A 144,179-nucleotide genomic window follows, 5' to 3' on the forward strand; every position below is an offset into this window, starting at 1 on the left:
AATATAAATTTGATATCAAGCCATACCATGGCAAGATAAACACTAAAAAGTTGAACCACTGGTTGCAGCAACTGGAAGTTTATTTTAGTGTCCATGAGATCGAGGAAGGGTAGAAGATCTCATTCGCATGACTAAAATTTGAGGGCCATGCACTGACTTGGTGGGAGGGACACACAAAAATCCTGAGGCTGGAGGGAGAACCTCCAGTGACTAAGTGGAATGTTTTCAAAACCCTCATTATGTCACTGTTTTATCCCATTGGGTACGTGGAAGACCAATGGATCTGGTGGCTTTACTTTAGGTAAAAGTTTGTCCAAAATGTGTAGGAGTACACCATAGAATTCAAAAAGATGGCTATAATGTTGGGTATCTCTACAAAGGACCTAGATGTACTACTCAAGTATTTGGTGGGACTGCACCACCATCTGCATGAGCAAGTGATGTTCTTCAATCGAAAAATGGTGAATGAGGCTTGTGTAAAAGAACAACACTTGGAGAACATATGCATGAAAAGAGTGAAATGAAGTGGATTGAAGAAAAAGGAGAAACAAGATGCTTCTAAGGATGGGAAGAAGAATTAGAGAGGGGTAAAAGCTAAAAAGACAACAACTACAACACACCAATGAAAAGGTACTAACAACACTACAACCACTAAAACATTGATGGCCATACAAAGGATAAGTGTTGGAAGTTGCATCCAGAGCTAAACACAAAGAGCAAGAAGAAAGATAATAAGAAGAAGAATTTGATGGACATTGACTCGAGCAACTAAGTTGAAAGCAACTTAGACGTATATGAGAAGAGAGTCTATACATCAGTGTAGAAGGAGGTGAATCTGAGTAGCCTTTAGCAACAGGAAGAGAAATAAATGACCAAACTCTTCCATGCAAAGATACAGGCCAAGAAGACGAAGATTGATGCTCTATTGGACTCAAGATCACAGGAAAATCTCATTGCCACAGATCTAGTCAAGAATTTGGTGCTGGAAGTTTGTCATCATCAGAATCCATATCCACCTGGAGGGATACATAATGATGCAAAGCTTAAGGTAACACAATAGTGTAAAATTAGATTTTCTATTAGTTTTGATTTTATTGATGAAGTAGATCTGGATGTGGTTCCCCTTGATTTATGTGGATTCATGTTTGGGAGACCATACATGTACATGTGTGATGCAATATTCATGAGAGATAACCAATACCAGCTCATCAAGGATAGAAAATCATTCATCATCAACGCGCAAAAAGACAAGTCGAAAATTTCTATGGTAAGTGCTAACCAAGCCATGGAATTGAAAAGTTCCAGTGAGAGGTATGTTTTATTTCTTTTAAGAGAAAATCAGTCTGTAGAGGAATCAATAAAAGGCAAGGCATTCCATGAGGGATGTGGTAAGAAATAAAAATATCAATTGGAGGAGTTTCGACAATAATACAAGGATGTGCTCTAAGAGCCTAAAGGGCTAGCCCCTAAGAGAGAACTGGACCACGAGATCCAACTATTGCCTCATTCCCCATTGCCAAATATTGGGTTGTATAGACAATCTATTATAGAAGCAACTAAAATGAATAAATAGTTGAAACAACAGTTGTAATAAGGTTTCATTCGACTACATACATCACCATGTGGGTCACCCATCATCATTATCTGAAAGAAGGATGGGAATTGGTGGATTTGTATATAGTATAGGGCGTTGAATAAAATCACGCTCAAGAACAGATACACCCTTCCCAGGATAGAGGAACTGCTAGATCAGTTGCAGTAGGCAAAGTATTTCTCCAAGCTGGGTTTGAATTCTGGATATCACCAGGTCGGAGTCAAAGAAGAAGATACATGGAAGATTGGCTTCAAAACCAGGTAAGATTTTCATGAGTGGTTAGTTATGACATTTGACCTAAGTAATGCACGAGGTACATTTATGAGATTATTGAATGATGTAGCACACCCTCTTATAGATTCATTTTTTATTGTCTATTTGGACGATATAGTGGTATATAGTGCTATGTGGGAGGAGCAAATTTCACATTTGATGTAGGTGCCAGAAACATTGAAGAAGCTCGAGCTATTAGGAAATCTCAAGAAGTGCAGGTTTACACAATAGTCCTTGCTATATTTAGGATATGTGATTGGTAGAGGAGAATTGAAGATAGATCCTTCCAAGATGGAGACCATCATGAAATGGCCAATGCCTATTAATGTTATTGAGGTTAGGAGTTTCATTTGAATAACACAGTACCTGAGGAAATTCATAGCCTCGTTTTCAAAGGTAGCAGCATCACTTCATGCCATAACAACAAGTGGCAAGAGTTTCCAATGGGGAAAAGGGTAGCAGAAGGCTTTGGATGAGTTAAAGTAGAAGATCAGTGAAGCACTAGTTCTGGCATTACCAAACTTGTAGCAACCCTTTCAAGTGGAGACAAATGCAAGTGGGTATGCTATGGGAGTTGTCTTCATGCAAGGAGGAAGGCACATTTGCTACCATTACGAAGTATTTCATCGGGTAGTTCTTAACTACCCTACCTACAATAAGGAGCTCTATGGAATGGCGCAAGATGTGAAGAAGTGGAAGCATTATCTAATGGAAGGTAGATAATAGTCCACATATATCACCAACCATTACAGTATGTGCAGGCCCAGAATAAACTACAACAGACCAGGCACTACAAGTGGATGGGGTTTTTACAACAGTTTCATTTAGTGATAAAGTATAAGAAGGGTATCATAAATAGGTTTTCTGATATTCTTTCTAAGCCACCCACATCAAATATTATAGCTTTGGGGACTCTTATGCACATGGAGCCATTCGCCCATGATGCATATGGAGAGATATATTAAGAAGATGAGGACATTAAGGAGTTGTATCAATAGTTGCAAAGTCAGAGTCATGTGCATAATGATTCAAACACCATTGACTACCATCTCCATGATGGGTTACTCTGTAGGATGTATAAGGTTTGTGTTCCTAAAGGTGAGCATTTGCAGCTAATTAGAGAGGCTCACACGTCCAAGGTTGCAGGGCAATTTGGTGTAGGTAAGATCATGGCTAACTTCTTCAGGTATGTGTATTGGCCCAAGATGCAATAACAAGTAACTAGGTTCATAATAGGATGCATTCTTTGTTGTACCAACAAGCCTAGTAACAAGAAATAGGGTCTGTATCATCCCTTATCTATACCTACTCATCCTTGGGAAAGCATTTACATGGATTTGTGGGATGTTTATCGACAACCAGGAAGGGACATGACTACCCTTTTGTGGTAGTTGATAGGTTAAACAAGATGTGTGTTCTGATGCCATATAAAAATACCATCAACAAAAAAGAAGCAACAAAAGCGTTCTTTGGACAGGTCTGGGTAGACTTTGGAATACCAACGAGCATCATTTCATACAGTGATACAATAATTCTTAGTGCATTATGGACTACATTTTGGGAGAAGATGGACATGAAGTTGGAGATATTTACAACATTCCATCCATAGACAGATGGGGAGACAGAAGTATTCAACAAGACTTTGGTTCAACTTCTGAGTAGTTACAATGAGACGTTATGAAACCAGGTCAAAAAAAGATAGAAAATATAGATCAACACCTTAGAAATCAACCTCTTCGAGGGGGAACCTGCTTTACATTACACACATGAACAATTCTTGGATTATAAAAATAACAAGACCTCCTTTCTATATATAGGTGTCTAAGGGGTCATAATATAATCAGAGTTGACATAACAATAATAATGTACGTCCACAATAATAACAATAGTGGGATTCTATGGGGCACAATAATAACAATATGGGGACTACATGGGCACAACAATATAATAAGGGGGTTGCACTAATAACAATAAGTGGTTACACTAGTAGTATAGGGACCTAACATGCCCCTCTCCTTCAAAAACAGTTGTCCTCAACACTTGAGTAGTTCTGGATGATTCTCTACAAAATTATTGTCCTCCCATGTGGAATATTTAGAGGGTAAGTTCTTCCACTTGATGAGATACTCTGAAATTGATTGATTTCATAGTTGTTGGGTTCTTGTTTCCTTGACTCCTCTAGGTTCCAATATGATTTTTCCTTCCTCCTCAAGTTCTATAAATATTGTTTTATGTGGGATCTTCTCATTATGCAAGGTCGCCATTTCTTAAGTGCATGTAGTCTTGCCAACATTTCCTTCTCATAAATAGCTTTGTGTAAATACTTTCCTTTGACCGGAAAACTTTCGAAAGCAATGGGTATTTCTTCTTGCGTTAAAACATGACCAATTACATTTCCTAATGCATCATGGTTTTTGTGAAGTCTGGCGTAGCTAAAACTGGTGCTTGGCACATTGCATCTTTAAGATGTTAAAATGCCTTCGTTGCTTCTGGATTCCATGCAAAATGCATCTTTCTTTAATAATGTTGTTTTTAGAATGTCTTCAATCTTCATTCTTATTTGATGATATCCTGAACGAAGATCCAACTTGGTGAAGTAAATTAATCTATGCAATTCATCCAATAATTCATTAATGACAGGAATGGGAAATTTATCTTTAATAGTGAGTTTGTTGAGCTCTCTATAATTCAGACACATGTACCATAACCAATCCTTCTTGTGCATCAATACTACTGGAGCAGAGAAAGAACTTTGTCTAGGTTGAATTATACTAGCCTCTAGCATTTCTGCAACCATACGTTCCATTTCACTCTTTTGGGCATAAGGATATCTGTAAGGCTTGATGTTTGAAGGAACACTTCCTAGAATCAAATGAATAGAATGATCATGATCATGAATAGGTGGGAGAACTTTGGGGGTCTCAAATACCTTGGAATGATTGTCCAAGACTTTTTGTACATCTGAAGAAATAGATGATTTCGATGTGGGAACCTCTGGCAAACATAATTTTTCAATTACACCTCATTTTCCTTTCTTTAGAAGTTTTGTCAGTCTGTTAGAGCTGATTATCTTTCCCAGTTTCCTAGTGATACCCCTTAATTCAACTTCCTTTCCCTCTAAATAAAATTTCTTGAAAATTAAAGGCTATTCTCCCCAGGGATTGTAGCCATTGGAATCCTAGTACAACATCAATACCAACCATTGGAATGGAAAGAATTGGGCTATTCAATACATATTCTCCCATGGATAACTTGATATTATGGCAGTTTCCAGAGCAATATGGTTCCTCCACTTGCAACCATCACTTGACACTCTGGTGCTGGATATAGGAAGCAATTCAATTCCTTGGCTATCTTACAATGAATAAAATTATGGGTACTACCCGAATCAATCAACAGTATTACCTTTTTCTTCTTGATATGTCCTTCTATCTTGATAGTTTGAGTAGTGGTAATTCTAGCCAATGCATTACAAGATATGGTCAGATTCATTTCTTCTTTCTCGATGTGATCTTTCACTTCTTGAAAATTTTTCTTCTTCATATGTCCTTCTATCTTGAGGGTTTGAGGAGAGGTAATTCTTGCCAATGCTTTACAAGATATGGTCGGATTCATTTCTTCTTTCTCTGGGGTTGGTTCCTGGTGTATATCCTCTTCTTTTGATGTTTCTTGATGCTTTTCTTCCTCCTCTTCAGAATCTATGTAAAATAATTTCTTCTCAACAAACGTATGACCTTTAGTGTTTTTGCTATCAGAAATGTAACAAAGCTCTTTTTCTCTTTTTTCTTCCAATTGTTGTGATGTAAACCTTATAGGTTGTGGAAGGATAACAGCAAAAACACTTCCATATTTATAGTTGTGAGTGGCAGGATTCCTCTTTCAATTTTTCTTGCCAACCTGAATGCCTTCTCCAATGAATCAAGTTCTGAAAGACGAACCTCATGTTGAATGTTATCATTAAAAGTCCCTATGAAGACATCAATACTTTTCTTATCTAGAATATCATTTACCCTTATATTCAATTTTTTAAGTTCCTCAATGTGATCTGCCATTGAACCCTTTTTTTTAGATTTATCAATTTGCTACAGAAGGTGTTTAACTTTGTATCCTCATAATGTGCTATCATTTCCTTCGTCAAAATTGACCATGTGACAAGTGCTTTATGAGAACAAAGCTTTTCATATCATAAAAAATGATTCGGTTCCAAATATAAAGATGCAACACGTACCTTTTGTAACAATTGCACCTCATATAGATCAAAATATTGCTGCATATGTAGTATCCAATTTACCGGATCCTTGAGATAAATCTTCCTCATATCGCCTTTTCTTGATTTTAGGATCTCTATATTGAAACAATTGTAACTCTGTAATTTCAAATATCCGAGTTCTGAAATTATGACTTGCGGTAGCCCTTTGCATCCTCTTTCCAACAAAACCAGTCTGATCAAATTTGGATTCTTCGAGAAATATTTATGCATAATATCCCAAGATGACCTGATTATATACCTTTTTAGAAGAGAAAACTTGTACGAAGTGCCACGTCTCATTGTTTCGACCTTCAGACCTTAAATTGATACACGGAAATCTACAAGCCATCTTTTTTCTGTAGCTTCTTATGAAACTTCAAACTGATGCTCTGAGGGAAGTTTATGATGATTTTCCCAAGGTCACCTATTTGTGATGTAAATTTAGGAGCCTGCATAAACTCTAAATGTCTTTGCTTGTATCCACGAAAATATAGTGAAACAAGATTTGAAATTCGGGTTCGGGCATTACCAAGTTTTTGAATCAAATGGGTTTTAATTTCAGAGTCTCAAAATTTGTAGAAAAAAATTATGATGCAAATTCCACGATGACCAGTTTGTGATGGAATTCTGGAGCTTGCAAAAAACCTAACATCCTTAGATCAGATCTCCAAAAATATAGCGAGACAAGATCTAAAACTTAGACCTAATGTTCAATGAGATTTCGTCTCAAATGGGTTTTTTGTTTTAGCTTCGAAAACATCGCAAAAATGTTTTTATAGCAAACATGCCACGGTGACTTGTTTGGGGCAGCGAAACGCTAGAATCCAAAGCTCTTAAACCAAATGTTATGAAACTAGCTCACAAAAATATAGAAAAGATAGATCAATGCCTTAGAAATCAGCCTCTTCAAGGGGGCAACCTCCTTTACATTACACAAATGAACAATTCTTGGATGATACAAATGACAAGGCCTCCTTTCTATATATAGCAGCCTAAGGCGTTATAATATAATCAGAGCCGACATAACAATAATAATGTAAGGGAACAATAATAACAATATGGGGACTACATGGGCACAACAATATAATAAGTGGGTGGCACTAATAACAATATGGGGTTACACTAGTAATATAGGGACCTAACATAGACACATCTGAAGACGTGCGTTGTAGTGTTTTCTTCTCAATGATGTACGAAAAGAACCCACTTAATATTGTGGATGACAAACAATCTCAACAATAGAAATAGCTGCTAAACATTGTAGATATGCAACTACTGGTAGAAGCAAAACCTGCCCATATTCTGATCTATGCTATGATCATAGTTAAACAACGAAAGAAACATTAATAACCCCAATTATCCAATGGGAACCAGATATGTAAAGAATAATTTTATAATAACACATGTGAAGAGAATAGATAAATGTTACCAGTCCCCCACTATGGGATGGGTTCTTGGCTATCCTCAAACATCTTCAGCTTATGTAGACTCTCTCTCCTCTATAATGCAGAAGCCCAACAAAAATATGGTGTGCGACAATGAAAATAATCAGAGTTACAATAGTGAGTGCAACGATGAAAATAATCAAAAGTGAATAATGAATGGAAAACCCTCCTATTTATAACAAAATATTGAGTTATCCTCGAATAATGAGCAATAATAAAATATTATTGATCTCATTCTTGGAACTACCACTTGGAATATTTTATTATATTTGTTAAGGAGGGAAAAAGTATTTAGACTTTTATTTAGAAATAATAAATAAATAAATGATTTATTTATTATCTCAAGGAATTAGTTAAGGAATAATAAACAAATAATGATTTATTTAATTATTCCTAAGGGATTCAGTCAAATTTAACAAAGAATAGTAACTAATTAATGGTTAATTAGTTATTCTTAGAGAAAAATAAGATAAATAACTATTTACCTATTTATGTTTCATGTTTGGGTCAAATTTGACAAGGAATAATAATAAAACAATGGATTAGTTAATTATTCCTAGAAGAAAATCAAATAAATAGTGATTTATTTAATTATTCTTCATGGGTTTTACTATAAATTACTTAATAAAGGTTGTTTATTAGGTAATTTCTCACTGTGAAATCAATTTTACTATGGTAAAATTGGCTTTACATGGTTTAATTCGATCCATCTAGTAAATTACGGTTGATTTTCAATTTTTTGGTGATAACAAATTCCCCCCCCAATGTACGAGTGTTAGGAGCAAAACGCATGACCAAAGTACGTTGTAAAGACACAATCACTTAGACAACACAACAAAGTCATGGAGAGAGAGAGAGAGAGAGAGAGACCAATGAAGATGAAACTTAGAGAGGATAGTGATAGAGGGGGTGAGACTAATGTAAGTATCGTTTTATGTTGTGGTACCAAACCTCAATGAGGCGGGGGAGGCATACCCATACCTACCGACATAACTTAGTACAAAAATAATGGTTCACCCAGAAATATGAAACTGAGCAATAAAGTACATGCTGAATGGTACATGACAGGCTGGCATAACAGAGCTAGAAAATAATACAATGTGTCCCATATGCATAATCCACCCTGGTAAAAACATAATCCAGGACTGAATACAATAATATCTGAGTACATGAGATATAAAGTGCCTTCCCCCAAAAAATGGGTGGGAGCGAGGGTAGAACAACCAAAGAAGCCCTTATGAACAAGGAAGGGCTCTGCATGTTGGGTGTGGAGCGTGATTATCTTCTTTATTTAGAGGTATCACCACATTGGACCCTAGTTCGTAATGTGGTTGAAATTCCACCCGTAAAATGTACGCTGCAAGGGGGGTCTAGGGGGGGGGGGGGCAACCCCTCGCTATATATGAGGGAATTGAATTATGGCTATGTAGATCTGTATTCTGAGTGAGGAAGAGAGAGGAAATTGAGAGGAAAGAGGGAATTATAGCAGATCTGCTATAGGTTGTATCTCTTTAATTTGTTGGATAATATAAAAGGAAGGACTGGCTGTTTCTTTATGGACATAGCCCAAATTGGGTGAACCATGCATATTTGTGTCTCTCTTGTTCTATGTGTTTTCTGTGTTTATATTTATACAATATTTTATATGTTCCATTGCTCTGTAATATATAATTCTCTAACAACTAGTATCAGAGTTGAAGGTCTATTTGGATGATAAACTCACAGTAGAGATGGGTTCCTGGTTTGAGTGGGAGAAATCGTGGGAGATGGTAGGCATAGGGTTGACAAATTTAATGGTGAAAACTACCAACTATACCATATGTAGATGGAATATTATCTGTATCATAAAGATATGTACCTAACATTGAGTGGAAAGACAAAGAAGTTGACGAGTATGATAGACATAAAATGGGATATTATCGATAGAAGGGCAGTTCGAACAATATGGTTGTGCCTAGCAGCATCGGTAGCATTTAATATTTCAAAGGAAACGATAACAGAGGGTTTAATGTCAGCATTGGCCAAACTATATGAAAAACACTCAGCCTCAAATAAGGTATTTCTTATGAAGCGCTTATTTAATATGAAGATGTTAGAAGGTGGATCTATTGCTGATCATTTAAATAAATTTAATATAGTTACCAGTCAGTTAATTTTTGTAGGGGTAACTTTTCATGATGAAGTTAGGGCTCTGTTATTTCTATGCTCATTGTCAGAAAGTTGGAATGGTTTAGTTATGGCCATTAGTAACTCTGTCTCTAGATCTAGTACTTTAAAGTTTGATGATGTTGTCGATGCAATCCTTAGCGAGGAAATGTGATGGAAAAGCTCTAGTGAGACATCAAGTAACTCTTTGACTGCAGAGACTAGGGGAAGAAAAATGGAGAGGGGAAAGAGCCCAGGATATTATAGTAAGTCAAGGAAATGGAGATCCAAGTCTATATTAGGGATAGTGTGCTAGAAATGTGGGAATAAAGGACACGTCAGGAAAGACTACAAGTCTCAGAAGGGAAAAGAAGGAGACACACAACAAGAAAACAATCATGAAGAGAATGTGATAGGTGATGTGTTGCAAGATTCTTTGATTATTTCATTAGAAAATATTATTTATTCCTGGGTGGTAGATTCAGGGGCCTCATTCCATGCCACACCTGATAGGAAACATTTTCATGATTATGTTCAAGGAGATTTTGGACAGGTTCGATTAGGTGATGATAAACCTTGTAAAATCATTGGAATGGGTACATTATTCATAAAAAAATAGAATTGAAATCAATGGTTGTTGAAAGTGGTACGTCATGTTCCATATCTAAAGAAAAATATGATTTCAACAGGGTAGTTGGGAGGTGAAGGCTGTGTAACTACTTTTTCATATAACCTGGAAGGTCAGTAAAGGAGCCCTGGTAATAGAAAAAGGAGAAAAGGTTAGTACATTATATTTATGCAATGGTATTTCTAATTATGTTAATGCTTTAACCTCTACAAGAGAAGTTACAACATTGTGGCATCGTAGGCTTGGGCACATGAGTGAGAAGGGTATGCAGATTCTTCACTCAAAAAATTTGTTGCCAGGTTTGAAGCATGTTGATTTAAAATTTTGTGAGAATTGTTTTTATGGAAAATAGAAGAGAGTCAGATTCCTCAGAGTTGGGAAAGAAAAGAAGAACGAAAAATTAGGGATTGTGCATAGAGATGTATGGTGGCCTTCTCAGGTATCATCTCTTGGTGGCTCTCTTTATTATGTTGCTTTTATTAATGATGCAATCGAGAAAGCCTGCATTTATTCTATTCGAAATAAATCTGATGTATTTGATACTTCCAAGAAATGGAAAGATTTGGCTAAAAATGAGACAGGAAAAAGGTTGAAGTGTCTCAGATCAAACAATGGAGGTGAATATTATAGCAAAGAGTTTGATAGGTATTGATTTGAGAATAGAATTCATACAGAGTGTACAGTTCTAGGAACACCACAAGAAAATGGTGTGTCTGAAAGGATGAATAGGACAATCATGGAGCATGCAAGGTGCATGAGATTGCATGCAGGATTGCCTTTACAATTTTGGGCAGATGTTGTAGATATTGTTGTTTATCTAATAAATAGAGGGCATTCAAATTCCTTCGGCGGTGGTATTCCAGAGGAGGCATTGACAGGTAAAAAGATAAACTATTCATTTTTAAAGACTTTCAGTTGTGAAGCCTTTGTCCACATTAAGAAAGAAAATAGGGCAAGGCTTCAGGAAAAATCAAATAAATGTACCTTTATTGGATATGGTGTTAATGATTTTGGTTATCTCTTTTATGATTACGAGAAACACAAAATCATTAGGAGTAGAGATTTCATATTCAATGAAAAGGTTTTGTATAATGATCAGATGCAGGAAAAGAAACATGAAAAAGAACATAGAGAATGCAGGGTTCTTAATGAGATCACAAAAAAAGTGAAGGTGCTTGAAAATGAAAATGATCAACAGCCAGAACAACAACAACCACAACAACAAAAATCACCTCAAACGCTTGAAAGTGGTGTTATAATATCTACCAGGATAAGTATACCCCCTAAACGATACTCTCCTTCATTATATTATGTATTGTTAACTGATTCTCGTGAACCAGAATGTTATGAAGAAGCAGTGTAGGTAGAAACCAGGAAGAAGTGGGAGCTAGCCATGAAAGAACAGATGGAATCCTTAGCACATAACCAAACTTGGGAATTATTCAGGTTGCTTGTAGGTAAAAAAGATTGCAGAATAAATGGGTTTATAGGTTGAAGGAAGAAGATGGAGGTAGAAAAAGGTATAAAGCTAGACTTGTGGTGAAGGGGTTTTCACAAAAGAAGGGTATAGACTTTGATGAGATATTCTCACCTATTGTTAAACTGACTTCAATCAGAACTATTTTAAGTCTAGTAGTAGCTGAAGGTTTGCATCTTGAATAGTTAGATGTAAATACAACCTTTCTTCATGGGGATTTGGAGGAGGAGATATATATGCAACAACCACAAGGATATGAGGTAAAAGGGAAAAGGGAAGGAGAAACTAGTGTGCAAGTTGAAGAAGAGATTATATGGATTAAAACAGGCTCCAAGGTAGTGGTATCTAAAATTTAATAGGTTTATGTCTGAACAAGGTTATACTAGATGTCACTCTGATCATTGTGTTTATCTCAAAAGGAAAAATGATGGCAACTATATTATATTGTTATTGTATGCAGATGACATGCTTATTGCAGGTTCTAACTTGCAGGAAATAAGTGTGCTCAAAAGAAAATCGACAAAACAAATCCTTGGTATGAGAATAACTAGAGACAAGAATAATCACAAATTAACATTGTCTCAGAGTGACTACATACAAAAGGTGTTGAAAAGGTTTAATATGAAAAATGCAAAACGAGTTAGTATACCTTTGGATAGCCATTTCAAACTAAGGAAATGTGTCCCAAGAGTCAGGAAGAAATGGATTATACGTCTAAAGTTCTGTATGCATCAGTGGTTGGAAGCTTAAGGTATGCAATGGTCTCCACCAAGCCTAATATTGCACATGCAGTGGGAGTTGTAAGCAAGTACATGAACAATCCAGGAAAATAACAATGGATGGAAATGAAGTGGATTCTCAAGTATTTGAGAGGTACCACAAAAGCATTATGCTTTGGTGGTTCAAACATTACTGTAGAAGGATATGTTGATGCAGATATAGTGGGTGATAGAGATAATAGGAGGAGTATCAAAGGGTATATGTTTACTGTAGGTAGAACAACTATCAGTTGACTCTCAAACTGCAAAGTGTTGTTGCAATCTCAACAATGGAAGAAGAGTATGTTGCTGCTACAAAGGCTAGTAAAGAAATGATTTGGTTACAAAGGTTTCTGGATGAATTGGGTAAGAAGCAGGAGTTGGATAGGTTATACAATGACAACCAGAGTGCCATACATTTTACAAATAACTCTATATTTAATTCAAATACTAAACATATACAACTCAAGTACCATTCCATATGGTCAGCATTGGAAGATGCATAGTTGAAGCTGGATAAGATACACACTCGCCAGAATCCTGCAGATATGTTAACAAAAGTTGTAACTAGGGAGAAAATGAGAGTCTGCTCAATTTCAATTGGTCTTCAAGTATGATGAAGAAGATGAGAAATAGCCATGTCCAAAGTTGAGTCATTGTCCAGCAGATGAAGCAGCAGTGGAGTTGCTATAATCAGTCTCCAAGTGGGAGATTGTTGGGTGTGGAGACTAATTATCTTCTTTATTTAGAGGTATCGCCACATTGGACCCCAGCTCATAATGTGGAAGAAAAACCACCAGTAAAATGTACGGTGCATGGGGGGTCAAGGGGGGGCGGCTGCGGTCTTTGGGATCCCCCCCCCTGGTGAGGGATCATGGGCAGCACCCCCGAAGCTAAAAATAGATGTAAAATTGTCTTGTAAAATGTTGTAATTTCGTAGTCAATCTGGGCCATTCATTAGGTGGAGACCTGATCGTAGAAGTTATGTTTAATTTAGGGATTTTTTCCCTAGAAGGAAACCCCTTGCTATATATGAGGGAATTGTATTGCCTCTATGTAGATCTTTATTCTAAGTGAGGAAGAGAGAGGAGATTGAGAGAAAAGAGGGAATTACAGTGGATCTGTTGTAGGTTGTATCTCTTCAATTTGCCAGATAATATAAAAGGAAGGATTGGTTGTTTCTCCATGGATGTAGCCTAAATTGGGTGAACCACGTATATTTGTGTCTCTCTTGTTTTATGTGTTTTCTATGTATATATTTCTACAATATTTTATGTGTTCCATTGCTCTGTAATATATAATTCTCTAACACTACAAAAATGAATGAATCATCGAGAGGAGACGTGCATGATATGAACACTGTAGAACTTCATCTGAGGTTGTAGCATAGTAGATATTCATTTGAGCATGTGGGGGGCTACTTGAAGGGCCACCCCCTCATGAGGTCTGAAACATCTCACACATACCCGGAATCACTGGTACAATCTGCTACATCACTGGACCGTCAAGTGTATGGATCACGAACATTAAATGACCAAGTAAAAAGGAAATAATGAGACCCTCTACTCGATCCAAGACACCAAACAAGAATGGAAGATGGAACCAAGATACACTGCCCTCTAGGCCATTCTTTTGGAATAAATGAGTTGATGTCGACAAATAGTGCCCACGATAGATGAGGCAATGAGGAACCTCAACTAAAGAACGAGGGAAAATAGTAATGTGACTGATGGACTGACACCAATGATAATGGGGAAAAGGGGACTGAGGGACAAATATACGACTACCCTTGTCAGAGCATAAAGTCCATGGTTGACCTTGGAGAAATTGACTCAAGTCCAGAGGGGATGGGGACAGTATGACTGGAGGCCAAAATAGGCAACATAGGATGGATGGTATGCAAATAGAGATGGAATATTATAAAATGAGATGATGGGACATGAAATAGACTCCAAGGATGCAAGGGTGACTCATCGCGGATGCTTTGAAGAACGGTGACTCGATGACACTGCCACACAGACTAGGCTTGGTGGGGGCCATGAAAACATGATTAAATTATGGTTACTCATAAATAAAGTCGACATATGGTACGACAAGTATTAATAGGAGGTGGACCTCAAAATAGAAGTGTTTCTTTATGACGAAATTCAATTCTAAGAGGGGATGAAGGGACCCTTCTTGGAAAAAAGGCATCCTGGTGAAGTGTGAAATCATAAAAAACTAAGGAAGATCCATGATGGAGCTCGAAGAGGCTTTCCAATGGTGTTGACGGTTCGTCAAACGGAGCTACGGTCTAGTCATAATGGGCGACAGAAGATTAGGGATTTTTCTATGAAAGTATGTTTTCCCTCCAGTTTTGATTCATTTTCTAAGTGAGTTGTGGTGAATTTGGAGAGGAGGAAAAGGCCCAAAATGTTGTAGAGATCATAGCAGATGAACCAACTATTAGAATCAAGATCTGTGACTTTCAGGTAGGTGGCCTTACTCATCTCTTCAATTTGAGCGGTTTATTTCCTGATTTTTGGCACCTGGAAGCTCCCTGAGAGACCCTTGCCCTTGCTCACGGTCACATCGCACTTTTTGGGTTAGAAGTGTGATCTAGTTCATAGGATATAGCTAGAAACCTAGAAGCTTGCACTTTCTAGGATGAAAGATGCAATTTGTGGCTGGAGGAAGGATTGGTTTGTTGGCCTAGTTGGGGTTGTAGGTTGATTAGTGTAGCATGTTGTTTTCTTTTATGAACTGACAAGACATGTGGTGTTTTTCAGATATGGCAGAGATGAAAATCAACTGGTGTGAACAAGACTTGGATACTATTCGATATGAAATCCAGGGGGATCAAGTGGTTCAAGGGGCATTGGCTCATTATGGGGTTGTCAAGTTGGTAGAGAACCCACTGATGAGGGTACGTGAGCCCTTGTTGTCGATAATTTTGAGCTATTGAGATAGAGACCATGAGATCTTTGTCGTGCAGGGGCACAAGATCAAGCTCACATTACAGGATATTTACTTCTTGACCAAACTTCCTCCCCTAAGAGTGGTGGGGTATATTCATCGATTGTTACCTCATGGGAGGAACATTACTGAGTTCGTGGAGCACCATTGTCAATGGGGTGTTCGTGTTAAGGGCACGATTATACCGCTTGTTGATCTAGAGAGGCCAAAGACATAGGCTATTGATGTAGCTATGTTATGGGTCTTGGATAGCTAGGCATTCCATGAGATCACTAGAGGGCAGATGATGTTAGTTCAGAGTGTTTAGGCTAGGACCTACTATGGGTGGACCCAGATGATGCTGTCGTCAGTGAAATGACAGTTGAGTCTTTGTAGGAGGTAGGTGAATCGTGACTCCATTTGTGGTATAGTACTGTGTGTTTTCTTCTTTGAGAATACACCCACTATTCGTCCTCATATACAGATCTAAGATGGGGGCCCACAAGAGCCTAGGATGCGCCACTAGGGGTAGCTACTGCGGAGAGGAGGAAAAGGGGGAGTTGGATGGGTGTTTCGACCCAAGTTTTTCACAAATTGGGACTAGATGCCCCTTTACATTGACGACTGCCCTTATAGTGGGATGAACTCTCAGGGGGATCATAACTTTCCACTTCCGCCCGAGAGAGCATGGGGACCAGACAGTAGGTGTTAAGTTGATATTTTTTGTGGTGCATTTTATATTTCGATCACATGTATATGATACTGAGTGTGAAAAATGTTGTATGCAGACATAGCACCGGTGAAGCTGGTAGGATATGCAGGCTGAGCTGGAGTGCCCGGGGCTACATATTGGGGGACATCATCATCATAGCAGGGTCCAGAGGATACTCCATTGCTTGTTGATTTGCATCGTAGGTTTGATGTACTCTTGATCGGGGTTTCAGAGAGTGGATGTCATGACTTAGAGGATCGATACACAGCTGTGTACACCAATCTTCTCTCAGAGTGGTGAGGTATCGTGTAACATGTGGCAATGGAAGGTCAAGTAGTACATGATCTACGTGTAGGTGGAGCAGAGTCTTTCGCATGAGATCCACCAAACAATGACTAGATACAGGCACATGTGGGTCACTTTAACTGTGCTTTTTTTTAACATGCTATGGGCATGTAAGATGTATTTAGAGCTATGGCTCCAAACACTTTTATGATACATAATATGATTATGAATTTTGTACGAAGATGATGGCTCGCCATTTGTGTGCTTATCTTATGTGGTATACATGTGATAAATGCCAATCTAGAATGTTGTTTGCAATGGTATCTACATAGTGATTTTGGGCTCTAGGCACAAGACTAAATGTAATGGTTTCAAATTCATGTACCAATAGCTTCACTCATAGATATTTCCTAAATAGGACATGGTTATGCACATGATACACAACATTCAATTGCATGACAAATAGCAAGGAATATAAATGAAGATGAGGATGAAGGATGCGATGAGCCAGGGCATCGACTAACAAACCTATCACTGCATCATATTCAGCTTGATTATTGGTGGTAGATCCAATGCACAGATGTTTGACAGGACTAACATATGCCAGGGGGTAAAAATGGCCTAGGCTACCGAGGCGAGATTGCGGGAGAAGCGACTCACACCATAGGCATGGCCGATATACAGTTTGGATGATGCATCCATCTGAAAGGTGCAAAATCCAACAGATGAGATGATGCGATCTACCTAAACTACATGACAAAAATAAAAACACGAAAATCAAAGGGATGTGCTGTGAGCAATATTTATAGAGGTAAAGCGCATGGGGAGAATTAGGAAGGAGATGGCCTTCAAAATCCTCTTTAAGAAATGCCCCCTTAGTCAAGTGTAGAGGTAATCAGGGGTAGACATAGCTTCCATGGTGTCTTCATTAGGTTGGGAGATGGGAAGATGGGATGAAGACTAACTACATGATGTGGCGGTATTCCCTGGTGCATCAACCTAAGTGAGAAGGTTCACATACGCATCGTCTTGAATTGTAGATGACAGACTAGTAGATGGAGGATCTACTCATGTTGAGACCTGGGATTCTGTTGAAAGAGTTTCGATAGAGACACGCGCAGCAACCTCAAGAAGGTTTGCTGGCAAGGAACTCAAGGATGGCCACAAGTAGAGGATGGGGCTTGTGATGTTCGTTATCTCAACATCAGGGGGGATGACAATTGTGGGGCCACAATTTCCTTATTCTCGTTGACTACTAGTACTAGAATCCACTGGTAGAGGAGTAGAGGCTCTACTAAAAGTGGCCTCGTATTCTTGAATTTCCCTAAGGCAATCGTGAAACTCATCAAGATGAGGGAAACAATGGGAATAGTTACTATGCATATCACACAGGGCACAAGTGTGGTTTGTGCGAAGAGTTTTGAGTTTCTTTGGTGGGACTAGTATGTTAACATGGACTTCTGGAATATTCGACTGATGGAATGCTTCGTGAACCAAAGGTTTAAGTTGAGGAAGTTCAGGACAATTGTTGGTGGCATGCCCAATAACTTCACATAAAGTGCATGACTTTGGGGCCTTAGGGGCTGGGGGAGCTTGGGGAGCCTTGTCCTTCAAATCTTTCTTTTTGGCTTCCCCCCCTGGCTAGATGCTTCCATAATGGGAGTTGGTCCCTGTTGAGGTGGTGATGATACTGAAGCAATGACAAGGGTCCTGGGGACCGTTGAACCAAGGTCAAAGCATGATACGGTCTTGGCTGACCAGGACAAATGTTTGTAGGGGCATCAATGTACCATACTAGGATCCTGAGAGTCATGTTAGTAAGGGTCAATGAAGCCATGATAGGTACAGAGAAAATTCCCAGAGGGGAAAATAAGAAAGTTATATGCTCGATAGGATAATGCCCCAGTTGAATAGTTCCTATGTGGTTGAGACCTATAGGAAGAGTTCCTGAAGGGAACATAGGAGAGGCACCCACAAGCGGAGGAGGTCCCAGAGTGGATCCATAGGGTTCAGCTGGAAGAGAAACAACAAGATGCTGAGGAGCTGGTTGTTGATAAGGTGTACTAGATTGTTTAAAGGCAGTCTGTGACACTTGTAACATGAAAAAACTCATGGAAGTAGGTTCAGAAATGGGAGGGGGAGGACCAAGGAAAGCACCCAACAATGAGGAATCCTTATAGACTCTGGGAGGGACACTATTGCAAGGAGTGGAAGAGTAGTTGTAAGACATCGATGAGATGATGGACTTGGGGGAGGTCACACATCTCATCTCATAGTAAGCCAATTGATCAATGGTAACAATATTCCCTTAACGGGGAAGCACATCTTGCGGAACACCATAGATGTGACATACGACATGGAATATGTGTAACTACGACCTAAGAGGATGTTGTAATCCAAAGGGGCAGCAATGCCTTCGATATTGACATGGACAGTCTTGCTTGCAAGGGTCACTGGACAGTCGTGGTACATGCTAAGGTGTTGGGAGAAGTGTCCATCTCAAGCAGGCAAAGTGATGGTGGAGGGGGACAACTCGGGTGACTTGAGTTGTTTCCAAACAGTAGAGGACATCACATAGGTGGGTACACCCTCATCAATAAAACATCCAGAGATGATGGCATTAGAGACTCTAACTAATATATGGAAAGAAACAGATGAAGGTAATGGGAGATGCTCTGACCTATCAACCAGGAAGACAATCAAGTGATCATTGGAAGGGTCCACTACACCCAAGGCAGTCAATAGAGCCTTATCTTGGGAAGGGCATGACTAGAGGACTTCCAATGTTGATATGGCGATAGGTGATTGCGCCAAGTCATTTACTATACTGTATGTATGGGCAGCTCTATTAGAAGCTCCATTACGGTGCAATGGTCCCTTTGAGATCTTGGGAATGGCCTCAAATTTGGGTTCAAGGATCTGTAAAGGACCATTTGGTGTCATAAGAGGCTCAGCAGACACTTTGGTTTGGACTTGACAGCTGACAAAGTTGAGGGCTTGTCATATTGAGGCGACCAAGTTTGTAGGTTGTTATTGGAGGATCTAGTAGTCACTGGGATAAGAAGGTTGAGGGAGGTGGGCTACTTGACCTAGATGGGGTTGAGTGGCAATAAATCCTTGCTAAGGGAAAGGATTCATTAGCATGGTCGGTTGAGGTGGCACAGAATTCTAAGGCAATTGTTGACCTCTAGAAGTTTCTTGAGCTTCCCACATTTGGTGCATCTGGGGTAAAAGGGGACACTCATGTGTATAATGGCCATGTACACTACAATATGCATAAGGCTTTTTCATATGAATAACCTTGTTCTGGTTGTGCTAGCTGCCCTATTGCTAGTTGTTGGTGTTAGGCTGGTTCCCCTGGGGTTCACTAGGATGGTTACCTTTCTTACCTTTGCTACCCTTCCCCTTATTCTTTTTCTTCAAATTTGGGGATTGGTAGCACTTTGCTATGCAAACACCTAACCTTGAGGGGGTGGTGGCTACTAGGTCTGAGGATGCATGGGAGGCTACGGTGCTAATCCTTGAGGGGCAAGAGCACCAGGATATGCATAAGAAGGAGAAATAGTTTGATAGATGGGTTGGGGCCCTCGAAACATGTTGCTAGTAGGAGGGGCATAAATGTTGGAAGAACTGGTGGCCCCCTGCGGATATCCATAACTTTGTTGAGAATATGGCAAAGAGTGTGAAAGGGATCCAATGATACAGTCAACGGCGTGAGATGCCCCTGGTGCATTGACACTTCCAGGACAAGGGAGGTATGGAATGGCAATATAGACATAACCAGATTGAGCATAAATTAGATCGTATCTCAAAGTGGTCTGGAGAGCATCTTGCTTAGTTTGAGGAAAATGGGACATGACATCTTTCCCGATGGGGGATAAAAGGCTCTGAAGAAACCAATGCAGATAGACACGATATTCGAAAGCAAGGGCACGATATGTGCTCCTCCTTCAACACCACTCTTGAACATGGTGCGAAAGGCCAGTGGCGGAGGACTGATGGAATGTGGTCAATAGCTCCGTACCAGTGTCATACCAGAGAGGTAACCAGAAATATAATAAGAATGCTTTAGCAAGTGTCATGAAAACATAATGAGAGGTAGAGGGATGGTCTACATACCATTTTGCAGTGTCTCCAGTGAGTGTGCATTGGAAGAGCCGAAGACGAATGGAATCATTAGTTATGGAGTTCAATGGACACCACACGTGGAAGGATAGAACATGGTTGCTAGGATTCTCTCTAGCAATACCCTCAAACATTGGGATGTCTAAGGGAAGCGTAGTCGGCATAGAGGGCAACCTAGCATTATGGTGTATGGGGTCATTTATCAAGTTGTTGAGATCTGGTAGACTTAACCTAGCCATAAAGGGGAGCATGGGAGTTGCCATAATGGTTCCTAAGACTATTCCCCCTAATGTGACCACTAGTATAGCACTGGAGCCACCACCAGTTTGGGTTCCTGCACCAGCTGTCGGTCCAGACATGGTGACAATATGCGGTGAAGGAGGCTCGGAATCAGAAGGACTAGGAGAAAAGTCAGTATGGGGACTCGGAGGGCTATGAACTCGAACCCGACAAGGAGGGGTAATATGCTCAAGCGAAAACTGGGGGTGAAGGCCTAATGGTCTCCACGACACACGTCTTGGTGGTGCAATGATGGAAGGACACACATAACATGAAAATGGTGACGGGAGATCAACAATATATCTTCTGTCTCTAATGCGGTGAGATAAATTTATTATGTTAAGTCTTGGCCTGGTGGTGTAAAACATGTGCCCTTCACTTAAGGTGTTCTTCTGTGTGCAATTGTATTAATTGATTAAGTCGAGATCGTATTTGTAAAAAAGAAAAAGCTTGCTGCAAATAAACTAAAATAAATAACAGAAAATAAATAGCAAAACAATTAACTAAACCCCATTCAAACGGGGTTTGAAAACATTGTACCACTTGGTGGCTAAATAGATCGGAAATACACTAAAATGGTCAAGAGATCTGAATGTCAGTGTAACTGGGATCAAGTGACTCTAAGGTGATAGAAAGTGGTTCGGCAACAACAAAAAACAAGAGGGGAAGACTATTGCAAAAAGATAGGGATATGGGTGAAACACCTAGGGCAACTAATGGGTCTCTAAGGGAATGATCAAACAAGTTTGAATGTCAAACTATGGATGGTAGTAACGTATCATATCAGATCTAAAACAAAAGGTTACAGATCTGGAAAATGTGGTTGAAAGTCTTGTAGAAACTCAGACTTCTCACTCAGCTAAACTCCTCGTAGAAAAGCGGAAGTGTGTTAGAAGCCCTAAGGGAGGCTAAAATTGACTTTGTTGAGAAAAATAGAATCGATCAAAGCCTAAGCAAGATGAGATAGAGGTTAGACACCCAACAGAAAGCTCTCAGCAAAACCCAGAAACAGATCTGAGAAAAGCCATAAAACCCAGAAATCATAGGTTCTGGCCTGTTTTTTGATGAAATCACACTTTTTGGGTAGAAAGTTGCATTCTAGAGCCCAAATTGCACCTTTTGGGATGAAAGCTATGATTTCTGCTCCGAGACTTCCAGTTTGCAAATTTCAGAGAAAAAGTACCACATTTGCTGTAGTTGGTTCCTGTGACCTGCGAAAACGACCAGAAAACTTATGAAAGTTAGAAATTTACCAGATCTAGGGTTAAAACACTAAGAAACATTAATAGAATTGAAAAAAGAAGAAACCCTAAGTTGAAATCCAAAGGTCACCTAGGTTTCTGGATTTGAAGTATAAAACAGAGTGGAGTCACCAATTTGTTGTAGTGTTTTCTTCTTAATGATGTATGAAAAGAACCCACTTAAGATTGTGGATGACAAAAAATCTTAACAATAGAAATGGCTGCTAAACATTGTAGATCTGCAGCTACTGGAAGAAATAAAACATGCCAAAATTCTGATCTATGCAATGATCATAGTTAAACAACGAAAGAAATAGTAATAACCCAAATTATCCAATGGAAACCAGATATGTAAAGAATAATTTTATAATAACACCTATGAAGAGAACATATAAATGTTAGTAGTTCCACTCTATGGCATGGGTTCTTGGCTATCCTCAAACGTCTTCAGCTTATATAGAGTCTCTCTTATCTATAATGCATAAACCCAACAAAAATATGGTGTACAACAATGAAAATAATCAAAGTTACAACAGTGAGAGGAACAATGAAAATAATCAAAAGTGAATAATGAATGGAAAACCCTCCTATTTATAACAAAATATTGAGTTATCCTCGAATAATGAGCAATAATAAACTACTATTGATCCCATTCTTGGAATTGCCACTTGGAATATTTTATTGTATTTGTTTAGGAAGGAAAAAGTATTTAAGCTTTTATTTAGAAATAAAAAATAAACAAATGGTTTATTTATTCTCTCAAGGAATTAGTTAAGGAATAATAAACAAATAATGATTTATTTAATTACTCCTAAGGGATTTCATCAAATTTAACAAAGAATAGTATTAATTAATTATTAATTATTCATTTTTAGAGAAAAACAAGATAAGTAATGAAAAATCTGTTTATTTTTCATGATTGGGTCAAATTTGACGAGGAGTAATAATAAAACGATGGTTTAATTAATTATTCCTAGAAGAAAATCAAATAAATAGTGGTTTATTTAATTATTCTTCATGGGTGTTACTATAAATTACTTAATAAAGGTGGTTTATTAGGTAATTTCTCACATTGAAAGCAATTTTACTATGGTAAAATTGGCTTTACATGGTGTACTTCGATCCATCTAGTAAATTAGGCTAGATGATAAATTTTTTAGGGATAACAATGTGGGATGAAAATATGATATATATAAAACATTCTTATAATAGAGTGGTCCACACCTCTACAGGAAAGTTCCCATTTGAAACTTGTTTGCGATATTTTCCACCTTCACCTTTGCATATTACATATGGGAAACTAGGAGGAATGAAGGAATACATTATAGGAGATGCTTTGAGAGCTGAAAAAATTATACAAAAGATCAGGAATTTTCATCTACAGGTACATGAAACACTACAGAACTCGCAGGTGAAGTATGAGGCCAGGCATGATCACCACAAAATAGAGAAATTGTTCAAGGTTGGAGATAAGGTATGGCTACAGTTGAAGAAAGAGAGGCTGCAGGGGCATAGTAAGAAAATCATGGCTCTAAGGTATGATCCCTTTGAGAAACTACAAAAGGTGGGTGATAATGCCTATCGACTGAGTTTACCACAATATATGTGCATGTAATCAGTTGTAAATGTAGAGAATTTGAAACTCTATGAGCCTTCCATGCAAGATGAGGAAGAGGAACAAGTCCTAAGTTCTGTGGATGATTTGACACCATACGCTCAGGCAAAGTTGAGAGAAGATACAGTTTTGTAGAAGGGGTTCAAAACTACAATTGAAGTACAACAAGAACTTTGGAAGATTGGTTTGAAGGGACAACTTCCAGGCAATGCTAAGTGGTACACTAGAGAGAAGGTGGAGGAAAAATTTCCTATCCTCATTCAATAAAAGTTTTTTGGGACCAAAAGCCTACGAAAATGGGGAGGTGTGACCTGAATTAGATCATTATATTGTTTGTCATCCATCGCAATGCATTTGGAGTGGAAAAAGTGGAGCAATCGTCTCAAGGGATTGTTTTTATTGACTTGACCGAGTTTGGTGAAACAAGGTCTGAAACCTTCTAGGATCATTTTGAGGCATCAAACGACATTTTTTTGCAGTAAAAATTTGTCGCCCAAGCTGGGCACCTTCTTATACTATTCTATATATAGAGATCTTTCCAACGGCACAAGAAGTGCAACAATCGGAGTCCATATGCAAAAGTTATGCCACTAAGAAATTAACCTTCATGTTTTCACACCTATAGTTTGGGAGGATTCCATGTCAGCCCCCATTATTCATGGAAAAGTCTCTAGCCACGTGTTTGTGATGTAAAAAACATTGAAGAGTTTATTTTGCATCTCTATTTAAGACTTGATGTAGTCAAAGTTAACCGCTAGTAGGCTATTGGGCTGTGTTATAACTGGTCCACTTGAAGGAAGAGGCATTTCCATACTTTTGAGAGCATTTTGTTCCATAGTTGAGAAAAGATAGCTAGGAGAGATGGGAGGTAGAGCGCACAGAGAGGATATGTCCGTGGGCCAAAACATTACTTCTTTACATATGTAGCCATATTTCGAAATAGAGAAGGAGAGTGAAGCGACCTCACCTTCCAGCTGGGTTTTCTCCTAAAAGGGTTTCTTGGGGAGAATATCTTTTGTATTATGTCTTTCTAAGCTTATTTTTTTGTTATGTACTTTTCTCGTTGATTTAATTTTACATGCATTCACTAATTATAGTTAATTTTATAGATCTAGAAATTAAAGAAAATTGTAATAATGTAGAATCTAAAATTTCTTAATATAATATTATCAGATCTATTGTGATGAACTGTCAATTGGAATATCCATGGTAGTTTATGGATCATTTTGTATCATAATGGGTTTCTTTTGGTATTTCATGTAGATTGCAGGGATCTACATCAGCGAGGCTGAATATAAAAAACCCTAATTATGGGCAATGAATCTATAAATGAGCCTTGTGATCCTACAAAGGTGACGTTTTCGTGGCTCGGAGAGCAAGCCCTGGATATAGACAACAATGTCAACCTCCTCATGGCATTCCTGAGAAATAATATGGGGATATTTGAAGAAGAGGGGGGTTCAAATGCAGATGAAAAATAAGAAGGGGGATCAGGAGGTTGGGAAGACACAAATAGCTAGCTGAAGAAAGAACCTAGAAAAGTTCAACCCAGTTTGAGTGTCTTGAACCAGTCCCTTTTGAAAGTAGAAGAAAAAGTCCATATCAAGCCATACCACAATGAGATCGATGCTTTGAAGCTGAACCACTCATTGCAGAAACTGAAATTTTATTATAGTGTCCATCGCATCAAGGAAGGGTAGAAGATCTTATTCACGAGGCTAAAATTGGAGGGCCATGCACTGGCTTGATGGGAGAGCCACACGGAAACCTTGAGGTTGGAGGGATAACCTTGAGTGACTAAGTGAGAGGTTTTTAGAACCCTCATAAAGTCATAGTTTTATCCCATTGGGTACGTGGAAGACAAGTGCATCCAGTGACATTACTTGAGGAAAAAGTCAGACCAAAGCGTGGAGGAGTACACCATAGAATTCAGAAAGATGGCTATAATGTTGGGCATTTCTCCAAGGAACCTTTATGTACTCATCAAGTATTTGGGGGGTTTGTACCACCATCTGCATGAGCAAGTGATGTTGTTCAAGCCCAAAATTGTGGATGAGGCTTGCGTACAAGCATAGTACATGGATAACATAGGCCTAAAAAGAGTGCAAATAAGTTGTTCAAAGAAAAAGGAGAAACAAGATGCTTCTAAGAAAGGAAATAGGAAGAAAAAAAGGGGAAAATATAAAAATCATGTAGCAACAACACACTAGTGCAACGATCCTAGCAACCATTGCAACCACTACAACATTGATGGCTATATAGAAGAGAAGTGTTGGAAGTTGCATCCAAAGCTAAACCCGAAGAACAAGAAGAAAGATAATAAGTAGAAGAATATGATGGCCACTGATTCGAGCAACCAAGTTAAATGTAGCTCATATGTGGATGAGAAGATCATCTGTACATCAGTGCAGAAGGACGTGAATCTGAGTAGCCTTTAGCAACATGAAGCGAAATAAGTGACTAAACTCTTCCATGTAAATGTACAGGTTAAGGAGACGAAGATTGATGCCCTCTTTGACTCAGGATCACAGGAAAATCTCATCCCAGCAGATCTAGTTAATATGTCGGGGTTGGAAGTTTGTGATCATCCAAATTCCTGTCCGCTAGGATGGGTACATATGGATGTAGAGCTGATAGTAAAAGAATAGTGTAAAATTAGATTTTCTATCACTACTAATTTTATTGATGAAGTAGTTCTGGATGTGGTTCTTCTTAATGTATCTAGAGTCATGTTTGGGACTCCATACACGTACATGTGTGATGCAATATTCATGGGTAGAGCTAACCAATACTGGTTCATGAAGGATGGAAAATCATTCATCATCAATGCACACAAAGGAAAGTCGAAAATTTCACTAGTAAGTGCCAACCAAGCCAAGAAATCGATCATTTCCAACAAGAAGTATGCTTTATTGTTTTGAAAAGAAAATCAGCCTATAGATGAGTCAGCAAGAGGCAACACATCCTTAAATGGGTGTACTAAGAAACAAAAGAGAAAATGGAGGAGTTTTCAGAGGCATATAAGTAAATGTTCCGGGAGCCTAAAGGGCTACCCCATAAGAGAGAAGTCGGGTGCGAGATCCAGCTATTGCGAGACTTCTAATTACCAAATGTTAGGCTATACAGGCAGTCTATTATACAAGAAAGTGAGGTGAATAAACAAGTGTAGCAGCTGTTGGAATAGGGTGTCATTCAACCGATTACATCACCATGTGGGTCACCCATCATCATTGTGGCAAAAACGAATGGGAGTTGGCAATGCACATAGATTACAGGGCGTTAAATAAAATCATGCTCAGGAACTGATACCCACTACCTAGGATAAAATGATATTCTAGATCAGTTGCAACAAGAAAAGTATTTCACCAACTGGAGTTGAATTTTGGATATTGCCAGGTTCGAGTCAAAGAAGAAGATACATGGAAGACCACCTGCAAAATTAGGCAAGGTTCATATAAGTGGTTAGTTATGCCATTTGGCCTATGCAATGCACCGGCTACATTTATGAGATTAGTGAATGATGTATTGTGCCTTTTTATAGATTCATTTATTATTGTCTACTTGGATGATCTACTGGTATATAGTGCTACTTGGGAGTATCATATTTTACATTTGATGCAGGTGCCGGAAACATTGAAGAATCATGAGTTTCTCGCAAATGTCAATAAGTTCAAGTTTGTGAAGCAATCCTTGGTGTATTTGGGATATGTGGCTGGTGGAGGAGAATTGAAGATAGATCCTTCCAAGGTCGAGGCCAGCATGAAATGGCCATTTCCTACTAATGTTACTGAGGTTAGGAGTTTCACTAGAGTAGCACAGTAATTAAGGAAATCCATAACCTCATTTTTTGTGGTAGCAGCACTACTCCATGCCATAACATCAAGTGGCAAGAGTTTCCAATGGGGAAAAGGGCAGCATAAGACTTTTGATGAGTTAAAGAAGAAGATTATTAAAGCATGAGTTTTGGAATTACCAAACTTGCAAGGACCCTTTGAAGTGGTGACATATGGGAGTGGATATGCTATGGGATTTGTCTTGATGCAATGGGGAAGGATCATTTGCTAGCATTATGAAGTATTTCATGGGGCAGTTCTTAAACTAACCTACCTATGACAAGGAGCTCTATGCCATAGTGCAAGCTATGAAGAAGTTAAAGACCCTTGAGATGGGAAAGGAGAAAATAATCCATACATGTCACCAGCCATTATAGTACCTGCAAGCCCATAACAAGCTACAACAGACCAGACATTACAAGTGGATGGGTTTGTTATAGAAATTTCATTTGGTGATCAAGTATAAGAAGGGAAACAGAAACAAGTTGGCCAATATGCTTTCAAGGGCACCCACATCAAAGATTACAAATTTGGGGACTCTTATGCACATAAAACCCTTCACCCATGATGCATAGAGAGAGGCATATTAAGAAGATGAGGACCTCAAGGAGGTGTATCATCAATTGCAAAGTTAGAGTCATGTGCAAAATGGTGGCAACATTGTTCACTAGCATCTCCAAGATGTCTTACTCTATAGGTTGGATAGGCTATGTGTTCCTAGAGGTGAACATTTCCAGGTGATTATAGATGCTCATACCTCCAACGTTGCAGGGCACTTTGGTGTGGGGAAGACGTGGCTAACTTGTAGAGGTATGTGTAATGGCCCAAGATGCAAGAACAAGTATCTAGGTTCATGAGAGGATGCATGCTTTTTGTACCAACAACCCTAGGAATAGGAAGCAGGTTCTGTATCATCCCTTGGTTGTACCTACTCGTCCTTAGGAAAGAATTTCCATGGACTTTGTCGGAGTTTTACTGACAATGAGGAAGGGAGGTGAGTACTTTTTCATGTTATTTGATTGGTTCAGAAATACGTGTGTTATGATGCCATGTAAAAATACGATTAACAAACAAGAAGAAACAAAATTGTTCTTTGGACAAGTCTAGGTACACTTTGGGATACCAAGGAGCATCATTTTAGACAGGGATACAAGATTTCTCAGTGAATTCTGGACTACATTGTGGGACAAGATGGACATGAAGTTGACGAGATCTACAACATTCCATCCAAAGACAGATGGGTAGACAAAAGTAGTCAATAGGACTTTGGTGCATCTTCTGAGGGGTTACAACTAGAAGCATCCAAAGACTTCGGATGAAAATTTGGTATATATACAATATTATTATAACAGAGAAGGCCACATGTCTACATGAAAGTCCCCATTTGAAACTTGTTTTGGATATTTACCACCTTCACCTATGGATATTGCATATGGGCAAAAAGGAGGAGTGAAGGAAGACATTATAGGAGATGCTTCGAGGACTGAAAAATTTATAGAGAAGATCACGCAGATTGATATATTGGTATAGGAAACACTGTAGTAGGTGTAGGTGAAGTATAATGCAAGACATGATTAACATAGAATAGAGAAATCGTTCAACGTGGGAGACAGATTATGTCTACAAATGAAAGAGGAGAGGCTACAGGGGCCTCATAAGAAAATCAATGCTCTAAGCTATGGTCCCTTCGAGATACTGGAAAAGGTCGGTGATAATGCATATCGATTCAGTTTACCACCATATATGAGCATTTACTCTATTATAAATGTAGAGAATTTTAAACTCTATCAGCCTTGCATTCTAGATCAGGAAGAGCAACAAGTCCTACCTTCTATGGAGGATTTGGAACCAGACACTCAGGCAGAGTGTTGATCGGTGGTTGTCATTGACGTCAACCCAGGCAGCAATAGGGGCTACTTAGATCTTGCATGGGCATTTTGACTTGAAAACTTACTCTATTATTAGTCAAGCATATTATAGATGGATTCTACTCGTCGATATGTTTTCGATGATATAAGACACGCCAATTAATTCTTCACGGTTTGAGAGATATTCATGTTTCAAGTTAGTAACCCCAGTTAGTTGGCTAGAAACCTATGGGGTTGTGGAATGGCACTAATAATTGGTTTTGGTCATTTAATAGTAAATAATTAATAAAAAAAAAAATTCCTAAAATCCCTCCAACATTCACTTGTTGATGACCCTCTCAACTCAATACATTCATATTAATAGTGACCCTCATATTGTTGGGTCCCTATAATACTAGTGATTACCCCATTGCTATTGTAGTTATACCCCTTATTTATATTGTTGTGCCCCTATTACCCCCATATTGTTATTTTTGTGCCCCATAGAATCCCTCTATTGTTATTTTTGTGGCTTTATATTATTATTGTTAGGTCGGCTGGATTATATTGTGACTCCTTAGACTCCTATATATAGAAAGGAGGTTTTATCATTTGTATCATCCAAGAATTGTTCATTTATGTAATGTAAAGGAGGTTTCCCCCTCGAAGAGGCTGAATTCTAAGGCGTTGATCTATATTTTCTATCTTTGCTTGAGCTGGTTTCATAACATTTGGTATCAGAGCTTTGGATTCTAGGGTTTCGCTGCTCCAAACAGGTCATCGTGGCATTTTCACTATAACGTTTTTTTGTGACATTTCAGAAGTCGCAAAAAAAACCCATTTGAGAAGAAATTACACTGAACCTTGGGTCCGAATTTCAGAGCTTTTTTCACGATATTTGTGGAGATATGATCTGAGGAAGTTGGTCTTTTTGCAGACTCCTGAATTACATTCAAAACAGGTGACCTGGGTAAAATCGTCATAACTTTCTCTCTGAGAATCAGAATAAAATTTCATAAGAAGGTATAGAAAGAGGACGGACTATAGTTTCTTATGTATCTTTTTCAGAACCAAATATCACAAATTGTACATGTGGCACTTCATACAATTTCGCTTTTCTGGAAAGGTCTATAATTAGGTCATCTTTGGAGATTGTGCATAACTCTTTCTTGGAGAATCCAATTTGGATCAGACTAGTGGCATTGGAAAGAGGACATAGAGAGCTACTACAGGTCACAAATTCAGAACTAGATGATTGGAAAGCACAGAGATACATCAGAGGCAATATCAAGCTCCTACAAAGTGAAAAAAGGTGTGTAGATTTTTTTAAATTTTTGCTTAAGCTTGGTTTGAAAATTTATTTTGAAGGAATTCAAAGGCATAGTAGAGCATTATTATCGGTAACTGATGCCCCGAGGAAAGAAAATGCAAACACCTAGTAAGGAACCTGAAAGCTCTAGCATGACTCATGAAGAAGAGGAAGAAATGCTACATGATATATCAAAATTACAAGAACAAGTGCAACAAATGTCACGCTCACAAAAGTTAACAGAAGCTAAGATAAATGGCGTGGAAGCTAAGATGAATGGCATGGAAGCTAAGATGGACAATTTGAAGATAGATTTGAACAAAAATTTGAAGACAGGCATGGCAGATTTGAAGACAGATTTGACAAATTTTCTACAAGAAATACTTACTAATGGTGAAAAGGTAGTAAAGGAAACTCATGATGAGAACAAAAGAAATGTTAATCATGATTCCATAGATGCTAATGTTGGATCGAAGAATCACCATATTCCAAAAATCGATATGAGGAAGTTTGATGGCAAGGATCCCGCCACATGGATATTACAGATGGAGCAATTCTTCGATCTCAATAATGTGCAAAACACACAAAAGGTACGTATGGCAACTGTATATTTGGAACCAAATCAGTTTGTATGGTATCAATGGCTTTGTTCTCGTAAACAATTTATCACTTGGGCAATTTTTACGGAAGAATTGATAGCACATTATGAGGATACAAAAAGCAACACTTTTTTAGCCAATTGATAAGTCTCAAACAAAAGGGTTCAATAATGGAGCACATTGAGGAGTTCCAAAAATTGAACATAAGGGTAAAAGATATTCCAGAGGAGCATAGGATTGATGTGTTCATAGGGTCTTTAAAGGATAATATCCAACATGATGTTCGCCTTTGGGAACCTGATTCATTAGAGAAGGCATTCAGGTTAGCAAGAAAAATGGAAAGCAAAATTATGGCAACTAGGAAGCATACCACTCACAACTATAAAGACGGAAGTGTTGTTGCCCCTAGTCTTCCACAACCTACAAGGTTGACACCACAACAATTGGAAGAAAAAAGAGCAAAAGGGCTTTGTTACAGTTGTGATAGCAAATACACAAAAGGTCATAAGTGTGCTGAGAAGAAATTATTCTACATAGATTGTGAAGAGGAAGAAGAAAAGGAGCAAGAAAGGTCAAAAGAAGAGGATATACTCCAGGAACAAAGCCTAGATGAAGAACAAATAAATCCGACCATATCTTGTAATGCATTGGTGGGAATTACCACTCCTCAAACCATCAAGATAGAAGGACAAATCAAGAAGAAAAAGGTAATAGTGTTGATTGATTCAGGAAGCACCCACAATTTTATTCATTGTAGGGTAGCAAAAGAATTGAATTGCTTCCTATATCCAGCACCAGAGTGTCAAGTGATGATTGCAAATGGAGGAACAATAAATTGCTCTGGAAAGTGCCATAATATCAAGCTATCCATGGGAGAATATGTATTGACTAGCCCAATGCTTTCCATTCCAATGGGAGGTGCTGATGTTGTACTAGGAGTCCAATGGCTACAATCCTTGGGTACAATAGCTTTTAATTTTCAAGAACTTTTCATCAAATTTTCTATGGAAGGAAAGGAAGTTGAATTAAGGGGTATTGCAGGGAAACCAGGAAAGATAATCAGCTCTAATGGCATGACAAAGCTTCTAAAAAAGGAGCAAAGAGGTGTAATTGCACAATTATGTTCGCTAGATGTTTCCACATTGGAATCATCTATTTCTCCAGATCTCCAAAAAGTCCTGGACAATCATTCCAAGGTATTTGAGACTCCCAAAGGTCTCCCACCTATGCGTGATCATGATCATGCTATTCATCTGATTCCAGGAAGTGTTCCTCCAAACATCAGGCCGTACAGATATCCCTATGTCCAAAAAAGTGAAATTGAACGTATGGTTGCAGAAATGCTAGAGGCTGGTATAATTCAACCGAGTCAAAGTTCTTTCTCAGCTCCAGTAGTATTGGTGCACAAGAAGGATGGATCATGGCGCATGTGTCCGGATTATAGGGAGCTCAACAAGCTCACTATTAAAGATAAGTTCCCCATTCCTGTCATTGATGAATTACTGGATGAATTGCATGGATCAATTTACTTCACCAAGTTGGATCTTCGTTCAGGATATCATCAAATCAGAATGAAGATTGAAGACATTCCGAAAACGGCATTTAGAACTCATGAGGGTCATTATGAATTTTTGGTCATGCCTTTTGGCCTTACCAATGCACCTTCAACATTTCAAGGTTTGATGAATTCAATTTTCAAACCATTCCTTAGAAAATTTGTGTTAGTATTTTTTGATGATATACTAATCTACAGCAAGTCTTGGAAGGATCATGTTGAACATGTTGACAGGGTGCTACAACTATTGGAGGAGAAACAATTATATGCAAAAAGATCCAAATGTTTCTTTGGAGTCCAGGAGGTGGAATATTTGGGTCATATTGTATCTCATGAAGGAGTTAAGGTAGACCCTAGCAAAATTAAAGCCATTAAGGAATGGAAAATCCCCACATCCATAAAGCATCTGCGAGGATTTCTTGGGTTGACAGGGTATTATCGCAAGTTTGTTAAGAATTATGGGAGAATAGCAGCACCTCTAACAACATTATTGAAGAAAGATTCATTTTCATGGACTCCGGAAGCAACAAAGGCCTTTGAACATCTTAAAGAGGCAATGTGCCAAGCACCGGTCTTAGCTACACCGGACTTCACAAAAACCTTTATTGTGGAATGTGATGCTTCAGGAAATGGAATTGGTGTTGTTCTAATGCAAGATGAAAGACCCATTGCTTTTGAAAGTCGTCCAATCAAGGGAAAGTTTTTAAGCAAAGCTATTTATGAGAAGGAAATGTTGGCAATACTCCATGCACTTAAGAAATGGCGACCCTACCTAATGGGAAGACACTTCAAGGTAAAAACGGATCATGATAGCCTTAAATACTTTTTAGAACAAAGATTATCCTCTGAAGAGCAACAAAAGTGGGTCACAAAGATGTTGGGTTATGACTTTGAAATCATCTACAAAAAAGGGAAGCAAAATGTGGTGGCAGATGCACTCTCAAGAAAGGATGAGGATGTGGAAGCATTGTTGTGTGCCATTTCTATTATCCAACCAGATTGGATAAACGAAGCAAGGGAGGAATGGAAGAATGACGAAGAAGTGTGGGCACTTATTCGAAAGCTACAACAAGATTCCAGTACTTCTGATACATTTAGCTGGCAAAATGATTCGTTATGGTACAAAGATCGCTTATACCTCTGTAAGAATTCCCAGCTAAAACAAAAGATTCTTATGGAATTGCACACTTCTCCCTTAGGAGGGCACTCAGGATTTTTAAAAACTTACCACAGGGTTAAGAAGGAATTTTTTTGGGATGGCCTTAAATCAGATATTCAAAAGTTTGTGGCGGAATGTTTGGTTTGCCAACAAAATAAAGTTGAAACAATTAAGACACCGGTCTATTACAACCTTTATCCATTCCAAGCCAACGTTGGGAGGAGGTTTCAATGGATTTTATCACAGGTTTACCCAAGTCTGAGGGAAAGAGTGTCATCATGGTGGTAGTTGACAGACTTACCAAGTATGCACACTTTTGTGCATTATCACATCCATTTAAAGCCAGTACAGTTTCTACTGCATTTATGGAAACAGTTCAAAAGCTACATGGAAACCCAAAGATTATTGTAAGTGACAGAGATCCCATTTTCACTGGAAATTTTGGACAGAATTATTTTCTTGTCTTGGTACTCAGTTAGCTCATAGCTCATCTTATCATCCTCAATCTGATGGGCAAACTGAGATAGTAAACAAATGTTTGGAAGGATATCTTCGTTGCTTTGTATCTGATAAACAGACACAATGGGTCAAATGGTTGCCTCTGGCTGAATGGTGGTATAACACTTCCTTCCATACAGCAACAAAAATGACCCCATTTATGGCACTTTATGGGTATCAACCACCATCCATCACATCATATTTAAGAGAAAATTCTAAGGTTCAGGCAGTGGAACATCACATCGAACATCAACAACAAGTCCTCCAACTCTTAAAGGATAACCTCGTGTTGGCACAAAATAGAATGAAACAACAGGCAGATCAACATCGCAGTGAAAGAAGTTTTGATGTAGGTGATTGGGTATTCCTACGGCTACAACCATATAAGCAAATGTCCCTAAAGCAAGCTAAGAAGGATAATAAATTATCACCAAAGTATTATGGTCCGTACAAGGTGTTGCAAAAGATTGGTACTATGGCATACAAATTGGAGCTTCCTGCAGCTTCTCGATTGCACCCAGTTTTCCATGTTTCATGTTTAAAGAAGGTTATAGGGGACAAGCTCCCAATTCAAACAATATTGCCAGAACTTGACGAGGAAGGAAAAATTATATTGGAACCGGAAGCAGTCACAGAAACAAGAACTCGACAGCTACGAAATCGATCAATTTCAGAGTATCTTATCAAGTGGAAGAACTTATCCGCTGAAGATTCCACATGGGAGGATGAGAATTTTATGCAGAAGTATCCAGAACTACTCAAGCGTTGAGGACAACACTTTTTTGAAGGAGAGGGGCATGTTGGGTCCCTATAATACTAGTGATTACCCCATTACTATTGTAGTTATACCCCTTATTTATATTGTTGTGCCCCTATTACCCCCATATTGTTATTTCTGTGCCCCATAGAATCCCTCTATTGTTATTTTTGTGGCTTTATATTATTATTGTTAGGTCGGCTGGATTATATTGTGACTCCTTAGACTCCTATATATAGAAAGGAGGTTTTGTCATTTGTATCATCCAATAATTGTTCACTTATGTAATGTAAAGGAGGTTGCCCCCTCGAAGAGGCTGAATTCTAAGGCGTTGATCTATCTTTTCTATCTTTTCTTGAGCTGGTTTCATAACACATATCCTCCTCTGGTAGTGATTTTGTGGCTTCAAAGATGCCATCATGGAATGTTTTCTATAAATTTGTTTCTGTGAAGCTTCAGAAGTTGAAATTAAAACCCATTTGAGCCAAAATCATGACAAACCACATGACCAAATTGCAGACACTGATTGTCTAGAATTTTGAAGATATGATATGAGGGAGTGAGGGATTTTGCAGGCTCCCGAATTCCATGTCAAACATTAGACGGTGGGAAAATCGTCATAAATTTCTCTCTAAGCATTGGATTCCAATTTTGTAAATAGTGACATAAATAGGACGGACTTTACTTTGTTGGGTATCATTTTCAAGGCCGCAGGTCATAACAATGACATGTGGCACTTCATACAAGTTCAATATATTGAACCAAGCTATAATCAGGTCATCGTGGAAGATTGAGCATAAGTCTTTCTTGAAGAATCCAATATTGATAAGACCTATGGGGTTGGAAAGAGGATGCAAAGGGCTATCATAGGACAATATTTTAGACCCTGTAGATCCGAAATGACATAGATACAACAAATTCAATATCGAGCCCCTATAAGGCAAGAAAAAGCATGCATTCAAGGATCATTGCAGTAAGGACCACACATCAACATGCAAGGGTAAGTCTCCTACAAAAAGGTATGTATGATTAGTATTTACATCTGAATTTTTAGTATCATCTCTGACATATGTTTTTGTAGGACAACGTAATTGTATATAATGTCTTGGTTATATATCTATGTCTCTATATGTCACAATTAGTTTTTTGGATATCCTATTCTTGATACTACAAATTTTATGCTACATATTCTTGATGCTACACCAATATTGCTAAATCTATATGTTGTACTTTCATGTTACTTGTCTTGTCATAGTTGATATAATGGTCTATGTTGTTTTACTTAAAACTTGGTCCATCACAAGTCTAGGGTCTATCATCATTTTTTACTGTATATATATTTAGGTTAGTTTTGGATATAGTCTTGCATAGAGTCAAGGGATATATCAAGAGTGGGAGTATTTGTCTACTACTACAACAAGTGAACAACAAAAGTGACAAGCACACTTCAGGTACACCTCGTAATTTTTAATTTGTATTTATTCATTATCATGCACTTAAATGTGTTTTGCAGGCAGAGGTAAGTTGAACGGTATTTTGTTTTGTTTTGGAATTTCTTTTGCTGGGAAAATTTTTCATGTAGGGAGAAGAAGATTCAAGTACAACATCAAGAAGAAATTCAGAGCAGCATGATCAAATCAAAGGAAGGATTGCAGTGGGACATTCTTGATGACATGACAGCCATTCAAATATTGTGAAGTATTATTAAGGCCAAGATTCATTATTGTAAAGTTGTAAAAGAGTCATTTATAAAGGAGTCATCCTTATACAAGAGTCATTTGTAAAAGAGTCATCATTGTAAAATTGTAAAAGAGTCATCATTGTAAAGATTGTAAAAGAGCCATCATTGTAACATTGTAAAAGAGTCATCACTGTAAAGATTGTAAAAGAGCCATTATTCTTTGATTTGAAGCGGCAGTGTTGGGAGGTATAGGAGTCATTGTTGGGATGATGTCATGGCTAGGTTGCAAATCATAGAGTGATTGGGTATTTGGTCAATTACATGAAAATCATTGTACATCTTATTGTATCGTGGATTGTTGTCCCTGGTTTGGGAATCCATAGTCTTGTCTTATTTCATGCATTATAGGGTGGTAGGGAGGTGTTAGGTAGGTGTATGAATTCACCTACAGGTTGGGGCCTGTGAACACTTCAAGGTGGTAGGGTTCTAGGGTGAGTTGTGGCTCGCTAAGGTCTTGGGGCATCCATTCAGTTGATTACTGAAGAAACCAGGGTGTTGCGGCATCCTTCTAGTGGGAGTTGGAGAAGAATGTGTTTCTAGATTAATAGGAAATTATTGCTTTGATTTCAGTTGGGGCTGAAGATTAAAGAATTTATTAGAAAAACATTTGTTGGTTTTTGACCTGTAGGGGGGTTTCCACCTAAAGTTCTTGTGCCTACTATGTTCTTTTATGTACCGTTATTAGTTCATAAACATTAATAACAATTGAAGATTAATTAATGCTCTAAAAATATTTAAAAGTGATAATTGCTAAGGAATACTAATTCAACCCCCTATCAGTAATTCCAACAATTGGTATCAGAGCCAAGTTCCTTCAGTAACAACTTAACTACTAGAAGTTAGTTTTCAGAGCATAGAGATTGGAAAGTCAAAGAAACAAGATACAAGGATTTCAAAGGAAGGTATAGTTACAACAAAATATGAAGAAAGTGAGTATTGTTTACCAACCCCTGATTTTGATTCAGATAATTACTGGATATGGGAATCCAGGATGGAAGCACATTTACAGGCACATGGAGTATGGGAATCAATTGTTTCTGGAGACACATCTATAGACGAATCTAAAAGGTACAATTCAAAGGCCATGAATGTAACTTTGAATGTTTTGCCAAATTCTGTGAAAACAAAAGTTGGTTAATGTTCAGTAGCTAAATCTCTTTGGGAAAAGCTTCGTAATCTCTATCCAACAAAGAAATCAGGTCAAGATCTTATTGAAAATTTGGATCCTTATGATTATGATGAAGAAATGGGTGAAATGAGTAAAGAATAGTTTCAAAATCAAGTACTCAAGGTGATAAAGGAACTGAAAAGTCAAAAGGAATATACAAGACTTTTGGAAGCACAATTAAAGACAACAGAAGAACTCATCAAAGAAAATGAAGAGTCTGAGAAGATGATTATTAGTCTTAGAATTGAATTGGAAGAAATCAAGAATATAGTGACACGAGACCTCAAATGAGAAATTCAATAGAAGCAACAAGAACTTGATGCAACATTGGCAGAGATTAGCAGGATCACACAACAAATGCAAGAAGCAGAAATTGAAGGAAAAGAATCAGATCAAAGATATATCTGATGTTGATCAAAAGATAAAACAACTAGAAACATCTTCAATAGAAATAAGAAGGCTCAGGATTGAAAATGAGAAGCAAAAGGAACAGATATAGGTTCAAAACAGAGAAGTAGAGAAGACCACTCTTCTCAAGCTACAAGTTGAGGAGGGAAAGAAAAGAAGGAAGATCTTGAAAAGATGGTTTCAAGAAGATATTGCTGAACAGTAAGAAGACCTTGATGCAAACCATGATGGTATCAACAAAATCAAGCGATCGCAAAAAGAATACTTACAAGTTAATATAGATGAAGAAGAAAAAAAGAAGGTAATTAAAGATGGTAAAGCTCCAGTTGCTGAAGGTACAAGCTCCACATCTTCACAGGATGATTCTATGAAGGAAGTTTATCAAAGTGAATAGCCAAAGAAGAATTTTAAAAATCCAAAGAACAAGACCAAAGTGTTGATGGTGCTGGACCTGCCAACATGTTAGGGATCTCCCCGGTAAGAAGTCCCAATTAGACCTCAGACTATTTGGTGTAGGAGTAACATTAGTGGGTCATACGGTATTGCCTTGACCGTGGTTTCGCACAGAGGAAAGTAAGATGTCCTTGTTGGTAGCAAGGGTGTGATAGCTGTGGCAAGTCAAGGAAAATGCATGAATGGTTCTAAGACACAACAAGTGGGGTGAGTGCACCCCTTGGAAACCTGTGATAGCACGCGGCTTGGAAGGGAACACACACGCGAAGATGCATCACAAACCAGAACATAAGTTAGAGAGAAATCCAAACTAATGGTTAAACCAGTCAACACATTTAAGTAAGATTCATACATACTTATACAAAATAGTACCTACATGCATATGTAAGAAAACAAATACATATGTCATTTAGAGTAAACAAGATAGCTGGAATAAAATACGACATATGCATGAAACATCATGGATCTGATATATTAAGAAGTGTAAGTTCTAATCATACAATACATCCATGTCGAAACACTAGTTTCGATAGCGGAATGTTACAATCACAACCGCTTGCTCCTCCAAAGAGATATACTATCTCTGCACATTGGAGAAGCCAAGGCTCATTACAATACTATCCAAGCTTTCTCTAAGATACTCCTATTGGAAGCTTGGCTTACCAAAAGCCTGTACAATGAGTTATGAGGGACTATATATAACAAAATCTAGGGTGGCCCTTGACATTCCCCTTTGTGACAGTTCATCTACCTTCATGACTCTTCACCTACTCTATGACTATTACATCCAATAATCGACACTTGAACTTACACTTGACAAGACATTACATACAATATACACATATACCCATGTGAGACAAAATAGGCTTGAGCAAGCCATGCAAGACATCACTATGACTCAGACAACTATGAGAATACCAACTCTTTGACATCGTCATGGTGGTCGATAGTAGCAAAATGATGCTAAGCTCGGTAGTCTGTGATGGTGTTCATGTACTCAAAGGTGACATATTTCTAGAAATGAACTCTTGCCTTCTTAGCATCCGGGTACACTGCTTGAGCTCTTATGTCCAACTCGTCTCTTAACATGTGCATCATTGTCTTGAGTGTGACCAGACCAACAACATACTTCTACATGGTGTCTGCACTCATCACCAAGTCTATGCTGGTGGCTATGCGCATCAACTTGTCAGAGTATTATTCAAGTTCCAGTCGAGCCAGTGCCTTTGTCTTCACTTGGGTGAGTGTCCCAATATATGGGATGACATTTACACGCACAACATCATCCATACTCTTGAATACCCATGCATGGGAAGCTTATAGACTAGTGATGAGTTGCAAGAGATCTTCATAATTCCAGATCCGACTTTGAATGCGTGCCTTCAGCTCGACCACTAGTGGCTTCATCATCTTCAGCAAGTGTAGCAGGCTTCCCTTATATCTCATTGTCCATGTTTGCGTGTAATCAATAACATCATGCACGTTTGAAAAGATACGTGCTCTCCTAGCACATCGCTACTGCCGACCATTGAGATGAACAACTCCCTTATGCACGGTAACAAACTTGGAATGCAACACGCACATGACTATGTCAAGGGACAATACTTCATCCAATATTGCGTTCTTCAACTCTGCTTTGATGGATGTTGTAAACAATACTCCTCCCTCCTTGCTTGTCTATAATTCCTTAGCCATTCAATCATTCTCAGCTATTAGTAAGTGAGCACTCGAGATAGCAGCTTTCACATATTCTCTGGTAGCATTGCCCAATGTTGATGGATGTTTATGCACATCAGACACAATCAATCATTCCTCAAACTATGCAGGAGATGTGCGATCATCTAGTGTCGAAACTCTACGAGATTGCACAACTTTATGTTGGGATTCGTCGAACGAGTTGTTGTGCATCTCCTCCTTTGGATTGTCTCCAAGGATCTCAGTGTCTCCTTTGTCACTTAGGACTTGCTCCGCTTCTAGATCCGGTGAAGCTGGTGAGTCGACCACTTGGTGGTGAGGCATGAGGTCAATGTCTTGCTCTAATTCCTGTTTCTCCATGTCCATATCCATCTACTCAAGTGATTTTTCAATCTCTTGAGAAAAGTCCTGCTCCTACAATGGCTCACCCTATCTGCCTGATATCATATGTTCAGATGAGTCAACTACCTATACATGTGCAGTCTCATCTATTTATACATGTTGCACCTCCTGTTGTACATGTTCTTATTGTGCTTCCTTCTCCTGTCTATGTAGCTCTTGTTCCTTCTGAAGTGGATCGTTCAACTTATGCAACTCCTTCTCTGTTTCTTCCATTATCTATTTTTCTCTCTACCTTTGCACATTCCTCTTATCGTGATGTTGCCACTTCACCTCTATTGCCAAAGATACTTTCTATACAAGTGGGTCTACAAGGAACTTTTAGATTTGTTCCTACTCCATGTTGTCGACAATCTTCCTCTTTCCTTTATCATGCGCCGATATGTTCACCTCTACTACTGCTACTAGTGCTGGTGCTCTCTAGGATGCTACTTCATGGTGGTTCACCAACCATTCCATAGCGATGCCTACCAGTTCATTGGGTTTGGTGAAACTATGAAAATATCTCCATGGGTCTTCCTCCACCCAATGACATGCCCCGTGGATCCACTGAACTGCACTCTCATGTAGTGATATTTTACAAGACAATGTAGGTCATATGGATTGTAGCTTGAGGCGTCGAATGGAAATTTCTCAATTTCCTTTGTTTTGACATTCGCATGCTTAAAAATCTATATCTCGTATAACCTAATCTGCAACAAAAGAGCAGGTTAAGGTGCCTTCTTCTTCCAGTGCAACCTAGCTGTCAATCCTTCCAAGATGTGATATGATACTTCCTACATGATGCGTTTGTCCAAGGAAAAATTTGGTAATACATGTGGAGGCTTCTTCGCATTGTACATCCGTATGAAGGTGCCAGATGGTGAGGTATACCAATTTTCTCTATCAATCAGTGTCTCCATAGCTTCTTTTGACATGCAGGGTGGATCCTATTCAAATATCATCTTGTACACTAGGGTGACAAAATTATTAGACAGCTATGTGATAACTCCACCCAAGTTGCATTCAGACAACATCTTACAATAACTGTTCACAGAGGTCTCCGTCGATGTCCATGCACACTTCAAGCTTGAGAACTCCTGACGGGCATAGATTGGATTCAAGATGTAGGCGAACATGTAGATTTCTGCTTGCTGACCTTTGGGCAGCTATCGAGCTATTGTTACTTGTTCCTTCAGTTGGTGAGCCAACATGTCAAACCAGTTGCATTCTTTTTCTTCTCTGGCCAGCTGGTCCACTGTAATTACCCAACTCAACGAGAAGGTTTTCGTGCTCTCTTGGCCATACAAGCGACATGAAAATATGATCAAGTATTGATACGCCTTCCAAATTATCTTCGTCTTGTAGACCTGGTTGGGTGTCATCCTCAATTTGGCCAGCTCCTTCACCCAGTTCTTCAAGGTATCTCTGAATCTGGGATCACTGGGTATGCTAAACGGTGTCTCCATGGTGATTAGTGGCTTTGAAATATGATACATTTGTCCATAATCCTATGCCTTGAACGTAGCAATCCCCATCCCACTGACACTTCTCAATGTCATCTTCTCGTGATCAGTGTGTGATACTATCCAATGTATCATGTCCACACATGGGAACATGAGATACTTGCATGCAATCTGGTACAAGCCGTACTTGTGTATGATCACATAGACTTGGCTGTCTACGCGATCTTCCCAAAATGTTCTTACAAATGCACCATTGACCTCTTTCCATTTAATCTTGATGTCCTTGTCTACAATCAACTTGGTGTCTTCATAGATCGATAGAATTGTAGACACTCTCTCAACTGCTACTCAAGTTGCACTTATGTTAGTTTCTTTTGATCATGCTCTCTTGGAGGCCATAGATCCTGAACTACTAAGAGGTGGATGAACTCCTACTAGATCTGGAGATGTAGCAACTTGCATGGTAAGAAATGTGTTAGATAAAACAAAAGAAAACTTGAGGAATGACATGCAACACACTTGGGGATTGACTGGCAAGGATTGTGCAATTTTTCCTGCGAGGCTGGGAGACTGGCTACCAGAACTATGCAAAAGGCAGTCCGGGCTGTTGGGAGGCCGGCTCGCTACTGGAATTGCACAATGCGTAATATAGACTAGCCTTCTTGCTACTGGAATTGCACACTGTGCAATTTCTGTGAGCAATGCATTGTGCTATTTTCTAGGCCAGCAGTCACTACCTCTCAGAATTGCGCAATGAAATACTGGAGGATAGTCACTGGGTAGAAATGCTCATTTTCTGAGAGGAAGGCAGAGCCTTCCCTCTCAGGATTATGCAATGTTTTCTTGGTGAGGCAGATTCTAGGTTAAAGCGGCCCAGACTCGCCAACGGGCAATTGAAAAATAATGTGAATGTCAATACATGGTGATACTGAGTGTAAGTAGGATTGAATGATTATGCATGCAAATAGTGAATGAAAGATTTAGAAAATGGAACAACATGCATGTGTGTTAAGCGAGTCACCGAATCGGCAATCGTTCGTGCAAAACAATATGATGCATGCAACAACAATGAGATGGTAACGAAAACTGAAATGGTGCTAATATAAGCTAATATGCATGTAAATGGCAACAAGCATTCATAGAAATCAAGTAAACAACAGTCACAAAAGCCAAAACAAAAAAAGAAACAGAAATGATACGAAAGAGAAGTTAAGACGACTTACCTGTAAATAACTGAGCTGGATGTGTTGTAGACTCCTGAATGTGTTGTGGGATGTCAGAGCTCCAAGATCAATGTTAATAAGTGAGCTCTGAAGTGGAAAATAAATAAGTTTGAGGCTCATGACGTGTAAGCCACAAATCTTGGTAAAAGCGACAGTTGGAGGAAAGATTCTAAAATGGTCTTTGTATGTAACCTCTAGCTACTAAAAATAGATTGCTAAAATATAGGGATTCTTTTTGAATGTTGCTTTTTTCTATTTTGGGAAAAAATAACCCATGCATGCAAGTCAAGTTTTCTCAGTCTGAGGTGAAACCAGTCAACCCAATGGCACATGCAACAGCCTGCTTGACTTAGTGGAAAATTTGCGCATTTCTACGAGGGAGTTGGGTTGGCTGCCTAGAAGGATTGCGCAATTTGTGGGCTGAGCAGTCATGCTGGGACAGATTGCGCAGTTTTTCCAGCGAAGGTTGACAGGAAAAATTGTGCAATTATAGAGCCTAGCAGGCTGCCAGATAAGATTGCACAATTTTTGGAGGGAATTCTGGTTCGCCTCTATAATTGCGAAATTTCTTGAGGGAGTTTCTCAGCCTACAGCTGGAACAAGTCGAGAGAAACAACCTATGAGGGGGACGCAACAAGCTATCATGCACATGCTGGTAATCTGCTAGGGAACCACTGAAGCTTGTGTACTTGACAGTGCAAGAGATGCTACTGAGGATGGTTGGTAGGGAGACTCCAAAACAAAACTAAGGTAAAATTTTGGATGGTGGTTGTAGCCACTACAACACCTGGTGACACACTAGTAGGACTCCAACTCTCTGAATGGACCTCGTTCGTGAAAGGCAAATCTAACACCTCCAGAAGTATTGTTCAGTTCTTATTTTGTCTTGGTTTCCACACTTGCTTGATTGTAATATGTAGTATCTACCAATCTCTTGGTTGGTTGACACACATTCCAAGCCAAGCCAACACAGTTGTTTCGATTGGGGTTGAGGGGTATATTGGTGCACAAGCAGTATAGTCGTCACAGTGTTAGTTTCATCTCTGGTGTTGCTTCGCTGCCAGTAGGCTTGGAAAGTACCCCAACGGAGTCACACAAGAACACAAGCATCACTTTGTTGACAATGAGTCTGGTCAGTTCCCTAGTGGAGTTACATGTATCACCTACCTACGTAGGAATCCTTTCTCTTCTATGGCCTTATTCATTTTTCATTTTTTGAAAATTTTCACTTTTCATTTTTTCATTTTGCATAACTATTCATAGCACTTATTCATTTTCGAGGCAGAAGAGGGCTCTCAACTTATTGAGAGTAGAAGAGGTTATTCCTTCAGAAAATTAGTTTAGATGTATACCTTTGATGTGCTTGTTAAGGTTTTCCCCTCACCTTACTATACTTGACTGAGTTGTAAAATGTTAATCGAAAAACAACCGACTAGAGTAGGTGACACTAGGTAGCACGCAAGCATTGTGTTTTCACCAAGGTTCACTTAGAACAATAGTTATTTTCCATTGGCATATCATGGACTAAAGATAACAAGTTCTTCATATGAGAGAGGACAATAGATAACCAAATTTTGATAGTTGTACAACTCATGTTGTACTTTACCTAGCATGTTTCAAGAGTCACACACAATTTCATGCTAAACTAACCTACAAGCGCAAAACAAGAAAACAAACATAGATCAAAGGAGAAGCAGAAGTAAATGCGAAAGAAAAGAAGGTAAGCAAACAAGCAATCAAGTAAATAAACGTGCGAGGTAAGTAAGCAAACAAGCATGCAAGCAAATAAAAAAACATGCGAGGTAAGTAAGCAAACAAGCATGCAAGAAAACAACAAAAAGCAAACATTACTCCTAGTCCTAAGCTAATGGTGAATGGGCCTGATGACGCGAAGTGATACTTCCAATGTAGCCACCGACACATTGGATTACCTATGTTGGTCAAGGCATGGTCTGTGAGAAACACGGTTGTGTGAACTAGAAAACAAGAAAGATATAATAATGAGGACAAACACACTTCGTGTTTCAATGTGTCCAGAGAACATAAGTGAGTGCAAGTACAAGACATGAAGTCCATGTTAAGAAACTAGCTCACAAAAATATAGAAGAGATAGATCAATGCCTTAGAATTCAGCCTCTTCGAGGGGGCAACCTCCTTTACATTACACAAATGAACAATTCTTGGATGATTCAAATGAGAAATCCTCCTTTCTATATATAATAGTCTAAGGGGTCGTAATATAACCAAACTGACCTAACAATAATAATATAAAGGCATAAAAATAACAATATAGGGATTTTGAGGGGCACAGTAATAACAATATGGGGACAATTGGGGCACAACAATATTAATAAGGGATACAACTACAATAGTAATGGGGGAATCACTAGTATTATAGGGACCCAACATGCCCCTCTCCTTCAAAAAAGTGTTTTCCTCAACACCTGAGTAGTTTTGGATGCCTTTGTATAAAATTCTCATCCTCCCATGTGGAATGTTCAGCGGATAAGTTCTTCCACTTGATGATACTCCAAAATTGATCGATTTCGTAGTTGTCGAGTTCTTGTTTCTATGACTGCTTCTGGTTCCAACATAATTTTTCCTTCCTTATCAAGTTCTATCAATATTGTTTGAACTGGGAGGTTGTCGCCTATAACCTTCTTTAAACATGAAACATGGAAAGCTGGGTGTAATCGAGAAGCTTTAGGAAGCTCCAATTTGTATGCCATAGTACCAATCTTTTGCAACACCTTGTACAGACCATAATACTTTGGTGATAATTTATTATCCTTCTTAGCTTTCTTGAGCGACATTTGTTTATATGGTTGTAGCCGTACGAATACCTAGTCACCTACATCAAAACTTCTTTCTTTGCGATATTCATTTGCTTGTTGTTTCATTCTATTTTGCGCCAACAGGAGGTTATCCTTTAAGAGTTCGAGAACTTGTTGTTGGTGCTCGATGTGATGTTCCACTACTTCAACCTTAAAATTTTCTCTTAAATATGATGTGATCGATGGTGGTTGATATCCATAAAGTGCCATAAATTGGGTCGTTTTTTCTGCAGTATGGAAGGAAGTGTTATACCACCATTCATCCAGAGGCAACCATTTGACCCATTGTGTCTATTTATCAGATACAAAGAAACGAAGATATCCTTTCAAACATTTGTTTTCTATCTCAGCTTTCCCATCAGATTGAGGATGATAAGATGAGCTATGAGCTAACTGAGTACCAAGACAAGAAAATAATTATGTCCAAAAATTTCCAGTGAAAATGGGATCTCTATCACTTACAATAATCTTTGGGTTTCCATGTAGCTTTTGAATTGTTTCCATAAATGCAATAGAAACTGTATTGGCTTTAAATGGATGTGATAATGCACAAAAGTGTGCATACTTGGTAAGTCTATCAACTACCACCATGATGGCACTCTTTCCTTTAGACTTGGGTAAACCTGTGATCAAATCCATTGAAACCTCCTCCCAATGTTGGCTTGGAATGGATAAAGGTTGTAATAGACCTGGGGTCTTAATTGTTTCAACTTTATTTTGTTGGCAAGCAAAACATTCTGCCACAAACTTTTGAATATCCGATTTAAGGCCATCCCAAAAAAATTCCTTCTTAACCCTGTGGTAAGTTTTTAAAAATTCTAAGTGCCCTCCTAAGGGAGAAGTGTGCAATTCCATAAAAATATTTTGTTTGAGTTGGGAATTCTTACAGAGGTATAAGAAATCTTTGTACCATAACGAATCATTTTTCCAGCTAAATGTATCAGATGTATTGGAATCTTGTTGTAACTTTTGAATAAGTGCCCACACTTCTTCATCATTCTTCCATTCCTCCCTTGCTTCGCTTATCCAATCTGGTTAGATAATAGAAATGGTGCACAACAATGCTTCCACATCCTCATCCTTTTTTGAGAGTGCATTTGCCACAGCATTTTGCTTCCCTTTTTTGTAGATGATTTCAAAGTCATCACCCAACATCTTTGTGACCCATTTTTGTTTCTCTTTAGAGGATAATCTTTGTTCTAAAAAGTATTTAAGGCTATCATGATCTATTTTTACCTTGAAGTGTCTTCCCATTAGGAAGAGTCATCATTTCTTAAGTGCATGTAGTATTGCCAACATTTCCTTCTCATAAATAGATTTGTGTAAATACTTTCCCTTGATTGGATGAATTTCAAAAGCAATGGGTCTTTCATCTTGCATTAAAACAACATTGATTCCATTTCCTAAGCATCACATTCCATAATAAAGGTTTTTGTCAAGTCCGATGTAGCTAAGACCGGTGCTTGGCACATTGCCTCTTTAAGATGTTTGAAGGCCTTTGTTGCTTCTGGAGTCCATGAAAATGCATCTTTCTTCAATAATGCTGTTAGAGGTGCTACTATTCTCCCATAATTCTTAACAAACTTGCGATAATACCCTGTCAAACTGAGAAATCCTTGCAGATGCTTTATGGATGCAGGTATTTTCCATTCCTCAATGGCTTTAATTTTGCTAGGGTCTACCTTAACACCTTCATGAGATACAATATGACCCAGATATTCCACCTCCTATACTCCAAAGAAACATCTGGAACTTTTTTCATATAATTGTTTCTCCTCCAATAGTTGTAGCACCTTGTCAACATGTTCAACATGATCGTTCCAAGACTTGTTGTAGATTAGTATATCATCAAAAAATACTAACACAAATTTTCTAAGGAGGGGTTTGCAAATGGAATTCATTAAACCTTGAAATGTAGAAGGTGCATTGGTAAGGCCAAAAGTCATGACCAAAGATTCATAATGACACTCATGAGTTCTAAATGATGTTTTCATAATGTCTTTAGTCTTCATTCTGATTTGATGATATCCTAAACAAAGATCCAACTTGGTGAAGTAAACTGATCCATGCAATTCATCAATGGCAGGAATGGGAAATTTATATTTAATGGTGAGCTTGTTGATCTCCCTATAATCTGGACACATGCGCCATGATCCATTCTTCTTGTGCACCAATACTATTGAAGTAGAGAAAGAAATTTGACTAGGTTGAATTATACCATCCTCTAGCATTTCTGCAATCATATGTTCAATTTCACTCTTTTGGGCATAGGGATATCTGTACGGCCTGATGTTTGGAGGAACACTTCCTGGAATCAAATGAATAGTATGATCTTGATCACGAATAGGTGGGAGACCTTTGGGAGTCTCAAATACATTGGAATGATTTTCCAAGACTTTATGGAGATCTGGAGAAATAGGTGATTTCGATGTGGAAACATATAGCGAACATAATTGTGCAATTACACCTCATTGTTCCTTTTTTAGAAGCTTTGTCATACCGTTAGAGCTGATTACCTTTCCCGGTTTGCTTGCAATACCCCTTAATTCAACTTCCTTTCCTTCTGCAGAAAATTTCATGAAAAGTTCTTGAAAATTAAAAGCTATTGTACCCAAGGATTGTAGCCACTGTACTCCTAGTACAATATCAGCACCTCCCATTGGAATGGAAAGCATTGGGGTATTCAATACATATTCTCCCATGGATAGCTTGATATTATGGCACTTTCCAGAGCAATTTATGGTTCCTCCACTTGCAACCATCACTTGACACTCTGGTGTTGGATATAGGAAGCAATTCAATTCTTTTGCTATCTGACAATGAATAAAATTGTGGGTACTTCCTGAATCAATCAATACTATTACCTTTTTCTTCTTGATATGTCCTTCTATCTTGATAGCTTGAGGAGTGGTAATTCCATCTAATACATTACAAGATATGGTAGGATTGATTTCTTCTTTATCTAGAGTTTGTTTCTTGAATATATCCTCTTCTTTTGACATTTCTTGTTCCTTTTCTTCCTCCTTTTCACAATCTATGTAGAATAATTTCTTCTCAGCACACTTATGACCTTTAGTTTATTTGCTATCACAATTGTAACAAAGCCCTTTTACTCTTTTTTCTTCCAATTATTGTTGTTTCAACCTTATAGGTTGTGGAAGGCTAGGGGCAACAACACTTCCATCTTTATAGTGGTGAGTGGTAGGCTACTTGGTTGCCATAATTTTGCTTTCCATTTTTCTTGCTAACCTAAATGCCTTCTCCAATGAATTAGGTTCCCAAAGGTGAACCTCATGTTGAATATTATCCTTTCAAGTCCCTATGAACACATCAATCCTATGCTCCTCTGGAATATCTTTTACCCTTATGTTCAATTTTTGGAAGTCCTCAATGTGCTCCATCATTGAACCCTTTTGTTTGAGACTCATCAATTAGCTAAAAAAAGTGTTACTTTTTGTATCCTCATAATGTGCTGTCATTTCTTCCGTAAAGACTGCCCAGGTGACAATTTGTTTATGAGAGAAAATCCATCGATACCATACAAACTAATTTGGTTCCAAATATAAAGTTGCGATATGTACCTTTTGTGTGTTTTCCACATAATGGAGATCGAAAAATTGCTCCATCTGTAGTATCCATGTTGCGGGATCCTTGCCATCAAACTTCCTCATATCATTTTTTCGAATATGGTGGGTCTTCAATCCAACATATTAAGTATGAAATCATTGTTAACATTTCTTTTGTTCTCATCATGAGTTTCCTTTACTACCCTTTCACCATTAGTGACCATTTCTTGTAGCAACTTATTCAAACTTATCTTCAATTCTTCCATCTTATCATCCATGTGATTCAACTTAGCTTCCATCTTAGCATCCATGTCATTCATCTTAGATTCCATGCCATTCATATTGGCTTCATTTACCTTTAGTGACAGTGAAATTTGTTGTACTTGGTCTTGTAATTTTGATAAATCATGTTGCATTTCTTCCTCTTCTTCACGAGTCATGCTAGAGCTTTAGGTTGCTTACTAGGTGTTTCCATTTTCTTTCCTCGAAGCATTAATTAGTGCAAATAATTCTTCACTATTCCCTTTGAATTCCTTCAAACTAATTTTTCAAACCAATCTTATGCAAAATTAAAAAAAATTACACACCTTTTTTTCTTTTGTAGGATCTCGATATTGAATCTGATGTATCTCTGTAATTTCAGATTAGCTAGTTCTGCAATTGCGACCTATAGTAGCCCTCTACATCCTCTTTCCAATGCCACCACTCTGATCAAATTTAGATTCTCCAAGAAAGAGTTATGCACAATCTCCCAAGATGACTTTATTATATACCTTTTCAAAAGAGGGACCTTGTATGAAGTACCACGTGTCACGGTTTTGACCTTCGAGTGTAAAATGTATACGTAGGAAACTAACATCTGTCCCCTTTTCATAACTTCTTACAAAATTTCAATTTGATGCTCAAAACAAATGTTATGATGATTTTTCTGAGGTCACCTATTTGGAATGTACTTCGTGAGTCTGCAAAAATGCCAACTTCCTCAGATCATATCTCTACAAATACAACGCGAAAAGCTCCGTATTTTGGACTCGAGGCTCAGAACGATTTTGGCCCAAATGGGTTTTTTTTAGCATTTGAAACGTCGCAGAAAAAAAGTTATAGCACAAATGCCATGATGACCTATTTGGAGCAGCAAAACCCTAGAATCCAAAGCTCTGATACCAAATGTTATGAAACTAGCTCACAAAAAGATAGAAAAGATAGATCAATGCCTTATAATTCAGCCTCTTCGATGGGACAACCTCCTTTACATTACACAAATGAACAATTCTTGGATGATTCAAATGAAAAAACCTCCTTTCTATGTATAGGAGTCGAAGGGGTCACAATATAATCAAGCCAACCTAACAATAATAATATAAAGGCACAAAAATAACAATAGAGGGATTGTATAGGGCACAGTAATAACAATATGGGGACAATAGGGGCACAACAATACTAATATGGGATACAACTACAATAGTAATGGTGGAATCACTAGTATTATAGGGACCAAACAGTCCGTGGACTTATCATGGTGTTGTGCGACACTACATCCAACTGTGAATCATATGCATATTCTTGACTGTGACATATAAGAAAACGAAAGAAAAAAAGACAAATTGCATCATACGCATGTGCTTCCAATGTAAGATTCCTCCAATGCATGAATGAGGGGATTGTGCAATTTGAGAGGAGGAAGTATGACCTGTGTGTGAGATTGATCTTAAAAACATACAGATGAGTGATGAGGAGCCTTGGGTGTTTCAATAATTTCCTGATCGGAAGTGAAACCAACCTCAGGACAACGAGGGCCTGACATAACCATCATCTTAGGGTGAAGTGCCTCGACAGTCTCGAGGCTTTCAACTTCATTAGCAGATAGATCATCATAAACCGGTGGCTTCAAAAAATCAACTGCGATAGAATCATCATCGTGATATAATATGGTAGTAAATATATCACGATAGCTACGACCAACAAAATCAATGATTTCATCGACATCCTCATAACAAAGGGGTAGATCAACGATGGATGAAAAGTCAAGTGGATTTTAAATGAATAATTTATCCTCTTTGTTGTCGGATGAAGGACCAACATCCGGTGTTCCTACGGGTGACCAACAATGGGTGCATCTGTATATGGAGATACACATGGAAAATCATGGATAATAGGTTCACCAAAGAGGTCAGGGAAGAATGGAGGACGCTTAGACAACAAGGAGTCATCCTTCACCGAGTGTTAATGCTCAAGCTCCCAGTCATACTCTTCATGAGTTACAGTGCATGTTGGTTGTGCAAAACCAACTCCGTTGATGGCTTGATCCTCATTCATAATAAGTGTAGAGTCTAGAATGGAAGAACACAAGATAGTATCATCTGAAGGATCATCCGAGTACAAAGATGAAGGTTGTGGTACAATATTCATATGGAAAATTTATGGACTCCATGAAAAATGCGTGAAATTTAAGTGAAGTGATGTTGGGAAGATGTGGCAGTTGAACAAATGTGTGCATGTTCTCCCGCATCACTATGTAGTGGTGGAGTTGTTTGATGAGGGGACAATGGACAGTCACTTGTGATAGTGACCCTATCCATCTTTGATTATGCATCTCCATCACTAACGTATGTTGAGAGAGGCTTGGGCTCAAACTTCTTCCTGGGATGGACTAATTTGTTAAGATAGTACTCAAATCTGTCCCAAAGATAAGGAAATTTCATCTAGCTTTTCAGAGCGTGAAACTGAAAATCATGGAAGCGGTGCCAAAAATCCATAGGTGATTCATGCAGAGCCTTTCATTGTAGTAACAATTTTTGGTCAACATGTTCTAGATCAAAATGATGAAATGTATCTTCAATGAGATCATAGAGGTCCTCAAGTGAGTGCACGCTGTTAGATGGTAGGCTACAACACCATCGTCATTCGGATTTGCGATGTGTGTGCGCATGGAGCAAGCTGGCATGTTTGTCAGAACATCCATCTTCCTCATCAAGCATGGCAAGGATGTCATGTAAGAACACAGGCTAGGACCTCTCACCTTCACCATCATACGTGAATTTGGACAAGAGATCTTTGAAATCCCCCGTGATGAGGAGAGGTTTGGCATGCGAAAGACATCATGGAGGGATGAGTGTAACAACATGCACGATATATGCGCAAAACTTCAAAACAGGTTGATAGGACCAGAAATGTTGATGTTGTTGGACCCGCCATCATGTCAGGGGATCTCCTCGGTAGGAAGTCCCAATTAGACCTCAGGCCGTTTAGTGTAGGAGTCCCAGTAGTGGGTTGTATGGTATCACCTTGACTGTGGTTTTGCTCAGAGGCAAGTAAGATGTCCATGTTGGTAGCAAGAGTGTGATAGCTATGGTGAGTCAAGGAAGGCGCATGAATGGTTCTAACACACAGCAAGTGGGTTGAGTGTGCCCCTTGCAAACCTATGATAACATGCGGCTTAGAAGGGAACATTGTTGGCCAAATAAATCGATCTTGCAGACAAAGACGATCTCCCTAGTATGAGAAGATAGTCTAGCAACAAACATACAAACAAACCTATCTTTCTCTAGACATATGCGATTTATAAGTAAATAATACAAAGGTGTTAAGATCCTACCTTAGATCTAGTGCTTGTTCGTAGTAGTCATCCTCCAATCGTTCTAAAGTAACCTTTGAAGAACTGCAATCACAAACAAGCAAACATTAAATAGCACCTGTATAGCAAATATTGTAAATCATGTCTATTATGGTGATCAAGGAATCCTTAAAATAAACCATGAATTAATAGCTTATTGAGAAAAAAAAATATATTTGTATTAACTTTTAATAGTAGAAAAACTTTACAACCTTTTCAGCTTTGATGTTGAACAAGTTCTTCCTGGGTCCGAAACAGGAATTTCCTTTACTTTGACAAGCCTTGCACTCTTCCAAATGAGATCTTAGAGGTATGTAATCTCTCCTCATAAAAACTCAACTAAAGAAGACTAAGTTCCAGCAGAATTTTACCTCAAAAAATATTAAGCTTCTAACTCCCAAAGTAACCAGCCCAATGCTTCTTTCTATAGTGCAAAGGAGGAGGTTACTGGTCCACCTATGAAGGGATAGAATCCTCCTTAAAAGGGATAAGCTCCTCACATTAAGGGATTAGCTCCTTAAGGTATGGGTTACATGAACCTTAAAAGAGCGAACTTGCCACCTCAAGATTCCTTCCAGAAGCATCTAAAAATAACTAAAAGTGAGTTTTTTCAAAGTATACTCATGCCTTTTTAACTTTTACAGGGGTCGCACCTTTAACACAGAGACAGTGTGGTCAGGTGCACAGGAGACATGACCATTAGGTATAGGACAATAGGTAAGATAGAGAGAAAGTGCGGAACCGGAGTTCTAAAGAATTTTGAGAGCTTTTCTCTAGTTTTCTAGACTTGATATGAGGAACTAATATTTTAGACTTGCAGAGGAGGAAAGTATGAGTGGTAATGAACTCACATAGATAGCAAAATGTGAAGGTGACAATTTCGAGTGCAACAGATTGTCCCTTAAAGTGTGAAGTCTGTAATAGATGAAGATAGAGTCTGTCATGTATGAAGAGTGAAGTACTTTATCATTTCAAGGATCATCTTGTGGAAACCCCAGTCGGAACCTGTAAAAACATTCAATGCAAAATATATATATATATATATATATGTAGACATATCATTGCTGAGGTAGGCATTCCCATACTCAGATCAAAACTAACTAAACGGTTCTGATACAGGAACGATTTTGTAATACATTAAGAGTATAGACATGTGTAGACACAATGTGGATGCAACCATCTATTTATGAATAGTCCACTGTATAATGAATAACAAAATTCCTCGCAGCCTCGATGGTAGAAACTAGATCCAGGGTCTTGATTTCCACTTCCTGAACTAGTACGATTCTATCCATGTGAATGAATGTGTCAAAGTCAAACATGGTAGAAACCACTTGATTACCAGTCAATGATATGGACTGTTAACAAGTGTAAGAGAAACCACTATTAATGTCAATGGCTCTCAAAGTACTCAGTACAATCCATGAAATGTGAATAAATGAGTTGAAGTTGAACATGTCATAGAATCCTTCGATCGAAGGTCAATGATGCAACCTATCATTGATGGCGAGAAACCTGCCATTAGGGCATGCAGTTTTCAAGGTACTAATGATTTCTAGATCAACTTCCTAGATAATGAGCTGAAGTCGATAGAAAGCGATCCATTGTAGGCAAGCCCACAACATGAAATCATAGATCAAGTTTTGAAGAAATATATTGGCAAGGACTGACTCAGGAATGGTTAAAATGGATGACAAATACCTCGTAGATGAATGGTTTGTTTGAACTATTCTCTTGAACACATAACGACACTACAAATGGCTTGGTGACAATTGACCCAAAGCTAATACCCAAAAACCAACTGAAGAATTTCAATGTGGTTTGATTAACTATTAGGAAAAGGATTTTCCCAACCTAGGTGAACAAAAAGTGTCATGTTCAAGAGTGGTTGATGGCTTTTCAAAAACAAAGTGTAACAAATAGGTTCATTTTTCTCTCTTTTCCCCCACCATTTCTGGCAAGTACCTCTTTATTTTTGACAAGCTTGAGGAGGATAACATTTGCTTGTTTATAAGCTCATCCTTCGGATGAGTCCAACTTAGTTTAAAATTCTAATCCTAAGAAGGACTGGTTCGTTCTTGTTTAAAATTGAACAGGTCCTTTACTGTTAGATTTTATCGAGTCCAGTATAGGAAAAACTCAGTGTTTTTCAATTTTAGGGAGTCAGAAGAAAAACTTAAGAAAACTCCATGGGGGCACTTTTCACAAATTAATCCCTTAGGTTTGAAAAAGGATAAAATAATACAAGAGGGATGACATTTCCAATACTTTAACGAGTTGGAAAAGACAAGCGCTCGACAATATTTTCATATTTAACGAGTCTGAAAAGGGTTTAAAGAGGACTCTATTGACTGTAATTAGTCAACGTATACCTTTCTCGTAAATAGTCCATTTCAGTCCATAAAAGGGGTAAACTTATACTGAAGGGACGATTATTCATTTATTTTAGTGAGTTCGAACAATCAAGTGCTGGGCAATCTTTTCAATTTTCGAGAGTCTGAAAAGAGCTTAAAGAGGACTCCAATGTTTCACTTTTTCATAAATTTTTGAAAGAGTCCGAAAAAGTGATAAAATTATGCTCTTTGTTGAAAAATGATCAATTTTCCCGAAAAATCCAATATTCTACACAAAAACTCAAAACATTACACATACCTGTTTAAGATAAATAAAAATGTTTTAAAAATTTACCTTTTTAAAGTGAAAAATAAATAAATTAAAAATTCATTTATTCGAAAAAACATATAAAAAGGGCTTTTCTAACTTCATTTTTACCATTTGAGTTCAAAGTGAGAAGTGAGAGCTTTTGGGTAAAAAATTTCCTGTGAAGATTCTGGAAAATCCGTCCGTCGAAATCGAAAACCGTCAGCTCCAAGTATTCCACGTCCCCCTTAACTTGCATTTCATCCATTTCCATTTCGTTTTTAGGCTTTAAATTTGATTTTTAAAGGAAAATTATGTTTTAAAAATCGCGCACAGTGATCTGCAAGTGCAACACGCGGACCCTGCAGACCCTAACTTTTTTCTATAAAGAAAAAAGTCATGGGTCTGCACCTATTTCTCACAACCTGTGTGGACCTACTTATTGTTTGTAAGCAGCGAGTGCAAACCCCCCACAACGAATTTTAAAACTTAAATTTATCCATTCTTTTTCACAAAATTTTTCGAACAAGCTTGTTCTAATATGTCTTTTTATGCATTGTACGACATTCAAAATGCTTATTTTGTGAGAACATGAGCATGATGATGTAGATTATGCCACAATGAATGATATGCCCACATTGCAGGCATTGAGAGCATGCAGATTGTATAAGTTCTGGGCCATACGGGGCATGAGGGCTCAAGTATACCTCTTGACATGGCTGGTAGACAGATGGAACACATAGGACCAGTGCGTTGTGATTCGTGGCCACCGACTCAAAATTGAGTTGGAGGACATATAATTTTTGACTGGTTTGTCCAAGATGAGCAAACAATTATCTCTTTTCAGGACTAGGCAAGGTGGCTAGTCTGTCGCTAGTCTCCAATTGGAGTTTTGCGATGATCAAGCAGACCCCAAGGATAAACGGACTTATATTAAAACTATCAGCTATCCTGAGCTTAAAGTTATTGCGTTCACTATTACCAGACTATGCGGGAGTGTAGCATTTCATGTGGCTACTGGATCCCAGATGTAGATGGTTGTAGGTTTTTTCGAGGCACCATACGCAACTGGTGCGAGGCTATGTTGGCAAATGTGAAAGGCCAACTAACCAGAGCAAAGAATGGAAACCTGAAAAACTTTGGATATGGATTTATTGTAGTCACCTTTGTTCTAGAGAGGATCCCCATGTTAGCCACGCAGCATATTCTTGTTGATGTTGGTCTTCCTCGAGAGCCTAGAATGGTTCATTGGGTTGCTTTGATGGCCCGTCACTCTGAGGGAATAGAGGTTGTTCAATTTATTCCTAAATATTTTCATTGGTTGAACAACCAAATTTTTGTGATTCAGGATTTTCCATATGCCGGGATGGATTACCTCAGTGACCCAGACATGATTCTTCCACCAGGAGACCAATGGGAAGATTCAGGTAAAAACCATTTTCAACACTTTGTAAGTTTTAATTCCTTTTTTATTTTAAATCGTCCAAACTGACAATCAAAAGTTTAAATGTAGATGTGGGTCCATGACAACCAGCTGCTCTCCAGCCTTTCAAGAGGATACACCTAGTTGTAGCAGCACCAACCCCATAGGGCCAATCAACAGAGATCCTAATCGACTTTGAGCATCATCTAGAGCGCTTAAGACTAGATATTCCAGAGACTGATATAGATGATATTCCACTTAGGTTACAAAGATATGTGATTGGGGTCCCAGGACCTTTTAGGAGGTTCCTATGTAGGGTGTCCCAAGCAGTAGTTTCTTATCGTGATCATCACCGGGGATAGGATGATCAATTTTGTAGACTCACGACATTTTTGTCTTTTTGTATTATCGTTCTTGCCGATCATAAGGTGTTTTTCAACCTATGATCAAAGACAATGTATATTTTGAAACACACTTCTATGCTATGATATATCATTATTACCGGCTATTTCGTGTAACATGTTATCAAATGTTATTAAATTTACTGTTTTGATTATTGCAAATGTCTATTTATCATACTAGAAGCAACTGCATCTGCCAATGTATTTAAATGTCTTGGAATATGCTGATATTCAATGTAATAAAATTCACGTTTCAAGAGACGAACTCTCAAAAATAACCTTAATAACACTAGATTTCTATTGGAATAAACCTTGTTAAGCTGTAATACAATGAGTTCAGAATCCAACCTAACAATCAAACTCTGAATCCCAAATGGGATGGATTTAGATAATAACTTAATCACTGCACTATACTCTACAATGTTATTCGTTGTTTGACCGAGGCTTACCCCATGCATAGACACTAATTCATCAGAGGGTGAATAGATAACCCAAGCTGCTGAAGAAATGTTTCGTGTACTACGACAAGAACCATCAACAAAACCAATGTATGTTTAAGAGAAGTCGACATCTGCAATATCAAGAGTAAAATCAAGATAAGCAGGAATAATGATAAGAGCACTCTCTAAACTAGGCACACTTTTCTAATCTAAAACACACCAGTTGGAAAGAAACTAATCTAACAAAAAATCTCCACATGGAATTTAAGCATAATATCTCTTTAGAAAAAGTCCATTTCTAGGTTTACCCAAAGAGACACCATCAAAATCTATCAATTCATGAGCCCCTTTTGTCAGCTTTCGCTTAACAATGTAAGGACCATGCCACATAGGTACAAATTTTCCAACCCCTAGTTTATCGTTCACTTGATCATATACTAAAACTAGGTATCCTTCTGAAAAGTTACGAGGTGTAACACTTCTGTCGTACTCAGCTTTCATTCGTTTTGCATGAGTTTTGTTTGCTATTGCAGTAGTGCGTCAATTGTCATCTAGCTGAGCTAAGTACAAAAAACGTTTCTCTTCTTCAGAAGTAGCTGCGAGTAATTCTATGGCTAATTGTAATGATGGAATTTCGCATTCATTAAGTCACACTACTTCCAAACTGTAGACCAGTTGAAAAGGAGTGAAACCAGTCGATGTTTTCACTAAGGTCCGATATGCCCAAAGTGCTGAAAATAGCATGGTATGCCAATTTGACTTATGAATACCAATGATTCATTTGATCATAGTGACTAAAACTTTATTGATAGCTTCAACCAAACCATTAGCCTGTAGGTAATATAGAGTAGAACTATTGTGGCACAGGCTAAGTTGATCTGTCAGTTCAGTCATCATGATATTTCGAAAGTGACTTCCATGATCAGTAATAATAGCTTGAGGAACACTGAATCTAGCAATTATATGATTGAATACAAAAGTTGGAGCAGCCTTTCCATCTGCTGAAAGTGTAGGCATTGCCTCAGCCCACTCAGTAAAATAATCTATTGCTAGGATAATATACACATGCCCCCTGGCCGAGTGAGGGTTACATGTAATAAAGTCAATACCCCACTTTGCGAAAGGACCGACAACAATTATAGGATGAAGATCAGCTTCGGTTGAACAGGAATCAGAAAATGACTATATAGCCTGATATGCAATTTCGAAGGGACTCAAGGGCATCACGCCATCGAATGAATCCACCTCAGAATCGAAAGGTACAATCCAAGGATCATCAACAGTAATAGTATTTGATGAAATCATATGAATATTTACAATAGAAGGCGATACGTTAGAAGGAGGGAAAGAAAAAGTTCCCAGTAAACCAGAATCTTTAATCAAATCTACGCCAACATCCTTGTAAGGGATAGTCGTTTTACCAATGTTCTGAATACTATCTGTAGAGGCTGGGTCGGATGAGAAATAAGTCAGCTAGTCTATCATAATGACCTTTCTATTATGAGGAAACTTGACAAGCCAAAAAACCGATGAAACAATATCAGTCATAGCATAAGACCAACTGCGACCCAAGAGAAGGTTGTAACCACTTCCACATCTAGATTTACAGTTTTTCCTTTGATCGCTATAGGTAAATCCTGTAAAATACCAAAAGGATGGAACCCTCGGCCATCAAAAGCCTTTAGAATTGTTGGAGACTGATTGAGTGTGGGAGAACCAAGCGATTTCCAACATTGGATTGACATAATACACATAAAAGCCCCTTCATCAATCACAGTCTGAAAGCAAGGTCTATTTTTGACTAAAACTGGAATCTGGAAAGCCATTTGCTGAGGTAGGTGGGTTGCACTATTCTCTAAATTGAAGATTATTAGGTTTGAATCCTAAATATCGACAACTCCTATAGCAGACAATAGTAATTTACACTGTGCTGGGCATGACTACAACACTTCCAAAGCTGACATTGCTGAAGGGGAAATAGCTAAGTCTTCAATAATGTTGTAATTCTGAGCAGCTCTCACATGTCGATTGAAAGCTAATTTATGAAGTACACCTTTAGTAGGCGGTTTGGTTACTAAGTTAGGGTAGGGTTTCTCGATCTGTAGTGGATCAAAACTACAAGGAGGTGTAGTTGATGTGTTTGAATTAGAAGATTCTCCTTCTTTACCACCAATAGGATTTTTACTACCATAATGTTGTGATCGCGTCGCAATCGTAACATGAGACATCATCATAATGGGTTCTTCTGAGGCATTTGAGGATGAACCAATCATCTTACTATCTTGAGTAGGAAAAGGATCCTTCAAGAAAGCAAGTGTCTGAGAACCTTTAATGAATTTCGAAACCTCTACTTGATGTGGGCATTCTTTGGTAAAATTATCCTCATCACAAATGAAATAAGGATAGTGAGGTTTCCTTTTTTTGTTAGTAGATTCATTTTTATCCATTTTATCTTTTGAATTTTGTTTGTTTTTCTTCTTCCCCTTCTTTTTATTACCGTATTTTGATTTGGTCGTAGATGATTCTACGACATGGATGTCGGCAAAAATTTCAGTGGAAGAATCTCCTTTCGAGGAATCTGGTAAAGTTATTATAGGAGAAGAATTCTTTGAAGATTTCTTCTTACCGTTAGTACTAACTCAACCAATCATACCATCAGCGACATGAGACCCTGAAGGAGCTACAGTTATCTGACCATGTTTTGGAAGATCATGGATTTTTTCATGTAAAGTACCTGACTGCTTATAGACGAGGTCAAGGTACTGAGCCTGAGCAATGACTTGCTCTTTAGTGACAACTCCTCCCTTAGCTACATCTTCAGTGGTTTTGGGTAACAATGATTCAATGAACCATTCCGCTAAAATTTGATCTGGAATGAAAACTTTCACTAAATGCCTTCTACATCGCCATTCATGAATATGATCAGAAATATATGTGGACGTGGATTGTTTCAGTGAAGTTAACAGTTCTGAGCCATTGTTGCATCTGACAGGCAACTAAAAATGAGTTAAGAAAGCAGTGGCTAACTGATTGAAATTATTAAAAGAGCCTCATGGTAACTCAATGTACCATTTGGTAGCAAGACCAATAAGAGTTCGTTGAAAAAGATGCAATCAAATTGAATCATCAATGATTGAATTAGATGCACACCAGAGGTGATAACTCATAACATGATTTGACAGATCCTCTCCTGACTTACCCTCGAATTTTGGGATATCACTAGGAAACTTATTAGGCATTGGTGGCCAATACGGAAGATATTAAATCAAATTGTTCGTAAGGTACGACAAATCAAGTAAATCCAAAGTTGCAATAAATGGTAACTGATGGTTAGGATCATGAAAACCTTGAGTAATGAGACCAGTTCCAGGAGGAGGATATCAAGGATAACCTGGAATCGGATTTGCATTAGGAATGTTATAACCACCTGGAAAACTAGGATTAACCAGACCAAATTGGGGTTGTTGAGGCTGTTGATAAGTATAGCCAAGATATGGTTGATACTGATAAACTAGGTTTTGTACAGTAGGACTGAATTGATGCTATCCCTAGTATGGCTGATTGATGAATTGCGGTTGACTTGTGGAAATTGTACTTGTACCAGCTTGTCCTACAGGCATCTAGACTGAAGTCTGAATTGTAGGTCCTGACTGTGGCACAGAGACTTGAGAAATTTGCACTGATGTAGGGATAGTAGAAACTGGAGCTATAGATACTCTAGAAACAGATGTTGTAGGTTGAACAAAAGTTGCAGTAGTTGCAGCAGTTTGAGGCAGAGTGTGAGGTGTGCTAGGCCCAGGTTGCTGAAGTAAACCAAGTGCAGGGATTTGAACAGTAGGTTAGACACGTTGCTGGGTTAGACTAGAAACCAAAGGCTGTCCAGGTTGATTAGGTAACTGCACATTAGGTGGCATAGCTATTGAGTTTGAGACGGATTCCACACCATGTTCATTCTGGAGTATGGACCCATAAAAGGTTGTGCATATGGAGGACCATAACCTAGTTGAACGTAGGGCTGATAATTAAGCGGTACATTTCCAGCTCCTTGTAAAAATGATTGACCAGAAGGCAGTTGGAAACCTTAAGTTGGTTGCTGACCTTCAGGTTGATAACCCTGAGGCACGTACTGAATCTAGGGTTGGCCTTCTGGTATGTACTATCCTAAAGGTTGAAAACCTTGAGGTAGCCCTCCAAGTGGTAACTGACTACCTTGAGGTTGCCCCCCAGGCGGTAACTGACTACCTTGGGGTTGCCCCCGATGCGGTAACTGACATCTTGGGGTTGCCCCACAGGTAGTAACTAACTACCTTGAGGTTGAGGATTTGAAATACTACCAAACATCATATGGATTTGCTCTTCGTTCAATGTTTGAGTTCCATTACTACCAGATAATAACTCTTGTTCAGTCGGTCAAGGAGTTGCTCTTGAAAAAGTACCAGAGAGTGACTGGTACCTCAAAGGAACAGAAGGACCGTCATATAAAAATGTTTTCGGTGAATGGGAAAACATAGATGACTTCCTTGACATGATCGATGAAGGATAATAACCTCTTGGTGTAGGATGAAGAGGAATTCAAGGTGGTGAAAAACTAAGACCCGGGTTTTCTAAAAAAATTGTCAATGATAAATACCAAGCGTCACTCCTAAAAGGACTTTAGAATATTGATTCACGCTCCCTAAGATTTAAATTCTGTTGGTTTTCGGGAAGAGTTACATCTTCGTCTGGACTACCAAGTTCTTCAATAGAAATGAGGCCAGAAGGAAGATTTTGAGTAATGATATTTCTTACCCTAGGTGAACCAGGATCACTAGAAGTTGGAGTAACAAATCCTGAAGATTGTTCCAAAACAACGAGTTTAGTGTCAGGCTTATAAATTTCAGGTTCTTCAGCTAATTCACTGGAAGGAGAAATACTACCAGTAACTTTGGAAAATGAAATTGGCTCTTGAATATACTCTTTTGTTTGTATTTGATAATCAGGATGAACAATTAAAGATGACTCTCTGGCTTCTGGTGATCCAACTCTACTGTCACTAGATGATGCAAGAGCTCGTAGCCCTTCAATTTGGCTTGGTGTATACTCAGGAGGTTTCCCTTGAAGTCTACGAGATTATCTCAGTAATTCAGCCACGATTAAATATTAATTAATCACACACAAACAAAGAAAATTTCAATAAAAACACCTAAAGTCCCTGAAGAAACAAACAATTGAATCACATGCCTAAAAAATCTAAGAGTTCAAACCACACACAAACAGTAACTTCCCATACTAAAAGCAATAGTTGGTGATTAAATCCAACTTAGTAGAAGTTTAATACAGAAAGGGCAGTTGGAACAGTTACCTTGACAACCTGCTTAATGAAACAGACTGGCACAAGTTTCTTCACAAAACCATCTTGAGTGAAGAGAACCCCCCAGAGAGTCCAAGTGAGTCTAATTGACATCTACTCTAGGTATAGTGAGATATTTCCTTCACCGTCACCTTAGGAAATAATCTTAAGTTTATGGACACTAAGGTTACCAACAACAAAGAATACAACTGGGGGAATAGTCTATGATCCGATCTACGCGCAAGGACAGAGTAAAAAAGCTCAATTCCCTTGAAGGCTCCTTGACATGGTCAATCCGAGGTTTACCAACAAGTGACCCGAGGCTCCTTGATAATAGTTAATCCGAGGTTTACCGTTTATAATATGCGCAGATCTTCTATGTTTCCCAATGAAACAGAATTTATTGTCTCAAAGGTTCAGACATGATCTCGTGATTGACTCCTTTAAGAGAAGCTTCCCAGAATGTATCAATTACAATTGGATTTATTTCCTACCACAAGATGTATCTACTTGTTTGTTTTAACTATCTTGGAGAGTTAATTACTCCCTACTCCAAGAGACTAGCCTAAGCTATATTGGTGATAAAAGCCATAGAAATAGAAAAGATTAGTAGATTAATTTTAATTAAGTGTTTCTTTTATGGGTTTTTCTTTAAGTCGATAGGTATGGAAATGAAACTTTGATGGTGTGAAGACTCGATTCCAAACGCACTAAAAACTGCACCTAAAATGATAAGCAATTCGTTTTCTTTCAATGAAACTCTAGCTAAAAGAGAGAGTCCGAGAGTGCAATTATTTAAGAAACAATTCTTTATTTCAACATGGAAATGGAAAGAAAATCCTTTTGTATTTTCAATAAGAACTCAAAACGAGACAAATAATTAATGCTCACAATAAATCCCTTTCCGTTTTCAAAACTCAAAACTACAAAAAAAAAACAATTTGCTTCAAAAGAGATCTACAAGTTTTAGAAAAACAATCAAAACTAGAAATACTAATTTTGAGATCTACAAACTTTAAAAATCTAATTGAATAAAAGCTTCAATTCTTTTTGATGACATTTTACTTAGCTGTACAGTAAACTAAGGATTCATTTGCTCAGAATAACAAACCAGTCAAAAACATCCAGATATTCTTCGGCGTAAATCACAAGATAAAACATTTGTCGACGCGTTTCGAACCAACTAGTGTGGTTCATCGTCAGGACAAGTTGAAGAGACAGATCCAGCTTAGCATGTTAAATAGTTTGAGCAGAGCCTCCAACGACTATCACGACTAACGGCTACTTTTGACTATAGGACCAGAGTCAAAATTAGTTATATTAGGAGACCAATAAAAATATATAAAAATTAATTTAAATGGTGTTTAAGGTTAGTTAAAAAGGGGTATAGTTTGTTAATTAAAAATTACCAATTAGCTAGAAAAAGGGGGATAAGTTGTATAATTATAAATAACATATAAAAGTTAGTTAGAGTTAATAAAAATAATGGATCGAAAAATTATAAATAAATAAATAAGTAAAAAATAAATAAAAAAATAAATAAATAAAAAAGCAAAAATAAAATAAAATAAAATAAAATTAAAAAAATAAATAAAAAAATAAATAAAAAAAAATAAAAAAATAAAAAAATAAATAAAAAAATAATTAATTAATTAATTAATTAAAAAATAAAAATAAATAAATAAATAAATAAAAATAAAAATAAAAATAAATAAATAAATAAATAATATAAATATAAATAGAAACATAAATATAAATAAATAAATAAAAATAAATAGAAACAAACCAATTAATAAATAATTAAATAAATAAATAAAAATAAAATAAAGTAAAATAATAAAATAAACAGATAAATAATAAAAATAGAAATAATTAATTTTATTTATTTATTATTATTATTATTTTTTTTTTAATAAAAAAAAAATAAAAATTAATAAATTAATAATACTAATAAACAAATAAATCAAAATGAATAAATAAAAAATAAATATAAATAAAAATAAAAGTAAAAAATAAAGATAATAGCAATAAAATTAAAATTAAAAATTAATAAGAATAACTATAAATATATATATATATATAAGAATAAAAATAATAATAAATAATACTAATAATACTAATAATAATTAACTTAAAAAATAAATGAATAAATAATTATACCGAGTCAAAAGGAGAAACTCTAGGATGAAGACAAGGCATCAAGGAAAAAGATCCGCGAAATAAAGAGAGAACATCGAAAGCTAGAAAAAAACAAGACTAGGAAGAAAGGGCAGGGATCCAGCAGCTACTGATCTTCCATCCGTTATCTCGATTGAGATTGTTCAGCCTTTTTTCAATTTCAATAGCTTCCCTGAATTTACGGTGATGGAACTGCGCAACCTTGGCAATAACTTTGGCCTCCTCAATACACACCTGATGCTTGGTCTTTTCCGCATGCTCTGCTAACGCTGAAGACTTGGTTCTGCCATGTCTTAGGTTAGTTGCATGTTCACTGATCCTTTGCTGAATTGAGCGCCCTGTTTCCCCGATATAGGGTGTCCCACAGGAACAAGGGATCAAGTAGACACCCTTCATATCTTTAGGATCTATGGGATCTTTCACCGATCGAAGGGATTTGCGAATAGTATTGAGGGGCCTGAAGGTTGAGGGAATATCATACTTCTTAAGGATCCGAGCAATCCTGTCCGTGGTTCCTTGGACATAGGGAAGATGGACACCTAGTCGACGCTCTTTAGGTTCTTTATCGATTAACGCATTTTTAGAGGCTTTGAGGAAAGCCTTCTGACCTAGGCGCCTACTATAGGCATTCTCCACAAAGACATTAAGGAGATGGGATTTCTCCTTCTCGAAACTCTCCTTATCAGAAATCCTAAGGGCATGAGTGGCGAGGGTGTTAAGAACACCCAACTTTTGAGTGGCGAAATGATGGGAATCGGCATGGAGATACTGCTCAATATGCGTTTTCTTCCGGAATACTCAGTGGGAGAGAGAACCGTCTATATTCCTCGATATAAGAATATCCAAGAAAGGGAGGCAGCCATTGACCTCTTTTTCCATGGTGAACTTAATGGCCGAGGACTGACAGTTGAGGTGGTTGAAGAAGATATCCAACTCTTCTAGGCCATGGGACCAGATGACATTAGTGTCATCCACATACCTTTTCCACAACTTGGGAAGGAGACGAGCCGAGGCTAAAGCTTTGGCTTCGAAATCTTCCATAAAAAGATTCGCAACAATAGGGGATAGGGGTGATCCCATGGCAACACCACAGGTCTGCTCAAAGAACTCACCCTCGAAACAGAAGAAAGTGGAAGTGAGACAGATCTCAACCAGATGCGCGGTGTCAGGATCCGTTAGGCGATAGATCACTTCCATGGCTTCCTTTATAGGGATACAAGTATAAAGGGAGACCACATCAAAGCTGACTAGAATGTCCTCAGGGCTAAGCTTCATGTCCTTAAGCTCTTTAACGAAGGAAGCAGAGTCTTTTACGAAGGACTCTGTACGGCCAACTAGGGGTTTGAGCTTAATGGCAAGGAACTTTGCAAGAAGGTAGGTCGGACTACCAATGGTGTTGACGATAGGTCTCAGGGGGGCCCCTTCTTTGTGAATCTTAGGCAGCCCATAAATCCTAGGGGTAACAGGATTGCTCTCAATGAGCTTATGGTAAAGGGAACTCGCCGAGCTGCTGGACTTGATGGCGAGAGCCACCTTCCTAGAGATTTTCTTAAGAGGGTTCTTGGGCAATTTTTTATAACTGCCACTATTGTGAAGATGATCTAACATCTTCTTGCGGTAATCATCCTTGTTAAGGATAACCGTAGCCCCACCTTTGTCAGCCTTCAGTACGACGATGTCATTGTTCTGGTTTAAGGACTTAAGGGCACTGAACTCCTCCTTGCTGATGTTCTTTCGAGGGGGTTTAGCCTTTCTCAAGATAACCGTACAATCTTGCCTGATAGTGTCCTTGATCTTATCAGGTAAACCCCGGATTCCAAACTCAACATCACAGATGATATCATCAACAGGAATCTTCTTCGGAGCTAAGGCATCAAGAAGATTCCTGTTGATGATATCATCTGTGATGTTGAGTTTGGGATCCGGGGTTTACCTGATAAGATCAAGGACACTATCAGGCAAGATTGTGCGGTTATCTTGAGAAAGGCTAAACCCCCTCGGAAGAACATCAACAAGGAGGAGTTCATTGCCCTTAAGTCCTTAAACCAGAACAATGATATCGTCGTGCTGAAGGCTGACAAAGGTGGGGCTACGGTTATCCTTAACAAGGATGATTACCGCAAGAAGATGTTAGATCATCTTTACAATAGTGGCAGTTATAAAAAATTGCCCAAGAACCCTCTTAAGAAAATCTCTAGGAAGGTGGCTCTCGCCATCAAGTCCAGCAGCTCGGCAAGTTCCCTTTACCATAAGCTCATTGAGAGCAATCCTGTTACCCCTAGGATTTATGGGCTGCCTAAGATTCACAAAGAAGGGGCCCCCCTGAGACCTATCGTCAACACCATTGGTAGTCCGACCTACCTTCTTGCAAAGTTCCTTGCCATTAAGCTCAAACCCCTGGTTGGCCGTACAGAGTCCTTCGTAAAAGACTCTGCTTCCTTCGTTAAGGAGCTTAAGGACATGAAGCTTAGCCCCGAGGACATTCTAGTCAGCTTTGATGTGGTCTCCCTTTATACTTGTATCCCTATAAAGGAAGCCATGGAAGTGATCTATCGCCTAACGGATCCTAACACCGCCCATCTGGTTGAGATCTGTCTTGCTTCCACTTTCTTCTGTTTCGAGGGTGAGTTCTTTGAGCAGACCTGTGGTGTTGCCATGGGATCAACCCTATCCCCTATTGTTGCGAATCTTTTTATGGAAGATTTCGAAGCCAAAGCTTTAGCCTCGGCTCGTCTCCTTCCCAAGCTGTGGAAAAGGTATGTGGATGACACTAATGTCATCTGGTCCCATGGCCTAGAAGAGTTGGATATCTTCTTCAACCATCTAAACTGTCAGTTCTCGGCCATTAAGTTCACCATGGAAAAAGAGGTCAATGGCTGCCTCCCTTTCTTGGATATTCTTATATCGAGGAATATAAACGGTTCTCTCTCCCACTCAGTATTCTGGAAGAAAAAGCATACTGAGCAGTATCTCCATGCCGATTCCCATCATTTCCCCTCTCAAAAGTTGGGTGTTCTTAACACCCTCGCCACTCATGCCCTTAGGATTTATGATAAGGAGAGTTTCGAGAAGGAGAAATCCCATCTCCTTAATGTCTTTGTGGAAAATGGCTATAGTAGGCGCCTAGGTCAGAAGGCTTTCCTCAAAGCCTCTAAAAATGCGTTAATCGATAAAGAACCTAAAGAGCGTCGACTAGGTGTCCATCTTCCCTATGTCCAAGGAACCACGGATAGGATTGCTCGGATCCTTAAGAAGTATGATATTCCCTCAACCTTCAGGCCCCTCAACACTATTCGCAAATCCCTCCGATCGGTGAAAGATCCCATAGATCCTAAAGATATGAAGGGTGTCTACTTGATCCCTTGTTCCTGTGGGAGACCCTATATCAGGGAAACAGGGCGCTCAATTCAGCAAAGGATCAGTGAACATGCAGCTGACCTAAGACATGGCAGAAGCAAGTCTTCAGCGTTAGCAGAGCATGCGGAAAAGACCAAGCATCAGGTGTGTATTGAGGAGGCCAAAGTTATTGCCAAGGTTGCGCAGTTCCATCACCGTAAATTCAGGGAAGCTATTGAAATTGAAAAAAGGCCGAACAATCTCAATAGAGATGACGGCTGGAAGATCAGTAGTTGCTGGATCCCTGCCCTTTCTTCCTAGTCTTGTTTTTCTTTCTAGCTTTCAATGTTCTCTCTTTATTTCGCGGATCTTTTTCCTTGATGCCTTGTCTTCATCCTAGCGTTTCTCCTTTTGACTCGGTATAATTATTTATTCAGTTATTTTTTAAGTTAATTATTATTAGTATTATTAGTATTATTTATTATTATTTTTATTCTTAATTAAACTATATATATATATATATATATATATATATATATATATATATATATATATATATATAGTTATTCTTATTAATTTTTAATTTCAATTTTATTGCTATTATCTTTATTTTTTATTTTTATTTTTACTTTTATTTGTTTTTTATTTATTCATTTTGATTTATTTGTTTATTAGTATTATTAATTTATTAATTTTTTTTTTTTATTAAAAAAAAATAAAATAAAATAATAAATAAATAAATAAAATTAATTATTTCTATTTTTATTATTTATCTGTTTATTTTATTATTTTACTTTATTTTATTTTTATTTATTTATTTAATTATTTATTAATTGGTTTGTTTCTATTTATTTTTATTTATTTATTTATATTTATGTTTCTATTTATATTTATATTTTTTATTTATTTATTTATTTTTATTTTTATTTTTTATTTATTTATTTATTTATTATTTATTTATTTATTTATTTATTTATTTTTGTTTATTTATTTATTTTTCACTTATTTATTTATTTATAATTTTTCGATCCATTATTTTTATTAACTCTAACTAACTTTTATATGTTATTTATAATTATACAACTTATCCCCCTTTTTCTAGCTAATTGGTAATTTTTAATTAACAAACTATAACCCTTTTTAACTAACCTTAAACACCATTTAAATTAATTTTTATATATTTTTATTGGTCTCCTAATATAACTAATTTTGACTCTGGTCCTACAGTCAAAAGTAGCCGTTAGTCGTGATAGTCGTTGGAGGCTCTGGTCAAACTATTTAACATGCTAAGCTGGATCTGTCTCTTCAACTTGTCCTGACGATGAACCACACTAGTTGGTTCGAAACGCGTCGACAAATGTTTTATCTTGTGATTTACGCCGAAGAATTTCTCTTAAACTTGATATGGATCACAGAAGCCTCAATTCAACAACATCCAGATATGTTTTCTTTTGTAAAAATGAAATTTAGAACTTATAACAAAGTTTGTTCAAATATTTGCAACGAGAAAACTAAATCTATTTCTCACAAAGGATAGATTTCACAACCAAGTCAGACTCATCAAGAAATGAAAAGACGCCAAGGTGATCTACGGTTTCTCAAGCTTCTAATCTTTGAGTCACTACAGAGACAAAGTGAAAACCACTCCAAGCATGCAAAACTTCTAGAAAACAATTCAAAACAAAAATACTATCAGAACTTCACTCATAAGAGATTTCTGACAGGAAAAATATAGATTTGGGTAGACACTAAAAATTCAAATTCAAACCTAAACTTAACTGGAAGAAGATATCTTAAGTTTTTCAAAAAAAATTATAGGGTCCTAGGCTCTAGAAGAAACAGGTGCAGTCCTGCACTGTTTACTGAAGGAAAATGCGGAGATGTCCGCACTGTCTATAAAGATAAAGTGTGGTCCCTAGAAAACTTCGAAAAAAAACAAAAAATAATTCCAGATTTTGAAAGCTACCCAAGCCAGTATACATCAATCAAAAACCAGAAAACAAAACAATTTTCTCAAGTCAAAACAAAGGAAAACCAAAAATCAAATACCATTCCCTAGTGGAGTCGCCAATTTGTTGGCCGGATAAATCAATCTTGCAGACAAGACCGATCTCCCTAGTATCAGAAGATAGTCTAGCAAAAAACAGACAAACAAACCTATCTTTCTCTAGACATATGCGATTTATAAGTAAATACTACAAAGGTGTTAAGATCCTACCTTAGATCTAGTGCTTGTTCGTAGTATTCATCCTCCAATCGTTCAAAAGAGTTACCTTTGAAGACCTGCAATAAAAAACAAGCAAACATTAAATAGCACCTGTATAGCAAATATTATAAATCATGTCTATTATGGTGATCAAGGAATCCATAAAATAAACCATGAATTAACAACTTACTGAGAAAAAGAAATATATTTGTATTAACTTTGAATAGTAGAAAAACTTCACAACATTTTCAGCCTTGATGTTGAACAAGTTCTTCCTGGGGTCCGAAATAGGAATTTCCTTTACTTTGACAAGTCTTGCACTCTTCCAAATGAGATCTTAGAGGTATGTAATCTCTCCTCATAAAAACTCAACTAATGAAGACTAAGTTCCAGCAACATTTTACCTCAAAAAATATTAAGCTTCTAACTCCCAAAGTAACTAGCCCAATGCTTCTTTTTATAGTGCAGAGGAGGAGGTTATTGGTCCACCTATGGAGGGATAGAATCCTCCTTCAAAGGGATAAGCTCCTCACATCAAGGGATTAGCTCCTTAAGGTGTGTGTTACATGAACCTTAAAAGAGCGAACTTGCCACCTCAAGATTCCTTTTAGAAGCATCTAGAAATAACTGAAAGTGAGCTTTTTTAAAGTATACTTGCGCCTTTTTAACTTTTACAGGGGTCTACACCTTTAACACAGATACAATGTGGTCAGGTGCATAGGAGACATGACCATTAGGTGCAGGACCACAGGTAAGACAAAGAGAAAGCATAGAACTAGAGTTTTAAAGACTTTTGAGAGCTTTTCTCTTATTTTCCAGACTTGATATGAGGAACTAATGTTTTAGACTTGCAGAGGAGGAAAGTATGAGTGGTAATGAACTCACACAGATAGTAGAATGTCAAGGTGACAATTTTTAGTGCAACAAACAAACAAGCGAAGATGCATCAAAAACTCGAAAGAAAGTTAGCGAGCAATCAAAAGTGATGGTTAAACCAATCAGCACATTTCAATAAGATTCATACATGCTTATAAAAAATAGTCCATACATGCATGTGTAATAAAACAAATACATATATCATTTAGAGTAAACAAGATAGCTGGAATACAATACGACATATGGATGAAACATGTTGGCTCTTATATATTAAGAAGTGTAAGTTCTAGTCATATAATACATCCACATCCAATCACTAGTTCTGATAGCGGAACGTTACAGTTACAACCGCTTCATCCTCCAAAGAGATATACTAGCTTTGCATAGTGGAGAAGCCAAGGCTCGTTACAATTCTCTCCAAGATTTTGCTAAGATACTCCTATTGGAAGCTTGGCTGACCAAAATATTGTACAATTAGTTATGAGGAACTATATATAGCAAAGGGTGGGATGGCCCTTGACATTCCCCTTTGTGACAGTTCATCTACGCTCATGACTCTTCACCTACTCTATGACTGTTACATCCAACTATCGACACTTGAACTTACACTTGAAAATACATGTACCCATATGAGACAAAATAGGCTTGAGAAGGCCATGTAAGAAAACACTATGACTCGAACAACTGTGAGAAGACAAGCCCCTTGACATCCTCATGGTGGTCGACAGTAGCGAACTGATGCCAAGCTCGGTAGTCTACAATGGTGTCTTTGTACTTTAACATCACATCCTTCTAGAAACAAACTATTGCCTCCATACCATCCAGGTACACTGCTCGAGCTCCATTGTCCAAATCGTCTGGTAACATGTGAATCATTTTCTTGAGTGTTTCTAGACCAGCCACATACTTGTGCATGGTGTCTGCACTGATCACCAAGTTTTGTCTGGTGGCTATTTGCATCAACTCATCGAAGTACGAGTCAAGCTCTAGTCTGACCTATGCCTTTTATTCATCTGGGTGAGTGTCCCAGTAGATGGTACCACATGTGTGTGCAGAAGAACATCCATACTCTTGATTACCGATGCATGGGAAGCTTGTAGACTAGTGATGAGCTATGGAAGATCTTCATAGTTCCCGATCTGAATCTGGATGCATACCTTTAGCTCTACCACTCTTTGCTTCATCATCTTAGGAAAATGTAGCAGGGCTCCCTGGTATCTCATTTTCCATTTTTACATGTAATCAACAGCAACATGCACATTTGATAATATACATGCTCTCCTAGCACATCATTGTTGTCAACCACTGAGATGGTCAACTGCCTTATGCACGGTACCAAACATGGAATACAACGCCTGCATGACTGTGTCAAGGGATAATACTTAATCAAGTATTACCTTCTTCAACTCTGCTTGGGTGGATGTTATAACCAATTCTCCTCCCTACTTGGTCATCTCTAATTCCTTAGCCATTCGCTCGTTCTCAGCTATCAGGAAGAAAACACTTGATCTAGTTGGTTTGTCATATGCTCTTGTAGCATCGACCAATGTTGTTGGATGTTTTCACACGTCAGACACGATTACTCATTCCTCAAACTGCACAGGAGATGTGTGATGATCTGAGGTCATCACTCTACGAGATTTCACAACTCTATGCTGGGATTCATCGAACGAGATGTTGTGCATCTCCTCCTATGGATTGTCTCCAATGATCTCAATGTCTCCTTGGTTGCTTGGGACATGGTCTGCTTCTGGATCTAGTGAAGCTGGTGGGTTGACCTCTTGGTGGTGAGGCATGAGACCAATGTCTTTCTCTAACTCCTATTGCCCCATATCAGTATCCAACTGCTCAAGTGCTTGTACAATCTCTTGAGCAAGGTCCTACTCTTGTGATGGTTCACCCTCTCTACCTAATGCCAGTAGTTCGGATGAGTCGACTACCTGTATGTCTACAGTTTCATCCTTCTGTACATGTTGCACCCCCTATTGTACCTATTCTTGTTGTGCTTCCTTCTCTTGTCTACGCAGCTCCTGTTCCTTCCGGAGTTGCTCCTCCAAAGCATGCAACTCCTTACCTGTTTCCTCCATTCTCTATTTTTCTATCTACCTTTGCATGTTCCTCTTATTGCACTATTTCCTCTTTGCCTCTACTACCGAAGCTGATTTCGACACAAGTGAGTCTGCTCAGAACTTGCAGCTTTGTTCCTCCTCGATGTTGTCAACAATCTTCCTCTTTCCTTTGCCACGCATTGGTATGTCCACCTCTGCTACTGTTGCTACTACTGGTTCTCTCCAGGATGCTACCTTGCTAATCATTCCACAACGATGCCAACCGGTTCATTAGGTTTAGAGAGCCTATGACAATATCTCCAAGGGTCCTCCTTTGCCCAATGACATGCCCCCTTGATCCACTAAAACTATACTCTCATGCATTGATCTTTTACAAGACAATGTGGGTCATACAGATTATAGCTTGGGGCATCAAATGGATATTTCTTGATCTCCTCTGCTTCAACATCTGCCTGCTTAAAACTTTGTATCTTGTATAACCAGATCCACAATGGACGAGCGAACCAAGGTGGCTTATTCTTCCACTACATCTTAGTTATCAATCTTGTCGAGATGTGATATGATACTTCCTACATGACGAGTTTGTCTAGTAAAAATTTGGTAGAACATGCGAGACTTCTATGCGCTGTACATCTGTATGAAGTTGTCAAATGGTGAGGCAATACCAATATGCTATATCAATCAGTGCCTCCATGGTTGTCTTTAACATGCAGGGTGGATCATGTTCAAATATCATCTTATACATAGGGGTGACAAAATGATCTGACAACTGTGTGATAACTCCTATGAAGTCACATTTGGACAACATCTTACAATAAGTGTTCACAGAGGTCTTCGCTGATGTCCATACCCACTTCAAGCCTGGGAACTCCTAATGAGAAATGATTGCATCCAAGATGTAGGCAGACATGTAGATTTTTATGTGCTTACCTTTGGGTGGTTGTCAAACTCTTGCTACTTGTTCCTTCAGCTAGTGAGCCAACATGTCGGACTAGTTGCATGTTTTTCCTTTTCTGATGAGTTGGTCCAATGCAATCACCCAACTCTACGGGAAGGTTTCCATGCTCTCTTGGCCATACAAGAGACATGAAAATATGACCAAGTATTGATACACCTTCCGTAGTATTTTCATCTTGTAGACCTGGATGGGTGTCATTTTGAATTTGGTCGGCTCCTTCACGCAGTTCTACAAGTTGTTTCTAGAGTTGGCATTGCTGGGTATGCTAAACAGTGTCTCCATGGTGATCATTGGCTTCAACATATGATACATCTGTTCGTAATCCATGGTAATCATCGTCTCGGGATCAGTGTGCGAGATGATCCAATGTATCATGTCTATGAATGGGAAGACGAGATACCTGCATGAAATCTAGTAAAAGCCAGACTTGTGGATGTTCAAATAGACTTTGTAGTCTTCGATATCTTCTCCAAATGTCCCTACAAATGCATCATTGAACTCTTGCCATTTCAGCTTGATGTCCTTGTCTACAATCAACTTGGTGTCTTCATATATTAGCAGACTTGTAGACTCTCGCTCAACCGCTGCACCAGTTGCACTTCTGTCAGTCTCCTTTGATCTTGCTCTTTTGGAGCCCATTGATCATAAACTAGTGAGAGTCGAATGGACACTTTCTAAATCTGGAGACATAGTGACATGCATGGAAATAAATTTCTCAGTTAAAACCAAAGAAAACTTGAGGAATGACATGCAACATACCTGGAGATTGGCTGGAAAGGATTGCACAATTTTTCCAGGGAGGCCAGGAGACTTGCTGCCAAAACTACGCAAAAAGTAGTCTGAGCTAGTTGAAGGTTGGATGGCTATGAGAATTGTGCAATGTGAAATCCAGACTAGCCTGCTAGCTATTGGAATTTTGTAATGCACAATTTTTGTTGGAAATGGTTGCAGACGCATTGACTACATTGCACAATTTTCTGGGCTAGCATTCATTGCCTCTCAAAATTATGTAATGTAAGACTGGAGGATAGTCACTGGGTAGAAATGCACATTTTCTCAGAGGAAGGGAGAGCCTTCCGACTCATGATTGCACAATGTTGTCTTGGTTAAGCAGAGTCCTGGCCAAGGTTGCCTAAACCCTCTGATGGGCAACCAAAATAAAATGTGAATGTGAATGCAACGTGATACTGAGTGTAAGAAGGAGTGAATGATCATGCATGCAAACAATAAATGAAAGATTTAGAAAATGAAACAACATGCATGTGTGCAAATCAAGTCACCGAATCAGTGATTGTTCGTGCAAAACAGTGCCATGCATGCAACGGTAGTGAGATGCTAACGAAACCTGAAATGATGATAGCACAAGATAATATGCACATAAATATAGCAAACAACACTCACACAAGCCAGAACACAAAAAGTGATAGAAATTTTGCAAAAGACAAGTTAAGAGGACTTACTTGTAAATAGCTGAGTTGGATCTGTCGTAGACTCCTGGATGTGTTTTGGGATGTCAGAGACCCAATATCAATGTGAACAAGTGAGCTCTGAAGCATTGAATAAATAAGTTTGAGGCTCATGATGCGCATGCCACAAAATCTAGGAAGAAGCGACACTTGGAGTAAAAATTCTAAAACGATATTTGCATGTAACATCTAGCTGCTAAAAATAGCTCCCTAAAATATAGGGATGGTTTTTGCATGTTTCATTTTTCTATTTTGGGAAAAAGAAACCCATTCATGCAAGCCAAGTTTTCTAGGTCTCGGGTGGAACCATTCAATCGAATGTCACGTGCAAGAGCCTGCTTGACTGAGGGGAAAATTTGCACATTTATGGGAGGGAGTTGGGCTGGATTCCCAAAAGGATTACACAATTTCTGGGCTAAGCAGTTGACTACTACCTAGAATTGCACAATTTCTAGGTTGAGAAGTCCTGCTGGGACAGATTGCGTAGTTTTTCCAGTGAAGCTTGATGGGAAAAATTGTGCAATTCTGGAGCCGAGTAGGCTGCCAGATAGGATTATGCAATTTTTAGAGGGAAGGCTGGTTTCCCTCCATAATTGTGCAATTTCTTGAGAGAGCTACTCAGCCTATAGCTAGACCAAGTCCAGACAAACAACCTGTGAGGGGGATGCAATAAGCTATCATGTGTAGGTTGGCAATTTGCTAGAGAACCACTGAAGCTTGTGTACATGACAATGCAAGACATGCTGCTGAGGGTGGTTGGTAGGGAGGCACCAAAATGAAACTAAGGCAAAATTTGTGAGGGTGGTTGTATCCACTACATCGCAAAGCAATCAAGAACAAAGGACCAAAACGAAATACAACACCGCCTCCAAAGAAGAATAAAAAATCTTCCAGGTATGCTTGTTTATTTGATGGTTATTATTTTTCTTGTGGTAACTATGGACATCTTGCCAAGGATTGTCAAGTTATTGACAGGTACAACTATCAAGGACCATCATATCTGAATGAACCATTTAGGTACAAACATTTATTTAATGGTTATTTATTTTTATGTGCTAACTATGCACATATGGCTAGGGATTTTGATTTTTTTACAGGTACAATAATTATGCGCAAAACCATAGAAGCAAGTTTGTAGGATCATGAGACTGATTCCATGATGATTTTTTCAGAAGAGAATACGTCCTAAATGGGCCAAACATTGATTGCTTCAAATTCCATAATTATGGCCATAGCGCCCGTGGTTGCAAGTATCATATGGAATCACCTATGGAAAACATTGAATGCTTCATGTGTCATAACTATGGGCACATGGCTCGAGATTGTAGGAATATGAAGGTATGGAAAAGGAAATAGGTACAAGAAGACCAAGAAGAGAACAAGGTTTCAACAATTATGCTTTTAGGATTTGTAAAAGAAAAAGGTGATGAGGAATTAGTAGTTTCTTCAGATAATGACTCAAGTCAATATGGCCTGTTAGGTGACTCACTATATTGAACAATCTGGCTTATTGACTCCTTAATTTTTGTAGAGGAGGAATCTATGTAGTAGTATATGGCATAAGTCTACGATTGACAGGAAGTTATTTTGAACAAGATGGTAGTTTCATTATAGGTTAAGGGGAGAAAAATAGTTGAAGGATTACTGGTTACTAGGAACAAGGCAAGATTAGTCTGCAAAGGGTATGCACAGGTTGAAGGAATCGATTTTGATGAAAAATTTCTCCTGTTGCTAGAATGGAAACTATCAATATGTTTCTCTCTTATGCTTGGTCAAGAAAAATCAAGGTCTACCAAATGGATGTTAAGTCATCTTTTCTAAATGGTGAATTGGAGGAAGAAGTTTACATTGAAAAACATGAATGTTTTCTTCTCTCTGACAAAGAATATTATGTATTCAGAATAAAGAAGGCTCTACATTGTCTCAAGCAAGCTCCTAGGGCTTGGTATGATCGTCTTGACGAATATCTACATCAACAAGGATTCAAGAAAGGAAGTGCTTACAACAATCTTTATGTGAAAGTGGATCGATATAAACTAACAATTATCAAAGTATAATATTTGGAAGCAGTGATGATAGATTAAGTAATGAATTTGACACAAAAATGTAAAGTGAGTTTGAAATGTCTATGCTTGGCGAACTGACATACTTTTCAGGGCTTCATATTTCTCAGCAGGATAAAGGAATATTCATTTATCAAACCATGTACATCAAAGAAATTCTCAAGAAATTCAAGGCTGCAAGTTAATATTAGAAGACTCATCAAAGGATGTGGACCAAAGGTTGTATAGATCCATGATTGGTAGTCTCCTATATGTGACAGCCTCCCAACCAGATGTGATGCAGGCAGTTGGACAAGTAGCACAATTCCAAGAAGCACCAAAAGAATCTCATATCATTATCGTCAAAAGAATTCTTCGATATCTTAAGGGCACACCGGAATATGGTCTCTTATATCCCAAAGGAAATTATCTGGTCATCCAAGCTTATACAGATCCAGATTGGGTAGTAAGTGTTGATGATCGTAAGAGTACTAGTGGAGTAACATTCTACCTAGGTGGTTGCCTTGTCTCATGGTTAAGTAAAAAGTAGTCTTCAATCTTGTTATCCACAGCTGAAGCAGAATACATCGTGACATCAACTTGTTGTATTCAAGTTCTCTGGATGAAGTAAATCTTGCAAGATCTTCAAGTTAAGTTTGATGAACCTATTCCTATCTTCTGCGATAGCACCAGTTCCATTAGTATCTCCAAAAATCCTATGATGCATTCCAAAACAAAGCACATTTCGATCAAATATAATTTCGTTAGAGAGGAGATCGCCGAAAAAATATCAAGATTGAATGCGTTGGCACAAAGGAACAAATTGCTGACATCTTTACCAAACCATTACCTCGTGAGGCATTTGAGTATCTTTAGGAAAATCTTTCGATTCTCCCAAGTTTTCATAAAACTCTTTCTCTTATCTACTCAAATAGAAATGGGGAGTAAAGGTCTATATAGGACTGCATGATGGTTGTTTTTCAGCGGTAGTTACCCTTTTCCATTAATGACAAAGGGGGGGAGAAAGCAGTAGAAAGATTTGTCGTGATTATAGGGGGACTACTTGTGTTACCATCAATGCCAAGGGGGGAGATTGTTGATCAGTGGTTTCCATTGATGTCAACCCAAGCAACACCATGGGCTACCTAAACCTTGCATGTGAATTTTGACTTGACAACTTACTCTATTCTGAGTCAGGTATCTTATAGATGGATTTTGCTCGTCGATATGTTTCCATTGATATATGGCATGCCACGTAATTCTTCACGGTTTGAGAAATATTAGTGTTTGAAGTTAGTAACCCCAGTTAGTGGGATAAAACCTATGGGGTTGTGGCATGTCACTCATAATTTGTTGTTGTCATTGAATAGTAAATAATTAATAATATTTTTTTCTCCCGAAATCCCTCCAACGTTCACATGTTGAGGACCCTCTAAACTCAAGACATTCATATAAATAGTGACCCTCATATCCTCCTCCAGTAGGGATTTTGTGGCTTCAAACAGTTCATTGTGGAATTTTCACTCTAACATTTCTTCTGTTATACTTCAGAAGATGAAATTAAAACCCATTTTAGTTGGAAGCATGGTGAACCTAATGACCAAATTTCAAAGCTTCATTTGCTATATGTTCAGAGATATGATTTGAGGAAGTTAGGGTTTTTGCAAGCTCACGAATTCCATGTCAAATAGGTGACATTATGAAAATCGTCATAAATTTCTCTCTGACCATTGCATTCCAATTTCATAAATAATGTTTGAAAGGGGATGGATTTTAGTTTCCGGGGTACCATTTTAATGGCTGAAGGTCACAACAGGGACACGTGGTACTTCGTACAAGTTCATTCTACTAAACCAACCTATTATTAGGTCATCGTGGGAGATTGTGGATAAATGTTACTTGAAGAATCAAATATTGATCATACCTGTTGGGTTAGAAATAGGACTCATAGGGCTATAGTAGGACAAAATTGTAGACCCTGGAGATCCGAAATTACATATATACAATAGATTCAATATCGAGCTCCTAGAAGACAAGAAAAAACATGCATTCAAGGATCACTACAGTAAGGACCACACATCAACAGTCAAAGGTAAGTTTCCTACAACAAGGTATGTGTGATTAGTGTTCACATATAAAGTTTGAGTATCATCTTTGACATATGTTTTTGCAAGACAATGTAAGTATATACAGTGTCTTGGTTATATCTCTATGTATCTATATGTCACAATTAGTTTTTTGGATATTCTATTCTTGATGCTACACATTTTATGCTACATATTCTTGATGCTACACCAAGTTTGCTAAATCTATATGATGTTGTAAGTTCATGTTACTTGTCTTGTCATAGATTATAGAATGGTATTTGTTGTTTTACTTAGAACATGGTCCATCACAAGTCTAGGGTCTGTCATCATTTTTTATTCGATATATGTTTAGGTCTGTTTTGGACATAGTATTGCATAGAGCCCAGGCCTATGTCAAGAGTGGGATTCTTTGTCTATTGTTGTAGCATGTCAACAACAAAAGTGACAAGCACACTTCAGGAACTCATCGTAATTTTTAATTTGTATTTATTCATTATTATGAACTTACATTTGTTTTTCAGGCTGAGGTAAGTTGAAGGGTATTTTGTATTTTTTTGGGATTGGTTTTGTCGGGCAAATTTTGCATGCAGGTAGAAGAAGATTCAAGTGCAACATCAAGAATAAATTCAAGAGCAAAAGTATCAAATCAAAGGAAGCATTGCAGTGGGACATCCTTGAAGACATGACAACCATTAAGATAATGTGAAGTATTGTTAAGGCCAAGAGTCATTATTACAAAGTTGTAAAAGAGTCATTTATAAAAGATTCATCATTTTAAAGAGTCGTTTGTAAAAGAGTCATCATTGTAAAATTGTAAAAGAGTCATCATTGTAAAGATTGTAAAAGAGTCATTTGTGAAAGGGTCGTTATGCCTAGAGTCAAAGAGGCAGTGTTGGGAGGTATAGGAGTCACTATTGGGATGATGTCATGGTTGGGTTGCAAGTCATAGAGTGATTGGTTACTTGTTCAAGTACACAAAAATCATTGTACATATTATTGTATCGTGGATTGTTGTCACTATTTTGGGAATCCACATTTTTGTCTTATTTCAGTCATTATAGGGTGGCAGGGAGGTGATAGGTACATGTATGAAGTCGCCTACAGGTTGGGGCCTATGAACACTTCAGGGTTGTAGGGTGGTGCTAGACTGAGTTGTGGCTCGCTATGGTGTTGGGACATCCATTCAGTTGATTACTGAAGAAACTACGGCATTGGGGTGTCCTTCCAGTGGGACCTGGAGAAGAATGATTTTCTAGAATTCTAGGAATTTTTTTCTTTCATTTCAGTTGGGGTTGAAGATTAAAGAATTTAATAGAAAAGCATTCGGTGGTTTTTTACCCAAAGGGGGTTTTCCACCTAAAATTCTTGTGCCTAATATGTTATTTTATTTACTGTTATTACTGCATAAACATTAATAATAATTGAAGATTAACTAATACCCTGAAAATATTTAAAAGTGTTAGTTGCTAAGGAATACTAATTCAACCCCCCCAGTATTTCCAACACAGAGTTGACAGAAGAGGTCAAGAGCTACAAGACAAGGGAAAGAAGACCTTTCATAGATTGGGTTGAATGGACAACTTCCAGGCAAAGCTAAATGGTACACCAAAGAGAAGGTGGAGGAAACATTTCCGGACCTCATTCAGTAAAATATTTTGGGAATGAAAAGCCTCCCAAAATGGGGAGGTCTGATCCAAATTGGATCATTATATTTTTTTTCATCTATCTTGATGCATTTGGAGTGGAAAAAGTGGAGGAATAATCTCATGTGGTCATTTTTACCAGCAGGTTCTAGTTTGGTGAAGCGGGGTCTAAAACCTTCTGAGAGCATTTTGAGGTAGGAAATGATGTTTTTTTGGGGAAAAACTTTGACTCTTAAGTGTCGCACATTCAAGAGGTATTCTACACATAGAGAGATTTCCAACAATGTAAGAATCACGTCAGTCGAAGTCTGTATGCAAAAGTTATGCCACTTAGAAGTTGACCTTCCTGTTTTCACAACTATAGTTTCGGAGAATGTCGTGTCAGCCCCCATTATTGATGGAAAATGGGTGATATACGTGTTTTTGATGTACAAGATTCTAGAATAGTCTATTTTGTAACTCTAGTTAAGAGTTGGTGTAGTCCAACTTAACCACTAATAGGTTGTCGGGTTGTGTTATAACCAAGCCACTAAGAAGAAGATGCATTTCCATTATTTTGAGATAATTTTGTTCCATAGTTGAGAAAATATAGTGTGGATAGATAGGAGGTAGAGCACACAGAGAGGATATGTACACTATAGCAACCTACGGCCATAGACATTACTTCTTTGTATCCACTACCATATGTCTACATAGAGAAAGAGAGTGAAGTGGACTCACCTTCGAGCTAGGTTTTCTCCCAAAAGGGTTTCCAAGCGAGAATATCTTGTGTATTATGTGTGTGTGAGCTTATTTTTTCACTCTAATTTTCTTCTTGATTTACTTTTACATGCATGCACTAATTACAATTAATTTTACAGATATAGAAATTAAATAAAACTGTAATAGTGTAGAATCTCATATTTTTTAATATAATATTATGAGAGTTGTTGTGATGAACTGTCTAGTCAAATATCCACTGTAGGTTATAGATCATAGATGGACATAGTAATATTCATGTAACACTAGCATTTATTTTCATTTTCTTAAATGAAAGTAGATACAATTAGATGTTGTACAAAAGTTTTGCTAGAAAATAAATAATGGTTGGATACTTTCCACCCCAACATTGGCTTAGTTGCATTATAACATTTCTTACAATTATCTATTTTTGTGCCAAATATGATGCCTTAAAGGAATCTTGACTCAATCTTTACATTCTTTGGATAGGGTGGACGTCATGAAGGCCACTGTCATTCATATATAGAAAATAATTTCTCAAGCTTTCAATTGCTAAGTTGGAGGTTGTTAAATTTCAATGGATGGCCATTTTAGGCCTACAACATGCAAAGGGATCCCTTCAATAAATTCGAAATTCTTCAACCCTTCCTCATGTGTTTCATGTTATAATTCAAGAGTGATCATATATAGATATATTATGGTGCCTCACTCAATTGAACGGCTTACACATACTAAAATTTTCTTTGATTAGGTCATCCACAATATTCCATAGGCTGCTTCTTCTTAAAAGCATTTATCTCACCCTCTACTCAACATAAAAATCTTAGAACAAATGTATCTTATGAAAAAATTCATAGATTTCTATCGTTATTCTCAACAATTCACTATCTGGTGCACTTGGTTCCAAATATGTCGCATTCACCTCCTTATTCTCTCCTTCCATTTGGTTTTCCATTACCATTCCCTTCATGCAATCCATAGCATGAATATTCATAAGGTTTCCCTTTGGGATGTGCGTGCCAACTAAAATCTCGATCGTGAGATGTGGCCTATGTATGTGGGGTAGTTTGCTAAGTTTATTTAAGAGATTAGAAGGGGGATAACTAATTTAGGTAGATAGGGATAAATCCAATATTCCCCTTTATAGTTTACCCTTTCAAATCATAATCCATATAGGCTCCTTCTTTTCAACTTTTGAAATGTTTTTACTATTATAATTATTATTTTCTTTCCCTTGGGAAAAATCGTAATTTTCTATTATAATGGAAAATTACATGTTGTAAATGCTAGTGGCATATGTTGTATGCATGGCCATTGACATCAAAATATATAGGTATATACATAATTACCCACTAAGGGTATTCCATCAGGTTTATTGAATATTTATACAAAAATTCAAAATGTTTGGTTTGAAAAATTTATGATATATATTAGTATCGTAAAAATTGGGAAAAATTAGGGCATGTCTGCCCTGAAATCTATCTGGTCAATGTAGGGCCTATAATAAAACTAAAATATCTCTACCTCTCTCCATTATTGGATTGATCGTTGACCTCTGGGTTAACTTTCTACCTCCTTCGAAAGTTGGTCTGCAGCCTGGTTGCACTCCCTGTAAATGTGGAGACAGGTAATTTTTTCAAATTGAGATTTTAATTGCAATTCACCAGCCAAAATGTTGCAGAGAGAATGCAAATGACCTATAGAGGTGAAATTGAGCTAACTAATGATGATATTAGAGTCCCCAAAGATCTGAATTTGTCTACAGTTTTGTGCCAATGCAAAGTATAATAAGTGTCGAAGCAAGATGAGCTCAGTGAAATTGTTTGTGATAGCACCCATACCCATGCAGATTCAGAAAGAGTGTCTGTCTGATAAATGGACAAGAATAGGCCCCCCCCCACCCCTCATCTTGGCAAAATCCGTTGAAGTATGCCCATGAATGGTCATGGTTGATGGCTTCAGGAGTTATAGTGCGAGAAGGAGAGGGTTGTTCATCATCCAATATTTCATTGAAAATATTGATGATCCTAGTGATTACCAAAGGCCACTAAATTTGCAGATTGTTTAAAATGATATTGTTCTGACTTAACCAAGTAAACCAGCATATAATCAAGGGGAGGTTATGATTCTTCATGTTGGGGAAAGTTTTCCACCAACGGTTGCTTGCCTCCTTGATGTTGTGCCCTTCCCAATGCTATGGTATGACCAAAGATGAGAGGAAATGCTCCCAAATGTGTCGTATGGTTGTGTAGAACATGAAGAGATGATCATTCGATTCCTTGTCCTGTTGAAAAATGACACACCATGTCTAACCAAGATGTGATCGTTTCATCAAGTTGATACATGTAGGGGTTTTATTCATGATGATATTCCACATAAAGTGTCTAGTACATGGGGGAGCCTTGATTTTCCAAAGTGCTCTCCACCACCCCTCCATAATAAGGGGCTTATGCGCAACATATATAATGGGATATCCTACCTCGGGAGAGTATACTCCATGAGCTGTCAAAGCCCATATGAGATCATCATCGCCATTAGATATTTGGACATGTGATTCGGATAACACATTTATGTAGTTCCCCCAATCTTGTATCCACTGATCTGGAATGCCTAGTGCAGCTGCAGATTTCCAAGCTTTTAGGAAAATAGTAGCGTTATGTTGATCCACTATTTGTGCAATTGCGGAAATTCCCCTACCATTTAGAAATACTATAAGGTCTAGAGGAAGTCAGGATAAGTTGCCACGTCCTGTCCATGGATCACATCCAAGGCATACCATTGTTCCACCATTAATTCTCTAGCTCAGGACATCCCTGATGGTAGGGAGGGTTTGTAATACACCCCTCCAAATGAAAATGATGCCCTATTTGCTCCAAGCTGGAAGGAAAACCAAATCCATGAGGGTTTGGGACCAAATGTACTTATTGACTACCACATCTGTCAATAGACTTCTGGATTTTAGGAGAACCCATCCCAATTTAGCAGCCAATGCATGAGAAAATGCAGGAAGATCTTTGAGGCCCCATCCTCCCCATTTCTTGGGCAATACAATATGGCCCCATCTCACCCAAGTGAATGGCTTCCCCTCCTTGTGTCCACTCCATAGAAATTTGCAACAAATATTTTGGATTCTCGATAGTATACCTTGAGGAATCCAAGCAAGGGACATCCAGTAAACCGTAGTGGTTTCCAAAATTGATTTGATAAGCACCAGCCTCCTAGCTCTGGATAAGAATCCGTGGTTCCAATTAAGCAACCTTTTTTCCACCTTAGTCATCAACGAGGTCTAGTCAGCTATTTTTTATCCATGGGAGTTTATGTGAAACCCCAAATATTTAAGTTTGTCATCCAATTGAAAACTTTGGAAGGGAAACTTCTGATAAGCATGTCTAGATTCCTGAGGAGAGCAAGCCGAGAAGGTGATGGTAGACTTTGTTCTATTGGTTTCCATCCCAGTAGTTGTACAAAAAAGTTGCATGATATCATAGAAAGTATTTAAGTCTCATATACCACTGCTAATAAAAATAAGCACATCATCAACGAAAGGAAGATGGGATAAAATACATTGATCAGTGATCTTGAGCCCCAGTAGTCACCCAACTATTCTTTCCTGTAGGATCAGCCCGCTTAGTCCTTCCATGACAAGTAGGAAAAGTAATGGGGATAGTGGACAACCTTGTCTGAGGCCCCTCTCAACATGGAAGAAATTGGAGGCCGATCCATTTATAATTACACTAAAGGAGACAGTGGAAATGCAGCACATAATCCATCGGATGAAAGGGATGGGGAATCCAAGGTGTGTGAGAAGCATCCTAAGATAGAGCTAGCTAACTCGATCAAAAGCCTTTGATAGATCAATTTTTGAGAATGGATCCTTTTAGATGCTTCAATTTGATAGAATGGAGATATTCCTGTGATGTGCCAATGGCCTCATGGATCTGTCGATTGTGGAGGAAAGAAAATTTTTCATATGAGGTGTTGGCCAAGAGAATAGGCTTGATACAGTTAGCAATGATTTTGGCTATAATTTTGTATAAGCAGTTGCAAAGGGATATGGGCCGAAAATCATTTAAGGATTGGGGGGAATCCACCTTAGGGATGAGGGAAATAAAGGTGGAATTGATGTCCTCATACATGTGCCCTGTAATCCTGCATTCCTATAAAACCTTGAGTAGGTCCATGCCTAAAGTATCAAAAGAGGCTAGATAGAATTCTACAGACCATCCATTAGGGCCTTGACTTTTATCTTTCTTGAACCATTTCAGGGAACTCTCCAATTCCCCCATAGGTATAGGGTTAGTGAGGCCTTCATATATGTCAGGGTCAACATATTTAGGGAAATGACCAATGATACAAATGATTTCTATGAGCGAAGTCCAAGGTGGAGCCTTGTAAAGCTGCCAAAAATGTGAATTTCCCAAATGAGCCAACTGATGGAACATTTGAGCATATTGTCCATGATCAGTAGGCATTTTATAAACAATGTTACAAGCCAACCTTCCTTTGGCATAGTTATGGAAGTATTTAGTGTTGTCATTCCCTGCCTTCAGCCAGATGGCTCTGCTTCTAAGTCTCCAAGTCTCCTCTCGTTCTTGTAGAATCTTCAACCTCTGCACCTCAAACTCAGTTAGGGTAGCTTTAGCTTCAACTGAGATGAATCCATGACCTTGTTCATCCACAAGATTAGCAAGTTGGTTCTCAATAGAATAGAGAGTTTGATCCTCTTTAGACCTTTTAGATTTGGCCCATTGAATGGAGAGAATTTTAATTTCAATAAGGTTTCGACAAAAACCTTCAGCCATGTTCAACCCTCGAGAAGGAGGGTGGTCTCTGCAGGATTTGGTGGCCAATTTGTGATATTCGAGGTCCCGTAAGCAAGTCGAGTTGAACTTGAAGGGTGCTCTAGGTGTTTCGGATGGACCATCCAGTTCCAGATAGATGGGGGAGTGATCAAAGATACCCCCAAAGCCAACCCATTGACGAAAATTAGTGAGCATACCAAGAAAGGCCTCTTTGATGAGAAAACGATCCAATGTCCTACACAAAGCAGCATCACCAATTCTCCTATTATGCCACATTGGTTGTGTTTTGTTCATGGGGATGTCAATTAGATGATGTTGTTCTAGGAGATGTTCCATATAATCTGATAGTGGATCCAGCTATGAATAACATACTGCAGATTCCTCGTGACCAATAGTGAAATTGAGGTCTCCACCAAAAATTAGGTTATTAAAATTTATCAGGGATAGTTGCAGCAATTGGTTCCAGAAATCCACTCTACTATGATATGGTGCATAGACATTGATGATGTGAAAGTTCCTTCCCATCTCCGACGAAAAGATATCCATTCCCAGGAATCCAGGTCCCCCCCATATAGAAATAGGGTTGATGGATCAAGTATTAATGCCAGTGCAATACCCCTACATTATCCATTGACATCTAGGGCATGATATCACCAACCAGGCTTCATAGAGTGAAGCATTTGGGTGACCTACTCTACCTTCCCGAGGGTTTCTTGTAAAAAAGTAATGTGAGATGGCTTTGTATCTAGAAGCCTCTTGAGGGATGGTTTTTTACTGGGGCTAGCCAACCCTCTGTAGTTGAAGGACATCCACTTCATGGATGGCCTTAATTAAGGGTTTTCTTTGCTCTAAAAAAACTATCAGTTGTGGTATTTCTGCCCAAGTCCAGGTCTACCCCAGAAAGAAGGATAGCTCTCGAAATCCTAGAAGGAAGCCCTTGGGTGGGTTTGGTCTCAATAGGTAGGGAAGAGAAACCTAATCCATATGGTTCATGAGGGATGGATACCTGGGATCATAGGTTATATGCACGTGAAAGTTGAGAAGTGGTGGAGGACTCAAGTGAAGCGATGGGGTTGGCTCCAGTAACAGAGGGAGGTGTAGTGGAGAAGATGGTAGAAGGAACATCAAGTGGGAAAGTGAGAGGGGATGTGGACATGCAAGCAATGGATGCATATGCAACATGTATTTGTTGTGCAGTGCATGTAAAAAAAACAGAGGAACAAAGAGGACAAAGAGTACCTGTGGAGACAACAATTCGAGATCTCATCATGGGCGGGGATGCAATCCACGAAGAGGCGGAACTAGTTGGCAGAGAAGTGTCCCCATCCATAGCCATCTAACTCCTAGCATGAATATGTTTTTCTTCCACCTGAGGTTCTTCATATTATGGATTCTTAGTTCCTTTAGTCGATGAAATGAAGGGGAACTCCTTATACAAGTGTTCTACCTTGTGACACCTTCTACACCTGAAGGGGACCCCCTCATAGTTAAGGGTTTGTTTGTGAGTGAAATTCTTCCAGAGCAGTGTAATATTTTCCTCCAATCCTTCTCTGGTGTCTAGGTGAACTAGTATGCGGGCCATAGATTTGTTTTGAGAAGATGTATATGATTTCTCATGATCCAAATAGGTTCCCAGTGCATTGCCGATGCGAATAAATATGTTATCTGACCAAAAGTGCAGAGGTAGCCTTGGAAGACAAGCCCAAATTGGCTCAGCACCCAACTACTCCTATTCTGGATTGAAGAGGGGGCTCCATCATCTTAGAAGCACATGTGACATTTCAATAATCCAGTAGCGGGATAGTATCCAATCTGTGTATTCTTATCTGTGAAAGCTAAGGGAAAACCATACTCGAGTCAGAATGGTGATCAATGAAAGTTTCCTGAATAAATTGCCCCAAAACTCTAAGGTCCAGAGGTGAAGCCGCTTAGTCGAATATGCTCTTCCCCTCACATGCCCCACCAAAACCCTATTCGTGGTATCCACCATTTTGCCCATAGTGATACCTTCCGCACATATGAGATTAATGTCCTTGCTCGTGACCTTGACACACTTACTCTTCTTGGTATTACTAGTCCATGGAGCTGTTGGACACTCCCTGAAGCAGTCCCGATTTCCTTGTGAGTCTGCTTGTGGAGAAAGGGAGGAGTTCCAAGGGTTAACTATTGGAATATTAAAGTTGCCAGAGGGAATAAGAAAACTCCCCTAAAAACAGGTAGGGTTAGGGTTGTTTTTTGTTGGGGGTGATGTATAGAGGATATCCTAGATTGTGAAAACCCTAAATAAATGGGAATCTTGGATGATGCAGGGAGAAGGGATGCCTTAGGTGAAATGGAATCAAATGTAAGGGAGTCTGCAATGCATGCGGCTAGAAGGTTAAGTGTAGCCAGAGAGAGTGGAGTGTAGTGAAGCCCATGTGAAGCAATGGGGGTGTATAAGCCAACAGGTAGGCCACAGATGGTACAAAAGGCTAGGTGACAGGTGACGGGCCTGTCCACGGGGGAAACATCATGCAAAGATGACCAAAACTCGACACAGTATGAGGGAGCGTCCAAATCAATTCATAGGGACTCGGGTCAGCGGAATAATTAATAGTGTTTAACTCCATTCTGATAGTTGCAGACAAAATCAGGGATGTTGGTAATGGTGGGAGAAAGGGTAGGGTGCCAGCCCGAAAGCTGTCATGGTGAGCTCCTCTCTACTGAAATATGGTGATAGAAATGATGGCGATAACAAAATTTCGGACAGCCCTCTACCCTAGACCATGTCATGCTTTAGTGCGAAGCACCATTTTTTTCCCAAATTCTCCCCCACCCTCATACCATTATTATAATTAGTATTTCCATTTACATTTATTTCTCTCTATATGAATTATTAACATAATTAAATACAATATTCAAGGGAGTTTTAAATGAAGTCATTACAACCCCCGTTAAATTAACACTAATCTCGATATTCTCATCACTCTAAGTTTTTCTCAATGAAATTATTAAATTTCAGGAGTCTTTTCAATAACACATCATTCTAAGTGCCTTATGTTAAGTATAGTAGTATGCAAATTTTTTCCTTTCAGATGTACCAACATCCTTGCTCTAGCATATTAACACCATTTTCCTTTTCTTTTCCTTTCTCACTACTTCATCCACTACATTTTTATTCACATCCTAATTACTTTCATATTATGGTACTCGATTACATTTCTTCATCATAAAACCAAAAGATAGTACATATGTATTACAACCATCTCCATATATATTCATTAATTGTTTTCCATAGGAAATCTCAATTTCCACAAACGAAATTGCATTTGAAAATTAAAGTTTCAAACTTAATACATATTTGTGTGACTTTCCTTCACTTTATAGATTTCAACATGGACAAGTTCATCTTAATGTTTGCATTAGACATACCTTTTCACAGTCACAATTCAGTGACTATGTGAGGCAATATTTTCAAGGCTAGTTCATTTAATTAGGATCACTCTTTCAGACTCAAAATCTAGTGAATATGTGACATAATTGTTGGGCCATAGAATGGTATGATTCCTCTCTTTATTTTCTTAGTTAATATTATGTTTTTCAAGAATTTTATCTTTAGTTTGCAATAATTCGGGAAGAAAAGGGTAATGAAAGTTAGTTAATGGTATTGTCGTTAATTTGACTATTTTAGATAACATAGAGCTTTAATTTAAGTAAATTTCTATAAGGAATGACCTGATGAACAATTTTTGTTCCCTTAGACTAATGTAGAGTGTTTAAGCATGAATATGCAGTTACTTTATTTATGGAAAAGTCATCTCAAGGCACGCACATGATCGAGAAGGATAGTTGAAGGAGATGTTAATTACTATTCAAGGATCTTATAGTTAGGATGAGAAATCCTGAGAATATTTCAATTGTCAGGATAGCTCCATTATTAGTATTTTGATGTAATATATATGATTGAAGTAAGGAGGAAATGAGGATGAAACTTTACCTCTTCTTCTTTACTGTGAAATAGTGAACAAAAAATCGATTTTGAAGTTCTACAGATTATTCTGTAAATCATTTTGATATTAATGAAATCACTAAAGACTCTGTTTTAGTTTTCTTGTATTGAATTTCCTCAAGGCAGTGCTTCCAAAGACCTTGGGCCCAGTCCCTAGAGGATCTGTTGTCTGTTTTGTATCATTACCATCTGGTTATTCGCTATATGGTTATTGGTTGTGTTAATGGTTGTTCTTTTTTCATAGCAGATAATTGATTGAACTTTATGCTTTATAATTTTGTTGAATATTTCTTGAAATTGCCAATTGAATTACGTGAATTAGTTACATAAGCTTAGAGGTTTGATTATGTGAATTTTGTGAATTACTTTGGAAAAGCGAGATTCATAGTAGTAGTATGAATTAAGTAATTTTATGTATGCATGTAATTTTTTGAGAGCAGTATGAAGTAAGAAATTTGTTAGTACGGACAATTATGTAATGATTGGATAAGATTTAGTATTTCATGTGATTCTTTCATAACAATAGCCTCATATTCCTTTATAATTTAGAATTCTATCCTTGCATATAGTGTGCCGACAGCCTTCAAACAAAAGACAAATATCAGGTTGATGGAATTAATCAAGGAAGGATTAAGTTGATTTATAGGAGTCATCTTAGTGCCCAACAATAGTATATTCATAACCATTTTAGGTTAAGGTAATCCCTTTCTCTATCACACAGTGATCTACCCAACCAAGGTTTCATTGCATAGAAGTACTGAACATTCCATTAAAGTCTTACAACATAGACAACTTGTCTAATTGCTATAAGATAGCTTACCAGTCATAAGGTTCTAGTGCCCCTATATTGGCCTTGTTCTCGAACTTTCTAGCTTCAAAACATTTATCTCTTCCTCCTTGAACAAATCCATCATATCACCTATATCACATGCATACTATTCTGATAATATTATTTATATAAATATAAAATTCTTGATTTCAACATGTTTCATATAGAAACAATATTTCATAGATATGATACTATTTGTCGTATTGTTTACCTCTTTTATAGATGATGATACCCATCCTTGTGACGATATTGCATTCAAATCCATATCTATGGCCATTTTACCTCAAATATTTATTTTTACTCAACTAAATAAGATTAGTTTCTCGTATGGGGAGAAAGTATGTCACATGATCAGAAGGATTTGCCACATGATATGTGCTTGTCATCATGCGATAGATATAATTTTCTACGGTAGATTTAGTTCACAAGAAGGTCATGACCTCCCAGAGTGTGGAATGGATACAATGCTTCCACGAGGCTCCTCAAGCTAGAGGACCCTTCAAGATGATAGTAAATAGGTTGATCCCAATAAATATGCACTCTACAATCAATGCTCTTAGATCTACATTACACATAAAATTCCTCTTCTCTAAGCACATCTACAAAAATTGCATATATATCTATCACGACTTGAGACAAGTCGAATAAATATTTATAAAAAATCACGTGCAACCATTTACACTTGATTCGTAGCCTCTACTTATATAAGGTACCATGACTAGATTATATGTAGGCTAGTTTTGATTGGTCAGGCTCATTCATGTACCAAGCTTCCATACTTAACAATTCATGCCATGAACACAATCATATCCACGGAGTATATGCTAATGGGAGCAATGGATCCAATCATATCGTGTGATAAATTCTGATGAAAATACTACCATGATAAACCGAAAACCATTGTTATTATCACGAATCATTAAAATTTATGCAACATATATTCATATATTTCTTCACATATTAACTTCTATAGATTTGCATACTCTCTGCATGTAACAGATTGATTATATCATTTTTATTGAATGGTGGACAAACACCAAACATCCATGGAAAATTGACAACTATACAAGAACAACAAAAAAAAATTTCATTTCATATCATATAATAAGCAAACCAAACCATTTATTAGCGTACATACAAAATGCTATAATCATGAACTCTTTTGGAAATTGAGTATAGTTTATATGACTCATATTGCAATATAACTAGCTTAGCCATATAAATTAAATGATTGAAAAATCTCAAATTTTCATTTAGAGATAAATCTCAATCATTGATGTGTATACTAGTATAAAATATATTTTAGAGTATTCTATAGAATAAGAAACAAATTGAAGTAGTTTCCCATCAAAATCCTTTTAGCTTGTCATGGAAGTGTACAAATTTATTTTCCATGAAAATGAGAATTAAAATTAAAATTATTTGTCAATATTGAAATGGAATTTCTATTATATTTTTTCATAAGAAGGGTGATGAAACTTTCTATAAATCTTGTACTTGTCATTACCTTTATGTAGTTTTATAGAAAAACAATATATAAGCTTTCATTTACAATAAAAAGGAATGTTCAAATTGAATAAGCCTTGGATTTACCAACCATCTATTAGGTGGAAGACCAAATCAAAGTTAATGTTGTCAAAGTCAATGGCATTCATAACCATGGTGTTGTCCCATGGTATGACACATGATATTGTAATAGAATTTATTTTTATACTGTTGTGGGTGGAAAAGAAAGAGAAATTCACTGAAATGTAATAGTTTTTTATTGTTGTTGTAATAAAATATATGATCCTTTTCCCATGGTTTTTCCCTAAATGGATATTTCCACATAAATCTTGTGTGCATTTTATGAGTTAAATATTTTGTCTAGTGAGTTAAATATATTTACTTTTCAATTTGATTTTTCTATTGTTGCATAGTCTTCTCCTACAAGGTAAAGGATGATGATATTAAAATTTATATGTGACTTAATTTTTTTTTTATTACACATATCATTTTTCTTTAAAAATTATGTTATTTAAATTATAGATTTGACATTTTTTATACATTATATTATTTGTAGGTTGCTTCATATAATGGAGAAATGCAAAGTAAGGGAAATGTTTTGAAAGATATTTGTCATATTACAATCAATTTGAAAGATAAACAATTTTAACCCTCGACCAAAAGTCTTGTTTTATAGAAAAGTTTAGTCTTGTTTTATAGAAACATTTATGAATCTATGAGTTCAAGTATTATGAATTTAAGTCTATTAGTTCTTATTGGCCGCATAAATTATTTTCTCTAGAACTCCAAATTAAGGACTCTATATCATATAGATTTTAGATTTTAATTACTTTCAAAATTTCATCATGTACATCAGTTTATGATTACTAACTTTTTAAAATTAAGTGTTTTTATCGTTTTAGTTTTGTATACCATAGATGGTTTGGATTGCAAAATAAATTCAATATTGATAGTTTTTATGATTGATTATTTTGTAAATAATCTCTTCGTTCTTGCTCTTTTTTTGTTTGCAATATCTAGTCCTACTAAAATTCTTCACAACAAAAATAGAATCTAAACTTATCATAATTTATATTTGTATTAACAAATTATACTATCTATTTTAGAGGCCCCGTATGTGTATTTGGGCTAAAATAGTTTTTATTCAAACTAATTCTAATTTTGGACTCATGTAGACTTAAAATTGAATGTTCTTCTAAATTTTTATCACTCACCACTTTAATATATGAAAAAAATTGTGTATGAAGATGGCCTTACTCTAATTATCCAATACACAAACAAACAAAGCTTGAGATTTTTGAATTGTATATTTTCAAATATATCCGTCAATGTTGTTTTGCTTTATCTATTTGAATTACATCATGTTTACCATTAATATTTTCAATTTAAAGAGTCCCTTTTATTAGTATTTAGAATAAACATCATTTCAAAAAAATATAAAAATAAATTAGATGTTATGGAAAATTTTGAATCACAATTTCAATAATTAATAAAAAAAATTAATAAGAAAATAATTTTAGAAAATCTTGATTCGAAAAAAATTTATAATTTTTTTTGAAAAGTATAATGTTTAACCCAGAATAAATAATACTATGAAAACATTTTAACCTTCACATTTCTATCTTTGAGCAGACTAATTTCTTAGATTTTTGTCCCATCCTACCCATTTTTTGTCCACTGTTGCAAATTCAAATTCAATTTCAATTTGAAAATAATTGAATTTACTTTTTATTATTTAAATTTAAATTGATAAATAATGAGGTTCATTTTGACAATGAAATTGTTTAATATTTTACTATTAATAAGTTGTAAACTAATCATTTTATATATCATTTTAATAAATTGTTATCATAAAAACATTAAATAAATTTAACTCTTCAATATGAAATAGCAATTCTTTTTCAATCTCTACTATCCACTTACTAATTTATGATAATTATATTAAATTTATAAAAAATATTTTCTAAAATAAACACACATGTACACATAATTAAAAATAAATAAAAATATTTATGAAATTTTTCTCATATTATTATATTAATTTATCAATTTTACTTTAAATTTAAAGTTTATATCAATTATTTTTTATATTATATTTAACCATTTTCCAATTAAACAATGTTTTTCGGTAAAAATCACAAGAGAGAATTTTTGGCCGACGTGTTTTGAACCAACAAGTGTGGTTCATAAGTAGGACCAGATGAAGCGGGAGACCATGGAAAAAACTTAAATAGAGAGCAATGTAGAGACATAATTTCAAGTAATGACTATATTTGAACAATAATGTTTAAATTATAATATTAATTTATTAGTATATTAGAAACAAATATTATTAAGTAATGGCTATATCAAACTGCAAGTTTTTCAAAAATAATATTTAAATTAATTTATTAAAACCGAATATTACTAGTTCTTGAAAAATAATATTTAAATAATGATATTAGTTTATTAATTTATTAAAATATTAATATGTAATGGCTATGTTAAATGGCTAGCTTTTGAAAAATAATATTTAAACTATGATATTAGTTTATTAATTTATTAAAAACAAATATTAATAAGTAACCACTATAATAATATATTAATAAATTAATATTATAATATAAACATTATTGTTCAAATATAATTATGTCTTTACATTGCTCTCTATTTAAGCCTTTGCCATGGTCTGCCACTTCATCTGGTCCTGATGATGAACCACACTTGTTGATTCGAAATGCGTAGCCAAAAAATTCTTTTGGTAGATTCTCTTGTATAATTTCTACTAAAAAATTTGTTTAATTCATTTTCAAATTATTTATATATAAATAAATTTTAGTTTATAACAACTAATACCACGACAAATCAAATGCCATAAAAAATAAAGACTTTTAAACACAACTTGTTTATGATTTAAAAAACTTAAATATAAAGTGAGAAAAATATTTCGAATTTTATTTCTAATAAATATGGAGAAATAAAGGTAGATTTAATTTATATTGCTATTATATAGTTATTTATAAAAATTAGTTTATATGTATTTGTTTATATATTTAGTTTTTTTTATCTTATATATTGCGGTCATAATTTTTCAAATTGAAATCATTAAAATTATATTTTATTTCCTTATTAATTTTTTTGAAGTTATATATTAGGAATTATGTTAGATGAGGATTATATAGAATACAAATTTTCTACTCTTAGTTTGAAAAAGGGAGACTAGATTAGTTTAGTGTCTTGAGGTTGTGAAGACGTCATCTAACTATAATATCTTGTAAATAGAAACTTATAAAAGCAGGTTGGTTGTGCCAAATCTTGAGATACATTGATATGTGAAGAAAAAAAATATTACTAGCCTTAAAATAATTAGTGAGTCATAATAACTATTAGAAAAATGTCTAGAAACCCACTTTAGATGGTCACTAACTACATCCTAATAGAAGGAGATGTTGGTTGATCTCCTAGCTAGAATGGTCAACTTGTAGTCTATACTATCAATTATTTCCTCGAGTTCTACTGCTATGCTATAAGTCTCCTATTGATTCCTTGTGTAACTCATTTCATCTACAATATTCAAATATCATTTAACCTTGCATAAATTTTATACCATGATCGATAAACTAAAAGATGTGCATGTAATGCAACAAGTATAGTGGGAGTTGTAACGCTCTTTAATATGATCTGACATCATATCGAGGAAGGGGGAACATCCACTCCTATGCACCATTTTTGGGGGGTATATTTTACTTATTTTTATGATGAATACAAATACAATAAATTTATTTGAAATATTTTAATTTGGGTTTCATTTTAAATTTTTAGGAACTACAATGTAATAAACTAAACTTTTAAAGCCCCTAGGGTTAGCTCAATTGGTCAAGTCCCCATTGTTAAGGCACATCTCCTATTCTGTCGATATTCTTGGGGCTAAGCTTCGTGGTTAAGCCAAAAGGACGTGATCCCTCTTGGTGTATCCTCCTCGTACAAATATTTCATGGACATTGTAGTCCACAATCTCAAAAGTTCATAAATCATTAAAAAAACCTTTATGAAATTTAAGTATTAATGGATAAAAAATGTTAGGTCACTATAATACTATTGTAGCCTAATTATTGTTATTGGTTATGTAACACCCTTATTGTTATTGTTGTTCCCATGTAGCCCCCATATTTTTATTGTTGTGTCCCATAGAATTCTACTATTGTTATTGTTGTGCCCTTACATTATTATTGTTATGTAGGCTCTGATTATATTATGACCCCTTAGACTCCTCTATATACCAAGGAGGTCTTTTCAATTGAACCATCTAAGAATTATTCATCTATGTGATGTAAAGATGGTTTCCCCCACAAAGAGACTAATTTTCAAGTAATTGATCTATATTTTCTTTTGTTTGTGATCAAGTTGCTTAACATTTGGTATGAGAGATTTAGATTCTAGGGTTTCACTACTTCAAACAGGTCATCTTGGATTTTTCGCCATTTTTTTCTACGAGGCACTAGAAGCTTTAATTTTTACCACATGCATCTGAAATCCTAGTGAACTTCATATAAAAATTTCAGACCTTTGTTTTGTATGCTTTATGAGATATAGTCCGAAGAAGTTAGGGTTTGTGCATGCTCAAGAATTCAGTCTCAAACTGACACTCGATAGAAAATCATCATAACTTTATTTTCATGCAAAAACAATAAATTATATAAAAATTAATTGAAAGTGCAAATACATTAGTTTCATTTGTATCGATTTTAGGGCCAAAGGTTGAAACAATGACACGTGGAATCTCGTAAGAGTTCACTCTATTAAACTAATACATAATTAGGTCATCATGGGAGATTTGGAATAGGTTTACCTTGAATAATCCAAACATGGGTTGAATTGTGGCATTGGAAAGAAGACCTAGAGGTCTACCACAAGATGTAATTTCAAACCTTGGGAGGATGAAATTATAGAGATAAATAATTTCAATATCAAACTCCCAAAAGAAATAAAAATGAGGTGTTTTTAAATTTGCATTAGTTTTGTTTGTGAAGTAATTTTGAATTAATTCAAATGGCATAGTAAATAATAGATATCATTATTTGGTTCTAATATCGCTTGAAATAAAAGATGGATATTCCTAGAAAGAAACTAGAAATCTCTTATGAAAAACGAAGAAGAGAAACAAATGCACCATGATAAAAAAAAAATTACAAGACCAAGTGCAACAAATTTCACTTGCACAAAGACTAACCAAAAATGAATTGGAAGTGATGATGAATGTTAAGATAGATGGTTTAGAATAAAAAATAAAAATAGATATGGACAATTTAAAAGTAGATATGGAAGGTTTGAAGGATGGTTTAAAGGTCGATATGGAAGATTTTAAGGTTTGACAAAGTTTTTACATGAAATACTTCCTAATGGTGACGAGGTATTCCATGAAACTCATGATGATAACAAAAGGAATGCTAATCATGATTTTAGAGACTCTAACTTTGGGTTTAAGACGAACCACATTCCAAAGATCCATATGAGTAATTTTAAAGGAAAACATCTAGTAACCTGGATAATGCAAATGGAGCAATATTTTGATCTACATGATGTGCAACCCACACACAAGTTATGGATTTCATCTTTATACTTAGAAGCCAATTAGTTTAAATGGTATCGATGTCTTTATTCTTGTAAACCACTTGTGACTTGGTCAATATTCACAAAGGAAATGATATCACATTATGAAGATACAAAAAGAAACATTGTTTTTAGCCAATTGATAAATCTCAACCCAAAGAGTAGAATGACAGAACGCATTTAGGGCTTCCAAAATTTGAATATCATGGTAACTAATATTCCAATGGAGCATAATATTTATTTCTTCATAAGGACTTTAAAGGATAACATCCAACATGATATTTTCCTTTGGGAACCTAATTCATGAAAGACAACATTCAGGGTGGCAAGAAACGTTGAAAGCAAAATTATGGCAACAATGAAGTCTACCACTTACAACTATAAAATTGGAATTGTTGCATCCCCTATGCTCTCACAAGCTATAAGGTTGACATGAAAAAAATTGGATGAAGAAAGAGAAAAAGGTCTTTGTTAAAATTGTGATAGCGAATATACTAAATGTCATGAGTGCATTGAGAGGAAATTATTTTACACAGATTGTGAAGAGGTGGAAGAAAAGGAACAAGAAACATCAAAAGAAGAGGATATACACCAAGAACCCGCCTTAGAGAAATAAGAAATTAATCTGACCATATCTTATAATTAACTAGAGGGAATTACCACTCCTAAAACTCTCAATATGAAAGGATATATCAGGAATAAAAAGGTAATAGTGCTTATTGATTCATGTAGTACCCATAATTTTATTCATTATCAGGTAACCAAGGAATTGAATTGCTTTCTATATCCAGCGCCTGAGTGTCAAGTCATGGTTGTGAATGGAGGAACTATAAATTTCTTTACTGAATGTCAAGTTTGAATTTTTTTAAGAATGATGGGAGAATAAAAGTTCATTGAACATCACTACTGAATGAAGATGCATTTTCTTGCACTCCTTAAGCAACTAAGGAATTTGAACATATTAAAGAGAAAATGTTCCAAGAACTGGTCTTAGCTACAACATACTTCACAAAAACCTCTATTGTGCAGTGTGATTCCTCACGTAATGAAATTGGTGCTATTTTATAGTTCCAATAAAGGGAAAGTATTTACACAGACCTATTTATGAAAAGGAATTGCCGGAAACTCTACATGCACTAAAGAAATGGAAACCCTACCTAATGGGTAGACACATCAAGGTAAAAATAGATCATGATAGTCTTAAATAATTTTTGGAACAAATATTATCTTAAGAAGAGAAACAAAAAATGGCTCGGAAAGATGTTGGGTTCTGACTCTGAATTCATCTACAAAAAAGGGAGGAAAAATGTTGTTGTAACTGCACTCTCAAGAAAGGATGAGGATGGATAAGCATTTCTATTTTCCATTTCTATTATCCAAGCTAATTGGATAACTGAAGAAAGGGATGAATGGAAGAATGAAAAAGAGGTATGAACGCTCATTTAAATGTTACAACATGATCCCAATAGATTTGATACATTTATCTCGAAAAGTGATCCATTATGGTGCAAAGATCACTTATATGTATGTAAGAATTCCCCAATCAAACAAAATATTCTTTTGGAATTGCACATCTCCCACTTATTGTTAAAAATTCAAAATTGAAATCATATTGTAGCAACTGGAAAGTATTCTTCTAATTGCTAATTAATTCGAACAATTCATTTTCTATGACAAATACTGAATAAATCACACTGCAACCTTCACAAATAAAACCGCAAAAAGAATAGTGATATAAACTATGAAATTAGTAGCACACACACACATAAAAATTACACTGTTATTTTTGGACAATTTCCTCCGGTAAAACCCAACTTGGGAAAATTGGTGCAATAGTGAGGGTTTTATTACAATACAACACTAAAATCTGAGTACAATCTATGGATTCCTAGTTAGTAATCGAAACAACAAGAAAATATGGGCAAAATTATCTAAGGGAATTTCCCTTCTTCAACAAACAATCTCGACGCAACCTCTCTTTAGAAAAACTGTCCTACTAGACCCTTTATGTTGGCCTCTATGATGCTCCGTGGATAACCTATTATGTCTAGCCTATGAACTTCCTCTGATGAAGCTGTTTTTCCTATTTCTGTTGAAAAAATGACTTCTCCGGCACTATGGACCTGTTAGCTCTGCTACGGTTTCAACTTTTATTGGATTAAATTAGGTGTTGAGCAGTGCTAGTTTTCGTTGAAAAAAGTTTACAGCAGTTTTTATATGTTTTCCCTTTCATTTTCCCTTTCCTCGTTATAGCTCTCGCAATTCCATTACATCCTTCCCCTTAAATCTTTTTCATTTACCTTTAAAACCCCACATTAACCTTTGTTTTTAAACTATACTGGGCCCTAATGTTTAATTCGTTATAACACGCGCATATAAAATAATCCATAGCCGGGCCCTCCCTTTACCTGTCATATCACCCGTCATGTCAACGATGAACCTGCGCTTTATTTCTCCACTGTTCGATCCTGCGCCCGTTGATCCAACGATGTACGCAAACCCCACTCCGTCAACCTACACGTTCAATAAACCCTGGGATAGTTGTTTTCCCCGCCGTTCTCCCAGCCACGTGTTTTCATTTCATTGCATCGCACTGCCCTGTACGATTACCACCTGCAGTCGAAAGTGGTGCGGGAAAACCGCTTCTCACCATCATACCATTTCTCTCACTCATTAACGAGTGCATTTCTCTGCCGTGCGATAACCATTGGATTTGCAATGGACAGATCCAATGGCTGTCATTCCCCCCTGCTCCCGATAGTTTCTCCTGTGCAATCTCGGTCATTGTGTTTTATCATCCAACAGCCAGACTTTGTTTTTTCCTTCTGCTCATGCTCTCGCCATCCTGTTCTCGCTTGTAACCTGTGTTATTCACCTAAAGAATGAAGGGAATGATTTACCCGCTCTCTGCACGTTAAGGTTCTACCAACCACAATTAAGGAACAGCGCGGTCAAGGATAGAAAGGACACCCTCGAACAGTTCAACCAAGTAGCAGTTATGGAAGTTTATCCAATCAAAATTCCACCTATTCAAGGAGTACACCAAAGTACCAGTAAATGTCATTTGTCCTTTAAAACATTCAGATTGAATCAGAAGACCCATATCAAATTGTAAATGTGGTTGGTGATCCATTAAGACACCTACACACATAACCTGGGAGAGATATTTTGTAAAGAGACTCTATATATAGCCAGAAAAATGATGTAATCATGTTGATGAGTGTGAGGTGAGTGTTAGTGTGTTGTAAGCCTCAAATTCTAGAGACTATAACTACTTTGAGACTTGCAGCTTCTGGTCTTCATTTCCAACTAATACAAGGTTCTTTTGCTGTCATTTGCTCACTTTTCACTTCTTCTATGTTCCAAGCTCTGCCTATTTTGCATTAATTCATGAGCTGCGAATGTTTAGCACCAAAGGGGCTGTCATCCCACCTCTGTGTAAGAATTTAGCATGTATCATTGAATTTGCTTGCAGGTTTTGTGTTGTTTTAATACCAGAGAGCTGCCATCCTGTCTGTGTATTAGATAATAGATTTACAGACCTCCTTACTAGTTATAGCCGGCCATCACAAGGTCCTGTGCATCTACTGGTGTGCTCAGTATTCTCCATTACCACCTCATTCTAAATTTGTGAGTAAGTGGTGGTTAAAAGCCTTGTATTCTGGGGGTGTTCACCCATGTCTGGGGTCAATCATAGTAGGAGTGGTTATCTAGCTTGAAAATGAAGCATTTATTTCATTCATCCATCATTCTATCAAAGATTTTGTTGAGTTTATAATGTTCCCGAGCATCATTGATATACAACCTAGGTGAGTTTCTTGGGGTGATAACATTAATTGGCACTGTTGCCGGGGAGAGGAGAATCGAAGCTCAGCTTTCCTGGGACAATGACACAGCTTCAAGCTTTGATGATATACAAGGTTTGAACACAGTTTCTGGTTGTAATCTTCTGTCTGGCGACTCTATTGGTGGAAGACCATCCTTTGGCGACCCGACATTGAAGTTCTGGCTCAGTTTATGAGACACACTCGAAGAAATTCTCAGAAATCTCCTGCTGAACCAGTGCCTGAACCTGAAAGGATTGGTAAATCGAGGAAGGATTCACAAAAAGGGGCATCAGGATCAGGTAAGCCTAAGAAGTCTAATTCATATCTAAAAGATAAATTCATAGCTGAAGAATTATAGTTTGAAAACTTAGAGCCCAACATTGTTAATCAGGAAATTCCTTCAAAGATTAATTCAGCCCCTTGTTTAGTTAGTTCCCCTTTAAATCTTAGTCCAAAGAAAGCTTACCATTCAATCGAGAACATCCCTTATTCATTGCCATCCATCACATTACTTCCTACTCCTTCATCTGTTAGTACTCTTCCAAATATTCCAATCATGGCAGGACAACAAGCACCTACTAGAATAGAGAGAATTGTTGCTGCTAGATATGGACCATTGGTGTTGCCTATACCTCTAAATCCTATGCTTGTGGGAGAATATTAGAAATATATGCCTAAATTCACTGGTACAGAGGGAGTAACAACAGAAGAACACCTAGAAGCCTTTTACAGTTATGTTGATAATCTAGATACAAGTGAAAATGATGTGTGGATGAGGGTTTTTGTCCAGAGCCTTGATGGAGAGGCTAGGAAGTGGTTTAGAGAATTACCCCAGAGATCAATAACTAATATTGAGGCATTAGATGATGCATTTTTAAAACAATGGGGAGATAAAAAAGACTTGTTGTATTATCATACTCAGTTTGGTAATCTGAAGAGGGAAAATAGGGAATCAATTCCTGATTTTAATAAAAGATTTAATCGAATGTATAGTAAGACCTAGCCGAGGTAAAGCCTACTCCTACCTCTTCCAGACTCACTTATGCCAATGATTTTGACTTTGATTTATGTCTGTTATTGAGAGAAAGAAGATGTGATACACTGGCAGACATGTAGGATGCAGCCCTAGAAGTAGAATCTAATATCATGGCTACAGAGAAACTGAAGAGTCAAGCTGACAGAAGAAGACAGAGAAATCGGGCTTCTACTTCTTCTACATCATCTTCAGAACCTAAATTAGATAAAATGACTAAGATGATTGAGTCATTGGCTCCTGAAATTTCTAAGCTAAAGGTTGAGCATAATTCAGGAAAAACAAGGCAGCAAAACACATTTTCTCCAAGAAATCAGAATCCTTTCAGAAGAGAAAATGAGTAGTTGCAAATAATGTAGAGGAGTGAAGAAACAAAGGAAGATCAGAAAGTTAAAGCTCCCTTTCAGAATGTAGTCATGGAGGAGGAACAATTTGAAGAAGATGAGGATGAAATTCACTGCATGGAAGATAAAGGCAGTGCTGCATTTTTTACATTGGCTGAATATGAAGAATCATTGCTGCAAGAACGAAATAGTTAGGAGTGGGATAGGGGTGCTATTCTACAAACTGGTGCCCAGCAGAGATATAATTTGAGGTCTAATGCAAAGAATGTCAAAGAAAATCTTGCAGAAAGAGCTGCTGTTCAAATGGAACCACAGAATATCAGGCAAAGAAGACCAGCAGCTGATCCTGTCATCCTCAAAGCTCCAGTTCAAGAGGTAAAAAGTCCTGATAAGTCATCTTCTTCTTTCAAATTTAGTCAGAAGTTCAGAAATTGAAAATATTTGTGCCTCTGGTTGAGTTGGTGAAGAGTGAAATGTTTAAGAAGCCTATCCTAGAGGCCCTTGAGCTAGAAACCAAACAAATCTCTTCTGACTCCGTCAATCTGCAAGATGATAAGCCTTCCATTGTGCTTAGTCCCATGATTGAACCTGCTGATAATAATTCTCCATATTTTTATGTCTCATTGACCATCCATCATAAAATCCTCCATATTTGCCTGCTAGACACAGGGGCCAGCCACAATTTGATGCCTAAAGCTGTCATGGAAGAGTTGGGCCTTGATATCACTAGACCTTATCATGATTTATTTTCCTTTGATTCAAGGAAGGTGAAATGTCTTGGATTGATTAAAGATCTGGCCAGTACCCTAACTCAGTTGCCCATGAAGAGTATGATGATGGATATTGTGGTAGCAGATGTCCCTCCAAAGTTTGGCATGCTGCTATCTAGAGGGTGAATTAAGAGACTTGGTGGGACATTACAGAATGATCTCTCTTATGCAACTATCCCAGTTTTTGGAGGAGAAAACAAGAGATTGTATACAGAAGCATAGATGGCATACATCATTAGTGATGAGAAGAATCTTACAAGTCATCCTATATATGCAGTGGACACTGATTTTGGAGCATGTATTCTCCAAATAGAAGAATCTCAAAAGGCTATAATGCAGCTCAGGAAACCAATTTTTCAGGCCGAAAAACAGCAAGAAGGTCAGGTTTGGGAGAAGTTCTTTGATGGAGCATGTTCCAGGGAGATTGCAGGAGCAGGGGTGGTGCTAGTATCTCCGCAACAAGAAAGCACTCAGCTGTCTTTTAAGCTGGTTTTTCAAGTGACAAACTATATAGCAGAGTATGAGGCTTTTCTATTGGGCCTTAATGCAACAAAAAATATAGGAATCAAGACCATAAAGGTGTTTGGAGATGCTGATTTGATAATTCAGCAAGTTAATAAAACCTTTCAGGCAAAGCACCCAAGGCTGAAAATGTATAGAGATGAGGTATGGAGAATCAGAGACTCTTTTGATTCTTTTTGTATTTCATATATTCCTAGAGCCCAAAATCAGCTTGCTAATTCCCTTGCTATTTCTGCTAGTCTGTTTATACCTCCCATGCCTCCCACACTAGTATATGAAGTCCAAATGAAATATAGACCATCCTTGCCTGATAATGTCCTGCATTGGAAAGTTTTTGAAGACAATAATGAGTTGAATAGGTTCCTTTAGGTCATTGATGACTTTTTAGAGATACAAATTGACCAAGAAAATGAAGCATTGTTAGAAAAACCCCAGTCCCAGCTTAGAAATAAAATTGGTAAAGACAGCATAGTCCAGCTTCCTACTAACCATATTCCTAAAGGTCTAATCCCTCTTGAAAGACTGTTTGACCAAAATGATATGCCTTACAAAGCTGCCCAAAAAGAAGATTAATATACACACTGTAAGCACGATATAGGAAGTCCAGGTCAGCCTAGGTATGTGAATTTGTCCAGTCATTTGTCTGCTAATCAAAGTGCTGAATATTGCAATTTAATGAGGCAATTTGCTGATGTGTTTTCCTGGGAGTATAGTGATTTGGAAACATATGAAAAGAACATAATTCAACACAAAATCCCTCTGGAAAAAGATACTGTTCTTTTCAAACAGAAGCTGAGACCAATAAATCCAATGCTTCTTCCATTGATTGAAAAAGAAATTAAAAAATTGTTGGCTACTAAGATCATAGTGTCCCTAAGATATTTAAAATGGGTAGCCAATTTGGTGGTGGTGAGGAAGAAGAGCGGTGAAATCAGACTGTGTGTTGATTTCCAGAATCTGAACAAATTCTCAAGGAAAGATAATTATCCCTTACCGAAAATGGAGCACTTATTGCAAAAGTTCTCAGGAGCTAAATTCATGTCATTTTTAGATGGATTTTCAGGCTTCAATCAGATTTCTGTGCACCCAGATGATCAAGAAAAAACTGCATTTACCACTCCTTGTGGCACTTTTATGTATGCCAAAATGTTGTTTGGATTGATGAATGTTGGAGCCACTTTTCATAGAGCTATGGATATAGCATTTGTGGGAGAGAAGGACAAATTTGTGTTGATCTACCTTGATGATATAACTGTCTATTCTAGCAGCCATCAAAGTCATTTGCAGCATTTGAAAAAAGTGTTATTGAAGTGTAGGAGGTTTGGAATATCAGTCAACCCCAAAAAATCTCAATTTGCTTTACATGAAAGCAAGCTGTTAGGACATGTTGTGTCTGCTGCAGGTGTTCAGATTGACCCAGAAAGAGTCAAAGCAATTCAGGCTTTGACTGTCCCTAGATCAAAGAAAGATATACAGTCTTTTCTTGTAAAAATTAATTTTGTCAGGAGGTTTATTCCAAATTTTGCAGAGCTAGTAAAGCATGTGACCTCCATGTTGAAGAAAGAAGCAGAGATAAGATGGACCGAAACAGCAAGGAAATCATTTGATTCCATCAAGAAGGCTATAATGGAAGCTCCTGCATTAATAAGTCCTGACTACAGTAAGGAGTTCCATGTGTTTTCATTTGCCTCTGAGGATACCATTGTAGTTATTTTGTTCCAGCAAGATGAAGAAGGTTCAAAGCATCTGGTAGCATTTTTCAGTAGGAATTTGAGGGATGCTGAAATTAGGTATGATATTATAAAAAAGCAGGCATATGCCCTTATCAAATCATTAAAGGCTTTCAGAATTTATATCTTACATTCAAAAATAATTGCATATGTGCCTTCCACTGCAATTAAAGATGTCTTAACTCAACCTGATGCTGATGGAAGGAGGGTAAAATGGATTGCTAAAATTATAGAATTTAATATAGAGTTGAAGCCCATCAAGCTGGTCAGAGGTCAGGGGCTTGCCAAGTTATTGGTTGAAGAAAATTGCAGGTCTTTAGATGTTGACTTCCTGTGCACAATTACAGAAAATGGTCAGGCAGAGAAAGAGGAAAATGTGGTTGAAATAGTGAAAGAACAGTCAGTGGCCGAGAATCTAGCTTCATGTAACTGGTATGCGGAAATAATTAATTTCTTGTTGAAGCTAGAAATCCCTTCAGAATCAACTCAAAGTCAGGCCATAACTTTAAAACTTAGAGCAGCAAAATATTGTATTCTGGAAAATCTACTCTACTGGAGGGATCCATCTGGAATTTTTTTAAGGTGTCTGGACAAAGAACAGTCAAAGGAAGTAATGCAATAGTTTCATAGCAGCATGTGTGGAGGGCACCATTATTGGAAAACCACAGCTCACAAAATTCTCAGAGTTGCATATTTTTGGCCCACTTTATTTTCTAATGTATTTGCTTTTGTTAAATCTTGTGACAGGTGCCAAAGATTTGAAGGAAAGCAGCAGTTAAAATCCCTACCCCTAAAACCAGTAGTTGCAAAAGGATCTTTTCAACAGTGGGGCTTGGATTTTATTGGTGAAATCAATCCACATTCCAGTGGCCAGCCCAGGTGGATATTAGTAGCCACTGATTATTTCACAAAGTGGATTGAAGCAGTGCCTACAAGGAAGGCTGATCATAATGTGGTCATAAAGTTTTTAATAGAAAATATTTTAGGCAGATTTGGTTGTCCACATAAGCTAATAACAGATAATGCAACAGCCTTTAGAGCTAAAGAATTGGTGGAAAGGTGTGATTCAATGGGCATTAAACTTGTTCATTCCACCTCATCTTACCCTCAAGGAAATGGTCTAGCAGAATCCTCTCATAAAAGTCTAATCAGGATAATTGAAAAGCTGTTAGAGGACAACAAAAAGATTTGGGATTCAAAGCTCAAATATGCATTGTGGGATGACAGAGTGACCATCAAGAAATCCACAGGGAGTTCTCCATTCAAGATGGTATATGGCAATGAGGCTGTATTTCCAATTTAGTTAACTCTCCCTGTGGCAAAGTTCCTTCAAGAAGAGCAGAATGAAGAAGAAGACATGGCAAACAGAATCACTAATTTAACAGAGTTGCATCAGATTAGAGAACAACTGGTTAAAAAAGTTGTAGCACATCAGAGAAGCATCAAGGAAGCCTTTGATAAGAAGGCAAAAAGAAGTAATTTTCAGATTGGTGACTTGGTTTTGAAATGGGATGCACTCAAGGAAAAGAAAGGCAGTCATGTGAAATTTGATGCTTTTTGGACAGGGCCTTTCATCATTTCACAGATTCATAGGAACAACACCTTGCTACTAAAAAGTATGGGAGGAGAGATAGTTTTCGATTACCCAGTTAATGGGTGATTTTTGAAAGTTTATATAGTTTAAGGTCTTTTGGCCTTAAAAGCTGTAAATATTTTGTTTTTATCAGTTTTGTGCAGGCGTAGTAGACTCCATGCCCAATGGAACAGTAGGAATTTTGCTTAATATGTTTTCAACTAGAAAGGTAGTGGTTTGTAGGTTCTTGAGACCTCACAGGGAGGATCTCATCCCCAGAAGGAGCCAGTGTTAGCTCTACTACGGTTTCAGCTTTTATTGGATTAAATTAGGTGTTGAGAAGTGCTAGTTTTGGTTGCAAAAGGTTTACAACAGTTTTTATATGTTTTCCCTTTCATTTTCCCTTTCCTCCTTATAGCTCCTGTAATTCCATTGCATCCTTCCCCTTAAATATTTTTCATTTACCTTTAAAACCCCGCATTAACCTTTGTTTTTGCCCTATACTAGGTCCTAATGTTTAATTCATTATAACCCACGGATATAAAATAATCCATAGTCGAGCCCTCTCTTTTCCTGGCATATCACCCGTCATGTCAACGATGAACCCGTGCTTTATTTCTCCACCGTTCGATCCTCCACCCGTTGATCCAATGATGTACGCAAACCCTGCTCCGTCAACCTACACATTCAATAAACCCCGGGATAGTTGTTTTCCCCGCCGTTCTCCCAACCACGTGTTTTCATTTCATTGCATCACACTGCCCTATATGATTACCACATGCAGTCAAAAGTGGTGTAGGAAAATCGCTTCTCACCATCGTACCATTTCTCTCGCTCGTTAACGAGTGCGTTTCTCTACCATGCAATAACCGTTGGATTTGCAATGGATATATCCAATGGCTGTCATTCCCCCCTTGCTCCTGATAGTTTCTCTTGTGCAATCTTGGTCGTTGTGTTTTATGATCCGACGGCCAGAGTTTGCTTTCGCCTTCTACTCATGCTCCCACAATCCTGTTCTCACTTCTAACCTATGTTATTCACCCGAAGAATGAATGGAATGATTTACCCACTCTCTGTGCGTTAAGGTTCTACCCACCGCAGTTAAGGAATAGCACGGTCAAGGATAGAAAGGACACCCTCGAACAGTTCAACCAAGCAGCAGTTATGGAAGTTTATCCAATCAACATTCCACCTGTTCAAGGAGTACACCAAAGTACCAGTAAATGTCATTTGTCCTTTAAAACATTTAGATTGAACCAGAAGACCCATATCAAATTGTAAATGTGGTTGGTGATCCATTAAGACACCTCCACGCATAACCTAGCAAAGATATTTTGTAAAGAGACTCTATATATACCCAGAAAAATGATGTAATCAGGTTGATGAGTGTGAGGTGAGTGCTAGTCTATCGTAAGCCTCAACTTCTAGAGACTGTAACTACTTTGAGACCTGCAACTTTTGGTCTTCATTTCCAACTAATACAAGCTTCTTTTCCTGTCATTTTCTCACTTTTCACTTCTTCTATGTTCTAGGCTGTGCCTATTTTGCATTAATTCATGAGCTGTGAATGTTTAGCATTGGAGGGGCTGTCATCCCACCTCTGTGTAAGAATTTAGCATGTATCATTGAATTTGCTTGCAGGTTTCTGTTGTGTTAATACCAGAGAACTGTCATCATGTCTCTGTATTAGATAATAGATTTACAGACCTCCTTACTGGTTACAGTCGGCCATCACAGGGTCCTGTGCATCTGCTGGTGTGGTCAGTCTTCTCCATTATCACCTTATTCTAAACCGGTGAGTAAGTGGTGGTTAAAAGCCTTGTAGTCTGGGGGTGTTCACCCATGTCTGGGGTTAATCATAGTAGAAGTGGCTATCTGGCTTGAAAATGCAACATTTCTTTCATTCATCCATCATTCTATCCAACATTTTGTTGAGTTTATAATGTTCCCGAGCATCAATGATATACAACCTAGGTGAGTTTCTTGGGGTGATAACAGGACCATCTACCCAACCTTTAGAACTGAAAATGAATTTCTTATCTGAAGCAACTGCGCTACCCTTTGTGCTGCCTCACTAGGAATAAATTGGCCCCTTGCTGCTACCTCTCTGAATTTGAAAAAAATCCCCCAGATCACTAACCCTCCCTCACCATCTTTGTTCCCTCACTGAAGCTCAAACTCTCTGGTAACTAACTGCTACTACTCTAGAAAATTGAATTCAATTAAATTCTCTAAGTGTCTCTGGTGTTTTCTCCATCATCACGTTGATACCTACTTATGTCTTTATGTTGGGACTCTGATGACCAACATTAAATATTAATCGATGGCTTAGATCATTTCTAGATTGATTCGTGTGACTTTATAGATTATTCACACCTTGAATTTATTAAATCTGATTAATTAACTGTATTCCCTAAGTTTGGACTTATGAAATATTTGAAAATTATTAATAATTTAACTGAGTCATCTCCGGGTGAAATTTCCAGAAAGGATTTTTATGTTTTGGAGATATCATGTATTCTAGCCTCTCCACCAAATTTCATGGCTAGAAAAAATTTGGTGCTACAGAAAACAACGCTCCCTCTTAGCAAGAATTATGTTCTCTCTAGTGTTACACATTCTTCCACAGCAACCTATCTCTATATCACCTGCTATCATGCTACTAATGTCTGTCCATTGTGATTTCTTGCTACTTCCCACCAACCATTGCAAAACTCTAATGTTCCATATGTGTTGTTGTTGACCCTGTTATATTGTTGCCAACAATGCATCTGCATTGCAACTTTGTTAGGTCCCTATAATACTAGTGTGCTCCCTTGCTTTTCGTTAGGCATGGAATCCCTTCAAGGCATGTGTTGGGGCTCAAAGCCCATGTTTTGACCCAATATTGTTGTAAAGACTCCGCGAATTGTGGGTCCGGAGCATGAAATGTATGATAGAGTGACATGGTTGTTCGCCCTAGTTTTGTATTGTAATGTCTTCCTACCCATGGTCTGTGGACCATGGGATTGTATATATAGAACAAGGCTCTAAGTGTAAAAGATAACTAATAGGAATAAGGAAGTGAGAGGAGAGGAAATATTCAAAGTCACTAAGTGTGTCTTGGGTTGTAGAGTAGGAGAAGGCTCTGCAGCTGAGTGCACAGGGCGGAGTCGAGTCTGTAACTGAAGAAGAAAATAATAAAGAGAAGTTTTATCATATTTTTGTGCATCTGTTATTGGGTTAATGCATGCTTGTTATAAATTGAAAATATACTATTTATTTACTATGCGCACCTATATGAATGATTTATATTGCTAAGTATAACTTAACACATACAAGTAGGCTAAGTTAATCAACTAACAGTGGAATACTAGTAAGGACTTGGGTAATAACAGCATTCGACCCCCGAGTAGGGCTGCGCAAAGGCAGCAATTTACGATGCAGATTATGGGAAAGTGTGCATAGAAATGTGCATGCAGGATTGAACCGCAGACAACATGAAACCATTAGAGATCTCCAGGGTGCGAAAACCTTGTTCTAGTACCCTCCCATACTACTTCGAGTGAGACCTCAGTCCGCGCTCCACAGACTATTGCCGAAAGGGCCAGTAATACCAGTATTTGTTTGGCTAAATCACCTTTGAACCTGGGTTAGGCCCCAATAATCCAACAAATGGTTCCATTGCGGGGATCGGGATATGCATAAGAGATGTCTAATGTCATGTCACTAGAATCCAAAAAAGGAAGAAATTGAAGGGTGGTTGGACAGAAATATTCACAAGTTCGCGGCGCAAGAAAATAGGAATCCATGAGTATCGAAGGAACAGTGGTTAGAGCACTACTTATATACAAAAATCCATGAAATTTTCTTTTCATCCTTCCCCTCTGGTGTTGTACCAGTGGATCACAAAGCTAGCAGACAGTCAAGGAAGGTGTAGGCTCGACAAACCTATTGTGTGGACTCTAGAGTTGGTGTGCAGACTAGAAGCATCAAAAGATAAGATCGTGCGCACTGTGGATCATTGGCTCGATCAAATTATAGGAGGTTTTATCACCGAGTTCACGATAGATACCTCAGCCAACTACAGCAAGGTGGAATGATGCTTCCTCAAAGGACCACGAGGTAAGTACATTAAATCTTTGAACACTTGGATTAAAATGCTACTATGTGAAAAGTGGGTTGTGCGAATAAATTGATGTTTGGGGCTACACGAAGTGGGAGGATCTACAAAAATGAAGGTAGCAAAGAATTAGAGACTACTCCCATGATTTCACCTCTACGAGAAAGCGAGGAGGAGCTCACGAAAGTTTCACCGAGAAGTGCGATCAGTCCGATAAGGCAACGAAATCCATGCATACCACCCCCATGTACACCACCACCAGTTTCACCATCTTCACCCCCATCTTCGCCCACACCACCTCCTCCACCGACAGAGTTCAATATAGCGAGTGGAATAAATTTTTTGGTATTCAAAGGAGTAGGGAATTAAGATCCAAACCAATTTTTGTTTATAGTAGAGGCTGTATGGGAAGTGCACAGAGTCACAAATGATAAGATCAAGAAGGAAACATTGGTGAGCGCCTTGCAAGATTGAACACTAATGTGGTACATTAGGCATTCCAATGACAATACAAATGCAGGGATCGTAGATATACAAGCTGTGCTAAACAAGGAATTTAGCAAGCCAAAATCAGAGACACAATCAATTATCGAATTTAAGGAAATCATGGTTCTTCTAGGTGAGACCCCCTAGGAGCTGGACCAAAGACTATAGTGTATGATTCGTGAAGCCAACATGACCTTGATGGATGGGAAACACTGCACATGGTTTGTAGTGTCGCTAAGCTGCACCTAAGGAATGCGCTGTCACAACAGAAGCTGTCAACTCAGGTCGAGGCTTTGGAGATCGCAATGAGACTACACGAGACCCCAATACAAGGTCCTAATTTAGGAGTCCAATAGATCCATGTGTAGTTGAAAAAATTATGTCTTGAGATGCAGAGCTTAAAACAAGATAGGACAGCTCACCCAGAAGCATGCGAGGAGGTATAGTGCATAAAGTAAAAAGGCTAGGGACATGACAAGGACCATTATCTAGTCTTCGCGAACTACCTGGTGGGAGGAGGGCCAATAAAATTGAGACCGGAGGCACAAGTAGCGTCGAGTGCAGTGCCTGCATTATAGTGCGCGATTTGTCAGATAGGAGGGAAGCATGATACAGATAATTGTCATCTATTACAGAAGTATATGCAGACATCCCAGTAGTTGTTCTATAATTTTTGTAGGTCAGTAGGCCATGATGAGCGTACCTGTAGAAGTTATGAACTGATGATGGATCAGAATCCTACCTATAGGGTTCAGACCAAAATGTGAGCCCTTGATCAAAATGCAGGGATGGTACGCACTAGATTTCAAGGGTGCGGACGAGGTCGAGGTGGAATGGGACAATGAAGGGGTCATGGAGAGTTGATATGTTACAATTGCGGAGGGCTAGGGCATTATGCCCATGATTGTACAAATCCGATGAGGGAATCTTGTTTATATTGTACCCAGTTTGATCATGAGACAGAGGACTTCCGCACGCTAATAGCAAGGTTGAGTGATAAAGGAAAACTCCAACCTCCCCTGACTCAGAACCTACAAATAATGAGGTCTGAACCACGCGATGAGGACCCAAATGTAAACATCATGCTATGAAGCGGTATCACAACAAGAGATGACAAGGGCAGGCAACCCGAAGAGACTGCTTGGGTTCGCAAGGCTCCAGTAATGGAACCAGAGTTCGATTTGGAGCGCGCGAAGGACAGATTAATGGAAGCTAAGAAGAGCTTCACAGAGGCCTCCACTTTAGGTAGTAAAGACCAACTAGCCATGGAAAATTTTAGGGGCGAATGTTCACCCTTTGGCGAAATTAAGGGGTTTTAAATTTTTAGTGGGCGAATATTTTGTATCATAGTACACTTTTACAAATCACCTCAAATAGCCCACCTTATTTTAAGGGAGAGGGTAAAAAGGTAAATTTAGCCCTTGATATTAGGAGTTACAACCTTCCATTCACCCTAATTTTCAAGAATAGTTTTTATTTAAGTGAATCCTATGGGCCAAATACCATATTTATAAAAGAGGTATGGTAAATTAATAAAAATATAAATAAATGAGAGGTATGGTAAATAAATAAAACATTTCTTATATTTACTCCATAAGTCACCTTATATACATGCAATGGTGTAAACAAATAAAAATATAAATAAAGTGGAGGTATGGTAAATAAATAAAACCTCTTTTTATACTTACTCAAAAGGTATGGTATATAAATAAAAATATAAATAAACTAGACATATGGTAAATAAATAAAACCTCTTTTTATATTTAGTTCATAACCCTCTTTCAATTTATGAAGGCTCAAAATAGAGGTTTTATTTAAGTGAATCCTATGGGCCAAATAGCATATTTGTAAAAGAGGTATGGTAAATTAATAAAAATATAAATAAACGAGAGGTATGGTAAACAAATAAAACATTTTTTTATATTTACTCCATAAGTCACCTTATATTTACGAACACTCAAAAAATGTGTTATATTTAGGTGAAACCTATGGGAAAAATACTATGGGCCAAATACCATGGGCTAGATTATTATTAATACCATGAAAAAAAACATTATTAACCCTAATATTAGTATTAATAAAAATAAAAATGGCACATGATATTGACCCATGGTATTCATGTGGAATGTAGCCTATTTAAATGGGGGAATTAAACCAGCATAGATCCATCTTTACTCTGGATCTACTAAGCCCCGAGAGGGATCAAATATCATGATATGCAAACTAGCATAGAGTGAAAAAATATTTGATCTCTCTCAGGGCTTGGTGGATCAAGAGTAAAAATGGATGTTGTGAAAAAATATCTGATCTCTCTCCAGGTTTATGATAACCCAGGGTATTGACCCATGGTAATACCATGGTATTCATGTGAGCATAGACTATTTAAAGGGGAAATTCTATCATCTTAGATCAATCATAATTCTGGGTCAACCAAGTGCTCAGAGGGATAAATAAATTTCATCCCCCTAAGAGTGGTAGATGTGGAGTTAAGATGGATATATGTTGGTTTTTATGATAATGAAGATATTGAATAGACTTAGGAAATTATATTGTAAAAACATCTTAAGGTGAATGGTTAAAGCTATATTTAGTCACTTCACAAAATTTAGTAAAAAATACCAATATCTCCATTAATATTGGTTTTTAACTTTTTCAGATTTAACAAAAAAAATTCAAAACAATGAAACCTTATCACTCTTTCCGCATCACCCTCTCAGAAGATTTCTCACCATTTTTCAAATATTCTCAATATGATATCTTCATGAAAAAGTTTAGGTACTGATGTTGGATTAGTTGTTTGAAAAATAAGCTGGTTTGTACAACCTTTCATCTTCTGTGCTATTCTTAGTTTGTCCTAATGATCTGTAGGGGTTGGAGCCATTGAACCATATTTTCCTAAAAGGTGGAGATTGTTCACCAAAAAGGAAATTAATCTTCATGTTACAACACTGTTAAAAAGTGCGAGACCTATGAGGGTAGTGAATTATCCTAATAAGAAATTTAGATTGGGAGAGACGTAATTAAATTTTATTATTCAATTGAAGATTTCCAATTAAAATAATAATACATGTACATTTATATATTCATATATTGATTGGAAGGATTCTCACAATGGTCACTTCTTTCAATTAGATTCCCTTCAAGCCTTTGGGATACCTAATACTTTCTTCTATAATATAGTTGGGGGCTTGCTACTTGTTGGCGTGTTGGGGTAAACAAACTTGATGTGTTTTTTTTATCTCGCAGTTGGATTCTATGGAATAAGAAAAAAAATTGATAACTTGAAAAGAGTGGTAGCTTGACAAAAGTTGTAGAGAAAAGATTAATCTCTCCTACCTTGACAGAACTTGTCGTCAATATCAACACCTACAAGAACTTTTTTGTGGAATATTATCAAAACTAATAGAAGGATATGAAAGAGTGTATTGTAAGAAGCTTGACAAACACGGCCACTGAAACTTGGAACATTGTTTGTAGGAAGAGAAAATGATGTTTCTTTTTTCCAAACATGTATGCTAGTATATTACATTTTAATGAATATGTTTTCTTATTATCATATATGGTTTCATACTTTAACAAAACATTCACCAATACTTCACAATGTCTTATTATTTAGTAAAAGATTTGCCAAGATCTTACAAGATTTATAATTTAGTGAAAGATTATCCATCACTATACAAGATAATATAATCTGGTGAGAGATTCACCAAAAAAATTATATATACATATTATATTATTCATAAAATCGCCTCCCATTTTTCCTATGTATCATGGGGATTAGCCCATTTATTATAGATATAAATTTAGGGTGGTTCTTAAAATCTTCCCTGCAACTAGCACCAGAGATGGACCCATCAATGCTCACTACCTTTCTGGAGACATGCATGAAGCTACTGCGTGATAGAAAAGTGGTGAAAGGGCTGAAATAACTCATCACTAGATGTACGAGACCTGGAGAACCGTGTGTATTCCAGAAGCTCGGAAAACACGCAACACGAACAAGAAGGGAGATGATATTGACTGTGCAAATCGGGGAATATGAAATGAATAAAGTGATTTTGGATCTAGGATCGGACGTGAACATTCTGCCAAAGAAGACATGGGAGCGCATGGGCAGGCCCGCATTGTGATGGTCTCCTATTCAGTTGAGAATGGTGAACCAGCAAAAGATCCTACCGATGAGAAGATTGCAGGGAATAATGGTAGATATCGAAGGTGCCAATGCACTTGCAGATTTTGAAGTGATAGATATTGTTGATGACAGCAATCCCTATCCTATGCTACTAGGAATAGATTGGGCCACTAACGTGAATGGAGTGATAAATGTAAAGAAGCGCAATTTTTTTTTTGAGAAAAAGTCACTGCGTGTAGTGGTACCTCTAGACCTCACGGAAGGATCGCGCTACACAGAGCTAGTGCACGACTGTGACAATGATGATGATTTGGACTGTATCTACAAGATAACCGCTTGGGAGCAGGATTGGCTGAGTCATACAGTGGATGGCAGGATTTCATGGGAGCATCAAAGCTCATGCACATTAGATTCGGACGAAGAAATAGAACGATGGTAGAATCGGTTACATGACGTAACCATGCTCAATTGCAACATGACGATAAAGTCACTACGTTGTGTAACAACAGAGGCAAGAGATCTTCCTATGTATGATGGACTGACTAAGGTAGATGGTTTCCTGAACAAATTTGAAGAAGAAGTACTAGAACAACAGCATTTTGACGCTATGAAATGGGAACTACATGCTACGCCTGCAAGATGGTGGGGTACGCACGAATCAAATTTTGATGACTGGCGGGAATGTAGGCAAACGATGTGCATACAATATGGCAAACCTCAGATGCAGACAATAGACAAGTATGATGGATGGGATGACCCACATACGCACCTCGCAAAATGGACCAAGGTCTACAGGGAAGAGCCACAACCTAAGTGCGTGCATCTGTTCTATCATACCCTGGCTATCATACCCATGAATTAGTATATTGAGACAGAGCTCCGCCATGGCATGAGCAAATGGGATATCTTGCGTGAAGGATTCCTGTTAACCTTCACATTTGAGGATTTTTGGTGGGATACACTTGATGATGTGTTATAAGCAGTAAAAGCAATTGTCTTCAAACTACCCCTAGAGCCAATGGAAGTGCTTCAGCCGGAATGGGCGACCCAGTTGAGCTACGTGCTAGAGTGTTACAATGTAAATATTGAGGAGGATGATGAGGATTCATAGAAAATTAATATTATAGAAACTAAAGGCTATCGCTAGGTTCAAGAACCATTGATCGAAGGTCCTGACATCACTGCGCCGCTAAAAACAAAATAGGTAAACATTGCGACAGAGGCTAAACCAAAATATGCAACGCTTGGTGATTATTTGGATGATGCCATGGTGGATAAGGTTGTTGAGTTACTCTGCGAGTACCAAGACTTATTCCTGACCAAGATTATGGACTTAAAAGGGATAATTGGTGACTTAGGGATGATTAAGATCACCCTGAAATCCAACGTGAAGCCGGTTAAGTAGAGGCCTTACCGATTGATTCCAAAGTATAAGGAAAAGGTCTACATAGAACTAGACAAAATGCTTGCAGCCAAAATTATTGAGCCGGTGGAAGAATCTGACTGGGTGAGCCCTATGATAGTACAGTACAAAGAGTAGAAGGGCGAGATAATAATATGCATGGACCTTAGGAAGTTAAATGACGCCTGTGAACACGACCCATTCCTGACACTGTTCACAGATGAAGTATTGGAAAATGTTGGTGGATAAGAAGCATACTCTTTCACGGACGGGTTCTCAGGGTACCACCAGATCAAAATCGCACCGCAAGACAGGAGCAAGATGACCTTCGTGATGGAATGGGGATGCTTTTAGTACATCGTTATTCCATTTGGCTTGAAGAATGCGCTAGCCATCGTTTCGCGCATCGTTGTTTCCGCATTCAAGGAATACATCCACCAGTTTTTGGAGGTCTATTTGCATGATTGGACTATCTTTGGATTGGTTAAGCACCACATAGGAAGCTTATGCTTGATGCTCGATACTTGCCGTCGACACCAGATTGCGCTGAACCTTAAGAAGTGCACATTCCTCTTTCCCTTTTGGAACCTGTTGGGACATGTGGTCTACAAATAGGGACTGATGGTGGACCCTATGAAGATTGCAATGATTCTAAATTTGGAAGCACTGCGAAGTGTTAAACTGTTGCACACTACCTTGGGACACGCAGGGTACTATAGGAAGTTCATCGAAAGCTATGCCCAAATCACCGCTTCGATGGAGATATTATTGAAAAGGATGTCACATTTTTCTGGAATGATGATTGCATGAAGAGCCTAGATGTCCTAAAGGGGAAATTGGCCTCCGCTCCAATCTTGGTCTTCCCAAAATGGGATGTGGAGTTTCATGTCCATGTTGATTCATTGTGTATCGCAGTGGGAGTAATGCTCACACAAGAAGGTGGAGAAGGCTTGGATCAACCTATCAGGTTTGCAAGTTGTATATTGTCCAAAGCTAAGAAGAACTATTCCACAACCAAGTGCGATGGGTTGGCGATGGTGTACACGCTCCAAAAATACTAGCACTACATGCTAGGAGGAAATTTCAAAAGGTATAAAGACCATTCCCTGCTAAAGTACTTGGTCAATAAGCCTGTGTTGGGGGGGCGCATATGTAGGTGGCTCTTATTGTTCCAAGAATATGACTTTGAGGCCACAATAAAACCTGGACACCTGAACGTAGGACTAGATCACTTGTCACGTATTGGGACAGGCGAGGAACCTACTAGTCTGGAGGAAGGATTACCTGACGCACAAATTTTTGTTGTACGCATAACTGATGGGCACTTCAAAGATATAATCCACTTTCTGACAATAGGGACCGCGCCAAAGGACTACTCCATCCAAGAGAAGGAATTGGTGGTGTGCATGGCGGAATTTTCTGTCACTGTGGGGAACCTATATAAATGGGAAATTATGAGATATTGTGAAGGTACGTACCTGAATTTGAATGAAGTCAGATCGTATAGGAAGCACATGGGGGCACTATAGGATGACACTATGTAGGACAAGAGACTGCACAAAAGATTCTTCTCATAGAGTTGTGGTGGCCAACCCTTCACCAAGATTCAAAAGCACACTGTAAGGCCTGCGATATATGTCAAAGGGTCGGAAAACCATTGGAGAGGGCTGAGATGCCATTGAATCCACAAATGACACTGTAGCCATTTGAGAAATGGGAAATCGACTTTGTGGTACCTATCAAACCTCAGGGAAAAATGAGCGTGCGCTACATCATCACCACGACAGAGTACCTGAAACGATGGTAGGAAGCATAGCCTGTCAAAGACTGCACAGCCACTATGGCTGGGAAGTTTTTGTTTGAACACATGTTGACCCTATTCGGATGTCTGATGATATTAATGAGTGATCGCGATACACATTTCCTAAATGAAACCATCAACGTGCTCATAGAAGAGTTCCAAACATATCATCAGATAAGCACACCGTATCACCCACAAGCCAATGGGACAATAAAAGCGTTCAACAAAATACTGGAGATTGTGCTAACCAAGGTGTGAAATGTGCAGCAAAATAATTGGGACCTACACATACCTATAGTACTATGGGCTTATAGGACAACGTGCAAGAAATTGATGGGACAAACACCTATTCGATTAGTTTATCGCATGGAAGTTGTAATGCCGATGGAATATATCGTACCTAGTCTGCACATAGTAGTGCTCATAGGAATGATGGACCGTGAAGCTCTCGAGGAAATACTTGTGCAATTGGAAGAACTAGAGGAGCAATAGTTCTTGGCTAGTTTTCATGAGTAGGTACAAAAGCAGCATGAAAAGGCCTGGCACGATCGCCATATTAAGTTGTGACAATTCAAGGTCAATGACTTGGTGTTGATGTATGACAGTAAGTTCGAAAAATTTCCAGGAAAATTTAGAATGCATTGGTTGGGACCATAAATGGTTAAGGAGGTCATAGATGGAGGCGCGGTCTAGTTAGTCAAACTAAATGGACAACCCTTCCTAGGCAAAGTGAATGGCAGCTGCTTGAAGCCTTACACAGCTGGGCCGACTATCTGACTAGCTAGAAGAAGCACAGTCCTCACACTTCAAGGAGCCGGACAAAGGCACGGGACTATAAACATATATCGGCACAGATGTATGCGAACAGTTTAGACACAAAGGTCTCAAAACAACGGATGTATTAGATTTAGCGAGCAGCAGCTCAATGCGCTACAGACCTCAGTACAGTTCGAGAATAGTTGGAGGGACTTCGTTCAAAGATCACCACGCCGACCGAGTCACTCGAGGGTGAGTTATAATGTTTGTGTTGGAGGTTTTTTGGGCATGGAATCCCCCCAAGGCATGTGTTGGGGCTCAAAGCCCATGTTTTGTGGGCACAGAGTGCAAAATGTATGATAGAGTCATAGGGTTCCACCCTAGTTTTGTAATGTAATGTCAGCCTACCCATGGTCCAAAGACCATGGGATTGTGTAAATAGAGTGAGGCTCCAAGTGTAAAATAAAACTAATAGGAATAAGGAAGCGAGAAGAGAGGAAAATGTTGAAGTGACTATGTGTGTATTGGGTTGTGTAGTAGGAGAAGTCTCTGCAGCTAACTGCGCAGAGGCCTAGTAGTCCATAGCTAAGTGTGCAAACCCTTGCAGCTAAGTGCACAAGGTGGAGTCAATTTTGTATCCAAAGAAGAAAATAAAAAAGAGAAGTTTTATCATAATTCTGTGCATCTATTCTTGGGTTAATGCATGCTTGTTATAAATTGCAAATATATTGTTTATTTACTGTGCACACCTGTATGAATGATTTATATTGCTAAGTATAACTTAACGCATACAAGTAGGCTAATTTAATCAACTAACAGTGGAATACTAGTATGGACTTGGGTAATAGCAGTGTCTGGCCCCCAGGTAGGGCTACGCGAAGGCAACAGTTTAGGCTATGAAGTACGGGAAAGTGCGTGTAGCAATGTGCACGCAAGGTCGAACCGTGGACCACTTGAACCCATCAAACATATCCACGGTGTGGAAACACGGTTCTAGCATCTTTCCATACTACTTCGGGTGAGACCTCAGTCCGCGCTCCACGAACTGTTGCCAAAAGGACTAGTAGTACCAGGATTTGTTTGGCTAAATCATCTCCGAACCTAGGTCAGGCCCCAATAAGCCAACATTTTTATTATCATTGTAGCCACATTATTGTTATTGTTGTGCCCATATGGTCCACATATTTTTATTGTTGTGCCCCATAAAAAGCCACTATGGTTATTGTTGAGCCCTTACATTATGATTGCTATGTCATCTTTGATTATATTGTGACACCTTAGACTCCTATGTATAGAAAGGAGTGTTTTTTCATTTGAATTATCAAAGAATTTTTCATTTGTGTAATACAAAAGAGATTCCCCCCAGAAGAGGATAATTTTGAAGTTGTTTATCTATATCTTCTTCTATTTTTTGAGCTGGTTGCATAGCATTTGGTATCAAAGCTTTGGGGTTCTAGGGTTTTTCTACTTGAAATAGGCCATATTGGAATTTTCACTATAACGCTTTCTCTATGAGGCTTTAGAAGCTGAAATTTTTATCGCATGGAGCCTAAATCTTCATGAATTTCGGGTAAAAATTTCAGATCTTCATTCATTCTATTTTCATATATATGATCTAGGGAAGTTAAGGTTTTTGTAGGCTCCAAAATTTTCGTCTCAGACAGGTGACCTAGGGAAAATCATCATAGCTTTCATTTCAAGCATCAGATTTGAATTTTGTAAAAAATGGATGAAACATCACAGACTCTGGTTTTTGGTGTACCAATTTCAAGGCCGAAGGTCAAAATGGTGACACATGTCACTCTGTACAACTTCACTCTACTGAACCCATTTATAATCAGGTCATCATGGGAGATCAGGTATAACTCATTTATGAAGACTCCAATATTAGTCTGACTTATGGGGTTGTGAAGAGAACTTAGAGGGATACCATATGATGAAGTTTTAGACCTTGGAGATATGAAATTTCAAATATACAATAGATTCACTAGTGATCTACTACAACACAAAAAAATATGTGTCGTTTTTAAAATTTGCATAAGTTTTATTTAGAAATTAGTTTGAAGTGATTCAAAGGGAATAGTGAAGCATAATTATCATTAATTGATGCCCCAAATAAATAAAGTGGAAACACTTAGTAAGAAACCCAAAATTTCTATTATGACACATGAAGAAGAGGAAGAAATGCAACATGATATATCAAAATTACAAGACCAAGTGCAACAAATTTCGCTCTCACAAAAAGTGACAGAAGGTAAGATGGATGATGTGAAGAATGGCATAGAAGCTAAGATCGATGGTATAGAAGAAAAGATGAAAGGAAACATGCAATATTTGAAGAAATATTTGACAAAGTTTCTACAAGAAATGCTTCCTAATCGCGAAAAGGTAGTATAGGAAACTCATGATGAGAACAAAAGAAATGCTAATCATGACTTCAAAGAATCTAATGTTAGAATTAAGACCCACAACATTACAAAGATCAATATGAAGAATTTTGATGGCACAGATCATGTAAGATGAATATTATAGATGGAGCAATATTTTGATCTCCAGAATTTGTAAAACACATAGAAGGTACGCATTGCAGCTTTATATGTAGAATCCAATTAGTTTGTATGATATCGATGGCTTTTCTCTAGTAAGAAAAGTTTCCCTTGGTCATTTTTTAAGGAGGAAATGACAGCACATTATGAAGATACAAAGAGAAACAACTTATTTGGGCAATTGATAAATCTCAAACAAAAGGGTTCAGTGGTAGAGCACATTGAGGACTTCCAAAAATTGAATATAAGGGTAAATTATATTCCAGATGAGTATGGGATTGACGTTGTAACTGCCCTGGTAAAATTCCATGTAAAATATATAAGACCACAGTGCTGGTACACGTATTCTAAGATAAATGGTGGGGGAAACATCCTAATGGGTGTTGATTTAGTTTATTATGGCTAAGAAAATTGGCTAAGGCAATGGCAAAGGCCTTGGAAAGTGTTGAGCCTTGAAATAGGTATGTATTTACTATTCATTATTGTCTTTTTCCTCCTTTCTTATCCATTTTGTGCAATGATATAATAACATATTAATAGGATTTTGATAAGGAATGAATAAAAATTCTCTTGATATGATTTGACCGACCAAACTAACTCTCATTACTTTTTATTTAGAAAAATAACAGAAGGAACAACTGTTGTTCTAAAGTCAGAATAGCAAAAGCTAATCGAGGAAAACAAGACGCGTTGTGTGCGGTTGAACCAAGGAATGAGTCAAGAAGATCAGCACGAGATAGAAGAATTGTCTAAAGATAGCATTTAGTTGTGAATCCCTCAAGAGTTCCTGAGGGATTATATTTATCCTTTTCCTTTTGAATATAAAAGGGAAGATTGAAGAGGGATCTCTCATCTTTTACTTGGATTGTAATTTTAATTTACAGAAGGGTGATTCTGAAGAACAAGATTGTATTGTAATGACAAGTGACTTTGATGATTAATATACAACTTGTGTTGTTGTTCATTCGGATATTCTGAAATAGCTAAGTAGTGTTCTCTGGTGGCTAGGGCCCGTTCTCTGGTGGAACTTACTTTTGTTCCTTGTTTTATGCATTTTTCGTTTCCTGCAAGTTTATTCTGCTTTACAGTTTTGAAGTTGATTTATTTTCGTTAATTCGGATTTCTAGTATTCATTTCATTAATGTGCAATCCTAGTTGGTTTATTTAATTCATATCATGGATTGAATTAGTTATCAGTTAAAGAGCCATTTCTAGTTAGTTAAAGAATAGAGCTTGATTGATTAAATTCTTTCCTTTTATCCAGTAGTTTAAGCCCAGCTAAAGGAGCTCAGTTAATGCTGTGGTGCTCCCGGTTGATTGTCATTTGAATTTGGTTGATTAAGATTGGATTACAGTTTTGTTTGAGATTGAGTCATGATGTTTACATGAATTATTTCCTTTAAAGTTACAAGCTTGAGATTTATGATTGCATCCGTTTACTCTTGTATTGAATTTAATAACTCATTTTAAACAATTACTCTCTAGATTTATAGATTGCACATATTTTGTACACTCTTGGAATAAAAAGACTTACCCAGGTTGATAATTAATGTGAGGCAATTAGGAGTTTTCAAAGACACCTTTTAGCACCCAACATTTTGGTGCTATTGCCGGGGAGAGTGTTGCCATTTTACAAAGAGTGATGATTGTCTACTGAGAGAGAATTGGGAATTAAAAATGGGAGGTAAGAACCTGCGTAGCGATCAAGTAAAATGCTTGCTCCTTCGCCCTCTTTCCAGTAGAACTGTGTAGGAATTTAAGAGAGAAATGAACATTTGTATTTTTGTATGAATGACTAAGAAGAAAAGACCAAAAAAAGATATAATTCCTCCCCCCAAACTTGAAAAATCTAAGGGACCAGTGACCCTTGGATGATCAACCTTTATTAATGAAATCATAAGAAAAGATGAGTCTTAGTCATCAGTAGGACCTCGAACTATTGCTACCAGACACCCTATTGTTTCCCTTCAGGCCACAGGATCAACATCTGTAGCTAACAATGAGATTCATAGTAAGACTGAAGGGTCTAAACAGAGTTTTCAAGATATTGAAAATTCACAACCACACCCTTCACAAGAAGGGAATTCTTGCAACCTCCGTGAAGGAGAAGGAGAAACAGGTAATCCTGAAATTAAATCATCAAAGCCTAGATCTCCTGAAGTAATGATTGAACATAGGACACCCAGTGTTCTAGATCGAGGTAGCACTGTCAAAATCATTCCAACCTCTTCTAAACATCCTAGGAACAACTCCCCAGCTCCAAAGATCACTGAAGAATATTGACATATTTTTGACCAAATGGCCAATAATCAGTCATAGCCCCTGACCTCTACGTTACAATACCCTATTGTAGACACAATTGTCAATGCCCCCATGAAAGCTATTCCATTACAGAATATTCCTACCTTTCATGGGCTAACTTTAGAAGACCCTGATGCATTCCTTTTCGAATTCGATGTCCTATGTAGGGGTTATGATTACACCACTAACCCCTAGAAGCTGAAATTGTTCCCCTCTACCCAGAAGGGAGTAGCCCTACGTTGGTTTATGGGACTTGGTGGAGGTACCATCAATGATTGGGAACAGATGAAAACATCCTTCCTGAAAAAATACAAAGATTATTAACGAAATAGAGAACTAAAAGTTGAAATCTTTCAAATGGTAGCTAAGCCTAACGAGACTCTAGAAGAATATGTGGAGTGTTTCCAATATAATCTGTGAAGATCTCCTTATGCAAATCTGCCTGATAATGTTATAAAAAAAACAATGATTAAAGGTATGAAAGACCAATGGGTAGAAACACTGAATATAATGGGTAAGGGTGATATTTATCAAGAAGATTATGACAATATTATAGACTTGTGCATCAGGTGCTCCAGGGGTAGTACAAGGTTGAAACCAACCGGACGTGATGCGATCACCAGAGCCAGAAAAACCTCATGAGGAAGCATTACAATAGTCGAAATCAACAATCTATTGGAATATTTCAAGACTGATATCCTGGGGACCCTGTCAACACAATTGGATATCATGTAAGCTAAACGAAAGTTGGTTGAAGTAGAATCAAACCTAGCTATTTTTTGGCCCTAGTGCAGAAAGAAACACAGTCATAAAGAATTCCTACTAGATATGATACAAGAATTTGCCATATGCACTAAGGACCATGCCATGAAAAGTTGCCCATCGCTCCCAGGATTAAAAGTAGTCTTCAGGGAAGTGGAAGAAGAAGTGGAACCAGTATATTTGTTGAACCAATGTCATCAATGGCAAGCATGTCAGACAAGTATGCCTACCGATCCATCTTCATTCTTTCCTCCCTCGCAATATAATTCTCAACAATATTCAGGGGTAGCATGGCAGAACCAACCACCTTTTTCTACTTGGCCACCTCAAACATTTTCTATGCCACCATGGCCCAACCTATCAAATCCAAACAGTAATTGGTCAAATCCTCTTACCCTCCACCATTCTAGCAGAACAATTCCTATTCATCTCAATGGTCCCCTTCCACCTCAAAAAATCAGAACTGGCAATCAAGTTGGCAAAGATCCACGAACTAGCCTATGGGGATAGTTCCTCTGTCTCAACCTACTTTACCAGCACCATATACATTGTAGCAGAATCCTTAATCTAATATATGACCACAACTCCCATCCCAACCCAACCCAAATACCAACAACAGACCAATCCAGTCAGTACAAATCATTGACAGTCTGGACCTTGAAGCTGAGTTGAGAGAGTGTAATGAACTCAAGTTAATATCTAGACACATGATAGCTCCAGACGAGGATAAAAATATGCAACCTGAAGAACCACACCCAAATAAGCCTTTGACTGTAGATGATCAACGAGGGGAAGATACAGTCAAGCAGAAGACTCTCGAATAGATCATAACTACTTCCCCGCCATTCCCAGAAATATTGATGATCTCGCACCCAATTGAACACCTTGACTTTGATCTTCTGGGTGAACTCAAGAATATCTGTATAAAAGTACACCTCCTCCAGGCTATTCAAGGCATTCTAATATATGCCAAAACTATTAAAGAATTGTGTATAAAGAAGTTTGTGAGGCAAACAAAAATAACCCCAACTGTCCATGTTGTCGAGACTTTGTCTGATTTATTACTAGGCAAAGAGACACTTGTAAAATATGAAGACCGAAGAAAACCCATTGTCACAGTATAGATAAATGGCCGCTCTTTTCCAAATGCTTTAGTTGATTTAGGGGCTGCCATTAACATTCTCACAACAATAACTTGCAAAATACTTGGCATCACAGCCTTGAAACCAACAACTACCTTGTTGGAACTTGCTGACCGCTCAGTCATTAGGCTAGAAGGAACATTACCGGATTTGATGGTTTCTGTAGACACTTGGGAATATCCGACAAATTTTTTAATTATTAACCTGCTAGATGGACATCCCTTAATTTTAGGAAGACCTTGGCTAGCAACCGCTGATGCTTATATCATCTGACGGACAGGCAATATGACCATAACCAGAGGAAATGATGTCAAGAATCTAGCCTTATACCCTCCTATTCAGCCAAGCCTAACAATTGTAAAAACTAGGAAGAAACCTGTAACATATTTAATAGAAAATATTCGGTCACCATTAACTGTGGCAAATGCCCTTGAATTTTAAAAACCAAACAGAAGACGATGTGATTAATAGTTTTATCAATCATTCTACTACAGTGTCTAATTTGAAATGTCACATGATTAAAGCAGTCCTTGACAATGAAAGTGAAGAAGATTCCCTAAGAGATATCAATGACCAAACAATACCAACAACCACTATCTATAATAGAAAACCTATTGAAATAGAGCCAGGGAAGATCCTGAACATTAATAGTAATCTGAGTGATGACCAACAATAGAAACTTATTCAAGTCCTTAGGAAATATAAAGGGGCTTTTGCTTGAGATTACCCAGACATGAAAGGGATTGACCCTCAGCTATGTATGCACCACATTTACACTAAAAAGGATGCAAGACACATTTGACAACCTCAGTGTAGATTAAATCCTCACCAAAAGGATATTGTTAGAGAAGAACTTCAAAAACTATTAGATGTGAATTTTACCTATCCTATATTTGATAATAAATGGGTTTCTCCATTAGTAGTGGTCCCCAAAAAGAATGGGAAGTGGCGGATATGAATTCACTATAGAGAACTCAACAAGGCAACAAAAAAATACCATTTTCCCCTTCCATTCATCGATAAGGTCCTAGATACACTGGCAGAGATGAAATTCTTCTCTTTCCCAGATGGCTTCAGTGGCTACAACCATATTTAGATTGCCCCTAAAGACCAGGATAAAACTACTTTTACCTGCTCATGGGAAACATTTGCTTACAGGGTATTACCTTTTGGATTGTGCAACGCACCTGCTACATTCCAAAGAGCCATACAAAGTATTTTTGTAGACATGATAAATGAAGGATTGGAAGTGTACATGGATGATTTCACACCCTATGGAGATGACTTCGAACAGGCATTACAGACATTGGAGAAAGTCCTGGAGCAGTGTATCACTACTAGGCTATGCTTAAGCAACGAGAAGTGCCATATGATGATGACAGAGGGCCTACTCCTAGGTCATTTCATTTCAGCAACTGGAATTTAGGTAGATCCAACAAAAATACAGGTATTCCTCTTATTAGCTACTCCTTGCACTCAAACAGAGGTATGTAGTTTTCTGGGATTTGCAGGATATTATTGTAGATTTCTAAAGAACTTTTCATAGATTGCTACACCATTATGTCTTAACAGGAAATATTGATTTTAGATGGATTGACAAAGGTGACATTACCTTTACAAAGTTGAAACAGCTACTATCAACAGCAACAATATTACGGGGCTTGAATTGGGATATACCATTCCAGATTTCATCAGACACATCAGATTCAGCCATTGGAGCATTTCCTGGCCAAGAAGACGATAAGAAACCCTACGCTATATATTACATTAGCAAAAACTTAACTGCTGTTGTGTTGAATTATACAGTAATAGAGAAAGAGTTTTGAGCTATTATTTATGCTATTAACAAATTCAGACACTATATAACTAGATACCCTGTAGTTCTGTATACTAGTCACTCTGTTATCAAATATTTAGCTAATAAACCCATTGCGAATGGAAGAGTGACACGTTGGTTACTACTTTTGTATGAATTTGACATAACTATAAAGGATCAATGGGGAAGGGAAAACCTTGTGGTAGATTTCCTTTCCTGAGTGCCAAGAACAGACGATGCAATGGTTGTAGAAGACCAGTTCTTGGATGAACATCTGTTTGCTATGGCCGTAAAAACACCATGGTACACAAATGTGGTGAATTATTTAATAGTGGGAAAATTGCCCAAACATCTAACACCTAGAGAAAGGAAATTAATAGTGCAGCACAACACTTGGTTCTCATGGATCGAAGGATACCTTTTTCACACAAGGGACAATATGCACATCTGTAGGTGTATCAAGGAAGACGAAATTTATGGTATCTTAAAAGCCTGCCATGATGGACCTTGTGCTGGACATTTTGCAGACCGCAGAACTGGAAATAAAATTTTGCAAATGTGCTATTACTAGCCTACGATTTTTAAGGATGCTAAGAAATTTGTCCAGGCATGCGATAGTTGCCAAAGGATGGGCCACTCTAGCCAATCTGATGAGATGCCCCTACATCCGCAGCTGCTAATAGAACCCTTTGAGCAATGGGCATTAGATTTCATTGGGCCGATCAACCCACCATCCAATTAGAAATCATACATCTTGGTTGCAATACAATACGTGACTAAATGGGTGGAGGTAGTAGCATTACCAAGAGAAATAGAGGAAATAGTGATTAATTTTCTTTTCGAAATTTTTATGCAATATGGCTTACCCAGAGAAGTAATTACTGATTGGGGGCCACAATGTGTAGGCCACAAGATTGCTGCTACACTGAAGAATCATCACATTATCCATAGAATTACCTCTTCGTATCACCCCCAGGCGAACGGGCTGGTGGAGAGTACCAACAAAGTAATTGAAGCTATTCTAATGAAGACAGTCTCATCGCATGGACGAGACTGGGTGGCTCGATTGCTAGAGGCCTTGTGGGCATATTTCATGACTTGGAGGAACACAACTGGATACTCTCCATATCAGCTGGTATTTGGTAAGGAACCCATTTTCCCCATAGAATTTTAGATACAAACACTAAGGATAGCCCAGAAAGTGGGACTAGATTTAACTGTAGCCCAAATTAACAGACTACAATAAATAAATGAACTAGATGAAATTCAGCTATTGGCTCTACAGCATACTACACTCATTCAATGAAAAAGAGCCAACTGGCACGATTCCCTAATTAAGAAAAAGACATTTCATGAGGGCGACTAGGCACTTCTTTACGATTCTAGGTTTCAAGACTTCCCTAGTAAACTGCAGACTAGATGGATAGGCCCCTATGAAATAAAGGAGGTACATGACAATGGCACTCTTACATTGGCCACTATTGATGGGTCTGGTTTATCCTTCAAAGAAAATGGGCATCGGGTGCACCTCTACCAAAAACCACTTACAAGAGAATCCTTTTACCAATAGATACATGAGGACTCCACCATGCAAATTCTAGCTACAGAAGGCAATCCTTCGGCAGCTTGATCATTGTAAAAAGTTATTTCTTTTTGTAAAAACTGTAAATATGATTGCTGATTTGAATTTCTGTGCTTTTTTTTCTGTTCCCACTTTGGAACAACACTTTTGGTTTTTGTTGTTCCCACCTTGGCACAACACTTTTTGTTTTTGATGTTCCCACTTCAGAACAACACTTTTTTTTTTTTGATGTTCCCACTTCAGAAAAACACTTTTGGTTTTGTTGTTCCCACATTGGAACAATACTTTTTGTTTTTTTTGTTCCCACTTCAAAACAACACTTTTCCTTTTTACTGTTCCCACTTCGGAAAAACACTTTTTGTTTTTGTTGTTCCCACTTCAAAACAATACTTTTGGTTTTTGTTGTTCCCTCTTCAGAACATCACATTTCATTTTTGTTGTTACCACTTTGCAACAACACTTTTCTTTTTTGTTGTTCCCACTTTGGAACAACACTTTTCGTTTTTTTTTTTCCCACTTCAAAACAACACTTTTGGCTTTTGTTGTTCCCACTTCGAAACAACACTTTTGGTTTCTGTTGTTCGCACTTCGGAACAACACTTTTGGTTTTTGTTGTTCCCACTTCAAAACAACACATTTCATTTATGTTGTTCCCACATTGGAACAACACTTTTTGTTTTTGGTGTTCCCACTTCACAACAACACTTTTTGTTTTTGTTGTTCCCACTTCGGAACATCACTTTTCGTTTTTGTTGTTCCCACTTTGGAACAACACTTTTTGTTTTTGTTGTTCCCACTTCGAAATAGCACCTTTGGTTTTTGCTATTCCCACTTTGGAACAACACCTTTTTTTTTTGTTGTTCCCACTTCGGAACAACACTTTTTGTTTTTTTTGTTCCCACTTCGGAAAAACACTTTTCGTTTTTATTGTTCCCACTTCGAAACAACACTTTTCATTTTTGTTGTTCCCACTTCGTAACAACACTTTTGGTTTTTGTTTTTCCCACTTCGGAACAATACTTTTTTGTTTTTACTGTTCCCATTTAGGAATGACACGTTTCATTTTCATTGTTCCCACCTCAGATAACACTTTTGGTTTTTGTTGTTCCCACTTTGGAACAACACATTTCATTTTTGTTGTTCCCACTTCGGAACAACACTTTTTGCTTTTGTTGTTCCCACTTCGGAATAACACTTTTTGTTTTTGTTGTTCACAGTTTGGAACAATACTTTTTATTTTTGTTGTTCCCACTTCAAAACAACACTTTTCGTTTTTGTTGTTCCCACTTCAGAACAATAATTTTTGTTTTTGTTGTTCCCACTTTGTAACATTACTTTTTTGTTTTTGTTGTTCCCACATCGAAACAACACTTTTTGTTTTTGTTGTTCCCACTTTGGAACAACACTTTTTGTTTTTTGTTGTTCCGAGTTCGGAACAACACTTTTGCGTTTTTTGTTGTTCCAACTTCGGAACAACACTTTTTGCGTGTTTGTTGTTCCAATTTTGGAATAGCACTTTTTGTTGTTTGTTGTTCAGATACCACCTTTTTTGTAGATTGTTTCATTTTTCCTTCTTTGGAACAACATTTTTGCTTCTTGAAGTCGTGTGTTTTCTAAACAACACCCTTTTCCTTGCATTATTGTCATGTTGAACAACACTTGCAGGATTATTCCTAGCTCATCTCAGCCCCATTTTTCTGATTCCCTTTCATGGCATGAAGTACAATAATTTTATGAGGACAAGAATTATGGATTCTATTGAAGTAGGTGAATACCCTTAACGTTATGATCTTTAACAAGACAGCTTCTTGATGATAGATTTCTTAAAAAAAAAGGGGAGGGACACAATTATTTATATATTACTTTACTTTATTTATTTCTGTTGTATATGATACTGATTGATCATATTTGCCATGTTGGTTCCACCCCTTCTAGTTATAATCCTCTCTTACTATTATAAGTGAGATTATGGGTATATTTTTTCTATTCATATGTTCAACTTCTTCCACCATCCCCGCTCTTAAGGAGTGCTGTGCCTCCCTCTATTTATTATAAAAATGCGTAATAACAACAAATTTTGCCTACATATAGAGGATAGGGGGTCTCATTAAGAGCCAACTTACCATGTTCATAAGGATGTAGCAATGTGACATCCCCACTATGGCCACCACACCAGGGTTATGATCTAATGGATGGCTAAAATATCCTTGGAATAGGAGGTCTTGTCACGAGCTGACCTGATTGCTTTTGCTACTTTCCAGTGAATGGTAGTGTGGTCATCTAATTACCATGCCAGCACACTAATCTCTTATGTAGAAACAACAATGGAATTCTCCAACTATAAATTGAGGATCCTTGCTCATATGTGTTAAAAAGCAACTATGTCGAGGCTATGGATGCCTGCTGGCAAAAGAAGCTCTACTTATGGTATTGAAGTTCCATTTTCAACATCAATAATTATTATAATACCCTCTTCTTACTTTTCTTTTTATCAGAAGAATTATTTCCTTAATTTCTCCCTACCTTGAACCTTTATGCATGGGTTAATGTCTTTAATCAATCATATCATTTTTAGACAGAATATCATCAGCAAAGCATATTTTCTTTGCATATTGTTGTCCTTTTTCCTTACCACATATCCTATCATCAGCTAGAGCATCTTGTATCTCATAAATAACCACCATTACACACCTCTCTTTCATTATATCCATACATTTTACATTCCTCTCATTAATATACGTACTCTATCTCATATTAATGTCGTATCTTTCACCCTTGTACGTTGTCGTCAGAACAACATTCCCCCAACTGTTCGATCGTAGGCGACCTGTCATCTTGAAGGAGGGAGTGGACCTCCATTACACTCATGCATGCATTACCTCAAACAATAGCCACCCAGTAAAATTTGCATGTAGACCTAGTGGATGCAACCATTCAGATGGAGGGTTGGTCCTCCCATAATAAGGAAGTACAGACTGAGGAAATGTCCTCTCGTAGCACAAGCACTTAGACAGAACAATAAGCCAAGGATATCCTATCAAGAAAAGACACTATTCTCCTAAATATATAGGAAGAACTGATGCAAGCCCAGCTTGTTGTAGAATGATGTGGACAAGAGATAGTCACTCTGCAAAAATATCAAGAGTTGTAGAAACAGTTTAGGGAATTAGCCATAACTGAGAATGGGACTTTTGATAGATTTAGATGGGAAGAAGAAAAGCTGAAGAAGGTGAAGACCAAGCTGGAGATAGCCAGGAATCAAATAGACATTATTTTCTCACTATATTTGGATGTCTTGACATGTAGCTCTTGGGCCACAAATTATGTCATGTTCTTATTAGCATGGTACTTATTGCTAAAGATTACCTATCTTATATTTGACATTAAATGGGTTTCTCCATTAGTAGTGGTCCCCAAAAAGAATGGGAAGTGGAAGATATGCGTTGACTATAGAGAACTCAACAAGGCAACGAAAAAAGACCATTTTCCCCTTCCATTCATTGATCAAGTCCTAGATACACTAGCAAGGATGAAATTCTTCTCTTTCCTATATGTCTTCAGTGGCTACAACCAAACTTAGATTGCACTTGAAGACCAAGATAAAGCTACTTTTACCTGCCCATGGCGAATATTTGCTTATAGGGTATTACCTTTTGGATTGTGCAATGCACCTGCTACATCCCAAAGAGCCATACTCAGTATTTTGTAGACTTGATAAATGAAGGATTGGAAGTGTACATGGATGATTTCACACCTTATGGAGATGACTTCGAACATGCATTATAGACATTGGAGAAAGTCCTAGGGCGATGCTTAAGCAATGAGAAGTGCCATATGATGATGACAAAGGGCCTACTCCTAGGTCATTTCATTTCAACAACTAGAATTCAGGTAGATCCAACAAAAACAAGTAATCCTCTTATTAGCTACTCCTTGCACTCAAACAGAGGTACGTAGTTTTCTGGGATTTGCAGGATATTATTGTATATTTCTAAAGAACTTTTCACAGATTGCTGCATGATTATATGCCTTAATAGGAAATATTGATTTCATATGTTTTGACAAAGGTGACATTACCTTTACAGAGTTGAAACGGCTACTATCAATAGCACCAATATTACAGGGCCTGAATGGGGATATATTGTTCTAGATTTCATCAAAGACATCAGATTCAACCATTGGAGCAGTTCTTGGCAAAGAAGATGACAAGAAACCCTACGCTATATATTACATTAGCAAAAACTTAACTCCTAATGAGTTGAATTATACATTAATAGAGAAAGAGTTTTTAGCTGTTATTTATGCTATTAACAAATTCAGACACTATATAACTGGATACCCTGTAGTTCTATATACTAATCACTCTATTATCAAATATTTAGCTAATAAACCCATTACGAATGGAAGAGTGACACGTTGGTTACTACTCTTGTAGGAATTTGACATAACTATAAAGGATCAACCAGGAAGGGAAAACTTTGTGGCAGATTTCCTCTCCCGAGTGCCAGGAATAGACGATGCAATGGTGGTAGAAGACCATTTCTTGGATGAGCATCTATTTGTTGTGGCCGTAAAAACACCATGGTACACAGATGTGGTGAATTATTTACTAGTGGGAAAACTGCCCAAACATCTGACACCCGGAGAAAGGAAATTAATAGTGTAGTGTAGCACTCGGTTCTCATGGATTGGAGGATACCTATTTCACACAAAGGAAAATATGCACATCTGTAGGTGTATCACGGAAGACGAAATTTATGATATCTTAAAAGCCTGCGATGATGGACCTTGTGGTGGACATTTTTCAGACCACAAAACTAGACATAAAATTTTGCAAATGGGCTACTACTGCCCCACGATTTTTAAGGATGCTAAGAAATTTGTCCAGGCATGCAATAGTTTCCAAAGGATGGGCCACTCTAGCCAATTAGATGAAATGCCCCTACATCCATAGCTGGTGATAGAACCCTTTGAGCGATGGGTGTTAGATTTCATCGGGCTGATCAACCCACCATCCAATTAGAAATCATATATATTGGTTGCAACAGAATACGTGACTAAATGGGTGGAGGTAGTGGAATTACCAAGAGAAATAGAGGAAACTATGATTAATTTTCTTTTCGAAATTTTTGTGCAATATAGCTTACCCGGAGAAGTAATTACTAATTGGGGGCCACAATTTGTAGGCCACAAGATTGCTGCTACACTGAAGAATCATCACATTATCCACAGAATTACCTCTTCGTATCAGCCCCAGGCGAATGGGAAGGTGGATAGTATCAACAAAGTAATTGAATTTATTGTAATGAAGATAGTCTCATCGCACAGACGAGACTGGGTGACTTGACTGCTAGAGGCCTTGTGGGCATACTGCATGACTTGGAGGAACACAATTGGATACTCTCCATATCAGCTGGTATTTGGTAAGGAACCCATTTTCCCCATAGAATTTGAGATACAAACACTAAGGATAGCGCAAGAAGTGGGACTCAATTTAACTGTAGCCCAGATTAACACACTACAACAAATAAATGAATTAGATGAAATTCGGAAATTTTCTCTACAATGTACTGCACTTATTCAACAACAAAGAGCCAAGTAGCACGATTCCCTAATTAAGAAAAAGACATTTCATGAGGGAGACTGGGCACTTCTTTACAATTCTAGGTTTCAAGACTTCCCTGGTATGCTGTAGACTAGATGGTTAGGCCCCTATGAAATAAAGGAAGTACATGACAATGGCACTATTACATTGGCCACTATTGATGGGTCTGGTTTTTCCTTCAAAGCAAATGGGCATCGGGTGCGCCTCCACCAAAAACCACCTACAAGAGAATCCTTTTACCAACAGATATGTGAGGACTCCACCATGAAAATTCTAGCTGCAGAAGGAAATCCTTCGGTAGCTTCATCGTTGTAAAAAGTTATTTCTTTTTGTAAAAACTGTAAATATGATTGCTGATTTGAATGTCTGTGATTTTTTTCTATTCCCACTTCGGAACAATACTTTTGGTTTTTGTTGTTCCCACTTTGGAACAACACTTTTTGTTTTTGTTGTTCCCACTTCAGAACAACACTTCTTGTTTTTAACATTCCCACTTTGGAACAACACTTTTGGTTTTTGTTGTTCCCACATTGGAACAACACTTTTTGTTTTTGTTGTTCCCACTTCGGAACAGCACTTTTCGTTTTTTTTGTTCCCACTTCGAAAAAACACTTTTTGTTTTTGTTGTTCCCACTTCGGAAAAATACTTTTCATTTTTGTTGTTCCCAATTCAAAACAACACTTTTGGTTTTTGTTGTTCCCACATTAGAACATCACATTTCATTTTTGTTGTTCCCACTTTGGAACAACTCTTTTCTTTTTTGTTGTTCCCACTTCAAAACAACACATTTCGTTTTTGTTGTTCCCACTTCGAAACAACAATTTTGGTTTTTGTTGTTCCCACTTCAGAACAACACTTTTGGTTTTTGTTGTTCCCACTTCGAAACAACACTTTTGGTTTTTGTTGTTCCCACTTCGGAAAAACACTTTTCATTTTTGTTGTTCCCACTTTGGAAGAACACTTTTTGTTTTTGTTGTTCCCACTTCACAACAACACTTTCTATTTTTTTTATTCCCACTTCGGAACATCACTTTTTGTTTTGTTGTTCCCACTTCGGAGCAACACTTTTTGTTCTTGTTGTTCCCACTTCGAAACAACACCTTTGGTTTTTGTTGTTCAGACTTTGGAACAACACTTTTTGTTTTTTTTGTTCTCGCTTCAGAACATCACTTTTCGTTTTTGTTGTTCCCACTTTGGAAAAAAACTTTTCGTTTTTATTGTTCCCACTTCAGAACAACACTTTTCATTTTTGTTGTTCCCACTTCGGAACAACACTTTTTGTTTTTGTTTTTCCCACTTCGGAACAACACTTTTTGGTTTTTACTGTTCCCACTTAGGAACAACACGTTTCATTTTCGTTGTTCCCACTTTAGAACAACACTTTTGGTTTTTGTTGTTCCCACTTCGGAACAACACATTTCATTTTTGTTGTTCCCACTTCGGAACAACACTTTTCGTTTTTGTTGTTCCCACTTCGGAACAACACTTTTCATTTTTGTTGTTCCCACTTCAGAATAACACTTTTTGTTTTTGTTGTTCCCACTTCAGAACAACACTTTTTGTTTTTGTTGTTCCCAGTTCAGAACAACAGTTTTTGTGTTTGTTGTTCCCACTTTGGAACATCACTTTTTATTTTTGTTGTTCCCACTTCGAAACATTACTTTTTGTTTTTTCTATTCCCACTTCGAAACAACACTTTTTGTTTTTGTTGTTCCCACTTCGAAACAACACTTTATGTTTTTTGTTGTTCCCTGTTCGGAACAACACTTTTGCGTTTTTTGTTGTTCCAACTTCGGAACAACACTTTTTGCGTGTTTGCTATTCCAACTTTGGAATAACACTTTTTGTTGTTTGTTGTTCAAATACCACCTTTTTTATAGAGTGTTTTGTTGTTCCTTCTTTGGAACAACATTTTTGCTTCTTGAAGTCGTGTGTTTTCTAAACAACACCCTTTTCCTTGCATTATTGTGATGTTGAACAACACTTGCAGGATTATTCCTAGCTCATCTCAGCCCCATTTTTCTGATTCCCTTTCATGGCATGAAGTACAATAATTTTATGAGGACAAGAATTATGAATTCTATTGAAGCAGGTGAATACCCTTAACGTTATGATCTTTGACAAGATAGCTTCTTGTTGATAGATTTCTTAAAAAAAAGGGGAGGGACACAATTATTTATATATTACGTTACTCTATTTATTTCTGTTGTATATGATAATGATTGATCATCTTTGCCATGCTGGTTCCACCCCTTTTGGTTATAATCCTCTCTTTCTATTATAAGTGAGATTATGGGTATATTTTTTTATATTCATATGTTCAAGTTCTTCCACCATCCCTGCTCTTAAGGAGTACTGAGCCTTCCTCTATTTATTATAAAAAAGTGTAATAACAACACATTTTTCAGGGGTCTCATTAAGAGCCAAATTACCATGTTCATAAGGATGTAGCAATGTGACATTCCCACTATGGCCACCACACCAGGGTTATGATCTAATGGATGGCTAAAATATCCTTGGAACAGGAGGTCTCATCACGAGCTGACCTGGTCACTTTTGATACTTCCGAGTGAATGGTAGTGTGGTCATCTGATTACCATGCCAGCACACTAATCTCTTCTGTAGAAACAACAATGGAATTCTCCAACTATAAATTGAGGATCCTTCCTCATATGTGTTAAAAAGTAACTCTATCGAGGCTATGGATGCCTATTGACAACAGAAGCTCTGCTTATGGTATTGAAGTCCCATTTTCAACATCAATAATTATTATAATACCCTCTTCTTACTTTTCTTTTTATCCGAAGAATTATTTCCTTAATTTCTCCCTACCTTGAACCTTTATGCATGAGTTAATGTTTTTAATCAATCATATCATTTTTGGACAGAATATCGTCAGCAAAGAATCTTTTTCTTGCATATTATTGTCCTTTTTCCTTACCACATAACCTATCATCAACCAAAGCATCTTGTCTCTCAGAAGTAACCATCATTACACACCTCACTTTCATTATATCCATACCTTTTACATGCCTCTCATTAATATACGTACTCTGTCTCATATTAATGTTGTATCTTTCACCCTTGTACATTGTCACCAGAACAACATTCCTCCGTCCATTCGGTCATAGGAAACCTCTCATCTTGAAGGAGGGAGGGGACTTCCATTACACTCGTGCATGCATTATAACTGTTTTATTGATTTTCATAGGTTGATATGGTACTCTATGATCACATGGGATGTGGCAAAATAATAGTCCTTGAATTAAGGAATTCTCATAGGAATATCGTTTAACATTGGAAAACTTAGCTGTTACAACTTACTTGTTGTTCTATCTGTCTATTGATGTCTGTTGCTGTGTTTTCTCCACTGCTCTAATCCTTTGCAATAGTAGGAAGAACTCAAGCATTATGGTTGGTAAGACAGTGTGCTGAGAACCTTTAGTGTTGGAAGTCTCTTACAGAGGCAAGGAAATTCTAGTCCACATAGGGTGGATATCATATTTCATAAGATTTCAGCCCCCTAGTGAGGAAATCGCTATTGAATTTCTACAGAATCTGCAGAATGGGAAATCCCTGGTGAGAGGTAGAATAATCACAATATCAGATGCTATAATAGCTAAAGTATCTGGGCTGTCGGTGGAAGGAACTACATGGAAAAAAAAACACGTAATGTTGCAAGACGTGGTGGACATTTTTAGAGATACAGACGAGGAATTAACCAATAAAGGCAAGGGCATACAAATATCTTCTCTAGCAGAACCATGGCGTGAGTTGGCAAGTGTTGTCCAGAGGTACATTACCTGTGATGGATGATGAGACGTGGTAAGACCATGACAACTCAAACTTTTAGCTGCTTTAAAACTAAAGATCATTATTAATCTACCATATTTCTTGAATTCATTGTTGCATGATACTGCCGATAGAATAAGACAGGCTAGGCACTCGGAAACCATATTTAGCCACCATCTATTGATTAGAATAACTGTTACCCATAACCTTGTTCAACAAAACTTAACTTGGGATGGTCTCATAGTGCCCCTGGAGATTAGTCAAAACCCTGTAATCCAAAATCCTGCAATTTTGGAGATAAGCCAGCAGAGCCCTGTTCCGAAAAGGAAAAGGACTACCTGCTCAAACATTGAACCCCATAAGTGCAGGCAGTCTGCAAGGTTACATCTAGCCCAGAGAATGTCTGTAAATCCACAAGATAGCACCAAACAACCTGTGGAACCATCCAGACCAATTAGTATACAGGACTCTGAGTCAGAACCAGAGGAAGAACTTGAACAAGGGGAAGGATGTCATTCAGAATCAAAACCCAGGGAAGAGGCAAATTCAGAATCAGAACCTGGGGAAGAGGCCAATTTAGAACAAGAACCTGAGGAGGAGGATAGACCAAACTCAAAGCAAGAAATGGCAAATAACTTTGGTGATGAACTGGAAAATGAAGAAGAACCTCCTCAAACATCAACCATGAGCCCCCAAAATAATATTCTGTAGGATTTTGAGACAGGAATGGCTTAGGTCCTGGCAAATCTAAATGCATACATGCAACCTAGAGGATCACTTGATCCTAACCTAATGGAAGCTCAATCCCAATAAGATTATGGGCATACAGAAATTTTGCCTTCTTCAGAAGTTACAGACCAGGAAAAGGAAGTAGACACAAAAGTTATTCATGATTGAGACAACTAGTCTAGGGACACAGTTCTATTGGAACACAACCATGATAAACAACAGGAATCTTTAGATACAAAAGCTATTGATAAGCCTGTTAGTGTAAAAGATGCTCCTCGGAAGAGGTGAGTAGTCGGAGAAAAACTAAAGAGGCTGAGACAAAAATATCAAAAGCTTCAAAAGACAGTTAAAAGGCTACATCAGAAGATTAAAGAAATTGAAAACTAAAAAGCCCAGAACACTACTCCTGAGGTAGTCTTTGTGACTACACAAACGGAAATATGTAAGGGTAGGTCAACAGAGACCCAAACTGAACTCATTCCTATTCAAACAATAGCCACCCAGGAAAATTTGCATGCAGACTTAGTGGATGCAGCCATTCAAATGGAGGGTTTGTCATCACACACTAAGGAAGTACAGACTGAGGAAATTTCTTCTCGTAACACATGCACTTAGATAGAAGAACAAGCCAAGGATATCATGTTAAGAAAAGACACTATTCTCCTAAAGCTATAGGAAGAACTGCTGCAAGCCCAGCTTGCTCTAGAATTATGTGAACAAGAAACAATCACTCTGTAAAAATGTCAAGAGTTGCAGAAACAGTTTAGGGAATTAGCCATAACTGAGAATGGGACTTTTTATAAATTTAGACAGGAAGAAGAAAAGCTGAAGAAGGTGAAGACCAAGCTGGACAGAGCCAGGAATTAGATGGACACCATTTGCTTGCTATATTCAGATGTCTTGACATGTAGGTGTTGGGCCACAAATTATGCCCTATTCTTATTAGAATGGTACTTATTATTAAAGATTAAAGCCGTAAGCGCTGGCAAGCCAATTGAATTAAAGGCAACTGAAGATTTTATAAGTTAGTGCAAG

This window comes from Pinus tabuliformis, chromosome X (assembly GCF_031772625.1).
Source record: "Pinus tabuliformis cultivar Carrire ecotype Pingquan chromosome X, CPIR1, whole genome shotgun sequence".
Lineage (NCBI taxonomy): Eukaryota > Viridiplantae > Streptophyta > Pinopsida > Pinales > Pinaceae > Pinus > Pinus tabuliformis.